General features: G+C 42.3%; 5 protein-coding genes across 6 annotated transcripts; 4 read left to right on the top strand and 1 right to left on the bottom strand.

Annotated features, from left to right (window-relative positions):
• Window positions 1–33,871: 33,871 nt before the first annotated feature.
• On the top strand, window positions 33,872–48,328 carry slc49a3 (solute carrier family 49 member 3). Its single transcript, XM_084549997.1, has 10 exons — window positions 33,872–34,204; window positions 38,697–38,855; window positions 38,959–39,175; window positions 40,942–41,018; window positions 42,795–42,932; window positions 43,495–43,611; window positions 43,759–43,911; window positions 44,279–44,436; window positions 45,253–45,356; window positions 46,078–48,328. The coding sequence occupies exons 1-10, from the start codon at window positions 34,043–34,045 to the stop codon at window positions 46,254–46,256; spliced, it is 1,464 nt and encodes a 487-aa protein (XP_084406123.1). The 5' UTR covers window positions 33,872–34,042; the 3' UTR covers window positions 46,257–48,328.
• A 541-nt stretch (window positions 48,329–48,869) lies between these two features.
• Window positions 48,870–57,488, bottom strand: ncbp1 (nuclear cap binding protein subunit 1). The gene is made up of 23 exons (XM_084549960.1): window positions 57,321–57,488; window positions 55,879–55,967; window positions 55,557–55,657; window positions 55,317–55,473; window positions 55,125–55,232; window positions 54,644–54,765; window positions 54,397–54,466; window positions 54,021–54,236; window positions 53,831–53,928; window positions 53,690–53,753; window positions 53,480–53,590; window positions 52,285–52,349; window positions 52,131–52,193; window positions 51,759–51,833; window positions 51,503–51,606; window positions 51,272–51,394; window positions 51,081–51,183; window positions 50,869–50,962; window positions 50,403–50,506; window positions 50,200–50,317; window positions 49,959–50,099; window positions 49,531–49,644; window positions 48,870–49,416 (listed from the first exon to the last, which is right to left on the bottom strand). The coding sequence occupies exons 1-23, from the start codon at window positions 57,352–57,354 to the stop codon at window positions 49,303–49,305; spliced, it is 2,388 nt and encodes a 795-aa protein (XP_084406086.1). The 5' UTR covers window positions 57,355–57,488; the 3' UTR covers window positions 48,870–49,302.
• A 163-nt stretch (window positions 57,489–57,651) lies between these two features.
• On the top strand, window positions 57,652–61,885 carry tstd2 (thiosulfate sulfurtransferase like domain containing 2). Its single transcript, XM_084549961.1, has 9 exons — window positions 57,652–57,930; window positions 58,410–58,699; window positions 58,790–58,898; window positions 58,997–59,116; window positions 60,082–60,187; window positions 60,349–60,464; window positions 60,945–61,103; window positions 61,215–61,353; window positions 61,431–61,885. The coding sequence occupies exons 1-9, from the start codon at window positions 57,802–57,804 to the stop codon at window positions 61,652–61,654; spliced, it is 1,392 nt and encodes a 463-aa protein (XP_084406087.1). The 5' UTR covers window positions 57,652–57,801; the 3' UTR covers window positions 61,655–61,885.
• A 937-nt stretch (window positions 61,886–62,822) lies between these two features.
• Window positions 62,823–93,044, top strand: sec24b (SEC24 homolog B, COPII coat complex component). 2 transcript variants are annotated; one of them, XM_084550593.1, is made up of 24 exons: window positions 62,823–63,077; window positions 63,716–64,432; window positions 65,075–65,242; window positions 67,350–67,481; window positions 71,571–71,654; window positions 73,119–73,282; window positions 73,598–73,782; window positions 73,948–74,050; window positions 76,406–76,532; window positions 76,625–76,734; window positions 76,885–76,997; window positions 77,101–77,219; window positions 77,751–77,806; window positions 77,971–78,177; window positions 78,835–78,958; window positions 80,305–80,463; window positions 81,097–81,270; window positions 81,385–81,495; window positions 82,370–82,545; window positions 83,245–83,382; window positions 86,126–86,230; window positions 87,260–87,352; window positions 87,966–88,069; window positions 92,034–93,044. In XM_084550593.1, the coding sequence occupies exons 1-24, from the start codon at window positions 62,984–62,986 to the stop codon at window positions 92,146–92,148; spliced, it is 3,678 nt and encodes a 1,225-aa protein (XP_084406719.1). In that variant the 5' UTR covers window positions 62,823–62,983; the 3' UTR covers window positions 92,149–93,044. The 2 variants fall into 2 exon arrangements, with proteins under 2 accessions (XP_084406719.1, XP_084406720.1); XM_084550594.1 differs by lacking the exon at window positions 67,350–67,481.
• Window positions 93,045–108,955: 15,911 nt separating this feature from the next.
• On the top strand, window positions 108,956–116,557 carry hopx (HOP homeobox). Its single transcript, XM_084549850.1, has 2 exons — window positions 108,956–109,317; window positions 116,277–116,557. The coding sequence occupies exons 1-2, from the start codon at window positions 109,171–109,173 to the stop codon at window positions 116,352–116,354; spliced, it is 225 nt and encodes a 74-aa protein (XP_084405976.1). The 5' UTR covers window positions 108,956–109,170; the 3' UTR covers window positions 116,355–116,557.
• The last annotated feature ends 13,166 nt before the right edge of the window (window positions 116,558–129,723 follow it).

The raw sequence follows: 129,723 nt of genomic DNA, 5'->3' as shown, positions 1-129,723 counted from the left end.
AAAAGCCAAGAGCTCCCGAATGTCGTTCCTCCACAGAGGGAGACAGATTTTGGTCAACAAGCTGAGCAGTGGTGACTAGCAGCGCTGTCACTCTGATTCACTGCCTAATTGTAGGAGTCCGACCACCCCAGTCACGATGGGAGAGGGAAGGCCAGGCGGACGCCCACCACTCCTCCGTCCTCCTCCAAAGCACACATATGCACAGTTTAAAAAACAATTTAAAAAAAGACCTCGGCGACTACGGTGAGTCAGCCACCGTCTGCTCATCGGATCATGAAATTAGCCCAGCTAGGCCGGCAGAGATGAAATGTGGCGAGGGCTGCTGAGGACGCACCCCCCTGTACCGCTGCCCGCACACAGATGTTATAGCCACATGACACTCAGCGACTCCTCTGTGATGCATTACATCTGTGAGTCGACGGGGTTGAGTTGAGGTCAAGTTCACGCCAAGTATGACAAGACAGTCCTTTTAAAACAGAAACCGTTGCGGCTATCAGAGCAGTTACTTATGCCTGAAATGGGATGTCCCAATCAAGTTTTTTTGCCCCCTGATCCGATACTGATCTTTTATGAACAAAATTTCCTCCCCCACAGGTCCATAAATGCTTTTCTTATCTTCCTTGTAGTCTCCCAGATCACGCATGCAGGATTTTTGGCAGCTTTGACGCTAGCCAACCACTATTAAATCAGAAAACTAAGATGTTTGGACGCTACAGGGATGTGCTTTTTTGTTCATGGCAGACCTAAGATAAATAACTTCAAAAGATCGTTCTTGGCTGAAGCCTGAAATGCCTGAACTGGCCCTGAAACCAATCTCGGGACATCCCTATGAGCCTCAGGCTAGGTACCCCACAGAAAGCATTTTCTACTTCCTAAAAGATGTATCTCCACTAAACCTCACAGAGACAGAAAAACTAAAACCCTTCTTGACACCTGAACACTCCAAAACCCTGTGTATGGATGTGTCTATAACAACAATTTCTTTTCTGGTGTTTGGCTTTCCAGATGTTGGATGATGTTGAGGTTGGTTGCACCATACCAACCCAGGAAAACCAACTCCTTTATCACTCTGGTTTAGGCAACTGGACTTGTCCAGAGGTTTATTTGGGCTCAGAAAGCAAAATGAGCGATTAGAGTGGTGAAATGTCCACTTTGATGACCACTTTCTACCAAAAAGTACAAAGGAAAGCATCAAATCCTCATGTCAGATTAGCTGTATATTTATATATTTAGCATTTTTACCTGAAATGATTGATCGGTTATCCACCGTTTGACAATTAATAGACTATTAGGGCGAGTTCAAGATGCTCCATCAAACTGAACATGTTCGATATACAGAACACAGGTACATGAACCAAAGAACACTAACTGCTGATGGTCGATTTTTAGTTCGATTATTTGATTTCCTGAAATCCAAATTTTCCCACAAAATTATGACCAACCGCCAAACTGTTAGCAAGAACTTAGTATTTAGGGTGTGTCAGAACTTTGCATCGACTGCCTTTTGAACATGAACCGAGATTAAATTCAACATGACAGGAAGACGTTGGTTTGGACCAAAAAGGACTCAAAATAAACCAGTTACAAAAGCTACGTTCAGACTTTCAGCGACAAAGGTCACAAAACAGCCAAGCGTGGCCAGAGGCATTGTCTCGGACTCACCGTTGATGTGTTGCTGAAGTGCTCTAATGCTCTTTGTTGGATGTTGTCATCCATTTACAAATGAACTGGTGATTGGTTAACACCAGCTCAACACAGCAACAATCGTCACAAGCTTTCATTGAAAGTGTTGCTTTCTTGCCAGTAATACAGACGCAGCGAAAGGAAGTAAGCTCAGGTCTGAATATTGGATTTGAACCTTGTAGAACCCAGGCTCTACACATGCATTCATTATCAATATCCTGCTTTGAGAGTATTTCACGGTTTGGACAGCGTTAAAATAAATAACTTCAGGCGTTCAGGCTGCAGAGCTTGTGAAAAGATATTTGTTCAGTTTCTGTCCTCTGCAGCAGCAGCAACAGCAGCAGCAGCAGCAGCAGCAGCGGTTTTGCTCTTGAACCACTGCAGATGACTGGAGATATAACACTGCAAGTTATATATAGATAAACGGATAAGACGTAATGAACAACCCCTGAGATCAGTTCAGTTCAGTTCAGTTCAGCGCTAAACTGAGGCTGCTCCATTACGGGTCATTTGAGGATACCAGACAGCAGGAAAACACATTAGAAAAGGCAGCCTCTACCACACCAGAGAGTCTGCATTCACCGCTGTAAGAGGGATGCAACAAACAATTACTATTCAAATCGATATATCAACTATTTTCTGGGTAGAAACCCAAGTTTTACCAAATGATACCATTCAACAAAGGTTTAGATTTATTGAGTGTAATCAGGAAAGATTTTTTTACTACATTATGTCATCAATTAGCATACATCGAGTATGATTTGACTTTAATTTCAACGTGTGCTGTTTGTAATTAGAACATGCGTATGGATTTTCCTGCTGGTCAACATTTATGTTCACATTAACTTAACATGCATGTTTATGTGTTAACTCCACATAAAGACCCCAGACGGCCAGCAGGTTCACATCCAGAAGCTTTAGCTGTGATTAAAAGCACTGCTAAAGGTTGCTGACGCCCACTTAGAGCGCAATGTTGATTTAAATTTACGCTGTTTAATTTTACAGGCCAATATGTGCAGAAACAAACTGCGTACTAATTGTCAATGCACCGGAAAGCAGCACTGACATTCTTAGCAACCCCATTAGCATCTTCATTAGCATCTGGTTGAGTCCCTGTCAAGTTATTTTCTCATAAAAAACTGATAAGGACACGACGAAGACGACCAGCCCCAAACCATCCATCAGACTAAACGCAATGGTCCAAATATTCGGCAGTAGCTAGGGAGGTTCTGGAGAGTTTGGAGCCACTGGTCGTGTTACTGTCATCGATGACGAGTCGTTGCGGCACTGATCACAAATATAAGGGATGTCGGAAAGGCAAAGAGATGCACAACGACTATTTCCAGCAAGAAGATTTGGAGCAGCAGCATAGTTGCTGTGCTGAACCAGTTACATCCACACAAATAATATCTGCATCTTTATTTTGTCCAGGAGGAAAGTGTGATAAATGCTGTCTTTCCTGTTCTGAGGCTCACTGACACCTTATATTTGCTAAAATCATCAAGTATTTCCACACCTGTATCCTGAAGGACATAAGAAAGCAACACTTCAAAAGTCAAAAGAAGGAAAATGCTGTAATATGTTATCTACCAAACTATTCGTCTGTTCGTTTACCTGGAAGTCTCTATTCGTCCTTGGTTGCTGGTAAAGTTTAAAGAGTTTAGTGGTTCTGATGTTAAATTAACCTTTTTCACAGAGCTCCATGTGTAATTTTCTGCTCAAAGTCAGATATTTGTCTTCACGGCAGCAGTGCAGAGACATTTTACCCGAGCTACAAAAGAGCTTCACAAGACAAGGTCAGCAATTCGAGAGCGGTTTTTAACCAGAGGCCAGGATAAATCAAATGTCGGGATGTTAGGTACTTGTAGAAACACACAGATCACGTCTGCCACAATCTATTAGTGTGAATATTGATTTGTCTGTCTTCATGTCTTGTTTTGCCCAACAATGATTCGATTTAAATCAGTAAATATTCTCAGCCCGGCTGTTGTTTGCTCAAACAAAACACAAATGATTGGTGACAGTTCATTTTCTGTTAATTGGTTTAAACTATCTGTGGCTGCTCCACAGTTAGCAGCGCAATTCAAGCATCACTCCTCATACAGAAATCAAACCGAGAGCTCCAAGAAGCTGACAGCGGTGAGAATATGAGATGAAAGCAAAACTAGCGGCTGCTTCGTGGCTCCGTTCCCACTCAGATGAGCTTTTTATCGTGCCGAGGTGATTCACAATGAGACTGCGTTCAGCTCACTACCATCATCCTCCTCCTCTTCCCACTGAAACCTGTCCAGCAGCAACTGTTTGCCGCAACGAACTCTCATTCACACCAGCGGCACGTACTGAAACCAGTCGCCCTGGTTTTATCAGCCACAGAAACTACCACACAATATGACTTATTTCCTTCTTTGATGGTTCTTGCTTATGGTTCATGACCTGGGACAATTAAAACTACATAATTAATCACACCTTACTGCACTCATGTAAACTCTGTAGAGCAGGAAGACAAAACAGGTTATGGTGGCGGGTGTCTTGTGATCATCTAACAGATTTGAGACACATTTCTGTGAAGATTCTCAGTGATCTAGGTCATGGTTCATCTAAACGCTAAAACAAAGACGGATGTTTCACAACTCAAACAAGAAGGTTCTTCAGGCCTACATGACTTGTGGAGAGTTTAGGTTTTTATTTGACCCCGATTAGACCTTGCATTAACGTCCGTGTTGGGCAATCAGATCACAAGTGACAAGCTTCAACTACAGGACGCATTGAGGTCGCGTTTGAGGGATCCAATCTCAGACATATATTGGTGGTGTCAGACGCATTAGACCTCGTTCCTTTGGCTGTGTGAACACACAATGTGTCCTGGGTCACTGTTTTTTTAAGTAATTATTAAGGAGTCTGTCACTTCTTCAAACAGCACAGCGGTGAAATTGCGGTGTGTATGGAAGTTTTAGGGTTTAAGTTCTATTCTGAGCTTTGCGCAAGTCCAAAATATGTATTATTTCATTGCGCATACAAAATAAAACTGTGTGTGGTTCTGATATGGCAGTAGAGATCCATTAGAGACAGCAGCTGTCAAATTATTGTTCTGCTCCCCCAAATGAAGTAGGTGTTAATTTGCGTACAGAGCACGAAAAAGATCAGATTTCAAGTGCTGGCTGGGGACGCATGTGGAGATGCATTTTAACACCAAGCTTGACCACGGGTACGTAAAGCTGGCCACTTGTATTCGGATTGCCCAACACGGATGTTAATTCGAGGTCTGAACGGGACCTGTGGGTGGCGCCCACCTGATTGTGACCTCCTTGGTCTAGTTGCGACGTAAAGGTTCAAAAATAGCCGCACAGGGTAAATTTGACGGTTTTAGTGGTGTAAGTTTCGAGGAGGGTCAAGGGTTAGTCGACCTTCTAGAGCCCTGAGTAACCAAGTCAAACCAAGCGTATCCAATGACATCGGCGACAGCAGTAAGATCCTTGTCACAGTCAGGCTAAGCAGCACCATGACTCGTGCCTATTAACAACCAAATAGTGTTCTGAATTAGAGGATGCTGGGTGTTAGCTTCTTTGCACGTGTAATCGTTCTCTAATGAACCATTGACGTCCCAAAACACGTCTGTTTCTAAACCAAATGAAGCACAAACAAAGGCAACTGAACATGTTGAGGTTTTCTTTAAGATCCAAGTGGCTTATTTTTGCAGTAAGTGGGTTTAGATGTAAGAAACCACTTACCGTATTTTCCGGACTATAAGGCGCACCTGAATATAAGCCGCACCAGCTAAATTTTGGGGAAACTACAGATTGTTCCATATATAAGCCGCACCCGACTATAAGCCGCACCCGACTATAAACCGCTGGTGTTTTAATGTTTAATTACCGTAAGAGTTTCTTCTACCACGGAGGGGATTGTCGGGACAGAAATGACTGTTTGGAAACGCAAAGCGTCCCATTTATTTACATTTGACAAACATAAATCTTTCGATCACTCAAACAAAAAATCAATCGATCAAACTTTCACATCTTTGACATTAAAAACAGCATTCGTGCAGTGCACAAACGGTGCGCTCCTAGCGCACTTCCTGCAGTCATAGTACCGTAGTAGTGCAGTTTAACAAAAAACAAAGCTTACAACGCTTGACGAGGCAATAACGTTAAATGGCTAAATTTAATTCGTTTTTAAAAGTGCTTGCCTGTAACACGGCAGCAAAAGTGCAGTAACCCGGCTGCTCAACAAAATAACCAGCATCTTTTTCGAAAACAGCCAACACAGCAGTAAAGGTGCAGTAACACGGCCGTTTACTGTATCAAAATAACCAGCCTACTATACCAGAAAAGTCAGTTCTTAATCCTCGTGTCATCGTCTATGACATGATAGTGCGCCCCTGGTGACCGTTAGCTGTAAAAATCCATCCGCCGTTGTATAAGCCGCAGGGTCCAAAGCAAGTGACAAAAGTAGCGGCTTATAGTCCGGAATTTACGGTACTTCTTGAAGAAGGCACTTGGATGATTGGTGAAAAGTCTTCAAGAAAACTCTACTTGCCTTTCATTTAGCGTTTTTGTTGAAGATATACCATGACCTGAATGACTAAGAACCTTCACAGACGTCTGTTTCTTAAGACTCAAGGTGTTAATGGGGGTAAAACTACCCAGGGGGAGATGTTAAGTGGCTGATAATTAGTGTCTCAGTCTACCTATCCCTTTCCACCTAACCCCTTTTAGAGAGGGGTTCTCCAATTTGACATTCCTTTATTCCTCTGCCAATCCTTCCATCTTCTGTGACTAAAATTTGGATGGTTTTGTCCTACAAGTGTAGTTGGACTGCGAAGTCTTGACCTGATAAGCTGGCTCTCCTCTGTTGAGACATGTGCTTGTGAAGTGGTTTTTTAATTGGCTTTAAGACCAATTTTGTTAATTATTTTTCAATAAATGACTATGATTGCTTAATGGTTTTTACACTTAATCAGAATTAATCACGGAGACACGATTGCTCGATCCATTTGAAGCTTGCCATTTCTTTTTTTTCTTGCTGATTTCACCGTTTTAAGCTCCTCGACAATCCTTCGAAACATTTAAACGACCCAAAGCTCACCATTACAAGGACAGCGCCTTTAATGAGGGGTCGAAAGCAGACAACCCAAAAGGTATTCTCGCTGAGAGGTAAGCCTCTCCTGGGGAATGCTCAAGAGTTGAAGGGACGACAGGGAGGGAGAGACATATGGGATAAGAAGTTAAGCAGGATTTATAGCCTGTCTGAAGTGCAAGCCGGATGGTTGGATAGCGTCGGAATCACCCTCCTACCACACCTTTCTGAGTCACCAATCATTTTGAGTTTGTGCAATGCACTTGACACTTTCCCCCCCCCCCCCAGTTATTACGCAACACTTTGTCGGTTTTTCATGTGAGAAACCCAATGAGGCACAATGCAACACTATCAGTCTCCATTATTTGTTTCTTATCTAGTCTCTATTACACAATCACTCCAAAGGACACAATAATAGCTTGTAATACCGGTGATTGAAAAAAAATAAAGTCAGTCTGGATAATAGCATCAGCTAAATTCCTTTTGAGGAGTGATTTCATTTTTTTGGTGCTATTGTGTAACCGTTTGAAAACTGAATCAGAAAATCAGAAATTGCAGCTTGTGGGGAAATTTAGTGGTTTTAAGAGATTCCTTTAGTTTTAGACTCCTTTATTCTTAGGAACTGAGCCAAACCAAGGTTATCCAGTGACATTTCACAGCCGTATGTTCCTTGGTATAGTCCACCAAGTAGCATAGTATTAAACTTCATTAAAATACATTTAGTGTTACAATTTATCAAGTGTTTCAAGTTTCATAAATAATTTGGGGAACAAATTCACACCTTGAAGCCATAGCTTTAATGCAGTAACAGGATTTTGAACCGAATTTGAGGTCTCATTTTCTGCAACATGATGAAGAAGTTTTTGTATTGAGAAGGTTTCTGGTCGCTGGAAAGACTGACTACAGTCCACCAATTGTTATTAATCCCAAAGAGCCTCAAAACAAATCCTAAAACATCCAGAAACCACAGAGAATCCTTGAGTAAACACCATAATTTGTAGACTACATTCAGCTGGTCTTTAGAATAAAGTTGAAATTCAACAAGATCAATTAAAATCACTGGAATGTCATTCAAAACCATCATAAAGAAGGGATTTGTCAAACAAAATTAGTGTATTATATATTTATGTTGGACATTTTTCTCGCAAATTCAAATTCGATGTTAGGTATTTTACTAAATCTCAACTTCCGGCCCAACAATGTCAAATAAAGACTGTTTTGTTGAGGCATTAAACATCAACAGCTTTAATTCAACCAATACTCAAATTTAATCACAGTGGGTCACAGTGAGGTTTCATCTCCTACTGCTACTGCATTCCCTTTCAAGCTGAGCTGTACTATGCAGTGTACGAAAAAAAAGCTTGTTATAGACACAGTGTGAGTGGGCGAGCCTCAGATTTCTGCATCACTGCTGCTAGATTCATGACTAGTGGGGTTAGTTTGCCAGGCTCCGTCACCAGGAGGTTTCTGTAATATCTGCAGTTTCTTGGACACTACCAACACACCAACTGTTGCCTCATGACAGGGTAGGGAAGAAATATTGCTCCAGAAGGAAAACAAAACTTATCGCAAAGGGTCCCAGGTTGATTGTATTCAATATGAAATCATTCAAATCAATAAAAATACTGTAAAAATATTACAGTATTTTGTATGTCTTTGCTTTTGTGCAGCTCTTCCCTGTCGTCATACTTTCTAAATCCAATCAGATTGCATGCCTGATGGCGCTCTCACAGTTGTAGCTTCTGTCAAGTTCTGGATCAGCCTCATGTGTGGACAAATCTCACTGCGTGATCTTGCATGGTTTGTTAAGTTAACCTTGTGGCACCGCAGCAAGATTCTTTCAGATGAAGATTGATCTGAAGTCTAGTCCCGTATACGCAGGCAGTTAACTCCATAAACCGATCAGCCACAACATTAAAACCACTGACAGGAGAAGTGAATAACGTTGACCATCTTGTGACAATTCAGTGTTCTGCTGGGAAACTTTTGGACCTGGCATTCATTGGTGTGGATGTTACTTAGAACAGCACCACCTCCCTAGACCAGCCCAGACCAGACCAGGCACCCCCCACCCCACAGCAATGACACTCCTTGATGGCAGCAGCCATCCCCAGCACGATGCAACCACAAAACCGTTTCAGGAACAACTAAAAAAAAATAAAGAACAGCACAGGGTGTTGACCTGGCCTCCAAATTCACTAGATCCCAAACTGATTAAGTATCTGTGAGATCCACAGAGGCCCCTCCCCTCAAATCCCCCCCCCCCCATAGGTGTACTTAAGCAGTTCATTAAGGGTTTACTAAGTCACAGTTATGTAATGAATATTGGCTGAAAGTGCAGACTCTCAGCTATTCGCATCCAAATCCAAATCGGAGGAAAAGTGTAGAAATTTTACACCATTCCCAACGTCCATAAATGAAAAGTTTTAACGACTGCCAAAAGCAGTGGTGGACGACACCAGAGAATATAAAGAATTTCCTCCTTCGTAAGGCTTTGCCAGAGCTTCGCTGCGTGCCTTAACTGAACGAGGTTTAAATGATTCACAGAGCCACACTGGCCGCCACCGAAATAGACCAGGATGTGGTGAAGAAACAACAACATCAGAAAAGGGAAATTAAAGCACTGTCTGATGAGCCCGTTTGATTTTGAGGGACTTTCCGTGACACTATTGTTTAGAGGCAAATTCACTTTTCTGCCTCCAATCTAGTAAATCTCCAGGGACAACCACATCACGTCTGTTGTGTCTTGTTGAGCATTGTTTACATATTTGAAGTAGCGCTATCAGGCATCCTCCACACAGCAGCTCCTCCAGCTTCCAAGACATTCCCCGACTTTGAGCGTCTGACGTCGTGTAATTCACGCCATTAGTGGCACTGTTAAGTCTTAAGATTAACATCATTTGCAGTCAATCATGAGCCAAACAACTGCCTCAATAGCTGATAAGTACACACAGGGAGAGAAACACACACTCTGGCCTCACAAAGAGCCCCTGTCGGTCTGCCGGTGGGTATTGGAGTGTTTGGCCTCGGTATAAATTGGCCGCCAGCTGGAGCGACGGACACTGAAGGCTTGTATCGGCGGACGGAGCCAGGAGGAGAGGCCTCTGCTTGTTGTGGAAGCTTTGGCTTCACTTCAAAACACACACACACACACACACACACACTCCTGGGCCACACACACACGCTAGGAGACGGACTAAAATCCACACGACGTGAATGGAAAATGGAAATGCACTCCCGCCCGAGTATTCACACACATCCACCGTCACACACACAGTTATTGTCTCCTCTTAATTCTGTTTGATGGCCCTCAATCCTCCCAGCCAGGACTCGGTGCCTGGGGAAATCAGTCAGACAATAGACGCGATACCAAAGAGAAGCAGACTGCAGCAGGCCAGGAGGCCGCACTCGCTGCCAAGAAGCAGCAACAACTTGAATAATTGAGCTTTGAGTTGAGGTTGCGAGGGCCAGCGGTGGAGTTAGAGAAGCTAACGCGTAGTTCAGCTCACAGGTCGGGGCCTAAAACAAAACGGCTGCTGCTTCTCGGATACAACTTTTAATTTCACGGTGACTCCTTCTTACTTCAAGCTAAGAGTGTATCAGAGTGAGCATATTTGAGATACGGAGGATGGGTTCATGCAGTGCTTCTTCATGTCAGCAAGTCTTACCCAGAGGCGCCGTGCTAGCTGTGTGATCGCACCGACAAGTCAGAGAGTTAAAACACCAGAAAACATTTCATGTGTTTTCCTCAGGATCAGATTATATGTGAGGCGGCAGCTGTTTTGTACCGCCTTAGACGCTCAACAGGGATTTATTTTTTTATAATTAAGGAAAACCCTAAGAGACATTTTTGCAACCAATTTTATGCAAGGTAAAGCAAATGAAGAGCGAAAATATCAATAACTTACTAGTAAACTCTTGGTTGTGCATTGTGTGGCAAAAAAAAAACAGGTTCTGGGATGAATTATCTGAAATGTCCACAGGTTTACCCCAATCTCAGTAATTTCAAACTGAAAACCCTTTAATGCACTTATCAAAATGGCCATTCAGGGCGACCAATTTATGGAACTACCAAATTTTGTTTAAAAAATGTTACTTGCCCCATATAAGGATACAGATAGGCCCATATCTGGTTAGCCGTCTATCAAGACCATAGACTATATAAAGATGGACGGAGCAACTGCTCCTCTAAAGTGAAAGCAAAGCAAGTAGAGCTCCCCCTGGTGGCTGGCTGCAGTATAGGTCATAAGCTCCACCTCCTTCATGTTAGCGGGCGGGACTTGGGCCAAACTAAAACACTAAAATACACGTCAAATTTTTTTTTTCAAGGGTGGTTCCTATCATTTTATGCAGTTAATATAATGTTGATGCATGTTCAAGTGTCAATTTATTGGCTAGGCTTCATTTTAGTTAGTTATTTGACGTTATAGAAACAGGATGTGACGCAATGGCGACTACCAACCGCAAGGGAGTCTGGAGAAAGTGTGATCGGGTAATCGATATCACGGCTTCACGTGGCTTCACTCTCGGACCGTACTGTGCAGAATCTGTCTCCAAACTTTCAAGATGGCCAATGCCAGGAAGTGGCGACAAGTTGTCCATATTTATATACAGTCTATGATGAAGACACATTCAAGCTGCAGATTCTCAGCTTCAATTTGAGGGTATTCGGTGCCAAATGGGAGGAAAGGTTTAGCAACAATAACCACTTTTACACACAGTTGCCTGTTTTCAGGGGCTACAAAACAGTTGGACAATAAAACCTAAAAAGATTCAATTTTTAACACGTTGTTGAGGAGCCTGAAGGACGTAGCCCAGGGACGTGACCAAAGAATGGGTTTCCTCCTTTGTCAGGCTTTGTTGTGTGACTTAAGTAGATGCGGTTTGCATGATTCATAGACCTGCAGTAGCTACGTTTATACAAACACGCCATTTGGATTTAATTACAGGGCTTGTTTCAACTAATGCAGAGAAAAATACCTCTGCATGCAACTGGATAAGAGCAACAAATTACGTGACGTATGCTTCTTGACTAATGCCTTTCAAACATCTCGCTTTGCCGATGGCAGCCAAAATCAACCCCACGGCACTTAGATGACGTGTATGACTACTGTTACGCCTCTGTCCATCATTATGTAAAGCCCGCCCAGATGATCTGATTGGCCCGGGCAGATCTTTGCTGGAGCATAATCAGGGCCCAATGGGCTCGTTATCTAGGTCCTTGAAGTTATCAAACCCAAGGCTTATTGTGGAGAATGCAGCGGCCCTACCGTGCAGACAGGAGTAAATGACTGAATATCCAGAGGCTGAGGACACACTGACCACCCCAACAGCAGGAAGAATATGTCAGAATATGTGCCATTGATATGCATGCCTATGTTTTTTACCGGCTTATTTTTATTTTTTTTTTCGTGATGAAGGGTTTGCCTACCCCGAATCTTTTTAGTATGCGTATCTAGAAGAAGAAAGTCGCCTCTAAAAGAGCCACAACAACAATGTAAAGAGGGTCTCTGTCACAAAATGCACCTTAGTTAAAATATCAAGTTCAGTCCAATGAGCGATCATCAGAAGGAAATTGTTTTATATGCAATATGCTTTAAGTTTTTGCAGAGTTGCTTGGAATTGAAACTCCACATAAAAAATGGATGGGACTCCAGCAGATTTCCATAAAAGTAATATACAGAGTGTTGCCGGGAGGGAAGTGAAGGTGAGTATGTCAGGTTATGAGAAACGAACACGTGAAGAGTAAATGGAGATTCCTAATAGCGCAATATTAGGGCCCATTTTTAGATGTGCGCCAAAAACCTTCAACTAAGTCATAAAGGCATCACATTTCAAAATCTCTCTAATCAGGAGTCAGATCACATTTATGGTATAGGACTTATTTGAACCTCATATCCTGGGTCACACAAAAGACCCCTATGTGAAATTCTGTCACTGGAAAAGGTTTATAATTACTGATACCATCATGTGGATATACACCGATCATGCACAAGAAAACAGTTGTGTCTCCAACTTTGAGGGGAGGGGTCTCTGTGGATCATCCCACAGATACTTGATCAGTTTGGGATCTAGTGAATTTGGAGGCCAGGTCAACACCTTGTGCTGTTCTTCATGTTTTTTTTTTAGTTGTTCCTAAAGTGTTTTTGTGTGTGTGTGTCTGTGTCAGGCTGCATCCTGCTGGGGATGGCTGCTGCCATCAAGGAGTGTCATTGCTATGGGGTGGGGGTGCCTGGTCTGGTCTAGGTGGGTGCTACATGTCTAAGTAACAGCCACACCAATGAATGCCAGGTCCAAAAGTTTCCCAGCAGAACACTGTATTGTCACAATAAATAAAAAGAATGACTTAACACTTGTTCCAAAATATGTATCATGTCCCCAAGTCATGACGCTCCTACCTCCAGATCTGGCCCATGGTTTCACAACGTAAATATACAAAAAAAGTTTAGATTTCGTAGCATGAAGCATGTCTCCTGTGGCGTGCTATTTCCGTGACATCCTATTGCAGACAGATATAAGTTGACAACTAATTGGTTAAACATCGGTACAGACCTTATATTCCTCAAGTGGCCAGAAACACGAATTCCAACATTGCACTGCTGGATGTCTAAAAAGGCAGCTGATTGATAACTGCTTTCTGTCTCTAGCTCCGCAGGGTGATTGATCATATGTCAGATGCTGTGCTTACAGCTTGTTGGGCCAACCCGAGAGGCAAAAACAAAATGTATTAACACACATTTAATTCATCCTTAAGTATCAGGCGGAGCTGGTCGGTCAATGAATTTCTCCTGGAACCAGTTTTTGTGTTTACTTGTAGCTGTATTACATCTGCAATGCCGTACAACTGTTTAACAGATTTTATTTTATTCTTTTCTACAGTTTGCTATAAATCCTCTCCAGTTTATTCCAAAGAAGAGGGTTTGTCAGTGGAAACATACAGTACAGTAGATCCTATGAGGATAGACAGTCGTCAAGATATTCTTCCATAAGTATATGCATGTCTGTTTAGATTATTTTTTAAAGGGTCAACGTGCTGCTTATTGTACGCCACTGCTCTGTTATTCTTTAGATAGCAGAAGTGCCCTGGCTGAACCACACCTACAAGCTGCAGCCATTCCTAACTGCAAACACTGATAACCTCTCTTGAACTTACTAACTGCCCTTCAGTCCGCTGGTTGGAGAGTCGAGATGCGGATACAGTCATAATTATTGACTCCGAGGAAATCTGGAAGATCAACATCCGTGTTAGACCTCAGCAGTCATTATTCTCCGCGGTCAAACTGGCCAATAAACTGCACGGATGCTGATAAAGGGTCGACTTTAATTAAGTCATTACGTAGACGTAATGATCACTGGCGACTGCAGCTACCAGAAAGAAGGAAAATGAGGGGATAACAAGCAAAGCAGATGCACAAATGATTCTATTCACAGAGTGCTGAATTAAGCTTTCAAGGCTGCTAAGTTATTCCACAAAGTACAAGGCTTTATAATCTGAGATGGCAGATAACATTCTACTTCTTAAGTCTTGAATTATGATTCAGCGGAGAAAGATGTTTATGAAAATCCTTTGTGTTGCAGATGGCTGATAGCAGTAACTTAAAAAGTAGCGTGAAAGCACCGCTGAACCTCAATCAACTTCATCCTCGACCTTTAGTCTGCCATCTGTGAGGAGTGCATTAAATAAAAAAAGGAGTCTCAGTGTGGCGGTTTTCTTGCAGAAACGTCCAACACTCCCTTTTCTTCTTTCAGAAATGAGTCCGACACTAGCGCAACAGCGTACTCCTGGCAGCGTGTTGTCAAGATGCAAAGCAGCTCGTCTCTATTCCAGATAATAACATGCTCTGTACCACCAGCAGCCGGCCAAGCGGCGCTTTATTTTGGCGGTGGCTGGTGCATTAGCCCACATGTACTTCACCAATCACACTGGACGGAAGTGGTCTCGTTTATTTTGGTCTTAGATGAAAGGAAAATGGAGGCACTTCAGATGTGGACAAATAATTTCAGCCCTGAAGGCTCTATGGAAGAAGTTCAGCTGCAACAAAAATAATGCACTTCTGCTGGCTTTGTTAGGATGAAAACATGTACGGTAGAACTCAGTTTGTGTAACATATTATTCAACTCAAGTTGAAAGTAATATTTTGAAAAAATCACACAATTATTGTCACTTCCAGATGGCATGTAAAGAAGAAGAGGTAACTTCATCTTGCTCTGACTGAAGCATACTGCAGACAGCATAAGTTTAGGAAAACTTTTCCTGGCATATCCAAAATAACGTTAAAGAAAGTCCAGTTGCCTTTCTTTAACGTCTTTTTTGGACTGTATATAAATATGGACAATGTGTCTCCACTTGCTTGTATTGACCAAACTGACGCTATTTTCCCAGGGAGACGGACGGTGCCATTTTGGTCCGAGAGCGAAGCCACGCTGGGCCACAGTATTGATGACTCGATCACACTTCCTCCAGACGCACTGGCATTTTCGTTTAATTAATATTGCACTCTTCTCTACCTCCATCATTCATTCATTCATCTCCTGTAACCGCTTGTTCCTGCGAAGGGTTGCGGGGTCTGCTGGAGCCTATCCCAGCTGTCATCAGGCGAGAGGAGGGGTACACCCTGGACAGGTCTCCAGTCTGAATCACCAATTAACCTAATGAGCATGCCTTTGGACGGTGGGAGGAAGCTGGAGTACCTGGAGAGAACCCACGCAGACACAGGGAGAACATGCAAACTCCACACAGAAAGGCCCAGTCGGCCCATGGATTCGAACCCAGGACCTTCTCTTTTTTAATAACTCTCAGAACTGCTTTAAGGAACTGTTGCCGTGGCAGCTGGTGGTCGCCATTATGTCACATCCTGCTTCTATAGCGTCAGACAACCAACTAAAATGAATCTTTGACACTTGAACGTGCATCAACGTTATATTAACTACCTAAAATGACAGAAACCATCCTTGAAAAAAATTTATTTGACGTGTATTTTAGTGTTTTAGTTTGGCCCAAGTCCCATCCACGAACATGGAGGGGGTGGAGCTTATGACCTATACTGCAGCCAGCCACCAGGGGGAGCTCTACTTGCTTTGGCTTCACTTTAGAGGAGCAGTTCCTCCGTCCATCTTCACGCTGTCTATGGGACATACCATGACCTGGATGACTAAGAACCTTCACAGACATTTTCCTGGCCAAAGATTTGAAACAAAACTTAATTTGTAGTATCCGTCTCAGATGCTGCAAGTTTTAAAACATTTTTAGATTTTTACCACACAGAAACAAGTAGCACTTGTTGGGTGAGCACTTCAGAGCCATACAAGAAGATCAGAATCAAAGAGCACCGTCCCACACTTTCTTTCGTGCACTCCATGTTTGAAGAGATCTCAAGGCCCGACAACACCACAGCAACAATGGATATTATATTTAAGGGAGCGTGCTATGCTTTTCACTGCTTTCCCTTGAGATGTTGACATTTGATAAGGGGCTTTTAAATGGAGAAACGTGTAGATGTATGTCAGGATACAACTATAGAAAACAGGAAACAAACTGTGTGTGTTTTTGTTTTCACCGTTTGCTCGATTTTGGCTCAGAACCTGTCATTGTGTGGTTTAGATTTGCATTCTCAGACCTGAAAATAGGTTCTCTGACCATTATTACTTTGTTATTCTGGTCTTATTAATACGAAATGTTGGAGCCCAAATCCCTCAAAAAAAAAAAAAGACCCTGGAACACCATCAGACTTTGTTTACATCAATAAGACGCAACAGGATCTGTCAGAATCAGCAAAGCAGCCGATTGATGGATTGATCATTTTGTGCATCGGCTCGATATATCAGAGCAGCATGTCTACGTTTTAACCAAAACAAAAAACGTCCCACTCAGACAAAAGTTGTTTTGATTATAGCCAGCTGACCCCGATTCTCTGAATCTAGAATCGACAGGGGCATCACGTCAAACAAAGATCTTGCTTATGATAATGCGTCAACATTACATGACCGGCTCATCACAGCCGTAGCGCTAACCCAGAAAAGGTGCTAGCAGGGTGCCTAAAACCGCCGGTTGCCGGGTAAATCTTTACCACTGACACAAACTCACTCGTTTAAATGAATTGCCTGACGCACGTTTGACGTTTGTAGGACAGCCTCTTTCTGTGGCAGTGTCCCGAGGCTCAGAGCTCTTTCTACCCCCCGCTATGCTCAGAATAATCTGCGTAAATGCACGATTAGGACTGCAACAAGCATGTGTCTGGTAGACAAGACGAAGGGATTAGCTTTTAGCTGATAAAAGGGTCGAGATATAGTTTAAAAAAAAAGAAGAGCAAAGGCCATAACTTGATGCTCAATAACAGCTGCAGTAGTTTGTGGCTAGATGTGACTGAATCATCAGGTAGATGTTTGCCTTTAGTAAAAATGAAAATAGCTTCAGCCTTGGTGGCTTAAGTGTTGTAATTATCTACCTCTTGTCCCGTCTTATAGTTCTCGAGTGTCAAAATTCACCTCATTCACCTCGTCTGTCTTCAGGCTCCTCTCAGAAAAGCCACCATTTTACCTCCCACTTAAACTTGACAATACCTCTGTGATATATTTTTAACCTTTATTTACACAAGGAGGGTTAGCTGAACTTGTATTTTCATTCACACGCTCAGTTACACCCACTAAAACCACCCTACCAGCTCCACTGGTGTGACTCTGAGGCGGGGTTGAGTGCTTCCACATGAACAGCAGCAGCAGCAGCAGCAGCAGCAGCAACAGGAGTCGCGGGAGGTTGACGCTGCTCGTCCCGTTTCCTGCTTTTATCGCCGGCCGAGAATTTAAAAATAAATCTTGCAGTCGAGGACTCGAATCGATAACGCCGTGCGCTCGAAGCCACATCCTCTGCACGTAACATTTTATGTTCTTCAAATTACAATCGCATTTCCCTGTAGACCTTTACTTTCAGTCATAAAGAGGATGTTGCCTTTAATTTCCCTTTTTACAGCAGAGAGGATTGGCTATAATGAGAGCCCGTGGTGATGTAAGAGTGCAACTACTCAATAAGGATAGTGAAAATGGAATAAAGTGAAATGAGGATAATTTTCTTTGTCAATTAACTGTAATATATGGAGAGAAATAAGCCCAAAGATAAGGAAGTCTTTTCATTTGAGAAGGTGCAATCAGCGAATAAAGATTTTTGTTTTTAGGGCCAATTAACAAACAAAAATTTTAGTTTCTAGGTTCAATTAACAAACTACTGAAGATATTTTCTTTGAATCGACTAATCGATTTAGTCTATTTTGGCTCTAAAGTAAATTGACTCTCGTTCTAATCGACAAATCCATTGCCCACGCCAATATCCAATCCATTCAAACTACCTCTGAGACCAACCCAGCTGACCAATGAACGGCTCAACTATTACTAGAAGTAGATTCAAAAGGGCGGAATAAATCTACATAGTAAAACATATTATAATAGTGCTATTTTTTGTTGAAATCACATAGATAATCAGGCTTTTTTCAGACATAAATCTGACCGTCACTTCTGTTTTACACCCTTCACTGGATAAAAAAAAAACACACACCGCTCAGAGAAAGCTCTTAAGGTCAAAGGGGCACTTCTTCAAAAGGTCTAGGATAATTACCCCAGGGACCCTGGGGCCAAGTGGATTTGAGAGGAAGGAAAGGTCCTGGACACAACCAACCTTTACTGCACCATCAGTCCAAGTAGTCCACTATCATTCCTAGGAAGTCAAATAGGGATGACCTGATCAACATTTTGTTTTAGTCTACTTTTCCCGGATTTTCGGCAGCTTTGCTAGCCGGTTAGCCAACTGCTGTTAAAACAGAAGAGGACGAAGTGTTTAGACGGTACAGGGTCGTGGTTTCGGTTTATGGCAGACCTTAAATAAACAACTGCAAAACACTGGGCTTGGAGGAAGCACGATACTGATCCAATCCATTTTAAAACACGCCTGGATCAGCCCCAATACTGTTCGGGACATCCCTAGTACTTATGTACTGTCTTGCCCTTCCACTGTAACACCTAAATTTCCCCTTGGGGATATTTTTTAAGTCATATCTCCAAAATCCCACCAATTAGTTTTGGTATTGAAGCCTAACACCAAGTGAAAACTAAACTCAAGTCCAAAAATGAAATAAAAGTGAAAATATAGTGGTTTCACATTGGACATGGACCCCCGCCATGCCTTCAATACCCCTCGGACCTCCTAAGGATGTTTTAAACTGGAAACTTTCCTATATGTTGGCGCAGCATTTGCTCTTGTTGTCCAATATTTCTGCAGTTGGGTTAACAACAGAGTGAACTGCAAATTCACCTGACCAATATAGTTGCGACAACAGCACCTTTGACCAAACAGCAGTATTCAATGGCCTTAAATGTTCATATTGGCATAAAATGGTTTAGGGTTGCAAATAATGCTTATTTTCACCACTTGTTCAATGTTTTTAAAGTAAACCTACAGTCTGCTCATTGTTCAAGTGCATAAAAGTTGTAAAAGCACAATTTAAAATCTTCAAATGCTCGTCAATTTTTGTCATTATGCTTGACCAGCAATCTAAATCCAAACATATTACATTTCCATAAAGAGATATGTGAGGACATGCTTAGTTTTCTGAAGCGGGAATTAGCACATTTGTCATTTTTACTTCATACACAGCTGTCATGAAAAACAGCAGGACCTCATCTATTAATCAGCTCATTGTTTCGACACAAAAACACTGCTGTAAGATAATAAACTCTTATCTGTTCTTCGAGATAATGGATGGACGTTTTTGGTAGGCGCGCTAACAATTTATACAGGAAGGGACTGAGAATCACAAACTATTATATTTCAGACTAAACAAATTGTGAAGTTCCTGTTTCCCAGAATAATAGAAAAATATTCAAATGCACCATTCAGTCTGCGGCGGAGAGGATGCTTGCAACAAGAAAGATGCAATGAGGCATTACGTGGGTGTGTTGGTTAACAGTGTGTAGTTCTGTCGTACTTTTTCAGTTTTAACCACAAACTGCGGGCTACAAGCCGCAGACAGAGAGGGGGTGAGTCACATACGGGCCTTGAGATGACAGTTATTATCCATTTACTGTACACGCTGGGCCGAAGTGCAAGGCAAGCAGGTAATTAATCCCTCATTTGGTCCACTGGCGTTCATTTACAAAGGCTTCCGGGGCTCGTTAAACAGACAGAGATGCTAAACAGTGCTGTCACTTGTGCGTCGCTCGGTTACACTTTCAGGGGATGTCAGACCTTTGCTGACCCTTGACCAGGTTTTATCAAATGGCTGACACACCACTAAATAAAAGCTGACCTGTTATGTTGTCTGTTAGAGAGTCTGATTTAAGAGGGGGAACATAAAACCATGCAAGACCAATAGGTCTTAGGTGCGATAAATGAACAAATCTTTAAGTTCACCTACTACATTCTTTGTCTCATTTAAGCACAAGATATTGGCAGAGCATGTTTAAAAACACAATATTCCATGCGGCATTCTTGTGCTTAAGCCTAAAACATCGTAATCTAGTTTGAATTTAAGCTTTTTTTGACCTGAAAACGAACAAAAGTGCACAAATCAAAAGCGTTCAGAACTGGATTAACGGATGTTTCCCATGAGTGGAGTTAAGACATACGCTACAATATGAACAGCGTCGGAAGTTATGTAATTGAATTGTGGATATTTTCTGCTCCACAGGTCCGGCAGTTAAATCATAGACGTTCGAATACATAAAGCTGTAGCCGGTGGAGAAAAAGCTGTGGGTTAATGTAGAACTACTGGCCTATAAAGACATGAAAACAGGAAATACGACAGTAGCACTATGCTGTGAATGTCATTTAATCAGCTGCATTAGATTAATGTTCGAGGCGTGCGTCTTGCCTTTATCTCTGCCTACTACCTACTCTAAAACCCTTGGTGTGGATATATAAGTATGTCCAACATAAATACCAGCTGATTGTAGATATACAGCTATCAGTATTTATGGGTGGTCGATAAAAGAAACTGTGCCAAATGAAAACCTAACTAGGTCTGAGGTCATTTAGAAATCGAGTTAAATAGGCGCGTATCTGCCCCTTTGTTAAGCAATGCAGATGCTTAAGCAGGGTTAGTCTCAACATTGGGCTGTTATGATGTTTTAACCGGGGAATGCAACTATACAGTTAGTCCACGGTTCAATGTGTACTTCCCTATTCAGTCACAATTTTCGGTTCAGGTTGCAAAACAAAGAATGTCGTAATTCACATGTGGGTATTGAATCGTGGATGAATCGTGCCAAGCATTTTAATATCGAGGCAGGATATTGTGGCAACATTTTGGTTTTAAAATGTGTGACGACAGAAAAGACAGAAGCAAAGACATACGTGCAAACTACCGGTGGAATATTTGGGGAATACCACAAATCTCTGATTAATAAAATAAAAGAAAGAACTAAACAAAACTGTTTCGAAACTGACATCTCAAAGTAACTCAAACTGAATCGAAACCTTGTGGCCTTCGTTGACTACTTTGCTCGCAATGTACAGACCATAGTGTGTATAAATATGGACAACGTGTCACCACTTCCTTGAATCGGCCAAAGTGACGCCATTTTCCACAGGATACGGGCGGCACCATCTTGCGAGTTTGGAGCCAGTGTTTTACTTTGGCCCAAGTCCCACCCACTAACATGGAGGGGGTGGAGCTTATGACCTATACTGCGGCCAGCCACCAGGGGGAGCTCTACTTGCTTAGGCTTCACTTTTGAGGAGCACTACTAGTGCTGGGCGGTATGACCAAAAATTTATATCACGGTATTTTTCAAAATTATATCGGTTTCACGGTATTTGACGGTATTTTATTTTTTCAAGCACGACTGGGTGTTAACCTTATTTTCTAATAATTTAGAGAATAATTACTGCAGTAAATTGGCTTGGAATGACATATTTTACTGTCATGAGGAGTGAATATTATAGAAAAACATTAATGTCCACATTAGTATTAATGAAGTGAAGGAATCAAAATGCATGACTGTTGACTGTTGCATGACTGCAGTGCTACCTTTACCTGCAGACGTGGATGACGCAGATCGTAGTTTCGTACATTCCTGATATTCCAGGACATGCTTGCGGCTGAGGTGGTGAAGTAAATTGCTCGTGTTGCCGCCTGCGGCTACAACTTTAGCCCGACAACGTTTGCAGAATATTGTTTTTTGATCTACGTCAGATTTTTTAAAGCCGAAGAACTTCCAAACAACAGACACGGCTCCTCTTTTCGGTACAAGTTCTTCTGTTTCATTTACCGTACATTCCGGACTATAAGCCGCTACTTCTGTCACTTGCTTTAGACCCTGCAGTTTATACAACGGCGGATGGGTTTTTACAGCTAACGGTCACCAGGGGCGCACTATCATGTCATAGACGATGACACGAGGATTAAGAACTGACTTTTCTATAGTAGGCTGGTTATTTTGATACAGTAAACGGCCGTGTTACTGCACCTTTACTGCTGTGTTGGCTGTTTTCGAAAAAGATGCTGGTTATTTTGTTGAGCAGCCGGGTTACTGCACTTTTGCTGCCGTGTTACAGGCAAGCACTTTTAAAAACAAACAAACGGGTGCGGCTTGTAGTCGGGTGCGGCTTATATATGGAACAATCTGTAGTTTCCCCCATATTTAGCTGGGTTCGGCTTATATTCGGGTGCGCCTTATAGTCCGGAAAATACGGTGCTCGTTCTGTAACTTCAGTTTCAGAACCGTGTTGAGCCATTTTGTTCACCTCTCGACACAGGCTGTGCTCTCATATGCTGCTTGTTTGGTGTAACTGCAAAACAGCCCCCTCTCAAACAATGTCCGGCGGCGCGACGTTCCGCCGCTCTGCGTTCCCAACGTTTTGTGCGCTACTCACCGGTATTGGGGTATATGAAAAATTCATATCATAAAAAAAAAAAAACACCGGTATTCGGTATGAACCGGTATACCGCCCAGCACTAAGCACTACCACCGTTTATACAGTCTATGGTGCACACCTCCAAGCCCCTGCTCGTTTTGTACAATTACATAAAGTTTATTCAAGGCCATTCATTCTGTAACGTCATTGCAGGCTTTAACAGATCATTACAAGTACGGTATGTTGGACTGGTCTTAACAGACTTTTATTCAAACTAGAAGTTACTAGTTTTTCTTTTTAAGTAACACAAGATCACAATCAAGATTAGAACAAGTTATGCTTCTCCTATCAAAAAATATATAATCCTGCCTTCAGGACTGATAAGTATTGATCTGGGTTTTGAATTTGCTTACCAATCTATCTACTGAACAAACATTTTTGTAAAGCATTTACCAGCAATGACTACCTTAGATCCACATGCAGATATACAAGGGTGCATATTTAAAGACAAAATCAATCAGGTCCTGGTGTCGGGGTATCAGTTACCGGTGAAAACCAGCACAGCGAGTTGAGACAAATTTAGAAGGAAAAAAAATAAACTGTCAGCAGCAAATGACCGCCCCCAATATGGCGGCCAGAGGGAAGGTTACATCACCTGAAAACCAAAGGGAGAAACTCCTTTCTAGAGCAGCTTTCAGCATCCACACAGCTAATGTGCACCGTCTTCCTGTCTTCATTAAATTGGCTGAACTAACAAGGGAGCCTGGAAGCCGCCCAGTGCTCGTCTATTACACTGCCGCCACGTTACAAGAATCCTGGCGTGCTAAGAATGCCTTTACTAATTAGGCTAAACACCAGCAAATATGTGCGATTGTGTCATCTCAATTTAAGGCATCGCTTGTTGGACTTGTTACGGAGAATAAAGTAGATGAGACAAAGGAGAAAGTGTCTGAAGTCTCTTGTTTGCCGTTTTCAGGACGCGACACGGCGTCTGTCGGTGAGTGTTTTTAATGTCAACACAAAGGAGTGTCAAACCACTTAAATTCACACCACCTGTTGACGACCTGCTATTTGAGATGTTGACATAAAACAGATACGATCGGTGACAGCACCAGCGAGGCCGTGAATCTTATCTGGAGAGCCAGCGTGGGCCGATCTGACTCCAAAATATTCAGAGAGAGTCTGCAGCATTTGATGATGTCTGTCATCTGGTCTTAATGCTGCCTCAGATAATCCACTGTGAGGGATTTTTCTATAAACTGGCCTCAACAACAACAACAACAACGCAAGAAACAAATCATCAATGGTGACATATTTGAACATTGAAAACCCCACTTCAACAAACGCTCAGATGTATTGAGTGTTATTAAGATGTTTTCACTAAATTCCGTCATTAATTAAGTTATACTGAGTGATTTAAGTGAATTCAGTGACTTGTGCTGATTGTAATTGGAAATGTATTTGTGTTATGTGTGAGAGGAAACACAGCAGACGCAGGGAAGACATGGAGACTCCACATACAGACTCCAGACAGCCAGCAGGTCAGAACCCAGTACCTTCATGCTGTGATTAAAACCAAAGCTAAAGGTTGCTAACACCGACTTAGAGCGTAACGTTGGTTGAAATTTATGTTGTTTAGTTTTATAGATCTGTGTGTGCAGAAACAAACTGCTGGGAAGCAGCGCTGCTATGCTATGCATTAGCATCTCCATCAGTATCTGCTTGAGTATCCGTCAAGTTCTTTTCTCAAAAACAACTGATAAGGACACGACGACGACTCCCAGCTTCTGACCAATAACCAACCAATTCACTGCAATAGCACAAATATTTAATTGCTACACTCCAGTTGGGAGCAGTTTAAATATTTGTAAATGTGAAACTCATAGACTGTATATAAATATGGACAATGCGTCGCCATTTCCTTGCATTGGCCAAACTGATGCCATTTTCCCCGGGCTATAGGCGGAGCCATCTTGCGAGTTTGGAGCCAGAGTCTGATCAGTACGGTCCGAGAGTGAAGCCACTGGTAGTCGCCATTATGTCACACCCTGCTTCTATAGTGTCAAATAACTAAATAAAACGGAACTTATCCAAAAAATTGGCACTTGAATCATGCATCAACATTATGTTAGGTGCCTAAAATTACTGAAAAATAGTTTGACGTGTTTTATTTCGGCCCAAGTCCCGTCCACTAACATGGAGGGGGTGGAGCTTATGACCTAAACTGCAGCCAGCCAGCAGGGGGAGCTCTACTTGCTTTAGCTTCACACTTTTGAGGAGAAGTTCCGCCGTCCATCTTTATACAGTCCATGGTGTCACCACTTTGTCGTCTTCTTTTGGGGTTTTGGCAGGTTTTGATCTACTTGTCGTGTTACTGCCCTCTGTAGGATAAAAAGTGTCGCTCAAGTGTCTTGAGGCCCCGTTTTAATGAATTTCTGCACATCTGAAGTTTGGTTAGGGGCTTTTTTTTGTAAAAATTTGACGTGTTCTTGTATTCCATGCAAATAGATGCATTTACGTCATTGATAACGTCAAGTTGTTGCTAATCCTTTCACCAAAGACGAAGTTTACCAACTGGTAGACTCTCTGTTCCCTGAAAAGTAGGCCCAAACAAGGCTGTTGGCAATTAGGGATGATAACTGCTTAGACAGATTATCAACATCAAAGCCACTTTTAATTCTGCTTATAAATTATTTCCTGATAAATATTCTTTATGGGGAAAAATTGTCCCAAATAGTCCTAAAACAATTAGGATACTTATGATGAAAATGTGATGAAAATACGCCAACTTACTGGATGTCGAGGAAGCACTTGCAGTTCAAACACAACCAGTAAGGTAAGTTTCACTTTCACTACACCACCCACACCTCAAGGTTATTTAAGTAAACCGAGACGTGTAAAACTATTTTTGATTCACTACAGGACTGTGGCAGGCTGCCTTAGTCAAAGCAGTTAGCGGGGAAACAATGCTGGCGTGAAATCACAGCCTTGCACTGATCTGATGAAACGCAGCCAAGCCTTAGGTGGCTTATTCCTCTCCACGACTCCTCGTCAAAGCATGCAACGTCCTCCGGAAACGACTGCTATTCGCAACTGGTGGTCAGAACCGGTGAATCACACAAACGGGAAATCAAAGAGGAGCGACAAAAATACAGATTTACTTGAAATGATTCCGCTGGTTTAATTGTGGCCGAGTCGTGTTCAAACTGACTCAATGTCACAAGGAAACAAGTGATGATGATCACAATCTTTGTGGCCGTGATCATGACGAAGAAAGTTCCAGATAAAAAAAGTTTAATAAAGAAAAGGAAGCTTTGTCCTGTACAGAAATTTAAACCCGTTTCAAATTTTTACCAGAACAAATGAGCTGCTAATGCACCGAACTGACCAAGTATGAGCATATACGTGCACATTCCTGCTCATGAACGGTTCTATTCACAATCCAGCTGCCAAGACAGGATATAAAATTCATGTCATTGCATCCAATATCTCTAAATTCATGGATGTCACTCATAAAAACCTGCTGCCCTAGATCTGGAACCCCAACGCAACAACTCCGCTTCGGTCCGAAATGTGGATTACACTACTTTAAAGTGTATTTAATCTATAAAAGGTGGACTAAACCGAACAGGTAATCATTAACACGTCTTGCTGAATCAGGATACAAATCAGGCCTGTCTTGTCCCATTACCTCAGCAGTAATTTGACTTTTTTTCTACAAAATTCGGATTTCATTTCTTATCAAACTCAATGTGAGCAGCTTCTCCAGACAGCAAGCTTCATTTAAAGGATTCTCCACAGTCGCTCATTTAGGGAGCTGTCCGAGATCATTTCCTGTCCAAGAAAAAAAAAAAAAAAAAAAAAGAGACAAATGCATCTTCTGGCACTTGAGCGACTATCGAGTTTTCTCATTATCAAGCAGCGCTGGGTCTTGAGAGGCTGCATCCTGCTCGCCCGTCCTGCAGGGCCGATTGTTTTATCAGACCGCCCAGTGGGACCATTAACATCGTCTTAATGCAGCAGAGACACATGTTTTGGAGTAAAGGGGTCACGGTAGATGTTGCCTCGGTCGTCCGTATTCATTAACCGCTGATAAAAAATTGCAGAAAACATTAGAAAATCTAATTAGATGTTATTCAATTTCAGGTCAGAGGTCGCCCGGATGTAAAAAAAAGGCTGCGTGCAATTTGGGGTTTCCCTGCAAAGTAAGCAGAAACGTGACGTGAAAGCTGAAGCTTAGAGAGTATGTGAAGACTTATGCAACAGCTATATCAGGTGGAAACCAGGCCAAGTTACATTCAGCTGTCTGAGGCACATCGTTCAAAGCGTGCCAGCGACGTTTGGAAAGAGACCAGTAAAGTTAATTTAATTGCGGCTGTTTTACAGCAACAGCTAAAAGGTGAGAATGTCACTCCTCGAATGATTGAGGCTCTAAACATTTAGTTTCTCGCGGATATAATTACCCAAAGAAAGAACAAACTCTGGCCTTGTTGCATCTCTCAGAGAAAAGCGTCGGAGAGCCGCTCAGCTGTTAAAACTCGAGCATGCTGGGTGCTGTTTAGCAGATTTAAGAAAAAAGGGCTTGCAGTGTGCATACTTCACTTGTTAATTCAGCAGCAGACAACACGCGAGGCAGGTGCTTTCAACAGCAGTAACGTTCCCGGTCAAGTTACGGACGTCCGCCGCTGTTGGCAGAGGCCGACGTTGCAGCTTTGATGGCGGTGTAAGTACACTAACTTGATTTGAGCGCCGACGTGATGAACACGCTTTGGTTTCCCTGCAGCAGAAGTCTGCTCGGTACGGCAACGCTGTGGTTTACAGTGCATGCGAGCATGGATTTGGCGATCTGCAGATCAAAAGACGTCTAGACGTCGACGTAACAGCTGGCTACGTTTTGGCTTTTTCTGCAGACATCTGGGCCGCACGTCGCAGGCTGCTTCATCGGTAATTAAAATACTATATGGAGCGGTGAAGCGGCGGCTGCACACCTCAGGTTATTCCTGTTTATGTGAGTCCTAAAAACGTCTGCGGTGTGCTTTATCATAACGAGGAAACAAATTAAAAGCTTTTAACACTTGGTTTTTATTATTTATTTACTTTAAATGCTCTCCAAGAAAGAGTCACACACTTTAAGACATAGAAAACATTAACTTTTCCTTTTAAATTATGATTTTAAACGCTTAAAATTATGCACAACACATCTACCATTTCACTGAGAAGTCAGCCAGAGCAAATTAAAGTAAGAAATGACAGAAATTTTAATGCTTTTACAATCTAAACTAGATTTATCACAGTTATAAGGAAGACACAGACGTATTTTGACCCACGTTGCGATTCAAAGCTGCAGGGTCACTAACGTTTGAAGGTGGCAAGCCTAAAAATAACAAAACTCTGCAGGAAAAAAAATCTGATTTTAAGGTGAGCGCATAGAAACGTTCCCCTTTCTGGCTGATGTAGCTGAAAAACAACATTTTTAAGCTAATTTCTGAACACATTTAAGTAAAAAAATGACAGAAATGTGCATGCTTTTCAACTCAGCCACAGACATCTTGTGACCTGCTGCAAGGGTCACAGACAGGAAAAAGTTTAAGAGACATCTGAAGGCAGCAAGCCTCGATTTAACAGCCTGCAGAAAGGACTGATGCAGACACTTTCCCCTCTCCAGCAGATGAAGATAAAAAACAGCCTTTTGCAGCAAATTTCTGAGCGAAATACACTTTTTTTTTGAGTGGATTAAAGAGAAGAACGACGCAGACGTGCGTGCTTTTCAATTCCAAACCAGGCACAGACGTCTTTTGACCTGCAGATCAACCGTGCCGTGCTTCAAGGCTGCAGGGTCACTGATAGGAGAAAGTTGAGGAGACACTTGAAGGTGGCAGGCCTCGATAGAACAAAAGCACGCAGGAAAAACTCTGTTTCACGATGAGCACGCACAAACGTTAACCTTGCCAGCTGATGAAGATAAAAAAAAAAAAAAAAAAACAGTCTTTTGCAGCAACTTTCTGCATGAACTGAAGAGGAACAAAATCTGACAGAGCTGTGCACGCTTTTAAATCCTAAAAGTAGATTAATCTCAGTTATAAGGCATGCACAGACATCTCTCGACCTGCACATCTCCCCACGAGGCTGCAGGGTCGCTGATAGGAGGAGGAAGACTCCAATCTGACCCGCAACAAATGTCGGCAAGAAAAACCCACAAGTCCAGTTGTTTCAGCTTCTTTTTTTTGGACACAAGACGCTCGTGTGTACATTTTCTGATTGAACTAAAGAGGAAAATGGCGCAGATGTGCATGCTTTTCAACTCTAAACCAGGCATCTTCTGACCTGCAGATAACCCACACCGTGCTTCAAGGCTGCAGGGTTACCGACAGGGGGAAAGTTAAGGAGACATTCGAAGGTGGCAAGCCAAAGTCTAATTTCAAGCTCCCTTTGCAGCAACTTTCTGAGTGAATTAAAGAGAAATATGCATGCTATTCGATTCTGAACCAGGCACAAACATTTCTTGACCTGCACATGACCCGCACAGTGCTCCGAGGCTGCAGGGACACTAATTGGAGAAAGTTTAGGCGACATCTGAAGGTGTTTTTTTTAGTTGCATCCCACCCCGCTGCCTCCCCCAAACAAACTGCACAGACTTGTTGGCTGCTCTCTGCACGCCTCAACCTCCCCCCCCTATGCAATGTCATACAGAGCTGGTTGCAGTTGCAGTTGCAGCAGCAGCAACAGCAACAGCAGCAATGTGGCGAGGGGCGACATCCACCCAGAAGAAAAGAAAAATGCACCAACTTTGTGTCTTGTGTTGAATCCAAACCTCCTGCACACCCTCCACATATTCAACTTTGAGGGGGGGAGCAGGAGGAGGAGGAGGAGGAGGAGGAAGAGCTGGTTAGCTACTCTTCCTCCTTGAAGAGCATTCCCAGCTCGGTGGGGAAACAAGAAGTGCTGTTTGGTTTCAGAGGAACAACAGCATTTAAACATGACGAGACAGGCAGACAGGCGGCTGCCGGAGCCTCCTCTCCGGTGCTGCTAACCGTGTGCACCCCGGCTAGCTTCAGAGCCGCCGTCCCTGCCACACTTTTCCCCCCTTAAAAACACCCCCCCTGCCCATCACCATCCCCGGTGTGCAACTGCAGGGCCCGGCGCCGCCATACACCACCACACGGACACCTAAAACAACACGTATAGCATTGCCCCGTAGCAGCAAGCGGAAAGAGACATGCGAAAAACGGGGAAGGAAGGAGGAGGAGGAGGTGGTGGTGGTGGTGGTGGAGGAGGAGGAGGAGGAGGGGGAGCGAACCGGGACCGTGCAACCGGCCCCGGGTACCCGGGCTCGAGGACGGAGACATGCGGAGGGCGAGTGTAGTTGGGACGGACTGACCTGTTCGGGAGCCGCGCGGTCCGCTGGATGTTGGGCTGAATCCGAGTTAAATCCACTATCGGGTAAAACAAAGAGGCGAAAATGACCGAGCGGCCGCGGAACAGGCCGAAACTGCTCTCCTGGAGCGGCGGGGCGCATGCGCGGAGCGGCGAGAGCAGGGGGTTGGTGGAGGAGGAAGAGGGGGGCGGGGTGAACGAGGACAGCTAGGTTTTTTTTATTTATTTATTTTTTTAATTGATCCTCTGAGAGACATTAATTATTAATTTGATTCGTTTTTTTTTTCTGACAGGGCGCCGTTTGTAATCTAAAAACTGTAATTGATTTATTTATTTATGTAAAAATAATAATTTACTAATAAAGTGGTCCCATGCTCAGACCCTGAGGAGCCCCCCAAAAAATTGACTCCAGTTAGTTTTACATAATTAACTCTCGACTGCATTGTAACAATTAATTTATCTAATTTTACCAGAATGTAGTAATATAAAATCATTGTTTTCACCGTTTAAATGTGTATTTTTACTTTTCACTTTGAAACAACAAATATTTAATGCTATTAATCCTGTTAACACCCTCCCCCATCTACCATGAACATGTGACATCAATCAGGTCATGAAAGGTCACAGAAAAAAAGCATAATCTTGAATATTTATGAAGAACTGGGTTTATATAGGGTTAGCTAACTATCTTGACTAACTATTTTACTTTAAATAAAGTAATAATTAGTTTTTCTTGTAAAATGCTAAAATGTATATGACAGTTATATGCTAATACACAAGTGAAATGTGTGAATTCTACCTACTGGACAATAACTGAGACACAGAACATTAAACTACTATGTTATTACATTTTAATGGGTATTTATTACATTATAAACTGTAAGAATGTAACTTTTATTCATATTTTGCCATTTTCACACCGGTTTGAGTAAACAATGGGTTATTCATCGAAGATAATATATTTTAGGTGCTTTATATGCAGAGAAATATGATATTTAAATATATAGTACACATACAACAGTAATTACAATGTTATTACTGACATGCAACACAAACTACAATTAAATTTATATTAATTTCACTTTATAAACATGGTACTGTATATTTAATAATAGTAAATGTTGTATTTTTTGTGTTTTTTTTTAAATAAAAATATGTTTTTTCAGGGGAAAAGGTGATATTTATGACACTCTTGTGACAAAATTTGTATGATCTAACTTTATAAAAATACACTGATGTATATAATGACGACAATGAGTCTCTTAATCTCATTGTTAGAACATATCCTATATATTAAATTATTATTTTATTATTTTTATTCTATTTATTATAATTCTATGTATTGTTATTTTATTATTATTATTTATTTTATTATTATATTCTTTTATATAAAAGTAATGTAATGCAAATAAAAAGTCATTATTATATTATTATATTATATTATTATTATTATTTTCACATATTATTAGGTTGATGAATCATCTGTGGAAATGAGGAAGGAAAAACTAGTTATTATCATTTTAATTTAATTTTAATAATACATTATTAATTGTTAACACTAATACTTGTTGCCTGTTCATTTTTATTTTATAAATTATTTTTATTGATTAATAATTTTCAGGTGGAGGCTGCAGGTTGGTTTCAAGGGAGATAATGAAAGTTGTATGTATATTCAGGTGCCAATAGGGGCCTGTCCCGTGGCCCTCGTGGAAGAGATTATACAGCCACGGTGCTCTTCTGCCATCTTGAGTACCTCTGGGTTTAGTGTCTTGCTCAAAGACACTTCAGCACGTGAATAAAAAGGAGCTGGATCATAGAGCAGCCTGTTAAACCACCTGAACTCTAGCGTTCACTGCCTTCTGACGGATCGGCTTGATCACCTGAAGAACCAAAAATCAACCTATAAACAGTTAAAACTTCATCTGTGACTGAGCAGAGACCCTTTATTAGAGATCTATAAACATTTATAACCTTATAAATAAAGAACAGGCTCATCAGAAACCCACAGGTGTCACCTTTTTGTTCAAATGTCTTTTTATGTTCAACAGGCACAAAGGGTTAAAGAGAGGGAGGAGTCTGCTGTCATGTGCAATCAAAGAGTCTGAAGAAGGGAAGAGGTCTCACTCTGTCCCCCGCTGAGAGCAACGTTAAATAAAAATCACCAGTAGGGCAGATCAAATGATACAAACTCACCTGCCAAAACATTAGGTACACTGGTGAGTCCTGCACTAAATCCTCCTTCGTGACTGTTCTAATGTTCAGTTCGTGCTGAAACAGCGTCAGAAAGCTGGTGATTTAACTGGATGATCATTTCTGTTTCAGGTATTTAGTCTAGCCCCCTGACTAAAATGTATTCGTCAGAATAATAGGAACATGTGCAACGTAATGCAGTTCAATTCATTATCAGTCGTTCATGTAACATCATTATCTGAATCTTGTCCTTGTGTCATGATTAGATTCTAGATGTATGCTTTAAGTTAGATGTATCTCGTTCTTCCTGCTGCTCTCTTCTCTCTATTTTTCTGTCTCTATCCGACCGGCCTTAGGCAGACGGGTCCCTCCATGAGAGCTTAAGGTTCTGCTTAAGGTTTCTTCCTGTTAAAGGGGAGTTGCCACCGTCGCCTTAATGCTTGCTCTGGGGGTTTCAGGATGGGTTCTGTGGAGCGTCTTGAGAGAATTATTATTAAGAATTAAGAAAACCTTTATTTGTCCCTCAATGGGGAAATTGCAGTTTACAACAGCATACAAAAGGGCATATATACAAAAAGTATTGAAGTGCATAGATGATTGTCAGACAGGGAGAAACAGTCTGTCACTGAAGCTGCTCCTCAGTGCCGTCAGGTCACCATGCAGGGGGTGGGACTCATTGTCCAGCATGGATGACGGTTTAGCTAGGACTCTCCTGCCATCCACCTCCCTCACTGAGTCCAGAGAGCAGCCCTGGACGGAGCTGGACTTCCTGATGCCCTTATCCAGCTTCTTCCTGTCCCTCTCTGTGATGCTTCTGTTCCAGCAGAATGACTGATGCCATTACGGCAGGCAGGAGACTTCTGAGGAGAAGAAGTCTCCTCAGAAGTAAGGTAGAGCCTGCTCTGTCCCTTCTTGTAGAGTGCATCAGCGTAGTTTCTTACTTTTAAAAGGGCTCTTGGTTCTGTAAAGCGTCTTGAGGTTGTGGGTTCTCTCCAGGTTCTCCAGCTTCCTCCCACCGTCCAAAGACATGCTGGTTAGGTTCATTGGTGATTCTAAATTGGTCGTAGGTGTGAGTGTGAATGGTTGTCTGTCTCTCTGTCCAGCCCTGTCCAGGGTGTACTTCTATATTGACGTAAAAGCAGGAAAGACATTGTTAAAACACACTTTGAAACCCGATTAGGACTTTTTTCTGCAAAACTAACTTGGTATTCAACCTGGAAACCAAGCAGAAATAGCAGCAAAAACATCTGTAGCTCAATAAGAAATAGTTTTGCTTTTGATAATAAATGCAACCAGCTCCAACAGGTGTGGCGTAAACAATGTTTGCAGCCTGAAGTGGAGACTTTGTGCAGATTATATTGTTTGGAATTATGGCTTTTTTTTTTTTTTGCAGAATTATAATAAATGCATATTTTTATGCAAAGTATTGTTTTTTAAATATATATATATAATTAATCAGTCATCGAGGAACTGATCTATATATATGAATAAATAAATAATATGTCTATGAAAAGCGTTAAAGACAGTGCAGTACATAAAGGCTGTAGGAGTGGTTCATCTTCGCACACATTAGAAGATCTTTGTACAGTACGGTACAATGACGGTTACCGGATTGTAAATCGGTGTTTGGTGGTTTTTCTTCCATCCGTTGAGCTGCTCTCCGTGAGATAAAATGACATTACAGCCTCTCAGAAGATATAAAAGCATGGATTAACAGTTTGTTTTTAATGGATATACACCAGCTTCTTCACCTTTTGTTTGGGGAGCAACAATGTCAACTTTACAATGACTCGGATAGTTTTGTTAAGTTAGCTAACGTTGCTAACCTAGCTTGACCGGTAAAACCTAATAACAATAATAATAATATTATTATTAATAATGGAGACTAGTGGCGAAGCCTCCGCTGAGATTCAGACCGTCTGTTCTGCGGTTTCGAGAGGACCAAACCCTGAACTGAAGAAGCTGCTGTCGTTTAAATCCTACAAGAGGAGGTGGTTTGTTCTGCTGGTGTTGTGTTTGTTAAACTGCTCCAACGCTACGGTGAGTTTATGAACTTTATGACAAGATTTAAAGTGTCGCTGCCGTTGGTCTGTGATTTATAGACTGTACAGTTGTTGTCAAGTTGTGTCAAAATTATATATTACTGTGACCGGGCACTGCACGAAACAGAAGATCAAAAAGAAACCTCGTATTTATTGACGTTGTAATCATGTATGGAAGCCAACATGAGCCCAAAATAGTGGGGGAAAAAGAAAACGTATTTACGAAGTGGGCGTGGCTTGTGTACCCGGAAGTGTTCCCCCCTTCCACTTTATATTTAGGAAATTAGTTTATATTAAGGAAATTTCTTTCCATAATTCGCAAAATCGCATTTATGTAGAAGTAGGCGTGGCTTCTGTACCCCGACGTGTCCCCCATTCCAGTTTATATTTAGGAAATTAGTTTATATTAAGGAAATTTCTTTATATTAAGGAAATTTCTTTCCTTAATTAAAAAAAAAAACGCATTTATGTAGAAGTAGGCGTGGCTTCTGTACCCGGAAGTGTTTTTGCTCCTACACATTATTCTGACCTCATTCCAGTTTATGTTAAGGAAATTAGTTTATATTGAGGAAATTTCTTTATATTAAGGAAATTTCTTTCCTTAATTTAAAAAAAAAACCGCATTTATGTAGAAGTGGGCGTGGCTTCTGTACCCGGAAGTGTTTTTGCTCCTACACATTATTCTGACCTCATTCCAGTTTTTATTAAAGCATTTTTCCTTGTATGTTAATAGGTTTTCACCAAAATGCTGTCAGTGGTAACAGAGCTTTGTATTATTTCCACGATATTTTTTTTTTTTTTGTAAGTTGTCAAGTTGCGTGAAGTAGTGCGTGGGTTCTACTTGAAACAGAAGATTAAACCGAAACCTCTGCATCAATTTGACGCTGTAGCTACGGCAACAGAACATACGCCGTAGTGGGACGTCCTCAGTTAACCTTTTACTCGATGTGTTCCATCTTTATTGATCCAAAATAATCAATTAGAAAATTGTTGGGAGATGGAGAAGCATTTGGAAATACTAAAGCGGGAACACTACCAAGTGGACCAATCACAGCTCTTGCAGTCTGCGTCGGTTACATTTCTGGGGAGGTGCACGTCAGCTACGGTTCTAGGGTCTGCACTGTCAACGTAGCTACGACATCAAATTGATGCAAAAGCCTAAACCGCCTCTAAGTATCTAAGAAAGTCAATGATGGAAAAAACATTAAAATTAAACGTTGTCATTAAATGGGCGTGGCCTCTGAACCCAGAAGCCCCTCCCCTTCACATTCTGCTTGCTTGTTTTGCGACACTGGTTTCGTTCGTGCAAGATTTCGAAGGAGAATACAGGAAATTTCGGGTCGGGAATTTACTTGATTTTATAAAATGAAAGTGATCCATTTCTAATTGATTCCCTTATCAAAGGAAAATGTTCCCTGTAAAATTACAAAGTCACAAAAGTCACAAAACCAGACATCTGTGTCGACTACACCTCTGAACATGAACTGAAACAAGCCCATAAATAGCATTTTATTTCTGACAAACAAAGGCCTCCATACTATAGTGGTAGTGATCCACTACACCTCTCCAGTTGTAATAGTTTATGTATCGTTTAAACGCTTATTGATAATAAATGTGTCTATTTTTACTTTACATTAGATGCGTGAGAAGTTGTAGTGTGTTACTCTAATATATTTCTCCACTGTCTCATTAAAGGACACCGTAGCTACAACTTGTAATTGACACCTAGTTGTTCACATTTTTCTAGCGTTAAATAGCAGCTGTGGGTGTGAACAGTCCCAGTAGGTGACATGTGGTCCCCCCCCCCCCCTAGTGTTTGTGTAACTGGGTACAGTTCCCTAGAGATGCCGCCGTCTTTGTAAAAAAGCAGAGTACGCCTGGAGGCAAGTGTACCGGTCTGAGCCACGCAAGCCGAGCCCCCGTCCCTCACCTATTTCCAGCTCCCACGGGGCTCCTCTTCTCTTCTCTGTGGGGGCTATTGTTTTTGCCGGGGGAGAACTGGTGTTCTCCCCTCACAAAGGAAGCTCGGCTGGTCGGGAGTCATTCGTGATGTGGCGGCGTAGCAGCCGATGAGCCAGTTAGACATCAATCTGTCTGACATCCACTTAAGAGTTCAGGATTTACAAGAACCTGTGGTGACGGGGGAGATGATCGTACGTCTTGTAAAAAAAACATAAAACACAGAATTTTATTTTAGAGGAATGAAAATAAATTCTTGATGTTGTATATTCCTGTCATGGCTTTCATAGGACTGACTACATTTGAGACTGAATGCTTAGTCATGTTTAGTTTTTAATCCTTATAATCCAAACAAATGCTAGATTTAGTTTTTACATGCAATTCAGCAGATTTCTACTGTTTGCATGCATAAATCTGCATTTCCTTCAGTTATTGCAGATGCACTGAATTGTTGTTAGGTGTCATCGTTTTTATATCAGCATGATATGAAACTAGAAACTAGTGTGAAGTAGTTGCATCCTACAAACGTCCACCCAAACCTGTGAAATAACAAAAGGAGGAATGTGTGAAGAAGTAAAAACGCCTCGGTAGCCGTCCTCTCCACGGGGGGGGGGGGGGGGGACAAGACCGGCATTGTGCGTCCAGATCAGCTGACCAGCTTTGCGTCAGCTCGGGCTGGATGGTTTTATTCATTGTTCAGAAAATGGAGAGCAGTAGCCGAGCTGTTTCAGTGCTGATTTTTTACGTGACACGTTGATAAATAGATGTAATATTTATGTGGGGAAGAAGAAAGTGTACCTCTGGCCTCAGAAGCTAGTACGGTCCCTTTTTCTTTTTTTTCTTGAAGGCGTTTTACATAATTGTCACTAGTTTCTGACGTTTTTATTAACTCTGCTGTTCAATACCAAGGTGTTGGATGGTTTTCTAGTTAGGATGTTCTGCTTTTAATCATTTATTTCAGATATTTTACTAATTTCTGCCTTCTTTGAGCTCACTGCTAACATCAGCATGCTCACATGCTCACAATGACGAATGAAACATGACGTTTATGAGGTAAAGCATTTACCGTGTTCAGCTGCTTGCCTCTATTACGGAAGCGTATTGCTGCCACACTTTAGAAAAAAAAAGGCTCAATATTATGTAATTACGTGAAAGTTTCTTGTTAAAACAATATATTTTTCACGTTTTAACAAGATAAGTATCACGTTATTACATGAAATTATCACGTTGTTACATGAAATTATCATGTTATTTCATGAAATTATCACGTTATTTCAAGATATGATATTTTCACGTTATAACGTGAAAATATCATTATCATGAAATAACGTGATACTTATCTTGTTAAAACGTGAAAAATATATTGTTATAACAAGAAACTTTCACGTAATTACATAATATTGAGCCTTTTTTTTTTTCTAAAGTGTGGCAGCAATATGCTTCCGTACTCTATAGAGTACAGGCAGGTACAGTCTGTCCTTTCTACTTTTGTAGAAACATTTTGGTCAAAACCACAACTTCAAGATAGCGTTAACAATTTCCCTAAGTCAGAAAATGACCAAATACTGCTAGCTAGGAAAAAAAAACACAAACTGCTTAACTTTGATGTTTTGAAGCTCAACCAGTGCTTAGTCCTGATCACGTCTCTCTTTTTTTTCCCGTCAGCATTATTCCGTCAGATTTTTGCTGCTTTCTCAGTTTTGTCCAGCAGCATGAAATAAATGTCCTATTTCACCCTTCCTCAGCTGAATGCATGTATGAAAAGTGGTGTCATGTGACAGCAGAACACAAGGAAATAAATCTTATAAATAATTCTCACGTGCGTTGAGCATGTCTCATCATCTACTTCCTTTTTACAGCTGCCCCCCGGGCCATAAGACATCAACATACTCCACATATCTGATAATCAAAGTACTAATTAGTTTGACAAGATAAGGAAATTGTTACTATTAACTATTTATCCACAAGGAAGACCATTTGATTTATTAATATTATGTGAAAGAGTGTGGGAATGTAGCTTTAACTTGTTTGGTTTAAACAGATAATTTGTATTACTGTTACGTTTACATTTGTCCTTTATTTTTCTTGACTTATTTAGGTCTTTATGCATGTGTCTGTACCTAAAACTATGTCTTATAGTTTATATGCTACGTTTAAACGTTATTTATGTTGTGTCTGACAAATACCGAGCAGCAAAAACATGTAAATTCTCTTTATTCTTGAAATGTGAGGATCCCAGCTCAAGATTTCTACAAACGAGCCTTTTATAAGGATGTAAACTTCCTCCTTTCCTTCTTAACTTATCCAATTTTCCAGTCTTTTCTTATAAAACGTGTTTCGTAAACACCACAAACTACATCCTCCAAAATCACCATCCAGCCGTTTCAACATAAATTCAGCATTATAAGTCATGAAGCTAAGAGTTTGCGCAATTTTCACTGGTGTACCTAATGTTTTGGCAAGTGAGTGTATAACTTTTCCAAAATAGTCCGAGATCCTCCTTCAGTAAAACTCTTTCTGTGTCTTCCCAGCTATGGCTTACCTTTGCACCAGTGGCAGACCAGTCCGCCAAGCACCTGAATGTGACTCTGGAGGAGATCAACTGGTTATCAGTGGTCTACATGGTGGTGGCCATACCGCTCAGCTTTGTGACCACCTGGATGCTGGACACGCTCGGGTTACGGATCACGGTACGAGCTGCCCCTTAAAATTAGTCGCTACCCTACTATCACTATCCCCTCTTCCTGTTTTTCACCTGTCCTTTCACCCCCTCCTGCCATCTTGACCTTGCAGCTGATCCTGGGTTCCTGGCTGAACATGTTCGGAGCCATGATACGACTCCTCGGCACGCTTGCGTACGTTTCTCAGGCTGCCAGGTTCCCGTTGGTGATGTTAGGTCAGACTCTTGGTGCTCTGGCTCAGCCCCTCATCATCTTCGCCCCCACCAAGCTGGCGGCTCTGTGGTTCCCTGACCATCAGCGGGCCACAGCCAACATGATCGCCTCTATGTGTGAGTGCTTCTCTTTTCTGGGTGTCACTTTTATTTCCACTGCCATGTTTTATCAGTTAAAAGCTGTGTTTGTGATTTAAACACAAAGTTTTTTTTAAATTTTATTGAAAATACCCTTGAAAATGTGATTTTTCTTTAAAGAAACATTCAATTCTAATTTTGCAGTTTCAGAAATGGAAAGTGCTGCTAAAGACGGATTATAATAAACTATATAATTAGATTTTCTTCATCTGTTATATCTTATTTATTACTAAACAAATATTAAAACGTCACAACATTTTTTAAAACAAACAGGAAACGCACGAGAGCAGCAGTTTTATTTATAATTCATTCACCTGTCATATTTATTTGAACATAAAACATGCAACTGGATCAGAGCAACAACCAATCAGAGCAATGACGTATCTGGCATTTATAAATGAAATATAAATATGGCATTTGTTGACAGTCCCTTAATCAGAGTTTTAGATATCTCACTGTCAGTATCTTTTACAACAGACACAGTAGTGGACTCTAAACCGCTTGCTTCTCTGACGGCAGACATTTTTAAGCCAAATTAAACTCCACAGCGCTCAGATGATGTGTATGTCAAAGATATGTGTAGGTGTAACAAAACACTGCAGAGTGAGGTGAGCGAGGTAATTAGAAAAGAAGTGAAAACACAAGGAAGGATCCACAGGAAACATCAGAGGAAGAACACAGACAAACTGACAAAGGCAGCGGTAGGTAGAACTAATGAGGGAGCACGACACAGGTGAGACCAATCAGGGAGGAGGGAACGATCACAGAGGAAGGATCACAGACAAAGAGAAAGTCCAAAACTCATGCTAAAATAAAAGTACTTCCCAGCAGGTGTTGAAAACCGACCCAGTTCCTGTTTGAACTGTGTGTACAGAGCATGACACGAAACACAAGCTCAGAATGAACGGAAAAAGTCTGTCCATCTCTGATCTTTGAGTTCGTTACGGAGCGACTCCAGACAAACTTTCAGCCACAAAAACATTCGTAGGTGAGAGAAGCTGGTCCGTCCTCCAGGCTGCTTATCCAAGTAGCTTCTACAGTTCTGAATGACTGATGGAGAGTTTAGATTTTAATCAGGAACATATGCGGGCGGGGCCCACCTGAACCTCACACTACCAGATACCAGATACTCAACTGTAACTGGAGGAATTTGCTGCTGATCCTGTTTTTCAGTTAACCCAATCAGTCCAGTTGCCTTTGCTTCAAGTTGTTTCAAGTTGTTCTTTGACATAGTGTGAACTGGATGACTATGAACCTTCACGGACACAAAACAACCCCTCAAGCATAGTTTAATTATGACAATTCATAGTATTTCTATATATTTGTATTTCATTAGTGCTTGTGTTTCGTGTCATGCTCTGTACGTGCAGTTTAAACAGGAACTGGGTCGGTTTTCAACACCTGCCGGGAAGTACTTTTATTTTAGCATGTCAGCAAACCACAACGTGGACACAGCGAAATGAAGCATAAGCATCAAACATGTAAAAAATACAACATATAAATGTAATCAAACAGGATTGCAATGTTTATTTTTATGTTTAAAGAAAAGCTTTCAAGAAATTATGAAGCTAATGGAGGAGGATGGAGTTCACTGAGAATGTGATTTCAGGTGTTTGTTGTTTTCATGTAGCTCGTGCTGACGGCTGGAAAAAAAGGGAACAGAAAGCGATGCACTGTCTGCTGATTGTTAATTTAGGACAGAAACCAGAATAAGCTTCAATTACACTTCTCCTTTCCCTCCTCAGCGAATCCCCTGGGCATCCTTCTCGCTAACATCGTCTCTCCTTTGATTGCTCAAACAGCTGATAAAATCCCAGTCCTGGTGAGTCAGACGTCTGATCAACTCAGAGAACCAGAGCATGACAAGACAAACGGAAGTAAACTAAACGACAAGTTCAGGCTCTTCTTGTTGTTCAACCTCTTCTCATCTGAACAACTGAATACACAGATATGTTCACAACAACATCTGAATCTAGAATAAATAATGTGTAGATCATTGCCATGATTCAGGAGAGGCCAGCTCTGTTTGACGGTTATTAGCTGTTCCTAGTCTCCCAGCTAATAGTAGCTCTTCCTAGCTTCCTAGCCTCCCAGCTAAAAGTTGCTCTTCCTAGCTTCCTAGCCTTCCAGCTAATTGTTGCTCTTCCTAGCCTCCCAGCTAAAAGTTGCTCTTCCTAGCTTCATAGCCTCCCAGCTAATAGTAGCTCTTCTTGCTTCCCAGCCAATAGTAACTCTTCCTATCTTCCTAGCCTTCCAGCTAATAGTAGCTCTTCCTAGCTTCCTAGCCTCCCAGCTAAAAGTTGCTCTTCCTAGCTTCCTAGCCTTCCAGCTAATAGTAGCTCTTCCTAGCTCCCTAGCCTCCCAGCTAATAGTTGCTCTTCCTAGCTTCCTAGCCTTCCAGCTAATTGTTGCTCTTCCTAGCCTCCCAGCTAATAGTTGCTCTTCCTAGCTTCCTAGCCTTCCAGCTAATAGTAGCTCTTCCTAGCTTCCTAGCCTCCCAGCTAAAAGTTGCTCTTCCTAGCTTCCTAGCCTTCCAGCTAATAGTAGCTCTTCCTAGCTTCCTAGCCTCCCAGCTAAAAGTTGCTCTTCCTAGCTTCCTAGCCTTCCAGCTAATAGTAGCTCTTCCTAGCTTCCTAGCCTCCCAGCTAATAGTTGCTCTTCCTAGCTTCCTAGCCTTCCAGCTAATTGTTGCTCTTCCTAGCCTCCCAGCTAAAAGTTGCTCTTCCTAGTCTTCCAGCTAATAGTAGGTCTTCCTAGCCTCTCAGCTAATAGCAACTCTTTGTAGCTTCATAGCCTCCCAGCTAATAGTAGCTCTTCTTGCTTCCCAGCCAATGGTAACTCTTCCTAGCTTCTTAGCCTCCCAGCTAATAATAACTCTTCCTAGCTTCGTAGCCTCCCAGCTAATAGTAACTCTTCTGCGTCCCAGCTAATAGTAGCTCTTCCTAGCTTCCTAGTCTCCCAGCTAATAGTCAGTATTCCTAGCGTTTTAGCCTCCCAGCTAATAGCAGCTTTTCCTAGCTTCCTAGCCTCACAGCTTGTACTAGTCCTTTCTAGCTTCTTAGCCTCCCAGCTAACAGTAGTAATAGTAGTAGTAGTAGTAGTAGTAGTAGCTCCTTCTGTTTCCTCTTTTTAATGATGAATACCGTCTACTGCCACCTTCTGCTATGATGAGTTATTTCCTTTCTCGCAAATTCAGTTTGTCCTTGTCTGTCGTCTTCACGGTGTGTTCAAGTGTAACTCTTTAGCCCAGACAGAAGAGACATGAGGCGACATTACAGTCTGCTTTAGGTGCTGGGAGTTCTTTGAAGTCAATGTGATGCAAATAGCTGTGCCATTAAATCAGGCGTCCTGATGCACATGTACCATGAACTGTTGGATAAAATTATCAAAAGCAAAAAAATCTAAAAACACACTCTGTTGGTTTAGATTCAGCAGACGCCTCCAGGGAATTGTGGGATTGTACTTATTAATATATAATCATGCAGCAGCTCCCCCCTGGCTCTGGTCAACCCACCTGCTAATGATGATGAACTGTCTTTGATCTAAGGTGCTAACACTCATTTATCACCACATTACATGTGTTTCTCCCCTCCTCTAGCTGCTTGCCTATGCAGTCCCATCATGTATCATCTGTTTCCTAGCAACAGTGGGGATACGGAGCAGCGCGCCCCCAACACCGCCATCAGCCAGCGCAGAGTCCTCGGCGTCGGAGCCGTTCATTCAGGGGCTCAAACTGGTAACTGGAAAATACCACGAACATGAAGCTGCTTCAGACAGAAGGATTCAGTCTCAGCTTGTTGTTGTTTAGCTGTGTGGTTCACAACTATGAGTCTGTCAACACAAAAATAAAGTTTTAAATTCTTTTACAGATTCACATGAGACGTAGCGTAGCCGGGTAACATGTGATTTGGATTTCATTAAGGGGCTAGTTTCAGCTGATAAAGAGATAAATACCTCTACATGCAACTGGAATCACACTCACGTGCCAAAACATTAGGTACACTAGTAAATGCATTGTAATTGGCACTAAATCCTTCTTCATGACTGTTTTAATGTTCAGCTCATGATGAAACAGTGTCAGCAATTTGAATCATTGAATTGTGTTTAAAAAACACTTTTGTTAAGAATCACCAATGAACCAAACGAGCATGTTTTTGGATGATGGGAGGAAGCCTGAGTACCCGGAGAGAACAAGAAACAAGAAAAGAAAACCCCTCTGTGCACGTTTCCCTCGTTGATTGCCGCAGACAGATTGTTTTTCCTCTTCCAAATCCTCCTCCGCTCTGTTTCCTCTGTAGTTACTGAGGAACAAAGCCTACCTCATCCTGCTGGTGTGCTTCGGCTCAGGCATGGCCATCTTCACCTGCTTCTCCACGCTGCTGGAGCAGATCCTGTGTGTGCAGGGATACACCAACGTGAGTACGCAGCAGACTAGAGACAGACTAGAAGAATTAAAAACGACTGAACAAAATGACGCTAGAAGGTGTATTTTTTTTTAGAAACACTTAGTTAATTACTTGATACAGTTACTTAATAAACTTGTAAAACCCTGACCTCTGCAGGACTTCGCTGGCTTGTGCGGCGCTCTCTTCATCGTGTTCGGGATTGTCGGCGCCGGTGCTCTGGGTTTCTACGTCGACAAGACCAAGAAGTTCGTTGAAGCCACAAAGATCAACATGAGCTTCACTGCTTTGGCGTGCATCGGCTTCTCAGTGGTGAGAACATGAGATCAGAGTTTGATGAAACACTTCAAAGAACACGTCTGTATTTTGATTTCTGTGGATTTCACTATCATGAGAGTACAGTACAGTATGAATGAGGTTGTCTGGAGGATATCAACTATATAAGGAAAGCTTTCTGGTTTATCTATTAAGATTATAATTATTTATATGGAAGGGATGTAACACAGTTGATCAGCTTACAGAAATAGAAGCAGTGTTAAAGCTGGAGTTTATTGACTTGTACTTTATAGACAGTTTTCAGTGTTCAGGAGAGCAGTAAGTCCTGAAAATGAAATAAAAGAACAATAGAGAACAAGTTTAAGGATCAGTAAAATCCTTGTTCCTTCTCTCTCCCTCTCAGGTGTCTCTGGTGCGGGACCAGAAAGCCGCCGTGGCCGCCGTCTGCTCGCTCTTTGGCTTCTTCGGTTTCTCCATCTACCCCGTGGCCATGGAGCTGTCGGTGGAGTGTTCGTATCCGGTGGGAGAGGCAACGTCGGCCGGGCTCGTCTTCATCTCGGGGTACTGCAGACCGAGCAGCACGTTCACATTCACACAGTTCATACAGTTCATACAGTTCATACAGTATGTGGAGGAGGTCGGAGTCTCACTGAGGGTCAGAGAGAGTGTCTGCAGATCTTTAAAGCTCATTTATGCAAAATGACTGTCTTTAGAGCAGAGGTGTCAAAACCGGACCATAATAATAGCAACTCCAAATGTCTGCAGAGGCACAAGTACAATATGACAATATGTTTACATTTAATGAAATACCCTTTTACAAAAACAGTGCAATTTGTGCACATTGCTGCCATCTGCTGTTTAGTTTCCTGGAGACAGAGTCAAGGAGAAATGTCTTCCAGAGAGGGTTAGGGAGTTTATGGCAGCGTTGGATGACCAGAACATTTCTGGAGTAGAGAACACAAGGTACCAGCTACCCTCTCCACACTACATTAACTTTGACTGAAAGATTTATTGGACTGAATCCAGTCAACTCTAGGAGAAGACAAGGAAGACAAGGAGAGACTTTAGGAAGCTACAGGAGACCAACTCTAGGAGAAGACAAGGAAGACAAGGAGAGACTTTAGGAAGCTACAGGAGACCAACTCCAGGACATTTAAGATCAGATCGGCCGACACCAGACACCAGAGATGTGAGGAGACAGTTGTCCTTTGTTTCCAGTAGTCCTGTGGTACTGATTCTGTGTTTCCCCACATTTAGATTTACACGTTAACACACTTAACGCTCATTTACAGCTGATAACGAGCCTCATGCAGCAGAAAGCGAAGGAGAAATCTGTTGCTGGTCGTCTGATGGTGTTGATCTGTTTTCTTCTTCCAGACAGGTTCAGTCGTTTATCTACATCGTCCTCCTTCAGGCTCTAACCAAACCGCTCGCTGACTCTCCTCTGTCCACCTGTGGGGACGCCGTCTTGAGCTGGAGAGGTCGGTCAACACGATGTTGCACCAACAGCACAAATCTGAGTGGAGCTAGGATGCTCTGTGTGCTGCTGTCTGTTTACTTTGTTCACGTTAAAGCTAAAAACACTTGTTGAATTGGTCTGGATACTGAAAGTTAAACCATCTTCACACGGAAGTAATGTAGATTTTGTTTTACATCTCAGAAAATCATGATAATCCGAACAGTATTTATTTTGCAGCCCTGCATGACAAAGACGTGCTCTAAAAACAAGAAGAATGTGCTTAAGAATTATAAAATCATCCCAGTTTATTAGAATTGTCACTGATTTATTTATTCTAAACTATTTAATGTATTTACTTCTTTTGCTAATCATATAAAGAATTACTATAAATAAGAAAATACACCAAATCACAATAAAGAAATGCGACGAAAACAAGAAAAATATGCTTGAAAATGACTAAAATAAATAGAATATTTGTTATCAGATTAGTTTTCTATTGCTCGACTTTTTGATTAATTGACTGTGATAACAAACTGTTTAATGTCTTTTTTTACTTGTTTCTCTATTGAAATATACGCTGTTAATCCTATTTCTACAACATATTTTCATGTAAAAACAAAACTGTGAAAAATCTGTGTATTTATGATGATGCAGATGAACACGAAACAAAAACACCAGAACAAGACGATAATATGAACATGAGCTTTAACTTGACGTTTCCTCTGGTTGTCTCTGGTCCTCAGTGCCCATGATGGTGATGGCAGGACTGTGCACTTTCTTCGCCTGCTGCTTAATCATCTTCTTCCACACCAACTACAGACGCCTGGAGGCCGAAGAGCAGGCGACATACGGCGTCAAACAAAGCAACGGGTCGTGCAACGGCGGCGGCGGTGGCGAGCACGCTCAGAGCGTGGAGACGTGAAGAGGGAGAGATCGGTGAGATCGCACCAGTCGAGAGTCAGAGTGGACATTTGATTATGTAGGAGGCACATTAATCGTGGCAAGCGAGTAAACTGAGAATACAATAACTGTAGATTTAAATAATTATGGAATTTCTTTAGTTTTTTTTCATTTAGTTTTATTAAATGTCATTTAGGTACTAGACAAGCTGCTTTAGGCTCCTCTCACTGATACCGATTTTATTCTGGGGGAGGAAAAGGAATCAGTTCCTTGAAAGCAGCAGGCTGGTAACCAGACTCAGCTCTTATCAGAATATGAGTCATTAGGATTTAATGATGGGGGGAGAAAATACCTCTGGATGTACGGGACGGTAGTCCTCGGAGACATTCATTCATTTTCTGTAACCACTTAGAGGGGCTGGAGCCTATCCCAGTCCATCACAGGGCTAACACAGAGAGACAGACAACCATTCACACTCACACCTACGGCCAATTTAGAATCACCAATGAACCTAACCAGCATGTCTTTGGACGGTGGGAGGAAGCTGGAGAGAAGATGGAGAGAACCCACACAGACACAGGGAGAACATGCAAACTCCTGAGACATTACAGACTTACATGACACATATGCCTACGCTGCTGCAATAGGCAGTTCAGGCTTCTGTGTCAATTTGACCTCGTAGCTATAGCGACAGCGCAGACCCTAACGCCGCAGCCTGACATGTGCACCTCCCCAGAAATGTAACTACGCCCCACGCCGACGCAGAACACACGAGCTGAACTCCTTCCTCCTTCCTCAGTCACTGCAGACAGCTGCTCTGTGAACGGTACGATCTCTCATGTTCTGTTGTTCTTGCATGACAAGCAGTGTCAGGTAGTTGTTTGAGCCTCCTCTTTCTAAAGAGGTAAGTGCTCCGTCTTCTAATCAGTGAACTACAGCCAGGTGTGACTCGTTGTGGTGCTCGGCTGAAGTGGAGTGACTAATCCAGGTTGTCGTAGCACTTATTTTTGGGGTCGTTTTGTGTGTGAAACCATCAGTTTTATCTAGGAACACTGGTTCCAGACCAACTCTCTTCCACGCTCCCCTGCAGGTACTTTGTTTACATGGGTGTAAAAAACACCCAGCTGACCAGGTACTGAAGTTTAAGCAGTATAACTGAGGTACTGTTCTTTTACTGCTCAGGTAAAATGCACATTTCTAACAATACGTCAAATTTAATGTCCTCAAACTGCACTGTACTTGTTTTTTTTAACACTGAAACGGTTTCTTTACTGGAGAAAAATAACTCTGTGGTTATTATTTCTCATCTCTGTCGTCTCGTTGGACTAAGACATAGACTGTATAAATATGGACAACTGAACTGCTCCTCTAAAGTGAAGCCAAAGCAAGTAGAGCTCCCCCTGGTGGCTGGCTGCAGTATAGGTCATATAAGCTCCACCCCCTCCATGTTAGTGGGCGGGACTTGGGCCAAACTAAAACACTAAAATACACGTCAAATAATTTTTTTAAGGATGGTATCTGTCATTTCAGATAGTTAATATAATGTTGATGCACGTTGAAGTGTCAACTTTTTGGATAAGTTTCATTTTCATCCCCGGGAATATAGCGTCAAATTTGGCCAATGCAAGGAAGTGGACACACGTTGTCCATATTTATTCACAGTCTATGGACTAAAACAACTGTTAACGTACTGTTCACTAACATAGGTCAAAAAAAAAAAGTTTTCTAGAAGCTAAATGTGTTTCTAACGTGACTGATCTGGAACTGAAACCAGATTTGTTTCCTGTTTTGTTGTAATGAACACTTTCCTAACACCGTTAGGAAAAAAAACCAAAAACATTCCTTTAAGCTGCTCCAGCTTTGTCTCTGATTCAGATGCTCTGAAGGAAGCTTCACGGATGAGACAGCTGTGGGTTTTTGTGCAATAAAAGGGAATAAACTGTCAAAATAAACTGACGCCAAATAATCTGTTTGTGGATGATAAGGACACGTTCATGTGCCATGTTTTTAACTGAATGTTTGACACTTTTAAAGAAATTAAATCATCTTTAATACTGTGCATTGGTATTTTAATTAAATGTGACATGTGGAAAATAATACAGATGCTTAGTTTTTTATTTTCCTAACCTGAAGGATATTTTTAAACTTATATAATCATAATTTACTCTCTGCTGCAGCTAAATTAAAAGATAGTTGTTTGAAGTTTCTTCTTATTCAGGTGCGATTCAGATCCTGAGTCAGATAACTATGAAATAAACGACAGGAAATCAAATAAATGAGATGAAATTAAGTTTTACGCTTTAAATCAGTTGCTGTTTTTAGAGAAGAACACATTTTGCATCCGTTGCGGCTGCTAGTTAGATCATTTACGGGTGAAATTGGCTAATTTAATCTGTGACGTTTGCTAGTTCCATCTTAAAAACGTCATATTTTAGCGTTTATAGCTTCTGACGGGACTAAAAGGAACAGCTGATCAGTGTGTTTGTTTCTCTGACACAGTCTACAGTCATCCAGGACCAACTCAGAGCTATTAATCACAACGTTTGACTTCAGTATCTTCACACAACTCTTCACCGTTAATCTGTACTCGGTATCAAGAAGAAGCAACGACGACACAGGCGAGCAGGCGGAGGATAAAGACTCTGGAGGGTTTAATTACTTCCCAATTCCACGTAAAACAAATATAAAAAAGTAGAACGCTCTCTAGATTCACAATCAGTCAGAGCCGACCTGAAACCTCCTCTCCCTCCTATGAACAATTACTTCCAGCTGCGTCTGTTTGTACAGGTTTAAAAAGACCCATTCAGAAGAATAAGAGCGGGAGGTAAAAATTAAACTGAACAAAGAATCAAAATAATAATAAAAAAAAGAACCACTACAGCAAATAAATGACATGTTTTTGAATTCCTACTTTGTAAAGACGTCCTCAGTTGTGGCTTCATGTTACTGACACGAATGGCACCAAACACAAAACGGGTAAAGTTAAAATAAAACTAAAAGGAGGAGGATTCTTGATGCAAGAGCTGGTAAGGGTTTCTAATGTGTCGGTTTATCGGCGCCGGCCCGTCTCAGAGCTGCAGGGCGCAGAACTGCTGGTACACGGCCAGGATGTGGGGGTCGAGCTCGGCCGTGAAGAGCAGGTTCTCCAGGGTCCCCATGTACTGCTGGATGGTCACGTGGTGCTGCGGGACGAGGGGAGACACACAAATCAAGACTTAACTACGTGCTCGGTTTAACGGGCCACCAAATTAAACTAAAAAACATCCCGACAGGGCAGAGTGTCTTCCGTGTTTTACCATGAGGAAGATCTGCTGCAGCCGCTCGATGCAGTTCTTGTACCAGGGCGTGCTGATGTCGACGCTGCCCGTCTCACAGCGGACCAGATGCTCCGTCAGCAGCATGATGAAGCGCTGAGGGAAGGAGAGGCGGCTTTTTAAATACCTCTACACATCATCAGCTTAAATCAGAAAGTTAAAAGTCAGCAGCTGTGACTTGTCAAGACAGATACGGACGGACATGATTCAACCAGTTTTATTAAAATCTAAATGTGTTGCACGATAACGATTCATTTATCAGACGCCTTATTTGGTTTTAGAACAGATATTTAACTGAATTTGAAGAAAATGAGATGGATGCTCGTTTAAAAAGGTTCCTGCAAAGATTAAAACTTGGAAAGTGTTTTAATTTTTAGCCAACTTCCAACTCGTGCGCGTCAATAAATCACCTGGAAGATGACGAGGAAGAGGTTTTTCTGTTCGCTCTGAGCCGACTCCACCTTCTCCTGCAGCCTCTCGATCTGCTCCTCCAGCTGTCCCTCCTCGTCCTCGCTGTTCTTGTCCATCTCCTCGTCGTCGCCGCTGTCCCTCTAATCACACGAGCAGCCACGGCGGCGTTAGCGAACTCATCTAATGTTTGATCTGAACGTGATATAATAATAATAATAATGTGACGGAGGAGGACGTTACCCTCTTGTGCTGCTGCTTCTCCAGTTTGTCTTTGGCCTCCTCCAGCTCCTTCTGGATCTTCTGCACGTGCTTGTTCATCTTCCGGATGGTCGAGTGCAGAATCTCCCAGACGAAAAGTCTAGACGGAGGGTCACAGTCTTTCAGTCGGCGCATTTAAAACGGAAATAGTTTGCACTTGTTTTTTTATTTAATTGTCCCCCCACCTGGTGAACTCGTGAGCCATGTCCTGGGAGAAGAGCCAGTTGGCGACGGCAGCGCAGTCCACCACCTGTGTCCGGACCATTTTGTCCACCAGCACCGCGATCATCTGTAACGTAGCGGAGACAGACGTGTGTTAGACTTGGACTGTCCCTAAAGACGGACGAACCCTCACAGGCGTCACTGGTTTTTCTATTTCTGGTTTCCTGATGAGCGGCGGTGTCTAGGAGCCAGCAAAGGGATCTCTTTAAGAACTTTAAGACTTGATATAAGACTTGATGAATGGAGAAATTAGCTATGAAGACCAAATACACCAATGTCTATGGAAATTGACTCGCTTCTGGAGCCTCTAGTGGACATTTGAGGAACTGCACTGCATTATTTTTCAGCCAACTGGTGAAACATTAACTTTCTCGTAATATTTTGAGAACACAAATCATCCGGACTGAACCACGGCTCGCTGCTTCGTACCTGCGGGTGGTTCCTCCACACTTCATACACCACTTTGAGGATGTGCAGCTTCCCCTCGTCGCTGTCCGTCAGGGACTTGAGGATCTCGTGGAACCTGGAAGCGTCAGATGAAGATGAGGCCAGCAGGTCTGGGTTCATATTTATATATAAAACTAACATTTCAGCCTGTTCTGGTGGGAAAAAAGATGGTTTTCTGCAGAGGGTAAACTTACTTTCCGAGGGCGCTGAAGGAGTGGCTGAAGGATTTGGCTGCCAGGTGGAGCAGAGTCTGTAGGAACACGTCGATCTTCAGAGGGTTGAAGCTCTCGCCCTCGTCTGGACGGACAGAAAACAAATAAATCAAAGGAGGGAAATAAATCAACAAACTCATCAAAAGACTTTTAGGGTAGAACGGGAAACAGACCATCATCGTCTTCTTGGTTGGGGTTGGGGACGTCTTTGAGGATGGTGAGGATGTCTTCGTTGGTCGCTCGGCTCTTGATGGCGTTTCCAACGGTGATGGAGACCGGGTAGCCGGGTAACGAAGCTGAGAGGCAGCAGAGATTCAACGTTACGTTAGAGGCTAAAGAACGCGCGGGCTGCCCTGTCTGTCTTTTTCCCAAATGTGTTACTAATAATCATAAATAATTCTCACCAGCGCTCTCATCCATGTATTTGTACGAGAAGATGGGCTCAGCAGGGATGAGGGCTGAGAAGGTCGCTGGGACGATGTCCACTATCCTCTGATGGTACGAAAGTCTGAAAGCGAAGGAGACGAGCTGAGACATTTTCCACGTTGAGGAGGAACGACACAAATTTGGCATATTTCACTCTGATGTCCTGTCCTTCTCTACTCCACAGGAAAGAAAAGACACATTAAAGTGTTTCAAGACTGAGAGAACACAAAATACCTCATGGACTTCTCCAGAACCTCTTTGACAAACTTGGGCTTGGGCTTATCCAGGTCCACGGCCAAGCAGTCGGACCTGTTGGAGATTACAAAGAGGAACTTTTGTCTTTCTGTTGATTTAAGAGAATAAAATCAGAAACTAGGGCTGGGTCATTTCCTGCATCCTCTCGTTAGAAATCTCACTAGAAGACTTCTGCAGGACTAGTCTCGTGATACCGTGCAACGATTGGATTTAAACGCAGAGAAGAGCTGCACGAACTCAAAGACGTACTGTACACAAACCTCCAAAACCAACAACAACAGTAGTTTTGTTAAAATCTCTTTCGTAACCAAGTAAAATAGTTCTGAACATGCCCGTCACGCCATCACTCACCAGTCGTCCCAGCTCCATCGAAACTGGAAGTTGCTCAAATGGTGAGAAAACCAGTTGATTAGTCTGGAAGAAAAAGATGAAGAAAGGGGGTTGAAGTCTCACAGCAAAGACGGGATTTCCTTTGTTCTGTAATATAAACATGCAGCGATGTTACCTGTCTATGCAGGCCGTGTTCATGGTGTCCAGCCTCATGTAAAGCATCTCTGTGGCTTGAGCCAACTAACAGGCAGGTGTTAAAGGAAGTAATCAAAGTGTAAAACACAGCAGCACTGTGATGTCTCAGTTTGGGACATTTACACAGATCAGCCACAACATTATGACTGGGAGAACGGGAGAAGCGAATAACATTGACCATCTTGTGACAGTTCAGTGTTCTGCTGGGAAACTTCTGGATCTGGCATTCATTGGTGTGGATGTTACTTAAGCCCAAATTATGCTTCCGCGTTGACACAGCGCGAGGGGGCGTACGGACCTATTGCGGACCCGACGTGCACCTCCCAAAAATCCTCGATGCGCGTCGAGGCGACGCAACAGCAACGCAGCAGCAACGCAGCGGCATTGGCTGTGATTGGTCCGCTAACTACATCCGCTGGAGACCGCTTTTCCGGTTTCCACTCATAAACATCATTGTCTCCTTTGTCGTGCCCTAATTTGCAAAAGAAGTATTTCTTCCTCTGCTTGAATAATTTTGAGCTCCAACGCCAGTCTCTCTGTCTTAGTGTCCATCGTTCACTGTGACTACGACAAAAGCCGGAAGGTAAATAACTTTTCGAGGCGAGATACGTCACAAGAGTCTCGGTCGGTCGGTCACAAAAAATCATAGCGCCCTCTACCGGTGTGGCATGCATTTCGACACGTAAACCCCACGCAGAACCATCACGGTCTCACGACTGCGTCCAAGCAACTGCGTGGCCATTGCGTGATCACTACGCGGAAGCATAATCAAGCCTTTAGACATGTAGCACCCACCTAGACCAGACCAGGCACCCCCACCCCATAGCAATCCATCCCCAGCAGGATGCAGCCACAAAACGATTTAGGAACAACTAAAAAAAAACATGAAGAACAGGACAAGGTGTTGACCTGGCCTCCAAATTCACTAGATCCCAAACTGATCAAGTATCTGTGGGATGATCCACAGAGGCCCCTCCCCTCAAAGGCCCCCCCACTACCAACATTCTGTTGCCAGACACCACAGGACACCCTCAGAAGTTCCCATGTCCATTCTCTGACAAGTCGCCGTTTTGGAGGGAGACGTACATGATATTAGGAAGTCGGTCATAATGTTATGTCTGATTGGTGTAATTTAAAAGCTAGTTGAAAACAAAGTTAAAAGCAATCAAAGATACGACTTGGGGCAGCGACCCGGGCTGCAGCTTGCAGAGCTCGATGAGCAGCGTGGTGTACATGACGTCGATGTGAGGCGGCGACGGAAGCTGGAAGAGTTCCCCAAAGATCACCTGAAAGAAAAACACAAACACACAGCTCCGTATATTATAAAACAGGTTTGAATCATGCCCAACAAAAAGAAAACAACAAATAAATTTAAACGTGCGTACCTCCACAATATGGTAGTTGAGCGGGATTTTATTTTTTCCTGGATAGCTGAGTAACTGGGCAGCGCTGAGAAGTAGAAAGGAGGATAAATTAATAAAAGTAAGCTTTTCTAAAGTGAAACTGCGACCAGGCTCATGACCGACCATGTTTTCCTCTCTTTCCAGTGAGTTTTAATGATACAGTGCAGGTTTTCTTCTATGACGAATCTCTCCACAGAATGGCTGCCGGGCATAACGGGTCCCTGGGGATAAAGAATGAGCACAGATTAACTGTTTAACACTGACAACCAATTAAAAAAAGACAAAAACTGCAATGAGTTTATGTGCAACAAACCTCTGGGGCATCGGTGTAGTCAAACATGCGGAAGATGACCCGGGGCATGGGGTACTGAGCGTCGGGCATGTGACCCGGCGGGGTGAAGGGGGGCAGGTTGTGTTGCAGGGCCTCGCACAGCACGCTGTCGAAGGCGATGTACGGACGCAGGATGTGACGCTCCTGCCACCGGTCTTTCTTCAGCTTCTGGATCTGAGCCCAGAGGCAGTCCAGGTACTGGAGAGGAAGAGCAGGAAGGAGGAGAGAAGGTAGAGTTTTATCAGCATACACTCGCCTGCAGACGGATATTTGTCCCAGTTTTACAGAAATACATCAGACGCTGCAGAAAACTGTTCATATAATAAGGCTAAGGGAAGGGACACGCAGTAGAACTAACCTCCTCTTGTGGATGAGGCTTCTCTGCGGTCCACACCTGCAGCATGGGGACGTGAGTCTTTACTCTCCTCCTGAAAAATGTGGAATGATGAGGAATTGGTTTAATATTGAGAATAAAAGTGCAGAGAGCACCGGACATCACCACAAACATCCCCTCTGTGAAACAATAGTAGTGGCAGCAGGCCAAGGGGGTGGATGCTCGTTGAAGGCGCTACGTATGCTGGGCAGAAACAAGGTGGACGTCTTACTTGAGGTAGCCCTCGACCTGACTGAGGAGCCGGTCCATCTCGACATCCTTCTTCTCGTAGAGCTCCTTGCCGACCCAGGGAAGACAGGACAGAACAACGTACACAAACCAGTCGGACCGAACCTGAGGGGGCAAATGAGACCGATGTAATTAAAACCTTGTAATTAACAAGAGTACCTCAGCATGAGCCAGGTTTCCAGCCTGTAGATAACCATGTCACTTCCCTTAAGATAGATAGATACTTTATTTTATATCTGAATTAATAGTTAAATGCTTTAAGCTGAAGATATTCAGGAATATGCTTTTTGCACCTGTGTAAATTCTATTTAAATTGACAAACTATAACATGATCTAGTTTTTTACAACAAACATAAGACCAAAAACAAATAAAAAGTCATATTTTCATTCATTTCTCATGAGCGATCAAAGTCTGGCTTGCCATTTCCAAAGCGTAGCATGGAAAACAGAATAACTCCACCTACCTGAGGCACATCCTCCTCCTGAGTAACACTGACGAAGTTTTCGAACATGGCCACCATAGACGGAGCGGCAATCACGTGGCAGTTGACCAAGTCGGAAAGAAAACGCACCTAATAAAAAAAGAAATGTGTTAAAAGAAGCTTCACAGGTGTAGTGATGTACTGATTCTTGATGAATATAAAATAAAAACTCACCAAGTAAACGGCTTCATTGTACAAGTTGTTTTTCAGCGTCTCCTTGAGCTGCCTGATCATGGCCTCCACAAACTCGCCCCCAAAGTTGTAGTTCCTGGCATTGAGGAGTCCGACTAGCGTTGTGTACACGGTCAGTTTCTCAGGAAGGAGGCGTGCACTGTCAGCATAAAAACATTCACTGAGAACTTCCATTTAAAGTAGTCTTCGCTAAGCAAACGCTGAGAACTGGTATAAACTTACACAGCACATAAGATGCGCAGGATTTTGTTTTTGTAGTTCGGCAGGTCTGCCTCTAAAACGCCAGCGAGGCCCTCCAAGTTGCTCTCGAGGGACGAGGTGCTCTGCAAGGAAATGAAAGCTATTTAGCATCTTTAATATTTAAACACTGGTAAACACAGTTTCTCCAGTTTGTTTTTGTTGAAGCATTCTCCACTGCTGCAAACACACCCAAACAGCTCTGGTGTTTATCTTTACAAGTACAGGGCTGGGCTCAGAAAAATGTTCTTCCCAGAGTTTTTAAGGTTCAATGTCCTCATGCAGCAAACATAAAAAATGTCCTTACTTTCTCCCCCACGCGACATATCAGCGACTCTAGACGGTCTTCGATCTCAATGGGCTCTGATGTCCTCCTCCTTTTGTGGGCTTGACCTCCTGGAAAGGGAAAAGATAAACTCACTGGTCAACGTGTCATTTTTAAAAACACACATTTAACAAATTTCACACAAAAGAAACTCAGTTGGAAATCTGTTTTCTTGTGATAAGATCTCCTTTACATGCAAGCAAATAGACAACAACAATAAAAATGACATGATTTATGATTAAAGTGTGGTGTTTAAATGATGTAATCTTGATCACATTCTGATAACACTAGATTCTTCTGACCTTTACATCTTTAATCCTGCAGTAACCGATTTATTTTAGACTCTGGGTCATGGTATATCCAAAAAGAAACTTGTCTGAGTTCCCGCCAGTCATTTAGAACCGAAGAAGCAACTTGGACGAGATGTTTTCAGGAAACTCTGCAAGTCCAGTTGTCCTCGTTTCAGCTTGTTTTTTTTTTTTGGATATAACGTGACCTGGATAACTGAGAACCTTCACAACACTTCAGCAGCCCGTTAATGGAAAGAAAGTACAGCCTGAACGCACAAGACTTAATGGGGACAGACAGATGATAAGATTGTGTTATATTTGTCTGATAAGTTGACGTCTCAGTCCAGCTACCCTCTTCGGAGAGGTAGTTTTCCAAACATACACGGCTTCCTTTACTCCTCTTTCAAACCGTCTATCTTCCCAGGTTAAAATGTGGATGTTGCTGTCCTCAAAAGACAGTCTCTTGTCCTTCAGTTGTAAGTCTTTCCAGAAACTGTGTTGAACACCATGTCTGTAGCATTTTCTTTAACCTTTTCAATAAATACGCCGTAAGACTGAACCAAAGCAGTGGAGTGTCAGGCGGGAAAGCTAAACAATGAGATGAAACGCAAATATAAAACCCCGTTTGGTCTGGAAAGACACTTTTACTTTATGATTTTATAGAAAACAAGTCAAAGGATCGTGAATATTAAGCCTCTGAATGTAGATAATGTCGGTGATAGTGGGTGAGTTTGCTCTCTGCTGCGGCACTTTACACATTTTGGGTGGTTTATTTCAATATATAAGTTTTAATCAGACATAAACAGCATTTGGTTGCCGCCCCCTATATCAACAACGCAGGTTAAAGTGAAGCTAAACCAGCAGCTAACGGTAAACGTACCGGTTAATTCCGCCGCTGCTGCTGGGTCCGCTTCCCCAATCCCCGTTAAGTCCCCACGGTGTACACAAACAAACAATTTTTATTTATTTTAATTTACATAAACCTAAACACGGCCTCGTAAATCCACATATAAAGCAGCATGCGAGAATGCACCAAAACACACACACACAAAAAAAAACACGCTAACGTTAGCTAGCCGCGGCTAGTTAGCCTAACGTCTGATGCACACATGCAGTCAGCGTCCACGGACTTACCGTCATTCTCGTCGCTGTGTCGTCTCCTGGACATGTTTCGCTTTCGCTATTAATTACAAAAAAACACCGACGATAACAAATTTATGTGAAACAAAAACAACAAGTCGGTTAAAGAAGCGTCTAGTTAGGTCATTCAGCCTTGGCCGCTACTGCTACGGCAGAAAAATAATAGCGGTCGGATTCAAGCGATGCACATCCGGGTAAGTCAGGGGTCAACCGGAAGGTGCACCGATCTATTTCGTCCGTGTTGTCCTCTGATTTTCTTTCCGGGTGCACGCTTGATTGTAGTTGATTATTAGTACATGTGTTGTTGTTGTTGTGTTTTTATCGTATTTAAGACTTTTATTTAACATAATTCAACATTTAATTGTCATTTGATAATCCGATTACCTAAAACTGTTTATGAGGTCTCTTAAGATAATACTGTTTATTAGATAACAAAGCTTTTTTTAATAGTATTTTAAAAAGCCGTGGGAACATAATGGCAGCGGACACGACCTGTTCCGAGTTCATGAACTGGGAGGTGGACACTTCAACGTGTGATGGCTTAAAACGAGAGAAGCAACTTTCTGCCTCACAAAGGAGATACTACAGCTTCTGTAGGAGGAAGGTAAGTGACAATATAAAGTTATTATTAGCCTTAGTTTAAAACCGGCCAGATGTGGTGGTGGTGGGGGAAACAGCTGGTTCTTTGGGGTCTTTACAGACAATACAATAACAATACTTAACGATAGCAGAAGTAAACCGCAGTGTCATCTAAAAATATGCATGTAACGTGTCTAAATGATGCTACATTTGAAGAAAACCCACAGAGAAGATGTCAGAGCCAAATATTCTACATTGTATATTCACCACAAGTTTATTATTGGTCTGCAAAATGTAATCCTTCCTCAAATCCTTCCACTTGAACATGATTCCTGCTTCTAACTTTAAGGACAAAATGTTCACTTGCTGCTCAAAACGTCCCAACCACTGACAGGTGTCTTGATAACGGGACAATCACTGTTATTCGCTTCACAAGTCAGAGGTCATAATGTTATGGCTGGTGTATAATCTGTGCTGTGGCATTGACGTTTTTAATCTTCTCAGTCGTTCGCCGCCTTCGTGGCGTCCAAGAGGGACGGTGGTCAGGAGGAAGGGCCCGCGCCATGGAGCTGCTGCGGCCAGACCTTCGGCGAACACTCTGCCATCCACAAACACGTGGCCAGAAGTCACAGCGCCGAAATACAGCAGCTCACGCAGGCCACGTACGAGCGTCTGTTAGAGCAGCTGGAAGAAGAACCTGAAACGCGGCGGCCGAATGAGCACGGGGCGGAGGAGGTGGACGTCTCTGCGTGGATACCCGACGTCAGCCACATCTCTGAGGAGCAACTAAAAAGGTAAACCTAAAGTTTGCTATCCACATCTTAGTAAATTTGACTTGCGAGCTCAGTTTCTCTGTGTTTATTTGTTCTCTTGTTTCCCGTCAGCGGTCCAGGCAAGGTTCTCCTCTACTATCACTACTGCCAAATGGAGGACCCGCACGTCATCTGTGCTTGGCAGAAAGCTTTATGTGAGAAGCTCCACTTAACTGGCAAGGTGACTGAGCTCTCTCTAACTGGAAGAAATATTTACATTAGGAACTTTTAACTCAGTGCGACTGTGCCTTTAAAACATCTCTTGATCGTCATATTCAGGTGCGGGTGGCGACCGAAGGCATCAATGGAACAGTTGGCGGCACCAACGTGGCTGCTGACGTTTACATCCATGCAATGCGTTCACATCCGTTGTTCAAGATGGACAAAGAAGATTTTAAGGTCAGAATCGTACATATATATATATATATATATATATATATGCGAAGCCGAAACTAAAGAAACTGGACTTGTACAGTTTCTTGAAGACGTCTCATCCAAGTAGCTTCTTCATTTCGAAAAGGACTGGTGGAGAGTTGGGTTTTAAATAGGAACATCTGTTAGTGTTGCCCATCAGAAAACTCCCATCACCAGAGTTTCTGTTAATGACCAGACACCCGTCTTGTCCTGTGTCTTTGAGACTGGAGTCTCTGGCCGATATTTGGGTTGAGTACCATTCATTGGAGACGTAAAGCAAGATCAAGAGGGATTCCTCCAATTACAGGTGAGTGTCTGGTCGATAGTAGACCCAAGCCATGTGAGTTTCAGGTGGGCCACACCATAGATGTTTCTATTTAAATCCGAAAAGTGCTTCTTCAGTTCTAAAAGACTGGTGGGGAGTTGGGTTTTAAATAGGTACCTCTGTGGGTGTTACCCGCCTGGAACTCGCCTCACTAGAGGTTTGTTTACAAGCAGATACTTTGCAGTAGTTGGAGTCGTCCCGGGACTCCAGAAACGTCTTGGGGACAGATGGTGGGGACAGACTTTGCTTGCCATCAGTTTACAGGTGAGTATCTGGTCATTGACAGCCCCTAGTCATGTGAATTTCAGGTGATTAACACCTATTCCCATTCCGATGTAAACCCTGACTACCCACCAGTCTTTTAAAACTGAAGACTTGGATGAAACGTCCTCCAGAGACCCTACGAGTCCAGTTGTCCCTTGTTTCAGCTTCAGTTTGTCAGAATCAAATAAAGAAAACCTCCCACATAATTTTGCACCTCACTCTGCATCAGTATGACCTCTCTGTCTTTGCCTGTTTTCTTAACAACTCTCATACCATGAGATAATCTGGGCTATATCGCTTGTTTTTCTTTTATTAAACCTTGAATATTGTCGGAGCTAATTATCCGTGTGTGTTTGTTCAGACCAGTGACGGCGGTGCAGAGTGTTTCACAGACTTGAAGGTCGGGGTGTATAAGGAGATTGTCCCAATGGGAGTGGACCCTGATGTTATTTCCTACCAGCTGGCAGGTGATATTTATTTGAGACCAATACTTCTTTATAATATTAATAATATAAATAGCTTTTGCTGTATTGAGCCTTTCTCAGCAAAGTAACAGCAGGTCAAATGGCTGCTGTGATTGTTCCTCTGCAGACGTGACTCACGTGTTTCCGTCTGTTCTGACTCGCAGGCGTTCATCTGGAGCCTGAAGAGTTTCATAAGGAAGTGGAGGCTCTTGTGGCCAAAGGCGATTTGTGCAACGACACCATCCTCCTGGACTGCCGCAATTTTTACGAGAGCAAAATTGTAAGTAGAAAGTCCCGGCCTTTTGCTGATCATGTGTTTGCATGTTCTCCCTGTGTCTGCGTGGGTTCTCTCCAGGTACTCCAGCTTCCTCCCACCATCCAAAGGCATGCTCATTAGGTTAATTGGTGATTCTAAATTAGCCGTAGGTGTGAGTGTGAATGGTTGTCTGTCTCTCTGTGTTAGCCCTGAGATAGACTGGAGACCTGTCCAGGATGTACCCCACCTCTCGCCCGATAACAGCTGGGATAGGCTCCAGCTCTCCCACAACCCTCCAGAGGACAAGCGGTAACAGAAGATGAATGAATGAATGAATGAATGATTTGATTGTGCTCCGTCTGCTCCAGCGGCAGTAAACAAATGTCACGGATAATGTTTTAACAAGTGGCTGAAAGTTATTTTAATGGGAAACGAAAGCTGTCCAGCGACGAAAAGAAAAAACTCGTAGGTGTTTGAATAATTGTGACTTTCATTTGACATCAGGGGCAGTTTACTCGATGTCTGGCACCAAACATCCGCAAATTCAGCTACTTCCCGGACTACGTCGACCAGAACCTCGAGCTGTTCAGAGACAAGAAGGTCCTGATGTACTGCACGGGAGGAATCCGCTGTGAGCGCGGCTCCGCTTACCTCCGCTCCAAAGTGAGACGAGTCAGATTATTTATGTTCAGTTTGAAGGTCTATGATTGATGAAGAAGAGACAGTTTAATTATAGTGTTTTGTTAACTTGTGAATCTCCTGCCGTACTTACAGGACGTTTGTAAAGAGGTTTACCAGCTGAAAGGTGGAATTCATAAATACCTGGAGCGTTTCCCAGAAGGTTTCTATCGAGGGAAACTCTTCGTGTTTGATGAACGCTACGCCATCTCCTCGAACGACGACGTCATCTCAGGTTAGCGTTTGAGCAGAACCCCTCGTCACCGATCTAAGCTGATTTAGTCTCATTGAATTCTGTCTCTCTCTGCCCAGACTGCAGGTACTGCCGACGTCCGTGGGACCGGTACGAGCTCTGTTCCACTCAGTTCTGCTGCCAGCTGGTTCTGTCCTGTCCCAGCTGCAGACGGGACGGACGCACCGCCTGCTGTCCCACCTGCCAGACCAAAGGAGAGGCTCAGAGCAAGGCGGCCCCGCATCGCAAAGAGGAGTGCGAGTGCACGGACGGGCGTCCCAGAATCCCTCAGGACGTGCAATGATACAAAAAAAAAATCAGTGTTCACTGCTTGAAAGACGTTGCTCAGAGAAACCAATGGAAAGAATGTGTACAATTTTAAAGATATGTTTTATTACATCAGATATATATGAGGGATAAACAGATTCAGCTGATGTTAACTTATGAAATGATTTTTATGAGAAAATACTGTATCGATCAATCAGCCACTACATTAAAATCACCTACCTGTGAAGTGAACAACACGTTCTTTCTGGAAACCTCGGTCCTGACATTTATATATAAAATAAAAAAACAATCATGACAATGAAAAGAAAGTGTTCCTTGCATCCTGAAATTGTTGCGTTCCCCAGATAAGCAACGAAAACACGATCCGTCAGACCAGGCCAGGACTGTAGATGCCTTCAGGAGCGGGCAGGGGTCAACGTGGTGACCCTGTCTGGTCTGCAGCTACTCATGCAAAAGCAAACTCTGATGTATTTTGTGTTCTGACTCGTTTTTATTAGAACCAGTATTAACTTTTTCACCAGTTTGAGCTGCAGTTGAGTGAGCAAGGCCAAAACAACAAAGAAAGCAACTAATCAACACGACAGCTTGCAACTTACTCTACGTGACGTGCACTACTTGACTGCTTCCCAAAACAAGTTGCCGTTGTTGCACGTGTTGCTTTAAACAGACCACATGCAGCAACACATCTGTGTGCTTTACTTCATTTGTGGTTTATGCAAACGTAAATGTGTGTCAGGATGAAAGCATCCAAAAACAGCCTCAAGGTGCAGTAAAGCCTTGAGTTTCTGCAGGTTTCTGCACGACGGACTGAGACCGACTTTCAGATATCCTCCCTGCAAGATATGATTATTAAGATATTGGTTCACTTGTAATGCTAGGTGCAGTTGTTAAGATTGAATGTAGGCTAATGCTGAAATGAAATTGCAAAAGAGGGGAAATGCACATTCAGAATCTTAAATGCAAAAAGATCTAATCAAAATAACTTTTATATTGAGCTAATTCCTGCAGAAATAAAGATTCGTATAAACAGGTGGGATCTATAACAGTATAATTACATAGCTAGAGGGAATTAAAAAAATACACCGATTCACATTTGCATAGAAACTCCAGAAGAGGGAGTGATAGGACCACAGCCAAGAGTGCTAATCTGCTCAACATCCCGACCGGAGGCAGCTTCAAGCTCTCAGCCGAGCGGACCACCTGGCCAGGCTGCCCGGGTCCACACCGACCAGCAGCGGCCCTCTCTCTCTCTCCTACCGCCTCCACGGGGAAGAAGGGGACGCGGACACAAATGTGCATTTACCCGCTCGCGTATCTGTGGACATAAGGACGGGAGGACCGAGCGATGTCTGCGCCGGGGTTCACAAACCTGAACAGCTCCGTCAGCTACAGCCAGAGCTCGACGCCGAACGGCGGAGCAGCGCCCCCCCATCAGAATGGTAACGCAGGCCGGATGATGCTATTAGCCTCGCTAGCTGCCGTTAGCATGCTAACCCTCTGAATAACGGGCAGTTTGTCAGTCGTTTTGTGTTTTTAATTTTCTTTACAGCTTATCTTTGCTTTTAACTATCATAGCTTGGTTAAATATATATAATAACAAAATAGGAAAGCGTTTAATTTAGTCAAAACAGAGCGGTTCTGCTAATGCTAACTGTAGCTGCTAATGCTAGCTAGCCGAAGAACTGCTGATTGAAATCCTAAGGAGATAGCGGCTAATATTAGCCTTCAAGGGGTTATCTGTGTGGCAGATTGCGCACACAGCCATTTCCCAAATGTCGGCTTTCGTTTGAATCACGCACAATTAACGACTTTATTGACTCAAATAAAAATAATTTTGTTTTTATTTGTAGTGTTGTTGTTGTTGTGGAGTCAAGGATGCTATTTCAAACTGAGAGTTAGCCTTGAATTCACCCTCACTGCTGAGGTAACAGCTGCCGTTGAAGCTTGATGGCAGCTAATTAGTAATTTATCTCTATTTATTATTATTATTATTGTTATTAAAGGCTTGTGCTTACATTTTAATTGAACCTTTTGACACTAGGTGTATGAGACTTCACCACCTTGTCCCTCCTTTCAGGTCCAGTGCAGACCTACCCATCCATGTATCCACCTGCAGGCTACTATGGAGCCCCACCTCAACCACAGAGCTACCCCACCACCCCGGGCCATGCTCCTGCTGCTGCTGCTGCTGCTGTTCCCAACAAAGCACCCATCATGAACAGTGCCCACAGTGCTAGCTACTACCAGAACAACCATCAGCAGCAGCAGCAGCAGCAGCAGCAGCAGCAACACCACCCTCCTCCTCCTCCTCCTCAGCATCATGTAGCACCCTCGCCATACAGTGCTCCTCCGAGCTCTGCCCCTCCTTCTCAGCCATATGCCTCCCTCCCCTCTTCAGCACCTCCGCCGTCAAATGCCCAGTACAACCAACAAGCATTCCAGCATCATCCACCCTATGCCACTCCAGGATCCTACTACGGGCACCAGTCGTACCACGCATCCCAAACACAGCACCCCCAACAGCAGCAGCAGCAGCAGCAGCAGCATCCCAGTGCCCCTGGAGCTCCTCTCTACCCGATTGTCTCATACCCTTCCGCGGCAGGAAGTAGCCAGTACGGCACCCTCAGTTCCTCCCAGAGCACCTCCACACCTGGTGTCATGCCCACCCAGGTGGGCGCGCCGTTGCATCAATACAGCGGTGCTCCTCCACCCTCTACGACCGCGGTGCAGCCTGGTTATGGAGTCAGTGCCGCCAGTCAGGTGGCGCCAACGGTCAATGGTCAAGGAAGCACAGGTATGTCGGATTCATACCTGACACAGATTGTCTTTATAATCTTTCTTTTATATATATATTTTTTTATTTTTGTGTAATAGTCTTTGTTTTTACCTGCGTCTTGTGCAAAATATGAACACATCTATAGGTCTTTGACACCAAAACGTCGTCCACTAAATCCTCCTTCATGACTGCTGTAATGGTGAAACTGTTTAAGAAAGGTGGTGACTCGACTCTACGATCATTTTGTCTGTGGTGCTGTTAAACAGATTTGAATTAAACACAAACCAGGGTTTCTGTTATCTGGCCGAGCCCGCTGACTAAAATGGGGTTGCCAAAATAACTTAAACATGTGTCACGACAATACAGTTCAGTTCAAGACGAACCACAGCCTCCAAAATGAGCAGCTCTCTCAGTTATTTTAAACAAATCTTAGCTGCATACCGTAACCTTCATGAAGCTGAGATTCAGTGCAGGACTGTTCTAATAGAGTGCATTGTTTGTTTTTTTACCAGTGTACCTAATAAACTGGCAAGTGAGCGTATATTTTGTTGGTGGTTGTTAAATTCTGATTTTGCTTAGTTTTAAAACCACTTTCTCTCCAGAATGTTTCTCATTTAGTCTTCTCCCAGCTTGATCTTATATTTCTGTTTCACGCTGCAGCTCAAACGTCAGTCCACCAACGCTACAACCAAAGCCACCCGACTTCTCTGAGCTACGATTCCTACGGCGGCGTCACCCGAAGCAGCAGCAGTGGCGGTGCAGACGCAGACCGGCCGCCCTCAGGAACCCCCTCCACTTCGGTCCATTCCTCGCCGGGCCACCACCGAGGTAACTGCACCGAGTAGTGCGTTTTTAAAGAAAAGTGTTATTCACTGGCCTTAAACAGTATAGTTATGCCACATTGCAACTGAGAAAAACATATTTTTGCAGTAAGGAAATCAATTTGCAAACAGTTTCCTGTTGTTTTTCAACGCTTGAGAAGGAAACTGAGAATCAGTACAACTAAATGTATGCATTAGGTTAATAGTAAGGTGGTGTTCTTCTGATATTTGTGTTTGAACATAATGTCACAGGAAGAACCACCACGTCTCGGTTTCTCTGTGCTTTGGAGGGGTGCTTGGGTTTTGTCTCCTCTGGTGTAACTCTTTGTCAGCGAGTCTATGTTTAGATGTGAAAGTGTGTGTGTGAATGGTTTACATGTTCACAGCTGCACTTTGGGAATGTAGCGCACACTTTCAAAGTGGCCACGTGTGAGCCTTTATACAAATTTTAGGGTTTCAGGTTGCCGCCACTTACCAGCCTGGAACTTGGGACATTTGAATTGTTCCACTATTAGGAATATAGGGATTTTATGTTATGTGTGAATAAGCCAACCTTTTAATCTCACTGTAACCATGAATGCATGTTCAATTCTGTTTCCTTTGTCCCAGTAATGTTAGCCTCAGGCAGGAGAATAATAACAGGACAAACAGGCATGTTTAAAGTCATGCTTTGTTTGTCTTTTCAAGCAGTTAATTGGTCTTAAAAATAAGGCATGCAATTATTTGTAGCTGTAATTTAAATGCAATGATTGTGATTACCGTGGTCTATTATTATGATGCAGTTTGCAGTGTTGTTTTTTTGTTTGGTGGCAGTAGTTCCTGCCTGAGAAATGTGGAAATGAAAACTCGCAAACACCAAGAGACATTTGATGCCTGCCTCGCCTTGATCGTCTGTTGGCCTTGTGATTGGTTGACTGACGACCAACCAGAGGGCTTCTACCCTTTGTAGCAATAACACTACGACATGGGGGTACATTCCCACGGAAAAAAACGCTGATTACCTGTAATAATAGAGGCCGGAGGTAATGTGGAGGCAAGACGGCTAGCATAGCATTAGCAATGTGGGGAAAAACACGTATGGTTGCTTCCTCTGCTGTACGTTCATTTGTTTGAAATGCTCAGTTTATGTTGAAACGGCGTAAAGAAGGTTGTAATTCGACTGTGTGATCATTTTGGAGGGTGTAGTTTGTGGTGCTGTTAAACTGGATTAAAAGTAAGCACTACTACCTCCTTTAAAGACTAAAGTGACAAAATAATAGGAACACGTACACACATGTCACAAAAACTGAAAATGTTACTGTAGCGAGACAAACATAGGAAAAAAACGCTGATTACCTGTAATAATAGAGGCCGGAGGTAATGTGGAGGCAAGACGGCTAGCATAGCATTAGCAATGGGGGGAAAAACATGTATGGTTGCTTCCTCTGCTGTACATTCATTTGTTTGTAATGCTCAGTTTATGTCAAAACAGCGTAAAGAAGGTTGTAATTCGACTGTGTGGTCATTTTGGAGGATGTAGTTTGTGGTGCTGTTAAACTGGATTAAAATTACGCACTACTACCTCCTTTCAAGACTAAAGCGACAAAATAATAGGAACACATACACACATGTCACAAAAACTGAAAATGTTACTGTAGCTAGACAAACATAGGAAAAAACGCTGAAAACTCGTAGACATATTCAGCATTAAACCGCTCAGAAACATGAAAAACGTTGTTTTTTTGCCAGCGTTGCAATGATTGTTAGCGTTAGCCTTCTCGCCTCCGCATTGCCTTTAGACTTTATTATTACAGGTTTTCTGTGTATGGCTTTTGATTGTCTGACCTAGCAACAGTAGCACAGGAAGCCCAACTTGTGTTTACTTGACAAAGGGAAGGAGCCCTCTGATTGGTGGTTAGCAGACCAATGAGAAGCCTAACAAAGGGCCAATTGTGCAGCCAACCTGCTACTTTGATCGGTCAATGGAAGAAGCTAGCTTACTCTACACATACGCTACATCACATGACTTAAACGTCTGTTGCCCGGTCAACGCAGGCGGCCCCGTCTGCTGACACTCACCCAATCATTACAGTTTTCTTATGTACCTTTCCCACTCCCCCCCCCCCTTCCAACAGGCATGCAGTATGGATATGTTGCTAATAGTGGAGCTAGCTCTGCCTCTGCCGCCACCTCTGGCCCAGCAGCAGCCCCCTCGTCATCCAGCTCTGATGATGATGATGATGAGGAGGATGAGGATGAGGAAGCAGGTCTGCTTTAGCTTTTACCTCCCCCATAACCTCCTTTTGGTACCATTTTCTCCACCCTCCATTCAGTGCTCGTGTACCTTGCCATCCCCCCCTAAACATTGTGCATTCCTACCACTCTCCTGTCCTGTGTCCGTCAGCCATCTGTCACCTCAGCTCTACCTGTAAACACTCCTAATCAGTTTGCCTCCTAGTCAGTCGTCTGTACTGCCTACTTTCTAATGGGCTAATCAGATTTCTCCTCCTTTGTCCGCCTGCTCCCTCAAAATCCTGCCAAAGTTCACCTGTTGTGCTCCACGTTTCCCAACCCTCATAATCATCACTTAACGTTGACTTCATCTTTTAAATGTAATGTGCTCACTGCTCTTTTGTTCCATCGCTGAAAAATCACACTAAACTTTCTCTCTCAGAATAGCGACAGGTAAGTAGTTCTTGTCTTTTAAAAGGTTTCCTGTCATGTCATACTTGCCATGCTGAGGATGATGTCCTCCATGCTTAACTGCCTAACTCTCTTTCATTGAGTAATGTTTGGAATCTGATAATCCATCTGTAGTCACCAAAATCGATTCGTTTCCATTTCCACCGGGCTTACAGCTCCAGACAGTAGCAGTGGATTCAATGGGTTTGTAATTGGATGTGATCATTGTGGTTGTCTGAGTTGTCTCACGTGTAAGTTTATTGTGAGGTATTTAGTTCTAATAGGCAGTTTAGACTTCGGCGACAGCGCAGAGCATACGCAGACCCTACAGAGACCCTAACGGCGCAGACCGCAAGAGCTGTGATTGGTCCGCTTGGTTAGCCTGACGAGCCAGACCCACATTAAATGTAGGGTCTGGGCACTCTCCATAGACAGGGCTCAACCGGAGGGGTGGGATAAACGGTTGTCTTTCAAACTCCCTCTCCACGCAATAGGATAGCGCTACAATCAATCAGAGCAACGGAGAAGGTGACGTAGTCAGAGCGACGGAAAAGAGAGTTCCTTTCTCAGAGAAAAGCTTAACTTCAAGTCTTTCAGAGTGGCGGCCAAAGCTGATTCGAAAGAAAGTTGTTCGCTAGCAGCAGCCATCGCTCTGGTAGTTCTAGCAGGATGGGGAATTCACGCGTAATTCACGGAACTTATGGTCGCAGGTCAGTCGTCATCATGTTAAGTCCGCCCACCGACTCGTGATTGGCCCGGTCCATCTAGGATTTTTCGAAATCTCAAGTCAACGGAGAGTAACTAGACTGCCCCTGGAAGCAAATGTAATTTGCTGCCGCTAGGGGCGCGTCTAGATTCTAGGCTACCGCTTGGTAGTAGCGTGTTTCCGCTTTAGTATTTCCGGCTGTTTTTCCATCGCCGCAATTTTTGAATCGATTGTTTTGGAACAATTGAGGAAAGGTTAACTGAGGAACGTTGGAGATACAAATGTTAGTGTGACTCGTCTTTGGCGAAATTTCGGCGAAAGTTTCAGTCACCATTGTTGAAAGTGAAGCAGGAAGTAGAAACAAGAATTAACTCGACTTGCAAAAAACACACAGCGCCAACTAGCGTTTGGGTGGCGTTTTTACAGAGCGAGCTTGTGCACAAGTATAAATGGCTCGCACCAGCGCAGGCTACGTACGTAGGTTGCGTTGCCTATGTCCCGCAGTACCTTAAATGAGCCTTAATGCAACTAGTCAACCAAGGGGAATCTATTGATCATAAACACTTAAAATTTGAGGATTTGTTGTTTTTCTTTTGTCTTTATTATTGGAAATCGACGTCTTCGGTTTTGGGATATTGGTGAAACAAAGCAATCGGAGAGAACAGGTTTTTTTGTTCTGCTTTTTCTATCGACCGTGACGCACCAAGTTTTCCTCGTGTGTGTTTTATGAGTTTATGGGAATGCAAATGCAATTTTGACTTCATGTCATACCTGCGGCATGCCTAATTTATGGTTGACTGCAAGTGCTGCTATTAACGTTCCGCCTGCTTGTGTTTAGGATTTTAAGATGCAAATTATTGGCTGTTATTAGAAGCTACAAGCTCGTATTTGTTGGGGTTTTGTGTCGGCGTTGTATTGACATTGCTATTTAAAGTAGTTTCATGAGAAATGATGGAAATGTTTTGATGCAAACTATAAAAACAAAGCTAGGCAAATAATTTCAACGACTTTGCTTACGCAGGTGTCATTAGTCCGCCACTGGACTAAATGATGAATCATTTTGTCAAAATATGAATTCTCAGGGATTTAAAACAATTTCTCAGACTGTTTAAACATCAGTCTGCGTAATACAAGGTGTTATAAACCCGTGTTGAAGCACCACGCAGGTGTTCTGCTTACGACGATCCCTCCGGAGCTGTGTCATCAGCCAGAGGTTAACAGGTGTTTAAATATAGCCACTCCCCTGCTGATAGGTCCAGGCTCTCGGTGCATGTGTTTGCCCCGACTCTCCCGCTCCCCACGAGGGTTAGCACTGTTAGCACCTCCACCACTCATTACCACATCTCCTAATAAAACACTGGTCTCATCACCCCAGTGAATCAGTGGCTTGATATCAATAATGTTTTCTCTCGCAGAACATTTATTCAGAATCCCATCCCACCAGTCCTCATCAATTTGATCTCATTCCTCTTTGCAGTCTCTATAAACCTGCAGTTTTAACAGGGGTGTGTAGAGTAGTGGTAATAAAATATCTTCCATTCAAGATCCACTAACTGGTTCATTGTTTTAGCTCTAGCTTGTTCAACTCTTATCCTTCTTTCTGTGCATTGCTGAGCCTGAGCTGGTCCATCAGTCCGACGCATGCCGACTTCGTGCAGCTTCTTTATCCATTTTCACATTAACTGTAGATAATTAGATCAGTGTCGACTGTGAGAAATGGTGCATGAAGCCTTAACTCTCGGTGATCTGGATGCCAGCAGCAAAAACAAGCAAGTTATTAAATTATTTCCCTGGCAGCGGTACGGGACAGACGACGCTTAACTGTGAGGAGTTTTGTTTTTTAGAGTCTTGCTAGTATGCCTTTTACTAATCAGAACAAACAGGAAGAGAAGGAGGAGGAAGAAGGCTTAGCTGTCCCGTTGGCCTCCTCTTTCATAATCCAGTATTCTGCTGGTCGGGTTTAGTCGGAGATAATTGGATCCCGTCCCGTCCAATGAGCTCACCGCCCGAGGGCTGCTGCATCTTGGTTTGCTGCCGTTGATCCCTCCTTTTAGCCCACATAGATTAACGGGTTCATTCACCTATTCTGCCTCTTTTAATCCTGTTGGAAACAACCTATTCCCTTTTTTTTTATGTGAAAGGGCAAAATGGGCAAACATGCATTTGTAAGACCTGTTGCTTGTGTTTTGCTCAGATTATGGAGACGTGAGGTTGGATTTGAAGTGTTGCAGCTAAGGATAATGGACTGAGTGATTAAAAATGACATTTAGACGCATGAACACAACTGTTATAGTTTGGAATTTAACAAATGCACCACTGTTGTAGTTGCTCCAGGGGTGTTTTAGTACTTTTAATTCATTTCAAACCACTTAATGGGAGACATTTGGTCGGGAAGTACTGTGATCTAAACAATAAAAATCTGTTTGAAGTCGACCTTTGTCCAACAGCAGTACCAAAAGTACTCTTGACTATTTTTATTATACTCAACTGTTCATCAATCACTAAGTTTTACGACTGTCGCTCTGTGTCCATCACATTATCTCCCTCCATATTTCCTTTCCTCACAGGCCAGTGCTCCACAGAAAGCATTACGCTCTGTGTCCACTCACTTGTCGGAGACTTGAGTGCATCCTCATCATGTCTTCTTTCCATCATTCACTCTGCTTCCGTCCTCTTGCTCTCTGTCTTTGAAGCCTGAGGGAGTCCGAGCACAGCACGATTCATTGCCGAACAAAAAACGTTTTGTCTTGTGTTTCTTTCATTTCTGTTTCGACCTTCCTTCCTTTTTATCAGCTTCGTCTCTCGGCGTCCTCTCTGGGTTTCCAGTTTTTCATTTTTCCCATTTTATCATCCAAACATCTCTTTTTGTCTTTTTTGTTTTGTAGCTTCATTCCTTCAGCCATCTCTTGTAGTTTTTTTTTACATTTCATCTGTTAATCCTAAATATTTGTCGCTCTCTCTCTCTCAGGTGGTGACACGTCCTCTTCCACGACTGGAAGTGCGTCTCCGGTGCCCAACAGCTATGATTCCCTCGAGGGAGGCAGCTATCCCGGTACACCTGCCGTTCTCGTGACGCTCCCGTTTTGTTTAGTAACACTGCGCGATCAGATTAAAAGTGGAAACAACATTTACCTAACAAAATTTATATATTAATTAATAACTCAAGGACATATAAAGAACTAAATCTGCGCTATAGGACTATAAACTATCAACCTCTAGCAATTAAGAATTACAGTCTAACAATCAGATAGTCCTACAGCCAATCAGAGCAAAGAATTATGTGATGACAAATGCTAAATCTCCGTTAAGTATTTGTCCTTTAAAGTTATTTCACTTTCAAAAGCGGAATGTAAACATCTCACTTCTCCGACGGCGACTTGTAAACTAATAGACGGTTTAGGCGCAGATCCTAAAGTTGTAGCTGACGTGCTCCCATTGACTGTATATACTATGTATATAAACGACCTGTATATTTCTACTGTGTGTATATATACGTGCACCTGCAGCACCTCCCCAGAAATGTGACTACGCGTTGCGACGACGCAGACTTTAAGAGCTGTGATTGGTCCGCTTGGTAGTAGCGTGTTTCTGCTTTAGTATTTCCAGCTGCTTCTTCTGTTGATTGTTTTGGATCAATAAAGATGGAACACATGGAGGATAGGTTAACTGAGCAGGTTCAGAGATACAAACATTTGTGCGACTCTTCTTCGGCGAAATTGTTGAAAGTGAAGCAGGAAGTAGAAACAAAAATGAACCCGACTGGCAAAAAAAAAAAGGCACGGCCTCGAGTATAAATGGCTCGCACCAGCGTAGGCTACATACGTAGGTTAACCTAAGGTAGGTTTAAGTATGTTAAATGTACCCGAAATGAGCCTTAAATCCACCCGTTGGTGTTCACATGATGTGTCCGACTATGTGAAGCCCGCACAAACAATTCGATGGGTCGGGCAGGTTTTGAAATGGACAAAATCTGCAGTTGAGACACAATAGCCCAATTCAAATCTTGTGACGTCCACATAAAATGCTTTGAGCTAAAGAAGAGCGAGTAAACTACACATCACTTCAGACGCCATTTCTTGGTCTACGTCCTTGTTTCATGACCTATTAACAACATTCCTTGTTACGTTCACTCATTCACTTAAAAGTCGCACACAGCTTGGAGAGAACAATCCACGGCAAGAAATATTATGTAGTCTGAACCCACTATGCCCCACCAGCCCAAATAATATGTCTCTGTTGCAGGGACAAGTCTAGAGGGGAGTCGTCATTAAGTAAAAAAAAATAATAACACGCTTAAAAATATGTGCATAGAAGAGTATTTTCATGACGGGATCCACTTTTTGAATAAGGTTAAAATCTGGGACACTTGCACACATTTTCCTCAGATTCAGAGATTTTCCCAAAACGTACAGCTCCACTCTCATCCTTTTTTTTTTTTTTTTTAATCATGTTAAATCCCTGAAAGCTGTTCCTCTGATATTACTTTACATTACTTTAATGACCGTCTCTTGTCCAGATTCAATGCCACCTTCCAACGACATGACCAACCAGGCTCAGCCCTACGGTAGCTATGGTTACCCCGGCATGCAGCCAGCCTATCGGCAGGGGCCGGCCTCCCACGCTGACGCCTCCCCCTCCCACGACCTGTACAGCCAGTCAGGCTACCAGCAGTACTCCCAGGTGAGGCTGGATTCAGTGTTTTAATCCTTGCTAATGATAAAATATGTTAACCTGTGCAGGACAAGTATGATACACAAGCATGTTCCTCTATTTTCCCATGTTTTGTAGACCTAGTATATTACACATGAAGTTTGTTGGTGTGTCTTTACTTATTTCCGCCTTTGCTTTAAATCTTTCTTGGATAAACTTCTCTGGAAACTCTAAACTGCAGGAAACTGATTCACGTTGGCGGTAAATTGAGACGCTTCCTCCTGCAGATACTCAGGTCGACGGGAGTAAACATTTCTTTGTGTCTCTTCCTGCCTTCCTCTGCAGCCGTTCCCCAACCTGTCCCAGCTGTCTGCAGCCCTGGGCGGGCTGAGCGGGGTGCCAGAGCTGGAGGTGGAGTGCCTGAGGCCGGTTAACCTGCTGCAGGAGAGGAACCTGCTGCCCCACAGGCCCTTGGAGGCCCCCGAACCCAACCTCAGCCCCGACCTCAAGAAGGTCAACTGTAGTCCACAGTAAGTTGAGGGAAACTTTTTGTCTCAGTGTCAGAAATAAACATGTTGTTTCACTGTTTATTACCAAATAATGGTTAAAAACTGAGCACATTCTGTCTTTCATCGTCTAATCTCTGGATGTGTTTTCTAATTTTCTCTTGTTTCTTGTTTTCTTCTGCTAACCAGGACTTTCAGGTGCACGCTGAGCAGCATTCCCCAGACCCAGGCTCTACTCAACAAAGCCAGACTCCCTCTAGGCCTCCTACTCCACCCCTTCAGAGATCTACAGGTGAAACAACTTGCAAAAGCTCAACATAATCAAACACGCAGACACTTTGGTGTGAGGGGAAAAAAGTATTTTTTCAGGCGGTACATTAGATTTGCTGTGGTTTATTCTGTCAAATCCAAAATATTCTGAGACCACTTTACGCGTCTTGATGACAGTAATTCCTCAAAAGCGATGCAGAATCATTTGTTTTCACAACAAAGGTGGTGATTATTATTTTAATTCTACTTTTAGCCAGTTAAAACCTGAACCAGAAGTACGAATCGGAAATATTTTTGCACGTTTCAAACAACGCTGTGCTCTGGAAAGCATCTCTTTATTTAAACTTACATGCATGTGTCCATAGGATGCCACATCTCAACAGCCTTTTGTTTAGTATTCCTGTACATGAACTGATGATCTGCACAGGCTGTTGGTCACTCAATCCAATAAGCGCATCATTACGGTAATTTAAAGACGTACCGATACAAATGCTCTTATTTTATGTGTCATACACGACATAAGTAGTTTTTAATAGTTGGAAAAGCATCATAATTAAACCGTGTTTGTTGGTAAATTGAAAGGAAAAAGGTGTGCTGAAGAGTAAATGTGCTCCGTTCACTTACTGTATGCAAGTCTCTCGTACACAGTGACGGAAAAAGGTGCAGATATTTAAAGAGGTCTTACATGCAAAGTGAAAAGCAGTGCAGGAATGTCGTTTGACAGAAAGTGTTTGTCCTAACAGTTGAGCAGGTTGGAGAAAAGCATGGTTTGAGTATATTAGATACTGAATCACTCTTAACGCTTCGTATTGATCTAGAGAAGCAGATGGACAACGTTGGAAGCGTTACGACTGTTCAACAGTTGTCAGCAGACGGGAATGAATACAGTTTCACACCACACAACTCCTCCGCAGTTAAGCCAGTCATCTTCGGCTACGCTGGTGGTTCAAATAAAGATATAAAAGGCAGTTATAAATATCCTACGAAAACATATTTTTTAATACTACTTGCCACACACGCATGGTTTCTGTTTCCTCTGTCTCACATTAGTCTGGTCTGTGGCAGGAAACGGCTGCCAGTCGTCGGTAGGGATGATGATTTGTGATATTTGATTAATTATTAGTTTCAGTTCTGCTTATTGATCCAGTTCTTTATCGATCACTGAACAGTTTTCTTGTGTCAGCGCTAAAACATCTGTTTTATTATTTGTCAGAACACAATCTCCTTCCAACACTTGACTCGAACGTGTTGAACAGTAAATTTTAATCACAAACATACAAGCTAGACCGTCTTCTTAACACTTGAAAATGATGAATTGCTGCTCTTTAACATGACCCTCGTCCAGAGAGGTCAGACTCCTGCTTGGTTGTTTTTGAATGATGAACAAAGATTACTGCCACCTGCTGGTATGAAGAGTTATCTCCTCTCATGCAGCTGGTCGTTAGCTCGTAGCCTCTGGTGTGTTAACGTGCAACCTTTTGCACTTTCTTCCAGTGTTAGTAGATTTTGCATGTCAGTTGCAGATATAATAGGACAGAAACCACATTTGCAAGTCCTCGGGTTTTTTTTTTTTTAGTTTGACTCATGTCCCATCCTCTTCCACGAAGGTTGCGATTCACATTAAGTTAGCTGTCGTATCGTCCATCATTACCTGTGCAAGAAATTAAATAAATCCGAAAACATTCTTATCGACTAATCATTTATCAAATACTAATTTCAGCTGTATTTGTTGGTAAATTGAAAGAAAAATGGTGTGCTGAAGAGTAAATATCCTCCATTCTAAGGGGAAAAGTAGAAAGCTTTAAAGCACAGGTGTCAAACATACGTCCCGTGGACCAAAAGTGGCCCACCGGAGGGTCGCAAAGTGAAAATGATAGCGGCTATCCCAAAATTTGTCCACTGTTTAAGTAAGAGAAGTGGACAGAACACAACACTGACACCCAGGACTGAACAGCAGACAGCAATGTGCCCAAATTGCACTTGTTTTTCTTTAGAAATCATTTATTAAATGTAAACATTCTCCTAATTTACTTGTTCTTCTTTGCACTTAAACAAAGGTCCGGCCCGCTTGAGATCGAATTGGGCTGGATGTGGCCCCCGAACTAAAATGCATTTAACACTGTTTTAAAGTGAGTTCCTCAGAACAAAAACCTTCAAACGGAAAAACAAGAATGAGTCAAAGTTTCTTGTGACTACATTCCTCAGTGAAAAAACAAAGCTCTCTTCAGTTGTCTGCTGTCGGCGCGAACAGAGGAATGTTTTTAAAAAGGTCACTGGGTGGGAGGCTTGAAAAGAACCCTCACAAGATGAATCTTATATATTTTTTCTTCGAAGATCTTTAACCATTTTCCCCCCCCCCCACTTCACCCCTCTGCAGCAGTTACCAGTGATCACGTCGAACACGATAGTGCGCTGTCGCTCCTGTCGCACTTACATCAACCCCTTCGTCACGTTCCTGGATCAGCGCAGGTGGAAGTGTAACCTCTGCTACCGAGTCAACGATGGTAAAAGCCCAATCAGATATTGTTTATTATTTTGCATGTAGTTTTGCAGATGTCACATCTTTTTTTTGTTTTTGTTTTTTTGTCTTGCTCAGTACCTGATGAGTTCATGTACAATCCGGTCACGAGATCCTACGGGGAGCCACACAAGAGGCCAGAGGTCCAGAACTCCACCGTGGAGTTCATCGCCTCCTCAGACTACATGGTGTGTCCACTAGATGGCAGTCTTGTGTTACAGCTGCAACATCATATTATCTGAACAGACAAAAGGAAGAGCGCTCACGTGTGATTTAATGTAAAAAAATATATTATATTTTAAAGGTTTAATCACGTCTCTTTCCTCTTGTGTTTTCAGTTGCGACCTCCTCAGCCGGCGGTTTATCTGTTTGTGCTGGACGTGTCTCACAACGCCGTGGAAGCGGGTTACCTGAAGTACTTCTGTGAATCACTTCTCGACAACCTGGACAAGTGAGTGCTGATGATCTGAGAATATAAATGGAGCATGAGTATTTTTTTGTGTGTGTGTGTGTGTAAATCAGTTCTGACAGAGTGAGGGGTTTGTGTGCTTCAGGTTGCCTGGAGATACGCGTACCAGGGTGGGCTTCCTCACCTTTGACAGCACCATCCACTTTTACAACCTCCAGGAGGGACTGTCCCAGCCGCAGATGCTGGTGGTGTCGGACATCGACGGTACGTCTGTGAAACAGCAAACGAGGAGGACGCAACAGATAGATTTGCTACAAGAGTCCAATAATTCCAATAATTTAAAGATCGACTGATGCAAAAATAAATGAAAATGCCAGGGTCTCACGTGCCTGTTTCATCATGAACTGAACATAATAACAGTCATGAAGGAGGATTTAGTACAAGACTGTTACACTAGGATGCATTTGTTTTAATTATTGTACCTAATGAACTGGCAGGTGAGTCTATACATGCATTTGGAGTCATGTTTCTCTGTCTTATCGCTAAATTTTGTTTCTACCGTCTCCTGACAGAAATACGTTTAACTCTTTATCCACAGGTTCACATTGTCATGGCTCGGTGGCTGTAGCCTTAAATCTGTCGTACTTTTAATCCTAAAAATAGATGCAGATGTAGTTGTGTCTGGATTTATCTATTTTGGGATAAAGGTACGAGGTCAGGAGGAGAAAGCATCCGCTGGAATTTTAGTTTAAATTGTTTGGGTTTTAATGACGTTTTCTTTTCTTTTTTTTGCAGACGTCTTTATTCCGTCTCACGACAGTCTGATGGTGAACCTGAAGGACAGCAAAGAGGTAGAGTCTTCTTCTTTGTGTCCTCCGTCTCTCTACCTGTTGTCTCCAGTAGATTTGTGCACAATTAAGTAGCTAAAAGTCGGCAAGAACTGTTTAATAAATGTATATTTGCAGCAAGTCTAAGAACAATAATTTTCAGTGATGTTTTCCGTTTCTCCCTCCAGCTGGTGAAGGACCTGTTGACGTCTCTACCAGCCATGTTCAGCCAGACCAGGGAGACCCACAGCGCCCTCGGTCCTGCCTTACAGGCCGCCTTCAAGCTCATGTCGCCCACCGGCGGCCGCGTCTCGGTTTTCCAGACTCAGCTGCCGACACTCGGTGCTGGGAAGCTGCAGTCGAGAGAAGATCCCAATCAACGCTCCAGCACGAAGGTTTGTGATAGCTCTTTGACTTGCCACTTCATTAGATACAGTAGTGAAAACAAATGAATTCTAATATAACAGCCCTCCACTACATCGTAGCTTCATGAAGGTTTTAATGTTCAAATTATGTTGAAACGGCATCAGAAAGGTGGTAACTCAACCAGTTATCAGTTTAGCCTAACCCACTGTCTTGGAGTTATTTTAAACGACGTACCTAATGAAGTGGCAAGTGAATGTATGAATGACTAATGTAAACTGCGTGACCTTTCCCTCGATTTATTGCCGAGCCAAAGCCAAAACCCAAACCGTGCGACAGATGAAATACAGCCCAGAGAGGAACAACTGTGTTCACTTATATTTCCAGCTCTCTGTTTATATTTATGTTCCTGCCACAGCTCAGTTTTATCACCAGGTGGAAACCATGAGGCTGAGCTGAGATCGGGTGTTTTTTGTCGTCCCAAGAATGAGATTTATTGATCATCATTTTATTTTTATGCCAAGAAAGTTCAAGAAGTTCAGGGAAAGTGACTTTTTTTTTTTTCTTTTGGCTTATGCGCTTTCCGGATATTTCTAAAAACATGGAAGTGATTTTATATTTTAACCTGTCATCCAAACATATCCTCGATGTTGTGGATCTTTTGGTAACAACCTCTTCTATATTTCCAGGGAGTACAGCACCTCGGCCCGGCCACGGACTTCTACAAGAAGCTTGCACTGGACTGCTCAGGACAACAGATTGGAGTGGATCTCTTCCTGCTCAGCTCTCAGTACACGGACCTCGCCTCACTAGGTATAAAAGCAGCAATACTGAACATCTCTTCTACCTGTCATTAGAACACTTTTGACGCTGTGTTCATGACCAAACTGATGACTCAGGGCTGATGCTTCAGGTTATGATTCCTGATGGTTGTTGTAGGAGTTTGGATCCAAACTTATTTTATATTCAGGACTTATTTTATCTGTTTGCCTCTAGAAAATAATATGATCACATTATGTTGATACTGGTTAACAATTTAAGTTGCCTTCCTCCTTATGTTTGTTAAACCATTTAATGGACGATAGTTTTTGACACAGAAACCAAATTAGCAATTCTATTATTTGGAGATAAAATGGATTTGACTTCGTTGTTCTGCACGAGTAACATGTGGCACAGTCACCGGCTCTTCTTCCTCCTGTACATTAAATGATGTCGCCACTTTTTTTTTTGCACATAGACGTTAACCTGTTTACAGACAGCAGTGTTGGTTTTAAGGGGCTAACTTTTAGCAGTGTTAGCTGTCAGACACTTTCCACTAGGACTAGACGCCGTAACCTACATACGTACCCTACACCACTCAAGGTACTTACCCTACGTACGTAGCCTACGCTGGTGCAAGCCATTTATAGTTGCACGCTCATCAGTCCGGCTCGCCACCCAAGCATTAGTCGCCGCTGTGTCTTTTTTGCCAGTCGGCTTCATTTTTGTTTCTACTTCCTGCTTCACTTTCCTCGATAGCGACTTTTGCCGAAATTTCTCCGAAGACGAGTCGTACAAACGTTTGTATCTCCGAACCTCCTCAGTTAACCTTTCCTCGATGTGTTCCGTCTTTATTGATGATCTTTGTTTTGGATCAATAAAGACGGAACACTTGGAGGAAAGGTTAATTGAGGAGGTTTGGACATACAAACGTTTGTACGACTCGTCTTCGGAGAAATTTCGGCGGAATTTCGGCGAAAGTTTCAGTCGCCATTGTTGAAGGTGAAGCAGGAAGTAGAAACGAAAATTAACCCGACTGGCAAAAAAGACACGGCATCGACTAATGTTTGGGTGGTGTTTTTACAGAGCGAGCCAGACTGACAAGTGCACAAGTATAAATGGCTCACACGTATGTAGGTTACGGCATCTATGTCCCACAGAGGTTTAATCTCTGCTAGGGTCTGCGCTTACGGCGTCAAATTGACGCAGAAGCCTAAACCGCCTATAAACTGGATCAACTTTGGAGACTTTGGAACATAAACTTTTCAGATACTTCTGCAGCATAATTGATTTGCTTTCGATCCAACGGAGCATGACTGTTTGATGTGGTCGAGCTTTCCTGCCCAGAGTTGACAGACTATACACGATATGTTAAATTTGCTCTTCTTCCTGTCCTTCAGCGTGTATGTCCAAGTATTCGGCGGGCAGCGTCTTTTACTACCCGTCGTTTCATTACATCCACAACACGGCCCAGTTGGAGAAGTTCCAGAAAGATCTGGAGCGCTACCTCACCAGAAAGATCGGCTTTGAGGCGGTCATGAGAATTCGATGCACTAAAGGTAACTGGACATCACTTATACTCCCCCTCACTACGGTCCGTGTACTTTTTGGTACTTCATGTTTGTTTTTTAGACTCTATAATAGTTAAATTATAGTTTATTTGATTATCAATTAACAAGGATTGGCTCTTTGTTCTTTAACATAAGAAGAAAAACAGTCGTTATTTGATTCTTATAAAAGTTAGAAGACGACACTGAAGAAGAAGAAGCTGTTTACAGCAGTCAGTGATTTTGTAGCTCTCTATGAAACAAAGCACAGACCTGACTTTGGAACAATATCCAGATGTAAGTTCAGGTATGTCTTCTAAATTTATCTTCTGAATCTGGAGAATCACCAGGTTCTCCGTAAGAAACGTCGGAAAAATTCCCTGGCTGTCGTAATGATCCATGTCCGTAAGAGCGCTGTACACTCCGGATGTAGACTGCTTCCTGTTTCACTGAAGGAAAATACGAACACTTTTATTTTTTGAATCACGTTAGTAGAAAGAAACATCTAACATCTTTTTCATTTGAGACTACAAAATGAAAGAAGGGTTTTAAAAGCAAACTTGAAATACCAAAAAAATAGAACCCACTCCACATATTTATCCGACTTGTGCCTGTATTTCTCAAATGTGAAATTTCGCCTTCTAGGTTTGTCCATCCATACGTTCCATGGTAACTTCTTCGTGCGCTCCACCGACCTGTTGTCCCTGGCCAATGTGAACCCAGACTCTGCCTTCGCTGTCCAGATGTCGATCGAAGACTCTCTGGCCGACTCGTCTCTGGCCTGCTTCCAGGCTGCTCTGCTCTACACGTCTTGTAAAGGTACAGACAAGAAAAGATCATACGATAACTAGTGTCATGTTGATTTCTGAGGACTAATCTGCCATTTATCCCAACACGTGTTAAAAGATTATTGTTACTGATCTATCCTTGTAGGAAAGAGGCGTATCAGAGTCCACACACTCTGTCTGCCTGTGGTCAACCAGCTGAGCGATGTGTACGCCGGAGCCGACGTCCAAGCTATCACGTGTCTGTTAGCCAACATGGGTGAGTCTCAGGAATAAACTTGAGCCTTTAGCTTCACCGTGGTTTACGTAAAAATGGGAAACACGCAGTAAATATTAGAGATGTCCCAAGTGGATGCTAAGGATTGGTATCAAGGCTGATTCAGGGATATTTTAAGGAATTAGTATTAGTTCTGGAATGGCTTTGTTGGGAGCTGATTGTTAAAGACCAGACTTGTATTCTGATAGGAGCTGAGTGTGGCTAATGTCAGGCTAATTGGCGTCAAAATAATCAGACTAACTGGAGTCTAAAGGCCGTGATACACCAAGAGCTGCCATTTTCTGGTATCGGGACGTTAGTCAGCGTCTGGTTTTTGTTGGGCATCAGTTGGACATCACAGTCGAATATTTCCACAACGGCATAAACTGTAAACAAACTGATCTGTACGACAAGTTTGCAGCTCCTCCTAGCTTCCTAGCCTCCAAGCTAATAGGAGCTCTTCCTGTTTTTGAATGCAGACTACTGCCACCAGCTGGTACGTAGAGTTGCTTCCTTTCCTGCAGTTGCAGAACTTGCCGGGCTTACTACTTGTCACTGGATATATAACCTGAGTTTTGCAAAAATGATCTCTCTTCTCATTAGTAAAAATCATCTGGCTCCATTACTCTCTTACCGTTTAAAGCAAGAAACTGCTTGCAGCTCATACCAGTGGTCGCTAATTAACAATAATACCAACCAAACTTTAGCAAACATCCCTAATAAATGCATTTTAAATGTCACTCTAATGTCATTACACATTCTCTACTGTTTTCCAGTTTTAGATTGATCCTACTTTGATTCCTGTGCAGTATTAATTAAAAACACTGGGAGAAAAGGAAATAAGCAAATCAGACTCTTTTTCTGCCCTGTCTTCCAGCCATCGACCGGTCGATATCATCCAGCCTGTCGGACGCCCGGGACGCCCTGGTGAACGCCGTGGTGGACTTCATTAGCGCCTACAAGAGCAACGTGTCGAACCTGCAGCACTCTGGCCTCGTCGTTCCTGCCTCCATGCGCCTCTTCGCCATCTACATCCTCGCTCTACTCAAACAGGTGTGGCTGCTCAACTGGCATTAATGACACACGAGCACATATGTCAGCCCAAAGAAAAATAAAACATATGCACATTTGTTTAATAGCTGGAAAAGTTGTGAATAAACACAGTAATCCACCTTTTTTTTTGTTTGACACCTTCTTTAGGGGTTTTCTTTTCCACTTTAATGATCTAAAGACAGACGACAATGTTGACTTGATTTAACCTCGGCAGCTCAGTACTCACTACAGTACATGTTTTAGAATACACACCCTGAAAACAACCTCTACCTGAACTACAAAATGTGTTCTTTATGCACTAGTAAAGGCTAAGTTCACCGTCATACAGACCCAGTCAGTGACTGTATTCATCCGCCCAGAAGGTGTGTATTCATGCATCCAGGGTGTGTCCACATTAAGGCATTAAACACACCCTTTTCTGGGAGGAATACGTCTGCAGCTGTTGGTGTTAACAGTTTACACCCTAAACCATTCATTAGTGTAAATGCGGCAAACTTGGAAACAAGAAAAATAACTTGTGAGCCTCATTATTCTCTATTATTAAATGTTGTGACCTTAAAGCAGCTGTATTGATTTTTGTGACTGTGCAGCAGCAGAAGGGTGGAAAAATAAACATGTGTGCTCTTTATTCTTAGATATTTTTTATATTAAATAAAAGATTTGAATTTTTTTTGTTTGTTTGTTTGTTTGTTTTTTTAGAAAGCTCTGCGGACAGGCACCAGCACGCGGCTGGATGAACGAGTCTTCGCCATGTGTGAGTTTAAGGCGCAGCCGCTGCAGCAGCTGATGCGAATGGTTCACCCTGACCTGTACAGACTGGACAACATCTCTGACCAGGTACGACGCAGACAACACCGGACCGCTTCAGGCTTTGGTTAAAACTGGACGAACGTTAACAACACAAACCTCAACGCCATGTGCAACAACATTTATTATTCTTATTGTATCGTATCTCTCATATCTCATATCATCTCTTATATCTCTCATCTCATCTCATCTCATACATCTCATCTCATCCAACTCATCTCATATATCTCATCTCTCATATATATTATCTCACCTCATATCTCATCTCTTGTATCTCATGTTATCTCATCTCTCATATCATATATCTCTCTTATCTCTCATATCATATATCTTATCTCATCTATCATATCGTATATATCTCACCTCTCATATCTCATCTCTCATCTCTTATATCTCATCTCATACGTTGTCTCGTCTCATCATACCTCATCTCTTATATCTGTCTTATCTCTCATATCTCATCTAATCACTCGTCATCTCTCATATCATATATCTTATCTCATCTCTCATATCTTATATATCTCACCTCTCATATCTCATCTTATCTCATATGTTATCTCATCTCTCATCTCATCTCATCTCATATATCTCACCTCTCATATCTCATCTCCCATCTCTTATATCTCATCTTATCTCATATGTTATCTCGTCTCTAATATCACGCCTCATCTCTTATATCTCTCTTATCTCTCATATCTCATCTAATCACTCATGTCATCTCTCATCTCTCATATCATATATCTTATCTCATCTCTCATATATATCTCACCTCTCATATCTCATCTTATGTCATGTTATCTCATATCTCATCTCCTCTCATCTCATATATCTCATCTCTCACATCATATCTCATCTCTTATGTCTCTCTTATCTCTCATATCTCATCTCATATCATATATCTTGTCTCATCTCTCATATCATATATCTCACCTCTCATATCTCATCTTATCTCATATGTTGTCTCATCGCTCATCTCATCTCATATATCTCATCTCTCACATCATATCTCATCTCTTATATCTCTCTTATCTCTCATATCTCATCTAATCGCTCATGTCATCTCTCATATCATATAATCTTATCTCTCATATCATGTATATCACCTCTCATATCTCATCTCTTATATCATATCATATCTCATCTCTTATATCTCTCTTATCTCTCATATCTCATCTAATCGTTCGTCATCTCTCATATCATATAATCTTATCTCTCATATCATGTATATCACCTCTCATATCTCATCTCTCATGTCATCTCATCTCTCATCTCATCTTTCTCATATCATATACCTCATCAAACCAAATCAAATCAGCTTCATGTATTAAATAATTCAATATTATATACACTGCCATTTTATTAGGTACACCTTGCTAGTATTTGGTTGGACCATGTGTCTTCAGAACTGCCTTAAATCTTTTTGACATAGATTTAACGAGGTGTTGCAAATGTTCCTCAGAGAGTTTGATCCATATTTACATGATGGCATCACATAGTTGATGCGGCTTGATTGGCTGCACATCCATTATGAGAAGTAGGGGTGTTCTGATCCAGGCCATAAACCAAAACCACATCCCTGTAGCATCGACACTTCTTCTGTTTTAATGGCAGTTGGCTCGCATCAAAGCTGCCAAAAATCAAAAATCCATGTGACTAAACATGTCTGCTGTGTGGAAGTACTTTACTCTGGAGAATGAAGACAGTCAGACAGAAATCGTGCCAAGTGGATGTTTGGTGAGGTGGTAGTAGGGGAGCATCATTCAGGACTACCAATTTGATTCAAGTCCACTCAGTCCACTCAGGTTAAAGGCTGCACAGAAACAATAAAAACAACAAACACTGAACGAAGAGAAAAGTTTCCTGGAGACAATGTCAAGGAAAGAAATATCACTGAGAGGGTTAGGGAGTTGATCAGGGAGCTACCCTCTAGAGTCTAGACGTTTACACGTCAGCCACAGGGAGTTTTGGGTTGATGCGCAATTATAGCATTAACTTAACGCACTGCACTTAATGCTGTCACACAGTGAATTCATGAATCTCCATGGGAGGGAATTTTGTTTATTCATAATTGAAAAGTGTCAGATCGGCGTGGCAAAAAAACTTGGATCAGGACATCCCTAATGAGAATATGCACAATTGCAACACTGCGACCAGCATGAACCATTGATACGGGGCAGGATGGATCCAAATTTTGACCCTACCGTCTTCATGTCGCTGCAGAAATCAGACCAGCCGACTTTTTTCCAATCTTCTTTTATCTAATCTTGACTAGCTCTTATAAATTGTAGGTGTTCTTCCAGATTCAACGTCTTGTGCGTTCAGAGATGCTCTAACTGACGCTCACTGGATCATTTCTCTTCTTCAGACCTTAAACCCTAGATGTGGTTGTGGGTTTAAATCCTAGTAGATCAGCACCATTTGAAATACTCCTACCAACTCATTTGGCACCACGTTCACCACATTTAAAGTCACTTAAATGACCTTAACATCCCGTTCTGAAGGTCACTTTGAACTTGATTGTCTTGACCATGTCCACGCACCTAAATGCACCGGGTTGCTGCCATGTGATCGGCTGATTAGACGCGTTAATGAGCGGTTTAACACGTCACACTGCGTATATACTCAAGTCGGCATTCTGCAGTTAGTGTAGTAGCAGTGAATATAACCTACAGTCCGTCTAACCCTGTTGTTTTTGGGATCATATGTGACATGTTGAACAGCTGTTACTGTACACTATTATACATATTGCTCTGGTTGTGTGTGTGACCTGCAGGGGGCGCTCCATCTGAACGACACCGTGGTTCCGCAACCTCCTCTCCTCCACCTGTCTGCAGAGCGGCTGAGCAGAGATGGAGCTTTCCTCATGGACTGCGGCCACGTAAGCTCTCAGCGTTATTTATTCATGACGCTCTCTGCAGGGATGCGGTTCTTCAGCGGTTTTCACCACAAACTCTTTTGCTTTTCACTTCTTTAGCCGAAGAGCCATCAAGTTTGTCTTATTGACATAACAATTTAAAGTAAATTAAAGACAAGTAAAGTGTTGTTTTGGCTTAAAATGACATTTATGGTTTGAGGATGTGGTGAAGAATTTATGTTAGCATTAACTGTGACATTATAATCAATAGAAAAGTCATTACAGCCCAGATTTTATTGGGTTTAGTGTCGTATAATTTAATTTAAGTATAACTTCCGGAAATGGAAAGTGCTTTTAGATATTTGGAAATACAAATGTTTTGTTGTGATGCTGCTGAAGCAAAACCATGACTCCTAAAATTGAGATAATAAAGAGCCTCATTTGTTTCCAAAAGGCGGCGGCTGCATTTACTTGCACTGTGTTCCTTCGCCCCGATGAATCATTCTGATCAGAGCTGCCAACTTAACTGTTCACGTGGACGCTGAATAAAATGACCTGATAAGAGACATAATGTGTTTACATCCCCAATCAGAATAGAAGAAAGTGGTTCTGCTGGAAACATAACAGGAAAAGTGGTTTTCTTTCCCCCAACTTCATTGACAACGTTGCTTCCCCCCCGTTTTTCCAGCTTCATTCATCTTTCCGAACACTTGTTTGAACAGCTGGTTGTTTTTTCTACTCTCGTATTTCTGTCCCTCGTGGAAACTCCTCCTAAAACTCTTTACCCCACGTGGAGCTAACCTGCTCCGAGAGAATGGATTTATTCCAGTAAGCAGAGAGAACCCAGCAGATCAGCAGGAAAATGTTATCTAATAACTCAATAACCATGCAGATACTTCATTGTCAGAGGTTCATTGAGTCCTTCTGGTCATTCAGTTCTGATTGAGGCGGTTACGTGAAGCAGTGTCCCTTTAAACGCAGCTGCCGTCTTTGATTTTTGCACATTTAGGCAAAGATGTGCAGTAATGTTGACCTCCTCTTCTGTCCATCCAGGTGTTTTATCTGTGGATCGGCAAATCCTGCAACGAAATGTTCATCCGGGACGTTCTGGGCTGCCCCAACTACGCCTCAATACCCCCCAGCATGGTGAGTAAGGCGAGGGAGAACACGCACAAGCAGCTTTCACCTCAGAAGGAGATTAAAGTAAATTGCAATTATGTCTTTATGTCCCGTCCCAACACATCGGGAGATTATAGAGAATAACTGTGGTTATGGAAACATTAGTAGTGACTGGAATAACACCGCCGCCCAGTTGCAGCATGAATGATGCAATGATGCAGTGCAGCAGTACACGCGGTTCCCTGTAAATGACTCAGTTCTGCTTCACAATGAACCACCTCCACATTCCCACATTACAAAAAAAAAAAAAAAAAGAAGAAAAAAAAAAATACCTCCTGCAGCAGAAAGGATTTGCTGGTGTGGCTTTTCTGCTCGAAACTCCTGTCATTACCACACTGTGGGCGTCACGGCAACACCCAGAACAAACAGCAAATGTCAGCACTTGTTTATGCTTTTGTGTTTTAATTGTCTAGCTGGAGGTCACTGCATCCCAGAGCCACCTACGTACAAACCCGCACTCCCGACCACAGGCCGCATTGTGTATCCAGGATGTGAATCTGCTTTATCTGGAACTCTGCAGTGATAATGTTGATGTTTTGGTTCACTCCTCCTTCTCTCCTCCTCTCTCTACGAAACCCAGAGTCACATTCCCGAGCTGGAGACCACTCTGTCCGAGAGGGTGCGAGCGTTCCTCGACTGGCTCCAGGACAACAGAGCTTTCAGCTCCACGATACACGTCGTCAAGTAAGCACTGCTGCACATCTGGATTCACATTTTAGCAAACGCTCCGGGAAGCTGTGTGCGTCTCCTCACGATGTCCAGATGTTGGGTGCAGCAGAGTCGGACCAGGACATATAGACTGATTTTAGATTTTTGGCACAATGGGAAAAATGAGTTTCACTTCCCGTATCGCTAGCGGCTGAAAACAGGGAGGTCTGAGCAACAACATCCCTGAGTTTGAATGACATTAAAGTGCAGTTACGAGCCCAAGAAGATTTTAAAAAAGTGTTAATACAGAGCACTTCATATTTATATTGGACCTCTCAGTCAATTTAAATATTTAATTGTCACTAATATCATGATTGTCCTCAGTTAACTTAGAATAAATCACAAATTAATTGCCCATTTTTTGACTATTCTGTACCCTAAAGGGATATTTTTCAAGTTTTGAAAGCACGGCAGTAGACAAACATGTTGTTTTATCCAAATGCATGTTATTATAATTGCAACAGCCCGAAACAATGACAAATACTGTTCAGAATATTCTCCGCAATAACCGCAAAGGTACTGAAAAATATGCTGCATCTACACTGCAAACCATGCAGCATGGTCTGCCTTCAGTGAGGAGGGGTGGGGGGTGGGGGGGGCTCTCTGTTATCAGCTGTGTGCTGAGCTGGTATCTCAGTTTGCATTGACGGGAAATGCAAATAATTTTATTCTGGTTGAGAGAAACATCTGTCAGGTTTTTTTTGAAGCTGAACTTGTCGACAGAGAGGGCCTGAACAAAAGCAAAACCAGCTGTAAGATGTGTTTTCCGTTCCGTCCGTTTCTGCTTAAGGAGGTTTGTTTAGTTAGTCGTGCGTCACAAAAGACATTTGCGCAAAGTTGTTATTATCCCGTTAACCCTGACAATCCTAATTTATTTATTTATTTAGTTATCCTCCTCCTGCTGCTGCTGCTGCCATAGACTGTATATAAATATGGACAATGCGTCTCCACTTTCTCTCATTGGCCAAACTGATGCTATTTTCCCGGGGATACGGGCGGCGCCATCTTGCAATCTTGGAGCCAGAGTCTGGTCAGTACGGTCCGCGAGTGGAACCACGTGGAAACCGCTTTACAAGAGCGGTTGGCATGGCAACTATTCGTCGCCATTATGCCACGTTCTGCTTCAAATAACTAAAACGAAACATGCATCAACATTATATTAACTACATAAAATGACAGAAACCATTGGACAACTTGGAAAAAAAAATCATGTGACGTGAATTTTAGTGTTTTAGTTTGGTGTAAGTCCCGCCCACTAACATGGAGTGGGTGGAGCTTATGACCTGTACTGCAGCCAGACACCAGGGGGAGCTCTACTTGCTTTGGCTTCACTTTAAAAGAAGCAGTTCCTCTTCCGTCCATATTTATACAGTCAAACTAGCCAATTGTAGTTTTTCACGTCGGGACCAATCAATAAAGCCGAGCCGCTAGCATGTCTATAGAACATTTCTTTTGGTTTGTGCTTTCCGTTCTTTTTCCGTCTTACACTATTGCAATCAGAGCTTGATTGTTCGGTCCTGTGGTCCACTTCCCCATCAACTTCTGCTTCTACGTCTGCCTTAAAAGTTAATGTGCTCATCTTTCTGAAAACCCTGCATCTCTTGCCAGCGCGGAACAGAAACAGGGTGTGGACAGTTTCATGTTAAAGGCATTGGCCTGAGGTTGACGGCAAACTATTTCCAGTGTAAACACAAAGCGAGCGGTGAGGCCACTGATTGACGGCGCTGGTTAAGGCATCCACGGGGGAACGCATTGTTTCTGTTTCCTCCCTCTCCTCCTCCTCTGCGGCGCTGCATTGTTGCCCGACCACATGTTTACGCCACTGTGTTTGTTGGCCGATGTCGATGCAAACGGACTGAGCGGATGTTTGCGTGGTGAGGGTCACGACTTAATGAAGCAAAAACGACGACGGGACTGACAGAGGTTCACCTAAAAGATTAAAACTGTTCTTTAAATAGTTTAAAAGGCAAATATGTGTTGTTGTACTGTAGCTGTGGCTTCAGAGAGGAGCTGAAAGAAGAGGTTGAGTCTTCACGAAGGCAGAAACAGGTTTATCTTGTTCGGTTTTCATATAAAATTCCGAGCAGTTGTTAAAAAGAAAGTTGTTTCGTGTTTTATGGGTGAACAGGTGTAAGACATCTACTTGATTATCTAACTGACGGTTAAAAGCTCATTAACTTTGGATAAACTTTTGCAGTCATAGTGGCAGAGGGAGGGAAATCCAGGTGAAATCACAGCAAGAAGGAATCTTGTAATGACTGAACAGCAGGAAAAACTTGTTTCACTGTTCCTGTTGGCACCTGACGGAGAGACTTGAACGCCTGACTTGACAGCAAATGTTGAGCTAGATTTATGCTTCTGCGTCCTTACCTGATGTGCTTCTCCCCAGTGAATGGACTTCTTTGCACTTCTTGTGTACAGACAGCAGTGTCGGTTTCAAGGGGCTAACTTTTAGCAGCGTTAGCTGTCAAACACTTTCCAACAACTACACCTTAATCACTTAGGTTTCAGACAAGTCCACTTCCCTTTAAAGGAAGGGTCCGGCTGGTAACACCATGTTGACATAGACTGTAGGAAAAAAATACAAGACGCTTCACCACTTCCTCCCGTTGATCAAGGTGAGGCTAGGATTGTCCGGTTCACGGGTGGTGCCGTCTTCCAGACTATACACATTTCCATCGTCCATACTTCCTCTAGACCAGGGGTGTCAAACATGAGGCCTGCGGGCCAAAACCGGCCCGCTAGAGTGCCCAATCTGACCTGCGGAATGAATCGATTGTTCCTAATTTGTCCACTAGGGGTCGCACTGTTGAGGCCCAGAAATAAACAGTAGATGGCTTCTTCTTAAAGAGTTTTCAGGTGGTTTATAAAATGTTTTGTAGAAGGATAGTAAATTAAATGTACTTCTTTGCGCTAAGACAAAGGGCAAACTTGGTTGTCGTATTGGTAGTTGTCATTGTGTGTATATAGGGTTATTTATTCTGTTGTGTTACTGTTCCGGCCCCCCTGAGATCACGTTGGTCTGTATGTGGCCCCTGAATTAAAATGACCACGACACCCCTGCTCTAGACTCACTCACGTTTGGTTAACACTCTGGTTAGCGCTCCACTTCGGCCAGTTGGATGCACCACTATGGGCATCTCTGGGCTTCCAATCTCTTCCAGCCTTCTTTCCAAATTAAAAACCCCGACTCTCTACCGCTACGACTTTAGTCTTCCAATCTCTTCCAGCCTTCTTTCCAAATTACAAAACTAAAGGTGAACCCCTCTGGAGTCGACGTGTCCAAACCACACGACCAGTTTAAGACGACGTGGCAGCAAGACGCAGTCTCACTGAGTCTCCGTTTCAGCTTGTGTAGAAAGTGCTAACTTCAAACTATATGCCAGTTTTTAAATTGTGTTGCCAAGTAAAACTAGACTTATTAAAAATAAATGACGCCATGCTTATTACTGAATATTGCCGTCATGTTTGGTGTGCATTTAGTGCAAGAAGAAACAGCGAAAAGGAAAATGCTAGCAAGCGTTTATAGAGATTTAGATTCCAAGTTTTAAAAATGGTTCGTCAGACATGTTTGTGGTTTTCACAGTGAAAAATCAAAGTTTCTCCTACTCTGATTTTATGTTTTTAGTGTGGTTTTAGGTCCAATGTGTTAATGCAGTTTGTCAAAATGAAAAAAATAACTGTAAAGTCACACATGTGAGGTTGTGCTGAAAAGAATGAGACCAAACAAGGCAAGGTAAACGGTTTTTAGGATGAAATTTGAAGGTAAAACCAAAAGTAGTCAAAAATTATACTATAGACCTCAGAGGGTTAAAAATATTTTAAAGACTCACTTATTTAGGCAAACCTTTCCTTGACAAATATGTGCAAATTGCAGACACATTTCCAGGTGCTGCTATCCCTTTAACACTTGTTTTGTTTCTTCTTCTTTCTCCTGCAGAGACGACGCCTCGGCTAAAGTCACCTTGTTCCAGCACCTGGTGGAGGACCGGTCCGATTCGGCTTCGTCCTACCAAGAATTCCTGCAGCACATTCAGCAGCAAGTCCCCAAGTAGGGCGTCCCGTCCGTCGCTCCGAGAGACGTTGCTGTTAGATTCCTGAAAACCAAGAGCGAGACAGGACCTCGGCCTCGTAGAGTGAAAGCTAGCGTTAGCAGTGATCCGTCGCTCCCTCGGACCAGTTTTAAAGAGGTGGGATCCCCCCCACCTCTAACTTTTTTTTAAACGAGACTCAATAAATAAAAACCTGGTCGGTCATTCGTGATATGACCCGTCAGACGCAGAGGAGGGGATAGTTGTAGAAAAGAAGAGCTACAGAAATAAATAGATGAATAAATGAATAAATGAATGAAGGGATTTATTTCAAAATGAATTATTGAAAGGCGCTCCTGCAGGGGGGTCCTCGCTGCCTCTTAACCACTGTCGAACCTGTTCTCGTCCGATCCATCGCTCCAGAGAAGAGAATGGGGAAAGAAAATCGAGCCAAGAAGATGCCACTTCATCACGTTTGTTTTTGTTGTTGTTTCTTTTTTAGTTGAGTTTGTTTCTGTGAGCCTAACAACGTAGCTAGTGCTTCTTCTTTTTTTTTTTAATTTGTTTGTTTTATAATTTATTCCCTTCCCTCCGCTCTGTTTAATTTCGTTTCCAATACACTGGAGAACAGAAACAAGAGTTTGGCATGCGCTTTCGAAAACGCATGTCACAGTTTTGTCTGCTGCTAGACTACCGGGACGTCCCGTCGGCTTCGTCTTCTCTGCTCCAACTGTGCGAACTCCCCCTTTGTCGAAACTCCACAAACTTCTCCTCCCCCCGTTGTCGTCGGCAATCTTCTTCTCACTTGTTTTATTTTTCCAGGCGCTAACTGACGTTGCTATCCACTTTGTAACTACTGAAGAGAATCTTTTATGTGCGATAATTTATGAACCAGCTTATTAAATAAAAGCAAAAAAAAAAACACAACTCTGCTTGTTTGGTGTGATTTGATATTGGTAGATATCAGATTTATTTTTATTGTGATAAATATGTGTGAAATGAATGAATGAAAGAATATATTTCTCTCTATTCTCAGACGTCACGTTTCTACAACCTCCACCTCACATCTCGATAAACGTGTGACTTTAACGCTCATTTCACAGAAAAATATATACGCAACTAGGAATATTTATGGATGGCACAATAAACACATTTATTCATGTGTTTTTTTTTAAAACAAACACATTTATTCATGTGTTTTTTAAAACAATAAACACATTTATTCATGTGTTTTTTTTAAACAAACATTTATTCATGTGTTTTTTTTTAAAACAAACATTTATTCATGTGTTTTTTTAAAAACACATTTATTCATTTTTTTAAAAAAACACATTTATTCATGTGTTTTTTTAAAACAAACATTCATGTGTTTTTTTAAAACAAACATTTATTCATGTGTTTTTTTAAAACAAACATTTATTCATGTGTTTTTTTAAAACAAACACATTTATTCATGTTTTTTTAAAACAAACACATTTATTCATGTTTTTTTTAAAACAAACATTTATTCATGTGTTTTTTTTAAAACAAACACATTTATACGTGTGTTTTTTAAAACAAACATGTATTCATGTGTTTTTTTAAAACAAACACATTTATTCATGTGTTTTTTTTAAAACAAACACATTTATTCATGTGTTTTTTTTTTAAACAAACATTTATTCATGTGTTTTTTTAAAACAAACACATTTATACGTGTGTTTTTTTAAAACAAACACATTTATTTATGTGTTTGTTTAAAACAACAAACACATTTATTCATGTGGTTTTTTTTTTTTAAAGAATACACACATTTATTCATGTGTTTATTGTGTGTTTCAAATCAGTGAAACTAAACTTTTTATTTCATCTTTTCCGACTCAAAAATCAGTGTTTTTAGTAAGAACGCAACATCAAATCGTTGCGGTGTAAAAAGCAACCAGGAGCAATGTTATATTAAAGCTCCTGAAGTTTGCGGATGTCGCCACCCTCATCGGGCTCATCTCAGGTGGAGATGAGAGCGCCTACAGATTGGAGACTGACCGCTTGGTGACTTGGTGCAGCCGCCACAACCTGGAGCTGAACGCCTCCAGGACAGTGGAGATGATCGTGGACTACAGGAAGAACACTCCATCGAGTGTAGGACCACTCGCATGGCGAACAGTTTTTTCCCATCCGTAGTGCGTCTGCTGAACAATGCCAAGCCCCCCCCATGAACACATCAAACCCACTACCATCCCACAGTAAATGTTCTGGTGGAATAGACTGTGTATGTATTTTTGTATTTTATATGTCTGAGAGCAAGTTCTATAGTTTCTATATTTTATTTTATTTTATGCAACAACACCAAATCAGATTCCTTGTATGTACAAACATGCTTCGCAATAAAGTCTTTTCTGATTCTGATTCCGATTCTAAAAGTCTAAACCTGAATGTGTAAAGAAAATATAAATATATAAGCTTGTGCTGATGAAAACTAATTTTAATTTTTACTACGGCGTTCAGGATCAGTTTCCTGTACGTAACCCTGATAAAGCTTTCTGTATACCGTTCCTGTTTTACTGTTTTATTCAGAGAAATGAAAATCTTTGACTCCAAATACTTTTAATACAGCTCAACAGTCTGGTTGCTTAAACTGAAAAACATTTAGTTTTGATGGGATCATCTGGACTGAAGGAGCGTTTGTTTGAAGATTCAGAAGATTCAGCTGGTCGGTTGGATTGGACCACATAAGGCTAGCTATGCTTACCATAATCAGACCACTGTTCCCACGATTCTTCAGGCTTGCTCTGTTATTCTTAGCTGCAATAAATGGTCAAATTCGGTAGTTTCAGACCTTCAGAAGACTCAGAAGGTTTATTTTCTTTAAGCGAGCGGCGCTTCTTGAGAAGGAGCCGTGAAGCTAATCTGCAGTAAACACACAAACAGCCAGCGAGCTGTTCCTAAATGTGTCTGGCTTCCATATGTTCTGCCTGCACGCTGAAGCTTGGAAATCTCAAATATTTGCCTTCAGCTCTCCGTGCCAGCCAGCCAGCCAGCCAGGCAGGAGTGGAAGAGTTGCCTTAAGTGGTCTCACATTTTCATTTTTGATTTTCAAACGCTTCAGTGTAAGATATGAGTAAACATGTTGAGGAAGAAGAAAAAACAAAAAAGAAACGCTGGCCACATCCATCTGGAGAGGGGCGTTGGAAAAGCCTCGTCAGGATCTTCAAAGCGGTCGTATTTTAAATTCTTTTCTTTTTTTTTTGTGTATGCGTGTGTGTGCAGATATAAAAGTGTAATTTGACTCGTGATGCCAGATGGAAGAAATCAAACACAGAAACGCGTTGAACTGGCGCACTCTCTTTATTTTCCACCCAACAAACAACAAGTGAGTGCTGTTCTTGAGCGGCTATATTTAAACTGCAGTGCTGACTGGTCCTGCCCTTCTCACGCCCACCTCCAACAGTCCAAACCCCCCCCCCCCCCCCCCCCCGACTCCACGTCCCCCGCACCCCCTGCCACAGCTCTGGTCCAGTGTTTGACTCCAGACCCTCTGTATAATTATTCACGACCATGAAGTCACAGTTTCCCCACTCAGCTCAAACATTAACTGTTGCTTCAGCGTCAGTTTTTGTCATTGGACAGTTTGGGATGGAGGTCGTTTTAAAGAGTTTAAACACACAGTTTTATTGATAATATGACATTATTAAACTTAAATATCTGGATTTGTGTGACTAGGAATTGTTCTGGAAATGCTATAATATATACACCGATCAGGCATAACATTATGACCACCTTCCTAATATTTTGTGGGTCTCCCTTGCGGTGACTCATCAGAGAACGGACATGGGCCTTCTGAGGGTGTCCTGTGGTGTCTGGCCTTTGAGGGGAGGGTCCTCTGTGGATCATCCCACAGATACTTGATCAGTTTGGGATCTAGTGAATTTGGAGGCCAGGTCAACACCTTGTGCTGTTCTTCATGTTTTTTTGAGTTGTTTCTAAAGTGTTTTAGGACTTGTGGCTGATTGGTTTACAGTGCCGAGGACAGCAGCTCGGTGCCAGAGAAAAGAAATTAGAGGATAGGAGCTCGGTGCAAGCGAGAATAGAGTAGAGGACATGTGCTGGGTGCATCGTCCCCCAGCAGCCTAGGCCTATAGCAGCACAACTAAGGGATGGTTCAGTCCAGCCCTAAATATAAGTTTGATCAAAAAAGAAAGTCTTAAGCCTGACCTTAAAGGTAGAGAGGGTGTCTGCCTCCTGAACCAAAAACCGGGAGCTGGTTGATTTTGTTTAAATAAACATGCTGAACATTTGTTGGTTCCAGCTTCTCAATTGGGAATAAATTTAATATTTTGGGGAATTTATGGACAAAAAGACATTTGTGTATTGTTTTAAAACGATTGATCAATGAGGAAAGTAATCACTGGCTGTAATAATGTCACCAATTAACCGAAAACAAAGCTGAAACAAAGGCAACCGGACTTCTTAGAGGTTTCTTGAAAACGCTTCACCACTCGTCCAAGCAGCTTCTTCAGTCCTGCGTGGGAACATGCGTCCTGTTTTCTTCTTTTCCCAATTAGTGGTACTTTAGTGACGATCAAGAACGCTCCAACAAAACCAAAAATATGTAAATAAGCTAGTGAGGACCCTTGTCGGTGCTTTCTAAGGAGGCAAGAAGCCTGCAGATACCCTGAGCTTAACTGGACGAGAGAACAACTCTCCGCCCGCTTTAAAGACACGCTATTCATCCTCTGTGAAGTCGTTCTGCTTGCGGTTCAAGTTGAGGACTCTCTGAAGAGGAATGCTCATGATAATAAACTCAGCTGGACTCATTTTCTTCCTCCCGACGGCCTGCAGAGGGCCGGCGTGTCGCTGCGTCAAGCTGCAGGAAAGCTGAACAAACAAAAGTGTTTGTTCCTCAGGGAAGCGGCGTGGCGATAAAGAGACACGTTGAAAGCTGAAATCATCACTGATGCTTCCACAGACGGCCGGAAACATCGACCGGGACTCTACTAAATAAATCTTCAGGAAAAAGGGACGTGGCTGCTTCACGAAACCTCATTCCTGCTTCTTAGAAGTCAAGAAACAAGGCGCGTGGAGTCTTTATCAGACCCCAGACTTGAATATTTTCCCTCCCTGACTGCAGCCAGAGCTTTTCCTCTCGTGTTTTGACTGCTGACCGCGACTATCTGGAGTAGATCCGGTGCAACAGTACCCCATTGTTTGCTTACAGGACGAAATACAGATACTTCTTTTGAGCGAGGCCAAGACCGCAACTCCCAGAGAAACTCCCACCGACTGCAGAGCGCCGTATCGCAGACGGATAACCTCAGAAGCCACGAGACCGGAGCCGCGTAGGTGTCTGAACATCTCGTTTTGATTTCAGCAGAGGGAGGAAAAGGGAGGGGAGGTGGGATGCTTGTCCGTAAACACAACTCCCTTCACCGCTGCTTTTGGTCCTCTGCTGTTTTTCCAGGTTGTCGTGTCAGATGACTGCATCCTGCTTTTAATAAATGTCGCTTATTGGATCAGACAACGCAATGATTCAGCCGGTTTATAAAATAACAGCGCGCACACAGCGGCGTGGCCAAGGAGCCGTTTTCCTGCCAACGGTTTCCCTCACTCATATGACTGAATTTAGTATTTGGGGCCAGAGGAGAAAGAAACGGCCCTTGGTTGTGTTTGGATTTTCCATCTGATTCTGGCTTTAATTTGGAAATACGTGTCATGTAGCGGACACTGAGGGCTACAGACTAAGATTGTTCCTCGTTTAAATAAATAGTCCGTGAGTTTTGGTTTTAAAAGCAACATATGTTCACTCAATATGGCAAAACCTCAACGTTTCCTTTCCCAGACACCTGAACTCGGGGTCTGTATGTAAACTGATAACAGAGACACATTTGTGAATCTGTCACATTTGGATGGTATCGCATCTGACACTGATGAAATCATAGGTACTTCGCTTCTGACAGGGCAGAGCTGCATCTTCTCAAATGCTTGGAGTTTTATGTTTTTGAGAGTCTGGCAACATGATGCTGGGATTCTCATTATGTTTCAGCTGATTCCTGCACACCACTGGGTAGACCTGCAACCAATCAGAGCCATTTTCTTGTAAACAAATTCAACTCCACGGCGCTCAGAAGACGTTTATCACTACGTCGCTGTTACTCTTCTGTCTAAGCCCTGCCCAAATAATTTGATTGTCCTGGCAGATCTTTGCAGGAGCAGAATCAGTTCCCAAAGTGAAGTGACTCCAGACTCCAGATCTTGGTTTTTTCTTGGTGTGGCTACCTCTGCACCAATTGGATATGATGCCCTAGATCAGGGGTCTTCAACGTTTTCCAGGCCAAGGACCTCCAAACTGATGGAGAGATGGAGCGAGGACCCCTTTCGCGACTTTTGCGACCCCCTTGCAGTACTTCCGCGGACCTCCTAGGGGTCGAGGACCCCCTGTTGAAGACCTCTGGCCTAGATAATAAATAAAATAAGATTTTCTACAAGCTGAAGCAACGTCTGAAACTGATTGCAGCAACTGGTTGCCGCCTTTCAATGACTTTTGCAAACAGTAACCAGGGATGCTATTCTACTTCAACAGATCTTTGCCGAAGCATAATCTGTTCCCAACGGAGAGACTCCAGATCAACTTTCCTCCACAATAAAATAACTTCTCAAAGTTCAATATGTATCTCTCTGATGTTTTGAGTTTGTATGGTAACCAAAAGGCTGCTTTGACGGACCACATGGGTTAGCGGTTTGACCCTGGGACGTGGACCACGTGGTCAAGTCAGATCAAATCAAGCTTGTAATGGAGGCTGAATGAAATTGTGTTTCTCTCGAAGATCTGTGCAGACGTAGTTAAATAAGTAAGACGTTGAACATGAAGTTGCTTCTAGTTTTTGGCTTTAAAAGAACGATGTTTTCCTGTAAGACGTTGTTGAGAAAAATTTAACTCAACTAGTTCAGCAGGACGTGACTACATGTTCTTACAGCCAAGCTCTCAGGAGGCCAGCACAAAAGTCTGAATAATAAATGTCAAATCATGCTGTTGATTTTCCCAAATCTGAGCCCAGAGGTGTCAGATGGTCTGAGGATTAGCCTCCTAAACGGACAAAAGGCTGATTTATCTGCTCACAGTTCAGTTGAGCTCTTTTAATACTTGTCCATAAATAGGTGGCAGTTATTCAGTCTGTTGTACTTGGCCCACGGCGCAGCATCAGTAGGCTTTCTGTCTAAACCCCTTCCCCAGAGTGGTTACCTACTGAGGGCCTCCAGTGTTTGACAAGGAACGTATAAATCCGCCCAGTTACGTAAGAGATCCTGCCTTTATGCCCCCGCTCCTCAAAGCTCCCGGCTTCCTCTGCATTGGTTGGACGTGCAGACCGACTCAGGAAGTCGTTTCCTGCCGTTCAGGTCTCGGCTTTCCTCTCTGGCTGTTTTCAAACGTCTTCAACGCTTCCTCCAAGCAGACCTGCCCCGCCTCAGTAGTGCTTATTAACATCAGCAATGTCTTAAAAATGTGTCCACACATGCTGCAGGATATGGAAACACACTGGATTTAAGAGCATATGAGGAGGAGGAGGAGGAGGAGGAGGTGTCGAAAGGACGAGTTGAGGTGGTTCAACAAGTAAATTTGCCTTTTATCCGTTAATATATTAGAAAAGAGAACTAAACAAGTAATTAGATTCATATGATACCCAACGTTTTTGTAGGTGAAGAAGAAGAAGACGACAACCGTGAAGAAGAAGCTGTTTACAGCAACCTTTTCTGTTGATCTAAACGGAGCAGAGACATTGGGACTTTGGGACAATATTCATAATTATTTTTAGATTTTATGACACAATGAATGTCATTTGAATTTATCTCTGAGTCCTTGTCTTCTGAATCTGGAGAAGCACCAGGTTCATCCAAACAGAAAGTTGTGCTGAACACTGAGCATGCCCCGGGGCTGTCGTGATGATCAATGCTTGTTTCTGACTTGTTGCTCTTTTACTTTTTTAATTCACATTAGCAGAAAGAAAAAAACTTAGTTTTAGTCTACAGAATAAAAGAAAAGCTTATTTTTTCATTGTTTATTTATTTATTTTTAATAAAAAAAAATCGAAGTCTGAGATTGAAAAAGTCAATGACGATGTGCACTTCCACAAATGACCACTAGAGGCTGGCTCCAAACGCGAGTCAATCCCCATTGACTTCCATGTTAAAATGTCCAACTTTGCAGCAGAAATAAGCATGTTTACAACCTGGTACAAGGAACAGTCTTGGGGTTCTATAGCTAAGTTTTCCATTCATGCCAGCTGTACAAGGAATAATTTATATGTAAATCACCGGATTAAATTATATAAATGCTTAAAGTAGTGGATAATTAAAGGCGCAGGTGCTTTAAATGACAACATGGTTAGCTTGACCAGCTACCACATTTGGTTGTCGATGGTGTCGTCGGACAAGGTTGAAATCAGCTGATATGTAGCGCGCATCAAGTGCTGGGCATCAGCTCCATACTTCGTATATTCCGGTTTAGCTTGGTTTATACTCCTGCATTAAAAGCCTGTGCGATGTTCTGTAACTACGCCACTAAAACACTAGGGTTCTAGGTAAACTGCTTCATTAATACATGTGTCCAGTGGTCTTATTGTTCCTTAAATAAGTGTTTATACGCCATCATCTGTAATCTACACATACAAATCCCCTCAAATCACTCATGTCGGTCTCTAAGAGTCCTTTGAGAGTTCAGCTAGCCAGTCGCCATGCTTCCTCCTTTCCCTGGTCAGTGTGAATTAGATTCTTCAATCCCAGATGTTTTGGTTTGATGAGGGAGTGCGAGAATGGGTGGGTGGGTAGCGTTCGGGGCCACTTATGTAAGAGCCATGTGCCGAACGTGAAACCCCAGCCAATGATGAACGCTCTCTCCCAGGCGTCGGTAATAAATCGCAGCCGCTCTTTAATGAAAACAAGGCTCTGTGAATTACCAGGGTTAAACGGTGCAGGGGGGGGGGGGGGGGGGGGGGGGAGGACACGATCCTGAGACGACCACAGATCTGCTTCCCCTGTTTCCCACAGGACACGGAGGTTTATTAATAGAAACAAACCCGCCGCACATATCTGATTCTGCATGGATTGACTGTCTCGCGAGGAAGATGAGGTTCCTTTTCTGAACGCAAAACTCACCGTTTGTCTCGGATTCTTCACAGCGGTTAGGCCGCTCACATGTCATCCTCCCATTCACAAAAGCAAAGCACCTCATAAAATTGAGATCAGTGTCGACATAAAACGATCCGATCTGTGTTGGTTCTGCTCCTGTTGAACTTTAAAACTGTCCAGAATATGATAGAAGAAGAACAAGGATGGAAGTAGGAAATGGTTTCCCCTCAACTTTAATGACAAGACAGAATTGTTTCGACAGAAGAAGATGAACCAAGATGTCTCCACGTCTCCAATCGTCTCTGTCCACATGGATTCCAGCTTGGTTCATCTTGTTTTTCTACCTCCATGTGTCCGTCCCTCCTGGAAACCTCTCACCTGATGTTTGGATGGATTTATTCCAGCCAGAGAGAAGGTTTTACACCACCGTCTCTACTTTTGATTGAAAACTCTGTCTGATTTGTTCTGGTTTAGGTAGTAACGTGAGGCCTTTTTATTGTGATTATTAGTGGAATACTTCCGTCCATGTAAATGCAATATATGACGCCTATTGTTGTCAGTAATACCAGCTAAGTATCCATGTCTGTAAACTCCACTAACACTCTCTCCTGAGGTGACTGTTCCAACTTTTTATCTCTTTGTCCACAAGGGAAATTGTTCGGTCACAGTAGCTCGACTGCATATAAAAGAAAACACTCTTGAAGACCACTAGTAAGGTGTAAAAATAGAAATAAACTAAAATAAATTAGTAATAATAATAATGAAATAGTACTTGTGCAACTTGAGTTCTTGTGCAATATCGTTTCTTTTACTTTTACGCATCTTACTTTTATTTTTTATATATATTTATATTTTTATATTACTTTTGATTCTATTTGTATTTGCTCTGTCGCCTTGCAACTGTCACTTTATGGATGCAACAGCAACAAAACAATTTCTGATTCTGTGTTCTGATTCTGATTCAGTGATACTGATACAGTAAATACAGTAAGATATAAAAAATGTACAAGACTTGCAATTGTACCCAAGGACAAGGTATACAAAATACAAACTTTTAGATATTTGCATGTGCACGACATTTACCGGATTCTACATTCAGTTAAAAATCTGAAAAAAAATAAAAATAAAAGTCCAGCCCCACCACGACCCTCCACAGGACAAGTGGTTACAGAAAATGAATGAATTAAAGAATGAATAAAAGTGCAACAAGTCAAAAACAAAACAAAAAAACAACAGTAGCCCAAAGAGGAAGTAACCTACATCTATAATTTACAGCTAGAATTTAGTCGGATCATTATGACAAAATGTTTGGATGTTTCTCACAGATAAAACCTGGTGCTTCTTCGATATTCAGATGAACTTATTTGCTCATTAAGATAACTTAGACGACGTATACATTATACACATATTTCGTATTTTTTATTTTTTTGTGCCCAGCAGGTTGTATAGTTTCTGTTGTAGTATGGTTTATATTCTGTACTTGTACCTAACCAATCTAGAGCCAAGACCAAAGTTCGCCCAGGATGCTAAACAGGCCAGAACCAATTACTCGATTAATTTAATCAAATTAATTTTCTGATTTTGATCAAGGTTGAGCATTTATGAGATCTTCACACACGTAGAGAGTTTCCCGGCTTTGAAAGTCTTTCCGCGTAAATCGCCAGCGTGCTAATCGCGCTTTAATCACTCGACTCATATCATGACCTCAGCCTCTGACTCAGGCGTTTAACAGCTGTGATTCTGTCCTCGCATCCTGATGGTGAGAAATAGCAGAAGCTGCCGTGATGAGCGTTCGTGTCTGGACTTTGACGCTTGTCCCTGTAATTACGGGTGAAAACAGCTCTTGGCTACATGCCTGTGTGGTGCGATAAGCTCTGGAGACTCTGGAGACTCTGGAGAGGAGGCGATCCCGTGTCCCGCTGCAGGAATCCCACGCGGGGATCATCGTGATTCAGACTTTGTCTGCAAAGTCCACGATTACCTCAGGGTTGTTTTATGTTCCCCCGGCAGTAATCCCAGCCCGAGGGAACAGAAGGCCGCTCTAAACTCAGATAAAACCAGGAACAATGTTTTGATATTAAGCGTTTAATGCTAAGCTAATGTTGACACTTAAACGCTTGGTGATAATGTGATAAACCTCACCTCAGAAATAAAATCTTGTTTTATTTTCTATGTTTATCTTCATTAAAAAAAAAGCTTACTTTGAAATACTGTATACGCATCAATCAGCCATAACATTATGACCTATGATTATCCAGTTGTTGTTTTTTCCTCAAAGTTGATGTAAGAAGCAGGAAAAATGGACGAGTGGAAGGATTTGACTCGACTTGGACAAGGGAACAAATGGTAATGGAAAGACGACTGGTTTAGAGTGTGGGGTGTTCCTGGTCTGCAGTGGTGTGTACCTTTTAAAAGTGGTCCAAGGAAGGAGAAGATGGATGTCGAACAGACGAGCTACTGCGACTCAAACTGCTGAAAAAGTTAAAGCTGGTTCTGATAGAAAGGAGTCAAGGCACACAGCGGATCACAGTTTGATTTTGTTTGGGGCAGTGTAGCTGCAGACCGGTCACGGTGTCACAGCTGGGGAACACATTGCACCAGGATGTACTGTGGCTAGAGGCTGTGTGATCCTTCGGGAAAAGTTCTGCTGGGAGACCTCGGGTCCCTCCTTTCATGTGGATGTTCCTCTGAAACGGACCTAACCATTGTTTCACAGGCAGTGGCCACTTCCAGCAGGATGATGCTCCCTCCCATAAAGCAACAATGGTTCAGGAATGGTTTCAGGAACAAAACAACGAGTTCAAGGTGTTGACTTTGGCCCCCAAATTCCTCCAGATCTCCATCCGATCTGGCATCTGTGGCATTCTCTGGACAAACAAGTCCGATCCATGGAGGCCCTAAACCTCTCAACCTGCAGGACTTAAAGGATCTGCTGCTAACGTCTTGGAGCCAGAAACCACAGAACACCTTCAGGGTATTTTGTCGGCAAAAGGAGAACTTACTTATTGGGCAGGTGATCATAATGTTATGGCTGATTGTTGTACATGTTAAGGCTGCTTAAATTAACGAAACAATAATGCACACTGAGCCAAGAAGTCGTTGACCATCAGGACCTAGAAATACTGACTTGTCTGACGCACTGCCTGGAAATAAAGTGTCACGACCTGCGATTATTATTTTTACTCATATCAGCCGTGGACTCACCACCACTCACCTCTATCGCAGCGTTGCTCTATTTTGGGCTCCACGCTTTAAGTCCCTGTTATCCCACGCCTTATTATCTACCCTCAGTAACTGGAAGACGTTTGTGTATTGCCAAAACAAACTCCTCCCGGTTAAACCACTGAAAACAGATTTAGTCAGGAAAAAAAGACAGAAACTACGTCAACCTGAAGTTATTTTTCTATTTGTTGTCATATAAATAGTTATAAATGATAAATGATTATTCAATCATTGACACTAATTAAGTTATCTGGATTGTATTGACTGACCGATTTGTCACTGTTATTAATTAACTCTTCCAAGTAATAAAAGCTTCACTTTAACACATTAAATTACATATAAATAACGCCCAATAGATCCATAAAGCTCTTGGCCAGCCTGTCGTAGCCTGACTCAACTGTTAACCCTATAAATCCTGCCAAAATCATTTCATTGGCCCGGCAGATCTTTGCAGGAGCATCATCAGTTCCCAACGGAGAGACTCCAGACTAATAGGTGGTTTAGGCTTCTGCGACAGCCCAGATCCTACGTAGACCCTAGTGTCACAGCCTGACGTGCACCTCCCCAGAAATGTAAGTATGCAATGCGACATTCAAATTGCCTGTTTTGGATCAATAAAGATGGAACACCTCGAGGAAAGGTTAACTGAGGAGGTTTGTGGACACGAGTATTTGTACAAATTGTCTTTGGCGAAAATTCGGTGAAGGTTTCAGTCGCCATTGTTGAAAGTGAAGCAGGACGCAGAAACAAAAATTAACCCGACTGGCAAAAAAGACACAGCGCCGACTAAGAGCCCAGGTGAGGAACGATTTGATACAAGGCCGTAGATAATATTTAATGAACTATTTTTTTTATTATTATTATTACATAAAATAAGATTTTCTACAAACTAAAAACATTTTAAAACACTTTTGTCGCCATACAGTCATGCCTGATGACAAAAACGTCTGAAACTGATTGAAGAGGACACAGGTTGCCTTCAATGACTTCACCAGGCAGTCACCAGGAATATTGTCATATACTTTATATTATCTACAAACCGACTGTTGCAGGAGCATGATCAGCTCCCAAAGGAGAGAATCCAGATCAACTTTCATCCACAAAATATTTGTAGGCGGGGGAATTTGTCTGGCGTCCTGGCTACCTTTTTAGAAATCTGATAAAGAACTCTCTAAAGTTTTAACTTCGTATGATAACCAAAGGCAGTGTGGGCGGCTGTAGATAAATAAATAATAAGTAAATAAATGTAGTAGAATTAAAAGAACACTATCCCAGGAGCCCATCTCAGCTGTCATTGGGCGAGAGGCATTGTACACCCAGGACAGGTCTCCAGTCTATCACAGAGCTTCAGTGCAACAAACTAAAGAGGCTCCAGCCAACACTTTTACAATCATCTGTCTTAAAACAGTAATGCCTGACAACGAAAGCGTCTGAAACTGATTACGGAGGACAGAGGTTGCCTTTAATGACTCGCGCAAACAGTCGCCAGGAATACTGTTATATAATCTACAAACACAGAAGAGCCAGGAGCATCGCCGAGCGTGAACTTTGGATCTCTCCGACTGGATTTTTCCGCCTTATCGCTGAACGCGAGCTGGACGGTCGTCAGCAGCCAATCCGGCTCTGAGAGCATTACGCGCTGTGACATTTCCACCGGCCTGCACGCTGTGTTTGTCCGTCATAAAAGACGACAGCTTGTTATCTATCCCCGGTGTGGTCGTACACTGAGCTGTCGGGAACAGCGGTATCGCGGAGAGAGGGAGGGTGAAGCTTTTAGATTTTTGTAAAACATTTCTGCAGCTGTTTTTAGTGAATCTTTTTTGAATCATTAGACACTTACAATGAATTTAGACGTTAAATGTTCCAGAAGTTATTACAGTATTGGTCTTTTTTATGGCCTTAAAGGTTGGGAAACCCACATTTGGATGTAGATTACAGGTTTATAGTTGTTTCACAGTTTTATTAGTCTACTAAGTGTTCTCACGTCACCAAAGGTTAATTTACGAGCACTCAAAGCAGAAGTCAGTCAATAGAGATCCACTTCCAGGCCTTTTATATTATATCTTCTGCTGCGGTGTCCATATCTCTTGGTTAAAATCACAATAAGAAACCGCTTCGTGTTTCCTAACGCCCAGAAAACTTTGCCCTCTGGGGTCATTTCCTCTCAGACGGTGTTTTCACAATAAACAAAGATCACCATGATCCTGCTGAAGAAGAAAGCTCTCGCATTCTCCTGCGGCTCATTTTACGTGAATCGCATGAGAACGCATCCAAACACGTTGAACTGGATGAAAAAAAAGCCTGAGCTTAACCGTTAAATCCATGCATTAAAGGATATATCATTTATAAAAAAAAAAAGAAAAGCTGAATGTGTTCTGGCTGCGTCACGAGCGGGAAAAAAAAGGCTGCATGGATCTCTGCAGGAAGATCACCCAGCAGGCTTTTCAGTGAGGGTACCACATAATTACGGGCCTAATCAAAATCCAAAGATAGCATCACGAGGAGCTGAGCGAGCGTGTTTACCGCTTCTGTCATGTGAAACTCAGCATAATTCGTTCAGGATGTTTTCTTTGCAGCAGAATTGCCTGTGACGGCTGGACTGGTCAAAGCGAGGAAGCGTTCACTCATTACAGGACAACGGCGATGTAACCGATGTGGAATGAAAGCCTCCTTGTCTGCTCCAAGTGTATCAGGAGCGTCTTATTTTCTCAGTCATGCTTGAACAGGTGCTCTCGAACCATTGTGCTCTCCTCCGATCAGTCAGCGCGTTCATTAGTGGGAGCGGAAAAGACTTTGGAAAATAAACATTCAGATTAAGCTGAGGGCAGAAATGAAAAACTGGGAATTAATTCTTTATTCTTTCCTTTATTTTCCCAAGAGTCAAAAAGTATTTGTGTTGCTACATAAACTGAATCTGTTGTAAAGAAAACATGGCTGGTGAGGAATAAATGAAACAGCTGTTGCACTCTTGCAGGTTTGCTGTATATTATATGTTGTAGTATTTATAATCTCCCTATATGTGCTTATCCACAGGGGTGATCCTAGTCTTTGTGGGGCCCTAGGCAAAGACCAGCAAAACCGTATAAATATGGACAAAGCGTCTCCACTTCCTTGCATTGGCCAAATTGCCAGTATTTTCCCGGGTATACAGGCGGCGCCAGCGCAAGATGGTTTGGGGCCAGAGTCCGAGAGTGGAGCCATGATATCAATGACCCTACCACGCTTCCTCCAGACTCACTCACATTTAATTTAATTAATACTACGCTCTGTTCCACCTCTGCCAGTTACAAGGAAATGTTGGATTATAAACTAGACTTATTATTTAACTCTCACGGTTCCCACTTTACGGAGCGGTTGGCATGGCAATGGGTGGTCACATCCTGTTTCTATAGCGTCAAATAACAAACCAAACCAAAACTTATCCAAAAGATTGACACTTGAACATGCATCAACATTATGTTAACTCCCTAAAATGACAGAAACCATGCTTGAAAAAAATGATTTGAAGTGTATTTTTAGTGTTTTAGTTTGGCTCAGGTCCCATCCACTAACATGGAGGGGGTGGAGCTTATGACCTATACTGCAGCCAGACACCAGGGGGAGCTCTACTTGCTTTGGCTTCACTTTAGAGGAGCAGTTCCACCACTGTCCATCTTTATACAGTCTATAAGCATCAAATCTGTCTGAGGATAGATAGAAGAGGGCCCCTTTCCATTTTTTTTATTGCTTTCATGGGCCTCAAACTATTGCATGGTTTACCTGCCCTGATGCAGCTTGGAGAAAGTTTCCCAGAAACAACCTAGAAGCCAGATAAACTTCCCCACCTACAGAGTTGGTCTGGAGTCTTTCCGTTGGGACCCGATTATCTCCGTCAAAGATCTTTTGGGCCAAACAAATTGTTTAGACGGACTTTATGTGGTGATGGACAGAAGAGCAACAGTAGTCATAAATGTCATCTGATCACCGTGGAGTTGAATTTGCCTGCAATAAAATGGCTATGACTGGTTGTAGGACTATCAAATGTGTGCACGTGTGAAGGTTCTCAGTCCTCCACGTTAAGGTATATCCAACAAACAAGCTGAAACAACCACACTTGTAGAGTTTCTTGAAGATGTTTCAGCTTCTTAAGACTTCAGACTGAATGAAAGCAGATAAAATTATTTCCAAAATTGTTCAACTACTCCAAATAGCCATAATATATACACTAAATTAGTATTTTAAGGTTTCTGGATTTGCCGCCCCCTAGTGGACATAAAATGAACACGTAAAAAGCACCAATGTTCTACTGAGCAGAATTTATACATCTTTAATAATCTCACAAACCCATTTATTTCCAAGACGAACCCTTAACATTCCTCTTAGAGGTGTTGGAGCTGGAGTTGTTGGGTGTTGGTGTTCCTCCTCCTCCTCCTCCTTCTCCTCCTCCTCCTCCCTCGTGTTCGGGGCAGGGCTCAGTCGGTGGGACTGGCTAATGACGCGCCTCTGTTGACAGTAGTAAAAAACCTCCACACACTCCCGCCGAGCTGTCAGTGAGGATCGCCGCCGCACAGCCGCTCACATCTCCGCGTCCTTTTTGCGCACCGCGTCTTCCTTCTGCTCCGCGCGTCCAGCTGTGCGCACATCTGAGCTCCAAACCGGGACCGGAACTATTGGATAAAAAAAGAAAAAGAAAAAAGAAAAAAAAGACAACTGGACCGACTGGAGAGCAGGGGTTGAAATAGGAATATGTCTTCGGAAGCGATGGAGAGGCTGAATCTGTCGGAGGACCAGGTCAAACTGTTGGAGGAGAATTTCAGGCTCACCAAGGATCCGCAGGGCGCGACGCTCATGATGATCGCGGCGGAGTGCGGGCTGTCAGACAGGGACACGCAGGTAAACGTTTTATTCAGCCTTTTCACTCTAGTAAAGCCCAAACTATCATTTATTTTTAGACTGAAACAGAATTTGTTGTCTTGAACAAACGAGAAGGTATTATAGGACTTCCTTAAACATCCTCTGCTTGATATGTAAATTATGATTTAATAGTCATTTAATAATTAATAATACGTTTAAAATCACACACTGGCAACTTAAAGATGTTTTTTAATATTAAATATGAATAAGTAAAGGGCAAAATGTGTCTTTTAATCAAAAACATGCACTGATTATACACCACAGACTAGTTTAATCTTAAGCATTTATGACTTATATTGTCTTTAATAAAATATATAGTAAAGCACGAGTAGCTCTAGAGTAAATAAAACTTTATTTCTGTGCAGTGACAATAAAAAAACATGGTAAAAGTGACTTTATGGAGTCTGGGCTTCTCCTGAACAGCTTTTACAGCAGACTGTCAGGTGACTTCAGACCAGCCATGCACCTCTAACCTTTATTTGTCTGCGCTGACAGCAAACAGAACAGCTTTCAGTATCTCTGTTTACATCACAGACCGATGAAGTAACTCTCATTTGGGTGTAAAGTGACAACACGAGGCAGCGCCCCGTTGGTCGTCACTGGAGTCTGTCCAGAGCTGAGTTTCCTGCAGCAGCGTCACAGACACTGATTCATCCTGGGGACGGGGGTCGAGGTATTTCAGTGACTTCAGGGAAAGAGGAGGCGTCGGTCACACGTTTTAGATGATCATCTGCTGGAGTTTCTGTACATGATGGTGACGATGATGGTAGTCATGTTGTGACAACTGCAGCAAGTGGAGAAGCAGACGATGTCAGGACAGGCAAACCATGCAGTTGCTTGAGGTCCATGAAAAAAAAACTAATTTAGTTTTTAGTGATGGACGTCGTCAGTATTAGCACAAAACAAATACATTTGAATTTGAACTCTAAATGTGCAAAAAGTTCTTACATTGTTGGACTTTCATGCAGAAACACCAGTTTGGATGTATATTACAGGTTCACAGTTGTTACATAGCGGTGTGCTTAAGGTCCACTGGGACTTCTAATGTCCTGCAGAAGAAACGGGACGATTAAAGGTTAATTCAAATGGAAATCTCCCCCAAATACCTTTTGGCTTATTGTGCACCGACAACTATAAAGACGGTATGAGCATGTAGCTCTTACTCTTCTGTCCAGTGACTCATAAAGCCAGCCCACATGATCTGATCCTTGCTGGAGCATAATCGTCTCCCAACGGAGAGACTCCAGACCAACTTCCTGCCCCAACACCATTGTGTAGAGGCAAAGTTCGGGATGCCTTTCAGGCTAAAAGAAAATCCTTAATTCATAAAAAAGGAGGCAGCATACGTAGACGTCTGAACTAAATTAAGCAGTTATGTTAAATGTGTGCAAGACGGATGACTCTTGCAAAGCTGAAATAATTCTTCTATGAGTCATAAGTCAAACAAACAGAGTCATTGATGCTTTAATACATGTCAAGATGTTTTCTTTTACATGTCAGGAGAACGAAACAAGTATTAATTGCCGATCTGTAATTTGAAGGCCGGCGTTTGGGGACGTCTTAAACTGATTTCTGACTTTTTATTGAACAGATGCATTGATTGGTTGTGAGCTGGCACATTAAGCGCTGCAGCAAAATCATGTAAAAACACATTAAAGGTCAAACCTTTTGCCACAAAGGCAAATTTGTTGAACAGCAACGCCTACGTTCATTTAACATCCAGGTAAAACTTTGCGTTTACTGTGTTTTTCCTTATTAGACCGTACAAAACTTACAATCAAAAATCATAGCTTCTTCTGTCCAATGAGAAAAGGCCACCAGGCACAGCTTAATTAATTATAATGACTTCATAAAACTGAAGTGGAAAAACAGACAATTAATCACAGGAAATGTCTTTCTATTACTTTGGCATTTAGTCTCTATAGCTGCACTCCCCACCGAACACTCCCACCGCCGCTCTATCTGAGGAATGCCTTTGGCCTGCTGCAGAAGTCTTTGCATCCGTGACAGCAGCAGCAGCCAGATGTGAAGCTTCAGTGCGCCGATAACAACACCGAGCTATGCATGCGGCGTTCCTCTGACAGGCAAACAACACGGCTGTTTGCTTAGCTGTACCCAGTGAAGCCCTGCATGTAAATTCTGTCATGCCCGTTTTGACGCGACATCATTTTCACACTGTAGGCAAATTTTCCAGTCTGAGTTTGTGTCGCTGATGCCGGGAACGCAGGCGGATGATGTCAGGGAGAACCAGCTCCTACCTGACGACAAGTACAAACACTTCAACAGCAATTACGTCAGATTCTTCTCATGCTTTTTATACTTGGACCCTACAAACCGGTTCTGCCTGCACAAAAAAAAAAAACTCTGAACAGGTTTCTGACTGACGTGCCAACAGGTGCATTGTGTAGTTTCTATTTATTTCTGTTTGTTCTAGATTGCCGCTACATCGTGGTATGGTTTAGATTTATTTAGACAGCCAAAAGAAAGAATCACTCATCTGGTAATACGTCATTGGGTTTTCATTATGGGCCGTGTTTCAACCACTAGAGAAAAAGAATACCTCTGAACGCAATCAGAGCATTTATTGTCGTCAAACAAATTCAAAAGCTCTTGTGTTGCTCTACTATACATCACCCAATAAAGCCTCGCCCAAATGATTTGATTGGCCCAGCAGATCTACGCCGAAGCATAATCAGTTCCCAGGGGAGCGACCTTTAACCAACTTTTCCCTACAAAATTTTCATAGGCAGGCAAAGTTCGGGATGGCTTCCAGAGAAGAAAGAAATCCTGTTGTCTGAAGAAAAAACTAAAAAACAGGCTGCGTATAAACATCTAGATGTGCGATAGATGGACGACTCTTGCAAAGCTGAAATAATTCTTCTGTGTGTCTTTATTTTGGAGATATGTACAGAGAAAACCTTCTAAACGCATGCGTCAAACAATCATTTTAATATAAGTTAGCGTCAATGAGTCCAGTTCTCCTTTATAAGATCGAACACATCACATGATTAATCATCTGAGAGGTCGAAATCTATCACCATCTGTCACGGGGCGAAACCCAACAAGCTACTTTGGAACCTAGGATGCAATCAGTGCAGCTAGCTATGTAGTTAGCTTGTACGTAGGCAAGACACATTTGCACCCAAAAGAAGTGACAGAGCTCCGTATGAATCACAACGTAGATGTTTTTTTGTTTTTTTTTCATGAGTCTGAAACGATGATTACGTGTAGGAAAGGGTTCCTGATGCGGCCTTGAAGCTCAATATGAGTGGCATCGGCCGTCGCCATCTTGGAAACGCCTGACAGCACCTAATGCTAGCAGAGAGAGAGCGACAAGCTACGATACATTTTCAACTTGTAACAACAAGTGTTGTAGCATTAGATGGAACAAGATGGCAACTACCGATGCCACATAATTGAGCTTCAAGGCTGCTCTTTGGGAATTCTGCCGAAGTGGTAGCGCCTAGCTAATTCAAAAATGGCCAAAGAGGTGGCACGTGAGTGGAGCAGAGGCAGAATGTTAGCAAACCGTGACCTCACCCTTCTTGATATAATTTAATTTAAACAGGTGAGATATATAAAAGTTGGCATTAGTGGAGAAATTAAGCAAAACATGTTGTAAAGTTGGACGTTTTTAGCATTGAGGTGTATGGCCTTTGCTTTTGGAGCCTCTAGTGGCCGATAAAGGAACTGCTGTTTTTGGATGCATTATGTGTTGGCTCTATCAGCTTTGGAGGTTGCATAACGGTGTTATGGGTAACCACATGGTGCAGAGGAAGATGAGGTGGCCGCAATGCGACGCAGGAAGCTTGAAACATCTGTATGTGCAGATGAAAATGTAGAGTCCTCCAAGTAATTTAGAATTGCATTTTGATAAAAAGCGGAAAGAGGAAGGAGGAAAAAGAAGTTCTGGTTATAAATCTGCCTCTGAATATGCAGTAATCCCAATGACAAGTACAGATTTTTGTTTGTAAATACCCCTTTAAATGATCTAGTCTTGTGCATTGAGAGGATTACTCAACAGCCCAATTATTCCCGTTAATAGGGTCAGCTGATGAGGCTTTTGCATTCAGTGTTAGCCAAACAAAACTTGGCGTCTTCACTCTGGTAGTCTTGTGATTTTATGCAAGGAAGGATTTTTATAAAAGAAAACACTGAACTTTGAAAGACTTTCTGCAAATTTCTGATATTGCCGCGTCTCAACTTCAGCCCACCCCAACTACGACGGCAGAAATGTGGCTGCCGGCGCTTATAATCCAGCCTATTCTGCATTTCCATTCACTGTATACAAAGGTGGGAGCTGACCTGACGAGGAAGCCCAGTCCAGGCAGGGTGAGGTAAAGGTCTGGCCCCTCATCAAAAGACTTATTATCCGTTTTTCTTCCTGCCGCCCCTCTCCTTTCAGGTTATTTGTTAACAAAGCTCTCGTTGGAGAAGGGTTTAAAGGCGAAGGAACCCACCCCGACTACCACTCCCGCTTCACATTAACAACATTTACAATGTGCTCCGGCCACTGACAGGCATGCTTGGGCGCTTTCCACAGACTGTTTTTTATTTGTTTTCAGAGCTGCAACTGGAAGGTAGAGTTTGAAAGACCTGCTTATGTAATCCATTGCAAGTCAACAGGAAAGAAATGACACAGGCGCCATTGTGCTGGTTGACAGCATTATAAATTTGGCCTTTATTGTTCGGAAAAAGGGCATCCGTGTGATGCTTTTGTAAGGCACTGAAAGATCTTTTGTGCTTGCATTTTTTAAAAGACAAACCTTTCAGATCGTATCTTTAGTTGAAAATAACCAGAGAAGTGCAGACTGAACGGCCCGAGCTGAGAGAGAAAGTCTTGAATTAATTGAGTCCCTGCATGTTGAAGTGCAAACGCAGGCGGCTTCAAATGAGAATCTCATGTGTTTCCAGAAGAAAAATGTTGAAACGGTCGCTCTTGCCAGGCACACGGCTCGAACAGTCTTGTGTCAGAGGGCTGAATCCCTCCCTTTCCCTTTGGTCCTATCGAGGTTACGTCAGCGCTGTTGTGAATCCCCTGACAACGTGAACAGCATAACAGCAATTTAACAGGTCGGGGCACTCTGCGCAGTCGTCTTCTGGTCAGAGTTGAGCGTAGCAGTCGTTGGTGGTCAGAGTTCAGAAGGCTTGTGCAGAGAAACGGGCCCAGTCGGAGCCTACGTTCTCTAGAAATGAGATGGAAACATTTGTTTTCTGTGGTTTCCCTGATAAAATTAGCCCGAGGGTCACTGCTGAGCCACTGTGACTCAGCGACCACATTAACATGCACAGAGAAATGTGACTGCAATGTGATTGTGAAGATAATTTGATGGAATCACAGTTTAGTCATAGTTTTATAGGAGTAACAAAACGTTTTATTATTTAACCCTGACAACAACAAGAACAACAAAACAAAATCATTCATTTTAATCTTCTCTGTCTGATATCTTTTAGACGCAAAATATAAACTTTTCTGTCAAAACCAACAAACAAGTAGAGGCTAACACTATGCTAAACATTAACCTGTTAATATGCCAACTGTGGGCACATTAACATGCTAACAAAGATAACAAACACATGACATTGTGAACTAACATACTGTACTGTGTTAACATGCTAACATACGACAAATATTAAATGCTAGCTTACACTCAGTTCTGCAGATATTAACGTGCTAACTTTGGCGTGCTAAAATATTTCCTGCTAAATGTCTGCATATGATAAATTTAATTTACACTAGCATGGATGTTCACGGGCTAATATTAGCATGCTAAAATAAAATGCTAAATATTAGGATTTTTAGATGATTAGGTAACGTTAACCTGTTGCAAAGTGAAAAATGTCAGCTTGCTGCATATGAAACTTTACTGCTGCTAACAAGCTAATTTTTGGTTGTAACAATGATGTTAATGGGCTAACATTAGCATGCTAAAATGTTAACTGTAAATGCCAGCACATGCTAAATTTACAGGCTAATGTTAACATGCTAGTATGTAAAATGCTAAATGTCAACATACAGTATGGTAAACGTGACATTAACATCTTTGGTGTACCTAAATGCTACATGCTAAATGGCATGTTGAATTTAACTGATCTTAATAGGCTAACGTTAATATGCTAGCATGTAAAACGCTGAACATCAACATACTGGACGGGCTAACATTAGCATGCTAAAGTGTACAGGCTAAAGCTAAATAAAAAGGTTAAACTATGACAACATGCAGGAAGAGTATGTCAAATTTACTATAAGAGTGTTAACAGGCTAATGTTAACATGCTAACATGCTAAATGCCAGCATATAACCACAAATATATACGTTAATACGCTAACTTTAGCCATGTTAATATACTCAGATCTCAACATGTTAGCTTAGTGTGTAATGTAGCTTGTTGGCTTGCTAACATGCTAACATTAGCGTGTTAAAATACTCAATAATTAAGAAGATGATGGGAATTAAGGCAAGAAATGTTCGTTATTCCAATTAAAAAGCACAAGATCTTTTTTATAATTGTTAAACTATTCCTCCAGTCAAGGTGTTTTTGCTGCTTTTAGGTCTTCACTCCTTCTTAAGTTTCCCTTCTGTAGATGATATAGTTGTTTAGCTCATGCGTCTTGCTTGAATACAAAGATTAGATTTCCTTTGGGAATCGGACAGAGGTGGTATTTTCAATAGTTAAATTACTGTGCACATGTAAACGTAGCCAGAGGCCTGAGGATGAAACTGTATTTGGATAGGCCAGTATTTAATCCTTGGGCAGTGCAGACGTCCACCTGTGCAAGTTCTCAGGAATATTCATTGCAGTCAGGGCTGCATTCGGTCAGAAGAAACCGGTTTACGTCACCGCTCCTGTGTTTCAGGCTCAGCAAGGAGTACATTACTTAACAAAAACACTTCTTTATTTTTTTTAAACCCCACCTTTTCTTTTTGTTTCCTCCAGATATGGTTCAAACTACGTTACGCAAAGTGGAGGGAGGCGGAGGGTCTTCCAGCTGAACGGGGAAAGGTGTTTGACTGACCATCTTCTGGAGATCCTCGCCGACATTGTTCCTCCTGGACGAACTGACCTCCCCTCACATCTCTCACTCTCCCTCTCTCTGTCTTTTTGTATCTATTATGAAGCTATTTTATGTTGCAGAATGTGAAGGCGTTTGTTTGTGTGTTGTTGCCAATATAACCGCCATGTTTACAGAAATAAACATATCGTTGTTGTAAGTTAAACCGGCTGCAGCGTGCTTTGTGGTTACTGTGCATGCGGGGGGGTTCAGATTCCCTGAGTTGGCGGGGCTATACAATGGAGGGATGAGCTTTTTTGTTTTAAAGCTTTGTTTACATGTTAGTCTGTCAGCGGGGAGCTGGACGCTGGAAGCTGTTCACATGACTATAAAAGATGTAAAGGAGCGCTGCGATTGCAATAGACGCTGCTGGAATCTGCCACTGCTGCTGCTATCCAAGAACTTCTATCCAGGAGGGAAATGAATGACATTGTGGGCTGAACAAATGGCAGGTGATGTCATTTCATTGTCCCGCTCTTTCCCCATGACTGGTCGCTGAATAAAAGGATGTGATCTCACCAGAAAGTTAGAGCTTAGGCCGTCAAAGAGGTTCCACTTTGAAGGACGAGGTTGCAGGCTTTCTACACGTTCCTTCATGTCGGTGAAATCCCACAACGAATCTGATGTCGTCCTTTCAGTGAAGCGACTCGAGGACGAGCAACAACCGTTATTCTCAAGTACATTTCTGCAGGTTAAACACACAATATTCATTTCCTCCTTCCTCCACACACGAACCAAAAGAAATGAGTGGATGTCTGCTGAACTCCTCTTCGAATCTACCCGATACTGTTAAAGCGTCTTAACTTCAAGCCGACATATTGTATTTCCCGCTAATGTGGCAGCTGTGGCAGCTATGAGTCACGCTTTGCTTTGCTTTGCACTTTACAACTCTGCCGCAGAGATTCAGGAAAAACAAGAAACAAAAACATGAATCATTTAAAACGTTTGTTCTCAGCGTGACTGAAAGTAAACACAGAATCCAGCCGGGATTAGGGATCTCAATCGAGGGATACTTGCCGTCTCATTTAATCACCGGCATTGTCGTCATTGCGCGCTGGTTTTGTAGCACAAGATATATTTTTATTTAACTTGCAACTTGGCAACCAATCTACAATGGTAAGAAAAATAAAATAAATAAATATTCCACTGATTACAGATGTTCTTGTGAAATCACAGCACTCACCTCCTTAGATGCCACTGATTACATTTACATAAAAAATATTCCAAAGTGACTCATTGACCGGCTCTGTTCATGTTCTTTTAATCTAACTTTGACTTCAACTGCTATACATGATGAAAATTATACATACATCTATATCTTTAAAATTCATAACATCTAATTATTTTTGTCAAATTGTTTTTCCAGAGGGGATAAGCTTAATAACTGAAATACTAAAACTATATAGTCACCGTCTTGTTTATTTTTGTCTTCATTATTGCAAAGTCTGAGACACTTGATAGTTTATACATGTATTTAATTTTCTATTTTTTGCTCTTATTTACCGTTTACTTCTTTTTATCTCTGCTGCAACACAGCTGTGGTATAAATAAAAGATTAATTACCTTATCTTATCTCATCTTCACAAGCATTTGAAGGCACAAAGCCTCGCAGTTCAAACCTGTGTAAACTATTGTGCAACACCAAGAATAAAAATAACCTCCATTTCGTACCCTTTGTGACGTCTGCAGGGCCACATGCGTCTTAGATCCCACACACAGTTTTCACCGTACAACCATTTCTTCAAAGATTTTAGAGTCTGTAGTCAAAAATTAAAAAGTAGGTGAATGTTAAGAGTTTAGGGTGGCACAGTGGTTCTCTCCAGGTACTCCAGCTTCCTCCCTCCATCCAAAGATCCAAAGACACGCTGGTTAGGTTCACTGATGATTCTAAATTGGCCGTAGGTGTGAGTGTGAACGGTTGACTGTCTCTCTGTGTTAGCCCTGAGATAGACTGGAGACCTGTCCAGCCCCCCTGCGACCCTCCAGAGGACAAGAAGTTACAGAAGATGAATGAATGAATGTTAAGAGTTAGCAATAAAGTGAACCTTCCTCTCACTATCACTATAGGGTATGTAGTTAAATGAATAGAGCTTGAATATGTACGTTACGACCGCCATTCATGCAGATACCAACATGTTAATGCATTTGAATCAAGTATAAAAGTATCCTCATTTTTGTCAGGTGAAGTTTGTCTTAAAAAGAAAATACTAATAGTTATAAATATCTTTGTTAATGACCGGAAATCAACAGACACAAGAAGCCTGCGCGTGCAGCAACAGGACAAATGCCACCATACATGTTGTAATTCAACTGATTTGTCATTGAATTGTGTATCTACCGGTATTAACCCCTTTAAGCTGCTGTACTACAGGAGGCACAACCAAAACCTGTATCTTGTGACATCTGAAACCAGTTTAGGATGTTAAGCAATCCAAACTGTAAGTATGTACGTTATGAGATAGCGTTAGAGGCACAGCCTCTGGGGCACGATGTGTGTTTTCATATATAAAAAATGTTTTTCTTTGGTGGGTGTGAACTTTTTTTTTCTTTTTTTTTCACACTCACATGAACAGAGAAAAACACCCTCAGGAAACGCCAGCAGCAGCACCACCTCTGCCACTGTGTCACTTCTTTATCTCTATCTAAAATTAGTAGTCAACAGAAACAAGAATACAGATTAAAACGTGTGAGTAAACATGAATAGAAGTGTCAGCGTGTTCATAGTGGATGACTACGCCTGTAGAAACACCAGTTAATAAATAAATAAAATAAATTAAAGCAGCTGCATGTTTTATGAGTGGCTGAGCTACCTGTTGGATCGGTGTAGGTTTCTGTCGAGCTCGTTGTGGAAACACATAGTTTCCCACGATCGCAGCGTTTTCACTCCAGTCTCGTTGGCAGGAAACCTCATCGTCTCCTCTCTCCCACCTCCTTCAGAACCTCCTCACAGGGATTCAGTGTTCAGGTTTTTTCTTTTTCGTCCTGTAAACTGAGAAACAGACTCCCGGTCTCACTCATCTTCTGCTTTTCTGCTAAGTTAGTCTGCGAAAGGTCCAGCTACCCTGTCAGGCTGAATCAGGGAATGAATTCTGTTTCCTCACTCATTTATTTGTACGTATGTGTTTGTACAGGTGCATAAACTGAAATCTCAGAAAAAAAAGGTTTAATTTTGCAATTATTCATTCATCTTCTGGGTGAGATACAGGGTACACCCTGGACAGGTCTCCAGTCTATCACAGGGCTAACACAGAGAGACAGACAACCATTCACACTCACACCTACGGCCAATTTAGAATCACCAATGAACCTAACGAGCATGTCTTTTGTCTTTGGACGGCTAAGGAAGAACATGCAGAGGCCCAGTCGGTCCATGGATTTGAACCCGGGACCTTCTTGCTGTGAGGCATCAGCGCTTACCACCACTCCACTGTGCCGCCCCAATTTTGGAATTATAATCTCTATAATTTAAAAAAAAAAATTGATAAGAAAACTTGAAGGTGGTCTTTATAACATGTTGACACCTTCCTGCAGTTCCCCAAATGTCCACTTGAGGCTGGCTGCAAAAGTGAGCCAATGCCCCATAGGCCTCTTTGTTAAAATGCCCAACTTTACAACAGAAATAAACAGCCTGGAGTCCCTATAGATAATTTATCCATTCCTGACAACTGTACGGGGGTGAATTTGTACACGCGGTAGCGAAACCTAAACACCTTTCTTTTTTCTCGACAGAAGCCGTTTTGTTTCACATTAAAATCAACTCAAAGCTCGCCCAAACAATTTGACTGGCCCAGTAGATCTTCGTCAGGCATGATAAATTCTGACAGAGCGACCCCAGACTGAAGTTCACCCAGTAAAAGTTTTGATTTTGTCGGTGGAAAAGCTTTGCGTCGGCTTCCAGGCTGAGAAAAAGCTGCAAAAGAAATCATTCCTTATGCTTCAACCCAGTATTAACTTGGTAAAAATGCATTAAATGATCAATTAGAGTAATAATACACAGTCTCACTGACGCTTTGACTATTTGACTATTTAAATGACCACAGTTTCTAGTATTAATTGACTTTTTGTTAATTAGGCCTCTACGAGAGCAGCAAACAGCTCTGATCTGCTCAAAAAAAGGACCACACAAAAGTGTCGAGCAGCCTAGACCTTGAGACAGTCCTCTAGTCTAAATTACTTTCAAACACTTTCACACACCTCTGGATAAACTCTGGCATCCTTTCCTCCTGGAAAGACTCGCCCGTTTCCCCCCTGTTCTGGACCGTTTACTGCAAAGAATAAACCATAAAGTAAAACCATATGGATGCTCTGGTTTTACCTCATCTCATGCACCATAAATAGTGGTTAATTAAGAAAATACAGAGTGAGGGGTTCTGCACGTTTATTAGTGCCAAAACCACAGACACATCACCACAGAGAGGCTGCTGCTGCTGCTGCTGCCAGCTTCTCGCTGCTCGGGGGAATATTTACCCAGAGAGTTCCTGTAACTCCACCCTGACACGGTTGTTTGCAGAGTTATGCCAGGCAAACAAAAAAATGTGAGCAGAGATAGAGTCACATGCAAAGCAGGACGGTTTTAAAACATGAACAAATATACACCCGTCTCGTTGAGCTAGATGTAATGAATTAAGAACGAGTGATTGCAAGGCCGCCGAGAAAGTGTTGCATTAACTACTTCCTGCGTTTAACAGAAGGTGTAGGGTGACTGTACACAACATCCTGTTTGAGGTGGAAAACATGCAAGAGATGAGAGTGAAGCAAAATGACTTAGAATAGAAACCTCTGATGGCAAGAGAGGAAACAAGTAAAATGATGCGGAAGTAGATTATATTGTAAAAATAAATCTGTACATATTTTGATCTTATCGCTGACTTTATAAAATGTTAGAAAAAGTACTGAATGTCCAAGAGCACGGTGGTACATTTTGGAATTTCTAGTCTTGTTCGATCAACAAGTTATTCTCGAATGTGTTTGCGATTTTTTAACATTCAATTAATGTTTTTGAACTAAGTTACAATATTTCGAAGGCTGTTTTACTTTTTTTCTGTACAGGTGAGTGAAATGATGAAGAGGTAGACAAAATAACAGAAACACTTTATGGCTGTTTTCTGGAAAGCATGAAAGTAAAACGTCTGAGGCCTTCTGATTGTGTCCTGTGGTGTCTGGCAACAGGATGTTGTTAGCTGGTGGGAGGGGCCTTTGAGGGGAGGGTCCTCTGTGGATCATCCCACAGATACTTGATCAGTTTGGGATCTAGTGAATTTGGAGGCCAGGTCAACACCTTGTGCTGTTCTTCATGTTTGTTTTTTTAGTTGTTCCTAGTTGTTTTTGTGGCTGCATCCTGCTGGGGATGGCTGCTGCCATCAAGGAGTGTCGTTGCTATGGGGTGGGGGTGCCTGGTCTGGTCTAGGTGGGTGCTACATGTCTAAGTAACATCCACACCAATGAATGCCAGGTCCAGAAGTTTCCCAGCAGAACATTGAACTGTCACTGTTATTTACTTCTCCTGTCGGTGGTCATAATGTTGTGGCTGATCGGTGTATACACACTATACATCATGTATACATGGGAAGTAGAAAACAAAGCAAAGAAATACCACAAAAGCAGTGGAATCTGCCTACTTTTTATGCAGCTAGAATAAAGATTTTACTTGTTCAGGTTAGCCCTAATCCTAATGGACAGGGTGTTGTTTGTTTGGCTACATCTTTGCATTTGTCACCTCTTTCTCCTTGTTTGTCTCTGTATCCTCTGCACCTCCTCCTCCTCCTCCTCCTTCTCCTCCTCCTCTTCTCTACTTCACAGTCGCAGGTCACGATCGCAGCAGGCTAATCCCAGATTAACCTCCCACCAGTCCTCCTCTGATGTCTGGCTTCCCTCGGCCAAAAACTTGCGCTCATCTAAGGACCAGGCTTGGCTGCCGCCTCCGACTACTTTTTATGTAACACTCACTCACGGCCAGCACCAACGTAAATCAGATTACAGTTGCCCCAGCTGCTTTTTGGTAACTAAATTGTGGCTAGAATGAGCTGTTGTGGGAAGAGGCAGAAAAAAACACTCACGCCAAACAAAAATCTGCATCGCTGTCGAGGGTTTTCGTACACGCATGGTTGTGATAAAAATGCAGAATCCAGCCCAGCTGCGAAGGAAAGATGAACGGTTGCGGATCATTATATATCACGCCGAGGCTCAGATAAAAGCTGACGGAGCCACGACATGTTTTTATTCCCAACATAACTCACCTTTTCTGCCAAAAGATCAAAGACGGGGACCAGATACGTCCAACACGGTTTAGGTTTCACACACACGCAGATGATATCAGCAGAAACAAATGCACATAAACGTCTTTTTTGTGGTTTTATTGCATTAAACTCTCTCTGTGATACTACTGCAACTCTATTTTTTCTGTTAGCTAGCAAAAAATTGTGATAAGTGGCTCAAAATTAATTAAAAAACACTGAATATGACAAAGAGAAATACCCATCATTACTGTCTTTATCAACAAAACCTAACTACGACATACTGAGGAATTTTAAAAAGGAGAACACTTTAGAACAACACTGACTTGGTTGTGATATTAACGGATGCTCAGGTGGGCTCCAGCGTTTTTCCGGCTCCACTCCGGTTCTCTCGGAGGGACGTAGTCCTCGGAGAGCTGCTTCGGCGCTGACAGCATCTCAACACGAACACTCAACGATGCTTTCCTCGCTGCCCTCGAAACCTGATTAGAGACATTTATTAGTGGCAGCATTTTAAAACACAAATCTGATCAGAAAACTCTAGACAGGCTACACAATCCCTTGAGTTCCCTTCACATTGTACGTGTGGAAACTTTCACTATTAAACATAGCCATGAGTTCTGATTTGTTTTTCTTCGATTTGATTTCACCAAACATTTAAATGATCGCCCGATCACGATCAATCAGGATTTTTTTCCGACCACATTTCTTCCTGGAAGACGATGGTTCTCCACTGTCCTTCCAGCTTTTAATAAAGCATTGGACAGTTCCTAACCCAGTTTTCTTGATGCATGCCAATGATTTGACCCTTCTCAAACAGACTAACATCTTTTCCACGACCACGGGATGTGTCTTTGTTTAAGAAATGAGAAGCTACTCATTGCATCAGTACGGGTTAAATAACTTGTGTTAAAATCCTTCAGTAAGACAGTCTAAAGTCAGACAGGATGATGCAGCGTTACTCGGTGCTCTTACGGTCCAGATGGATTCCTCTGGACGTCCTAATTCACAGCAAATGTTGCGCTCCCTCAGTTTGGGCAGTGACAGCTGGACCAGTCTCTGAGAGATTCGAGCGGTCCTGGACGCCAAGGAGACGGTGGAGGAAACGCTCTGTGGACGGAACAAATGCAGATTCTGTCCACGTTTGTTGTTGCGAGAAATTCCAAAAGTTAATTCAAAACACATCCCCGAATCCCTGACGTCTGTCCCGCCAGAGAACATCAAAGGACTATAAAGGACATTGAATGCAGACACTAGGAAGCTCCGTGCAAAAAATACTGTAAATGAACTGTAAATGTTTCAAAGCAGTGACGATTACATCAAAAATTGAAGCAGTCATCAATGCTGATGTAACTTGTTAGCCAAGCTGTTAGCATTAGCATTTTCCTGGGTACAGTTATCTTCCAGTTCTTACCTCCCTGTTGCTCTGGAAGTCTGGATGGGTGGGTTTGGGGTTGGAGAGCTCCAGCAGTCGAGGAGTGATCGCAACAGTTTTCAGTCTGGCATCAATGTGTCGGACGGGACAGTTATTATCACAGAGAGGTGCGTGAGGACACCTGTGGGACCAGACGGATGTTTAGATGTAGAATCTCACACTCTTCTTCATCTATCTATCTGGCCATCTATCAATCTCTCATCATTTTGTGGAAGAAGAAGCCTTTGTTCTCCAAAGATCTCAGAAGGAGGAGGATTATATTTTTAATCTGCCTTGTTTTGTCTAATTTATTTATTTATTTATGAGTGGATTAAATCAGGCCTGCTGGTGATTAGTATTTCTTGTACAATCAGTGCAGCGTCTCTTTCCAGACTACTCGCTGTTGTGAATACAAAACAAACCCCGGCTGCATCTCTCCCCGTGCCCGGCGACATGTTCAGATCAGGATTTATAAAAAGACTTCCGCGGCTGTCTGCAAGCGTCCCAGGGGTCCTGAACTTTGGACAATAAGCTCCATTGTCTCTCTCTCTCCGTCGGCCTGACACTGAAATAACAGATGTCCTAACGCTGGCTTCCTCACACAGAGCCGAGACGTTAGTGTTGGACCTCAGCCTCCGCTTGGCTTTCTCATATTTAACTCGCTGCGATTAAACTCGAGACTTTTGGTTTGCAGTGTCGGCCCCCTCAGGGAGAATGAAGGAGTTTGTCATGTGACAGGGAGGTCTGCTGCAGGGCTGGATGTGGAAATGATCTGTAAAACAGATGATTGTGACCTCCACACACGCCTCTGAGGGCTGCAACTAATGATTATTTTACTATTTCATGTCTTAGTCGAAGAAATGTCCAACATTTGACCCTTTGATGACTGTTCTGTGATGACATCTATCTCTCCATCCTCCTATCTATCTATCTATCTATCCATCCATCCATCCATCCATCCATCCATCCATCCATCCATCCATCCATCCCACAGCAGCCGACTGCACGTTTTCACGTTTTTGAAGACACAATAACAAGTTTTAAAGCTAATTATTCAGGTTTCCAGTGTTTTTTTCATTGTGTTGGTCTAGTATGGGATATGTTAGACAGCAGTTAAAACACTCCTCATGTTATGGTTCAAGTTTAACATCTAACAATGCTTTTACCCTTCTTCCCAGGAGCTACGACTCCTGGTTTTGGGCGTTGACAGGCGCACAATGGTTTCATACTGGGACGTCTTGGAGGAAGGCCGCTGGGTCTTCCTGAAGAAGCTCGCCTCCTCCTCCTCCTCCTCCTCCTCTTTCCTGCAGGAAAATGGAGACTATTACCACATCCATTATATGTTGCGTTGTTTGTCTGGGACAAAAGCTTGTCTCAAGCCAGAGGGGAAAAAGGAGGAGGTGGTGGAGAAGGGGGAGGGATACAGAACAATGGCTAAAGTGTCAGTCCTCAAGTTGATGACAGAGGTACGAGTGGAAAATCGACTGCACACGTATGAAAACATTTAAATTTTGTTAAACACAGTCGAGACTATGGAATGAGACAATGTCAAATGCTCCCTGAAGACTCATCTCATTTTGACTCATTGTTTTGCTTCTAGAAATTAAAGTTCGCAACGTGTAATTGAAAATCCTTCCTGACTGATTAAAAATAAAAGGAAATCTTCTTGTCAGACTACACACATACATGGCTGTTTACCAAGTTCTTGAAGAGTGAAAGGAGGAACTGTGACAGATATTTTTTCACTCATTTAGTTTACAAAATATTGATTGACACGCCACCAAAATCCCCCAAAGCCAATGGTGACCTCAGTGAAAAGCAGAAAGATTCCTTACTATTAATAGTTTGTAAATCAGATTTATTTGCAAATATTTTAATAATTTGATGGGAACCATCATCTGCAAGGGAGAAATGTGATTGGAAAAAAATCCTGAATGATTGTGATCGATTACTTAAACGCTTGGCTTCAATTAGCGAGGGAGCATAAAGATTGGACTCTGGGGCACTGGAAGCAGGTCATGTGGTCTGTTGAGTCCAGATTTACCCTGTTCCAGAGTGATGGGGGCATCAGGGTAAGAAGAGAGGCAGATGAAGTGATGCACCCATCATGCCTAGTGTCTACTGTACAAGCCTGTGGGGGCAGTGCTATGATCTGGGGTTGCTGCAGTTGCTCAGGTCTAGGTTCAGCAACATTATGTGTCCAAAGAATGAGGTCAGCTGACTACCTGAATATACTGAATGACCAGGTTATTCCATCAATGGATTTTTTTCTTCCCTGATGTTCCCAGACTCTCCCATCATCAATACAAGATCTTGGTGAAAAATGAATGCAACACTGGATGGAAATAAATCTGGTGAAGCTTATCAAAATAATGCCACAGAGAATGTGTGCTGTAGTCAAAGATAAAGGCGGTCCAACGAACTATTAGAGTGTGTGACCTTTTTTATTTTGGGCCAGGCAGCGTATTTTGAATGACACTTCCAGCAAATAATATTACACCAATTCAATTTGAAAAAAATAATATAAATAAAGTGGATTTTTGTGCAATTATTTTGCAAATAATTAGATTTAAAATTAGCAAAATCAAGTAGACTTCTTGACTGCAGACTGATGTAATTAGAGGTTCAGCAGCAGGATAATTATCGGACGTACCAGTGAACCAGTGCATCTATATGTACGTTATCAGCATCCCCTCAGTTTTATGAATTCTGCTTCGAAGCAAAACCAGCAGGTGATTGCTGTCATGTTTGATAATGCTGAGTTATCACTAGCTGCACTTCCTGCGTGGGCTTCTGATTGAATTACACTTGTTTTTAATGTGACAGCTGAGGCAGAGAAACAACAAACACTATCAAAATAAAAGCCTCCGGAGCTGTAACTACTTTCTACCCGTTCTTGCCCACTAATAGAGTCTGACAGCTCTCGGGGGTGATCCCCTTCGATCAGGATGCGACTGGCATCGGTCCTGAACATCACTTTGCAGTCTCCAGAATCGACTCCAGAGAGCTTTGCAAACATTTTCACACAAATATGTTGATGCAGCACGGCATAAAAAGCTTGTGTGCCATCCTTTAAAACACACAAACACAAACGGCGCTCCCTCTCATGCCTTTTTGATAGAGTCATCAATAATGTTGAAGGTGCAGACTGGGTACAGTTACCTCCGGTGGTCCTCCCTTGCTGAGAAGTCTCTTTTGTGCCTGGCTAGGTATTGGATTCTTGCACTTGGAGCGGCTCCGAGCGCTGAAGCCTTGATAGGCCATATTGGCTCCTGGTTGCCCCAGCTTAGCTTCTCACTGATCAATAAAAAGATGGAAAGTTTACAAAAAGCAGCGGCTGTGATAATGAAAGAATCATACTCTGAATCATTCTTTAATTGTTTTTGTTTTTCCCTTTTAAACACACAATCAGAGCGTGCCAGACATATGTCCTTAATTATGTAGTTTAGAGAAATTGCAATGATGGAAAAGCTGGCCACACAGATTCTTGGAGTCGATTTCACATTGGATCAATTAACAAATATGCAATCCCACATGATGTAGCAGCTGGAACAGAACTCACCCTGCAACAGTTAACATTTGATAAGTTAAGGTCTTTGTGATACGTCTTTACCTTGTTTCAGTGAAGAGGAAGACGTCTGCATGACCCTGCTACTCACCAAGGAGTTGTGGCCCAAACTGTTTTTGAGGTTTTGTGCTGTGCCAGCTCCAAGATTCTGCCAAATCACACAGAACAGCACAAATCAGCATTAACTATGTATTTCAGGGACATTGAGGGCTCAAGGGGAGGGGGGCCCTGCAATCACTCAGTGGGTTTCCCGTCTCTCTTGAGGGTTTTCTGCTCTGCTGCTTCCAAAAACTGATCTCACTCTTCCGTTAGAAGTTTGAACTCTATTAAACCTCACTGTGGCCAGTAATCAAAATCAAAAACAGGATTGTCGCAGTTTATCTCTGAGTCATTCACTCTCGTCACAGTGGTTTTTCAGTCTGAAAGAGAACAGTGATGAGTTTCTGGCTTAAACTTTTAGACTTTTTATTTTATTCCACAATGGCCCCAATGAGTAGGTATACTGACGTAGTTAACATTATAAATGAAACAATAACCTTGCAGATGCATTAATAGTTAATATAAGCACTATTTGGTTATAATTTAGTGTAATAATTAAGTGTATGTAGCCCTACATGAACTCACGTACCCTGTGAATATGTCATTTATGTTGTTTTGAATGGATGATACACTGGATGCTATTATACACTCAACACTTCACAAAACTATTTCTGTTATTTAGCTATTTGGTCTGAATAATTAATTTAAACTAGTTATTTATTAGCTTCAGCTAACTATTCTTCCAATTTCTTAATTAACGTCAATTAATTGTTTAGCAGTTTCTTAATAAACATCAGGTAACTGTTTGTTCATTAGCTGTAGCTAACTATTTCAACTTTTTAGGCATTAGATATAGAGAAAGTGAAGCTATTGTAACTAGTTAGCTTTAGGTAATCATTTCATCTGGTTATTCATTATTTCCTGTAGAGTATTTTGGATGTTTATATGTTTATTAATTACTTTTAGCAAACTATTTAAACTAGCCGCTCGTTAGCATTGGCTAACTCTTGCAACTGGGATTCTGTTAGCTTCAGCTAAGCATTTCAACGTTTTATTCCTCAGAAAACTACTTTAAATATGTATTCATTGCCATTAGCCGACTATTTGAACTAGCCGCTCCTTAGCTTCAGCTAACTATATACTGTGTATTTATTAGTTTCAGCTAGCTCTTTCAATTAGCCGCTCCTTAGCTTCAGCTAACTGTACCAACCATGTATTTATTAGCTTCAGCTAGCCGTTTCAACTAGCCGCTCATTAGCTTCTCCCCACAATTCTTGTTGTTTGTTCGTTAGCTTCAGCTAGCTAGCTATTTGAACTAGCCGCTCATTAGCGTTTGCTAAACGTTTTAGTTGTTTAGTTGCTTACTTTACCTAACTGTTTATGACTTTAAGCTAAGTGTTACAACTATATGAGCATTACTTTTAGTTCACTAGCTATCTTCAGATAACTATTTCAACCAGCCTTGGTTACTGTTTATTTACATCAGCTGACTATTTAGTTTGTTACCCTCAGCTAACTATTTTAACTTTTAATTCATTAGCTTTAGCTTTAGCTTTAGCCTAACTGATTAATCTTTATTTTTAGTCAACTAGTTTAACAGTCCAACCCTGTACAACAACAATAATAATATAGGACACTATTATGAAATACTGAATTATTATTATTATAATTTTAAAAAACAGACATACAAATACAAAACAATATAACCAAATAAACACTAATACATATCAAATAGTATCTTAAAAATAGCCATTATCATCTCACAACAAACTTATTGCAAACTTTCAATTCAAATTTCATGAAAAAATAAATAAATAAATTCACCTGTTTGATGGAGCAAACCTGGACTGAACACCTGCACGAATCAAAAATAAAAGTTAAGATTGAAAATACGAGACCACAGATACTTGAAGAAATAAAAGGTGGAGATAGGAATTGATCAGTTCACCTTGTTTTCCAGACACCATCTCACCTTGCAGCCTCAGTAAGCTGCTGGGTCGACTTGCTGCCTATTGATGGTGTCACAATAACCACCCGGTGTTGCCGTGGAGCCATGAGTCCTTAGCAACCAACTCCAC

The sequence above is a fragment of the Chelon labrosus genome, assembly GCF_963514085.1.
Source record: "Chelon labrosus genome assembly, chromosome: 8".
NCBI lineage: Eukaryota > Metazoa > Chordata > Actinopteri > Mugiliformes > Mugilidae > Chelon > Chelon labrosus.
The sequence above is the reverse complement of the archived record's forward strand: the minus strand, read 5'-3'. Positions and strand labels throughout refer to the sequence as shown.

Bases quoted from the DNA above. Each gene is read 5' to 3' on its own strand.
- slc49a3 (XM_084549997.1), top strand. From the start codon at position 34,043: ATGGAGACTAGTGGCGAAGCCTCCGCTGAGATTCAGACCGTCTGTTCT. The intron at 38,856-38,958 runs GTACGAGCTGCC...TTGACCTTGCAG, and splicing joins CGCTCGGGTTACGGATCACG to CTGATCCTGGGTTCCTGGCT. The intron at 42,933-43,494 runs GTAACTGGAAAA...TTTCCTCTGTAG, and splicing joins TCATTCAGGGGCTCAAACTG to TTACTGAGGAACAAAGCCTA.
- ncbp1 (XM_084549960.1), bottom strand. From the start codon at position 57,354: ATGTCCAGGAGACGACACAGCGACGAGAATGACG. The intron at 55,658-55,878 runs GTAAGGACATTT...ATTTCCTTGCAG, and splicing joins TATGTCGCGTGGGGGAGAAA to AGCACCTCGTCCCTCGAGAG. The intron at 54,766-55,124 runs GTAGGTGGAGTT...TTGCCCCCTCAG, and splicing joins AGGAGGAGGATGTGCCTCAG to GTTCGGTCCGACTGGTTTGT.
- tstd2 (XM_084549961.1), top strand. From the start codon at position 57,802: ATGGCAGCGGACACGACCTGTTCCGAGTTCATGAACTGGGAGGTGGAC. The intron at 57,931-58,409 runs GTAAGTGACAAT...TAATCTTCTCAG, and splicing joins ACAGCTTCTGTAGGAGGAAG to TCGTTCGCCGCCTTCGTGGC. The intron at 59,117-60,081 runs GTCAGAATCGTA...GTGTTTGTTCAG, and splicing joins TGGACAAAGAAGATTTTAAG to ACCAGTGACGGCGGTGCAGA.
- sec24b (XM_084550593.1), top strand. From the start codon at position 62,984: ATGTCTGCGCCGGGGTTCACAAACCTGAACAGCTCCGTCAGCTACAGC. The intron at 77,220-77,750 runs GTACGTCTGTGA...TTTTTTTTGCAG, and splicing joins GGTGGTGTCGGACATCGACG to ACGTCTTTATTCCGTCTCAC. The intron at 78,959-80,304 runs GTATAAAAGCAG...CCTGTCCTTCAG, and splicing joins CACGGACCTCGCCTCACTAG to CGTGTATGTCCAAGTATTCG.
- hopx (XM_084549850.1), top strand. From the start codon at position 109,171: ATGTCTTCGGAAGCGATGGAGAGGCTGAATCTGTCGGAGGACCAGGTC. The intron at 109,318-116,276 runs GTAAACGTTTTA...TGTTTCCTCCAG, and splicing joins TGTCAGACAGGGACACGCAG to ATATGGTTCAAACTACGTTA.